Source organism: Pelophylax lessonae (assembly GCF_965119305.1).
Source record: "Pelophylax lessonae genome assembly, chromosome: 7".
Classification (NCBI taxonomy): Eukaryota; Metazoa; Chordata; class Amphibia; order Anura; family Ranidae; genus Pelophylax; species Pelophylax lessonae.
The window spans coordinates 198158528-198302706 of NC_138774.1; the positions used below are offsets into that span (position 1 = coordinate 198158528).

Genomic DNA, 144179 nt, shown 5'->3' on the forward strand with positions numbered 1-144179 from the left:
CAGGGGCCCTTAGGGTCTGGTATGGATTTCAAGGGCAGCCCCACAACGAAAAAAACTGCGTGTGGTCCCCCCAAATCCATACCAGACCCTTATCTGAGCATGCAGCCCAGCAGGCCAGGAAAGGGGAGGGGACGAGCGAGCGGCCCCACCCCCCCTGGACCATACCAGGCCACACGCCCTCAACATGGTCACATTTGCACGCACTACCTGGAAGTGCAAGATCACGTATATACACATGCGTTCCTGCGCAAAGCGGCCATCTAGTACAAGTAAAACTGCTATAAGACAGTCATGAAAAACCATCCTAAGGGCTCTTTCACACGGCCGCTCCGCTTGTCCGCAAATCATCCTATTCTTTTTAGGATGATTTGCGGACATAATGTAAGTCAATGGCACTGCGGATGTCAGCGGAATACCATCCGCTGACATCCGATTTTCTTCCTTTCAGTTCTGTTCCGTTTTTTGGAACGGAACAGAACCCTATTTTTTCCTCCGTTCAAAAAACGGAAAGGAAGGAAAATCGGATGTCAGCGGTGTCATCCGCTGACATCCGCAATGCCATAGACTTACATTGTGTCCGCATATCATCCGCAAACGGATGGGATGATATGCGGACACACGGAGCGGATGACACAAATGTCATCCGCTCCGTGAAAAAAAAAAAAAAAGTCCCGCAGCGGAGCTTTCACACGGAGCGGCCGTGTGAAAGAAGCCTTATACTCTACAGAGAAAAAATGGGTGTGCCAATTACATTGACAGAACCAAATGCAGAAAACACACATGAAGGTCTCTGCCCCATCCCTCTCCACCGCCTTTGGCAACCATCTGAACACCCTCCCCCCATTACTCATACCTATCCAGGCATGGAAGTACCCCCTGCAACCAAGGCATCCCCCAGAGTAGCAGGAGAGTCTTCCCAACAGAAACAAATTTTTTTGAATTTCGTTGGGCACCCCCAAGCCCCATACGTCATTGTGTATAAGGGGACATCTGCATTGATCATTACTTTCCTTACCTCAAAATAAATTTTCCCAGTATGTATCCATCCGCTAGAAAATAACTTCCTCACGTAGAAGAAGAGTATTCTCATGAATTTCTTTGTAGCATTAGTCATCTCCTCATTCTCAATGACCCCTAGGAAACATATCAAAGGGTTACAAATATTTGGAAAACCCAAATTATCCGCCATTAACTCTTGTTTAGTCACGTGAGACTAATATGGTCCACCCTTGGAGCATACCCACACCACCACATAGGTTTTATTAGGAGCAGCTGTGCATTTTTGCATTTGAAGAACTGTTTTCCTCCTCCCCTTGCCCAGTCCAGGAAACAAAACCCAGAAGCTTGATACATGTGTAAATATGTATACACAATGATTTTAAGGGCTTATTCAGATAGTCGATTAGTCCCATTCTCCGTGCAGAGTCACTGGCAGATTGCATCCACCTCACAGACAGCCCATAGATGTGGATGCACATGCAGCAGCTGCACAGACACAATGGCGTGTCAAAATCTGACATGTGGGCAGGAGCGGATGCAGATCTCAATGCAGACTTTGAGCATTCCAATCCATGCACCCGCTCCTGCCTGCAGTCAACTGCTGAATGCACATCCACTTCTTTGGACTGCGAGGTCGATGCAAATGTGACTGCCAGTGGCTGAATGAGCTCTAAAACACATAAAAAAAAAAAATCACCTAAAAATCTCCAAAAATATACCCTGCTCAGGTGTGAATGCAGGCTAAGATTGTAAGTGCTTTGAGGGCAGAAACTTACATACGTATATGTAAAATATGTAATTCAGTCCTAGCTATCACCAACATACCATGCTCAGACAGAAGACATTTCCTGGCCATTAACGGCCTATTCCCCTAACAGCAGTGTCATTAGTAGCCTGAAAACGTCACTGCTTTCTGTTGGTGACAATGTGTCCTGTCTGTTTATCTGAACATGATGTGTTGGTGACATTTTGGATTAAATTAATGCTTTGGTGGCACCATCCACATTTTCACCAAAGCACCCTCCTATGACTAGGGCTCATTGAGGTATTGAGTCCACTGGCCTCTGTGCATTTATGTACAATATTTAGCAAGGTTATTATATAATGCCACATTTTTGGCGTTATATAATAACCTGTACTCAGGGCTGGCCCAAGACATTGTGCTGCCTGGGTCCAAGAATAAAATGCTGCCCCCCTCCCCAAAAAAAAAAAAATCATGCCCATTAATAGGCCCCTACATCCGTTATTTTATATAAATATAAAATTTTGAAAATATTATATATACTGTTTTCTTCTTCCATAAATCTCTACCAGACCGGTCCACCAAATACCACTGTCTGTCCTCAGGCCTCCTGTCACTCCTGTGTCTGCCGCAAGCACCACCCTAGAAGATCCAGCCTGCACTGCGTACGATGGAGTGCGCTGATGTCTTAGGTCATTGCGCACACCACAATCACGCAATGAACGTTCCCAGGAGGAGACGCTCCGCCTCCTCATACTCATCAGTTTGCACTACAGGCGGTAGTATGAGATGGGGAAATGCTGCCTATAACGCGGCGCAAACCGATGACACAAAAATTGCTAAAAAAAAAATCTTGGACGTCAATTTGCTGCCCCTTTCAAAGTGCCTCCTGGGTCCAATGGACTCAGCAGGACCCATGGTAGGGTTGACCCTTCCTGTAATAATAATAAAAAATAAAAATAGCTGGTCAACCTCTAAAGCTAGATAGATCCTGCACCTTTTCTCATTACAATACTGAGATTGCTCAGGTGGTGACAATGGCTCAACCATTGTAGAATCAGACTATGTAAGGCTAATGGGCCATACACACTATAAGATTTTCTGAAGACTTTTTCCTTTAGACTTACCAAAACCAGATAATATGAGGTCAAACCTAAACACTTTCAATTTGTATGCAATCTGGCAGGCCCTTGCACTACATAGAAAAGGTTAATCTGAAGGAAAAAAGTCTTCAGAAAATCTTATAGTGTGTATGGCCCTTTAACCACTTAAGCCCTGGAAGATTTTACCCCCTTCCTGACCAGGGGGTATTTTGCGATTCGGCACTGCGTGACTTTAACGGACAATTGCACGGTCGTGCGACACTGTACCTAAACGAAATTGACATCCTTTTTTTCCCACAAACAGAGCTTTCTTTTGGTGGTATTTGATCACCTGTGCGATTTTTTGATCATGCGCTATAAACAAAAAAAGAGCAACAATTTTGCAAAAATAACAATATTTTCACATCTTTGTATATGAAATTCCCCCAAAAAAATGTAAAAATCAAAATTTTTTAACATTTTCGGCCAATTTGTTTTATGCTACATATGTTTTGTAAAAAAAAAATCGCAAAAAGCGTATTTTGATTGGTTTGCGCAAAAGTTATCGCGTTTACTAACAAAGGGAAAGATTTTTGTCATTTTTGTTGTTTTTTTTTTTTTAACGCGTAATGGCGGCGATCTGTGATTTTTTTTGCGGGACTGCGACATTGGGGCGGACAGATCGGACCCTTGACTGACATTTTTGACACTTTTGGGGTTACCAGCGACATTTCTACAGTAATCAGTGCTATACATATGCACTGTTACTGTAAAATGACACTGGTAGTGAAGGGGTTAACTTTTTTGAGAGGGAGGGGTGGTGTGTGTCCCTAGGGGCGTGATTCTAACTGTGATTGGCTGTGGCTTGAGCTGTAGGAACAGTGATCAACGGTCCTACATAGTAGAACCGTATGACCACTATTCCTACACAGGGGAGAATGACAGGCAGCTTGTTTACATCAGCCGCCTGCCTTTCTCCCGCTGTCACGGACGATCGTGAGTGCCCGGCAGACATCAGGTCCGCCGGGCACACGCGCGGGGGGGTCCGTGACCGAGCATGAGCGCCCCTCCGGCGGCGCACGCTCGCTCCCCAGAGCCTCACAGGCTAGTGACGTACCCATACGTCACTTTGCCAGTGAGGGGCTGACCGCCGCAGTATATGTACTTGCAGCGGTCGGAAAGTGGTTAAGGCCTGTACACACGATAAGAAAATCTGAAGGGATTTTCGGATTGTTAGTATGGTGCTTTCGACAGCCAACTCCGACTTTTCGGCTGACAAAATCCTGATGTGCAGGCTATAAAATTTTTGTTATCCGTAATACAACGTCCGATTTTCGTCTCATTAGTACAGATTTCGATGGAAAAAAATCTTAAGAGCAAGACTAGTCATGCTCAGAGACGAAAAAACACATACAAAACAATCCAACACATGACATCACTTCTGAAGTAGAATTCTGTCGTACGGGAAAATTCGTATGAAAATAACCTCTTCACTTTCCACATCAGACTAGCATGGCACAAAAAACGGACGACAGATCGTTTGATAATCTTATTGTGTGTACGGGGCTTAAGGCTTGTACGCACTATAGGAAAATCGGGCGAACATTTTCATCCGAGGAAATTTCTTACAAGTTTCTGATAGTGTGTACACAAATTTTGACAGCTTATTCCGACCTTTCCGAACGAAAATTTCCGAAGGGACAATCTTTAAAATATTTCTCGTATGGCCTTTGTCGTATAAGAATTTCTGTACGTTATTTCCTTCCTTGCTGTGAAACTAAGGAAAATTGGACAAACATTCACCCGATTTTCTTATAGTGTGTACCCCACTTTAGGCTCCATTGGCACAGGCATTTACCCACACTGCAAACTCCAGAGGCCAGAATTGACCAATTCCTGAGCATGGGATTGACATCCGTGTGCCGATAGCTGCAGCTGCTGAGCCTGTACAGTGAATTGACAGGCTGTCAGTGGCTGCAGCTTTTCAGGATTGTTCACACAGCCATGTTAGCTGTTCTCACAAAGCGGTCAGTCCCAGCTTTAGGAATAAGTGGATTCTTGCCACTGGGATTTACAGCGCGGCTAAACGCCTGTGCGAATGCACAGTATTTTCTTCAAAACAGATATAAGGTAAAAAATGTCAGCTAGAGTTATACTCTAGCCCAATTCACACCTGCACGGTGACGTTTTTTACATGCCTTTTTTTGGCTTATTTTTTGATGCGACATCATAGGTCAGCCCCTTCACTTAAATGGGCTGACCTACGCACGGCAAAGTAGCTAATGGTTTATCTGTTTTTTTCCACTCGTTTTGCTGCATTTGGCAAAGGTTTTGCCAAAAAAAAAGCATGCATTTCCTAGCCGCATTTGAGGTGCTTTAATAATTAATAACACCATGAGTGCAACACGTTTTTCATGCGTTCCCAGAATACACAGGTGTGAATGGGGCCCAAGGGTCCATTTGTACTGCTTTATGATAACATAGGGTAATACAACGGAAAATTGTTATCAAATACTTACCGTAATTTTCCTTTCCTGATGGACTCCATGGCAGCTTACGTGTGGGTTAGTCCCGCCTCCTCCTACCTCATAGGACCCTACTCCCATAAATTTTTACTCCGTGCCAGAGGCCGTGTTCCATAAATAGCCTACTCCAGCAGATGGGAGGGGACTCCAGCTGCCATGGAGTCCATCAGGAAAGGAAAATTACGGTAAGTATTTGATAACAATTTTCCGTTTTCCTGACAGACTCCATGGCAGCTTACGTGTGGGAAATAACTAGCCAAACACACAAGGGTGGGAAACTGCTGGCCAAAAGAAATTTAATTTGCACCATCAACAGACAGTACTTGCAAACCAAAGTTAACAGAAGACAATGAAGCTGGCTCAATACAATAATGAGTCATGAAAGTGTTAATGGAAGACCATGATGCCGCCTTGCATATTACTTCAGGGGCCACATGACAAGAAGCCGCCCAGGATGTGGACACCCCTCTTGTCGAATGCGCGGTCACCGCTTCTGGAGGAGCCAAGCCCTTAGCCTTATATGCCCATTGGATGGTCTGAACAATCCATGCCGCTATGGATCTTGAAGAGGCCCGCAAGCCCTTGTTCTTTCCATGGAGGAGAACAAATAGATAATCTGAACGCCTGAAGGAAGCTGTTGCATCCAGGTACAGTCTCAGAATTGCACCCACATCTAATGGATGTGTATTCGGATCATCTGACGATTTGAATGTTGGAAGGACAATCTCCTGGTTCTCGTGGAAAACAGAGACCACCTTGGGGTGTGATCCCAACATGGGGATAAGAACCACACGATCTGGGAAGAAGGTCAGGAATGGTTCTTTGCAACCCAGAGAACTAATCTCGGAGACTCTTTTAGCCGAGGTGACGGCAACCAAGAAGGCCAATATCAGAGACAGATCTTTAATGGAGAGTTGCTCTGTGTGACTTCTTATGACGTCAGAAAGGAAGTTCAAGACGAGTGGAAGATCCCATTTAAGGAACCTTGGCTTCCTCTGTGGCCTGAGTCTGGAAGCCCCCCGAAAGAATTGACGAACAAGGGGATGAGACGCCCAAGAAGTTCCTGTGAAGGCCGAAATAGCAGAAACTTGCACACGTAGTGAGCTAACGGATAATGGTAGGTCCAGTCCCGACTGCAGGAAACCAAGAATATGCTGGATATTCAGGTCATTGCATGACCCCCCTTTCTTGGTAACAAAATCCATGAACTTGGACCAGATCCTTCCGTAGACCTTGTTAGTGCCCGCTCTTCTGGCACTTAAGAGAGTGGAAATTGCCCCACTCGGGCAACCTAACGCCTCCAGCCTTTCCCTCTCAAAAACCATGCCTTCAGGTGCAGATGAGCCGCGCATGGGTGCAGAGTTGCTCCCTGGGACAGAAGGTCCGGCCTGATGGGTAGAGGAACTGGATCCCGAAAACTGAGGAGCATCAGCAGTGGAAACCATGGCCTGTTCGGCCAGTATGGGGCTATTGTTAGCATTTCCACATCTTCCATCCTGAGTCTCGCCAGGAACCGGAGAATGACAGGAACTGGGGGAAAGGCATATGCCCTGTGGAATCTCCAATGGTCTGTCAGAGCATCCGTCCCAAAGGCTTGGGGACAACTGAACCTCACATAATACTTCGGAAGCTTGTGATTGCATGGAGATGCAAATAGATCCACTTCTGGGTGAAATTCCAGAGAAGTGAGCCACTGGAAGACATCGTTGTGAAGGCTCCATTCGTTGTTGTCCAAGCGGACTCTTGAGAGGAAGTCCGCTTGAACATTCTGTACCCCTGGAAGAAACACTGCAGTGAGGTTGACCAGGTATTTCTGGGCCCAATATAAAATTGGATCTACCTCCTTCAACAGGGAGTGCCTCCTTGTCGCTTCACATAGGAGACCGCGGTCGTATTGTCCATCCTCAGGATCACAGAAGTCCCTTCTATTAGGTGACGGAATGCTTTCAGAGCGCAGAACGCGGCTCGCAATTCTAGAGTATTTGACACTACCCTGTGAGCTTGGAAATCCCAGCTGCCCTGGGCTATCTCTGTCTGACAGAGGGCACCCCATCCGGTGTTGCTGGCATCTGTGATAACTGTGATCCAAGAGATGGGCATGATGGAATGGCAATTGAGGAGATTTTTGCTCTGCAGCCACCATGGAAGGCTCTCCCGCATTGATGATGTTATGCGAATGAGGTGATTTTGATCTCCTGGACGCCACTGATGGAGAAACCCCACTTGGAAAGGCCGCATATTCCACTGTGCCCACTTCACCATTGGAGTCGTGGCTACCATGGTCCCAACCAATCTTAGACACTGAGATGCTCGAAGGTGAGTGGCCGTCATAGCTAGGCGTACCCTGTCCCTGACTACCGGGATCTTCTCGAGGGGCAAAGAAATTGTGCCTCGACTTGTGTCGAACTGAGCTCCCAGAAATATTAACGACTGGGTAGGCTCCAGATGGCTCTTCTCCATGTTCAGTAACCAGCCGAACTCGCGAAGAGTGGCTATTACCTGAGACCTGTGTACCAGAAGTTGTTCTCGGTCTTGTGACAGCAGGAGCAGGTCGTCCAGATAATGGTGTAGACGGACGCCTTTGGTCCTGATCAAAGCCACCACTGCTAGTAAGACCTTTAAGAATACCCGCGGCGATGTAGTAAGCCCAAACGGGAGACAGACAAACTGTAGATGATTCTGATCTACTGCAAATCGTAGGAACTTCTGGTAATCTGCTGCCACTGGCACATGGAAATAGGCGTCCTTGAGGTCGATTGACACAAGCCAGTCTGCCGGTTGTATTGCTTGACGGATGGTGAATAGCGTCTCCATCTTGAATTTTTCCTTCTTGATAAAAGAGTTCAGGTGCGTGAGGTCTATGACCGGTCTCCAAGCACAGCTCTTTTTCTGAACCAAGAAGAGAGGGGAGTATAGACCCTGGAACTTCTCATTGGTTGGAACTGGAACCACTGCGCCTTGAGCCACCAACAGATCTACGTAAGACAGAAGGCCTTGTCTTTTCTCTTCTGACTGTGGCAATGAGGTTGGAATGAACCTCAGTCTGGGCGGACTGCAGAATTTTCAGGAATGGCCTGTTGATACTGTCTTGATGACCCAGAAGTCGTTTATCGAGTTTGCCCAGACGTGTTGGAAGCATAGTAGCCGAGCCCCGACTTGCTCCGCCTGGGCAGGCACAACGTCAAAAAGACTTTGTGGCCTCCCGACCACCAGAAGACCCTCCTCTGGGTGCTTTCTGTCCTGAAGGCTGCGGTCTTCTCCAGTTCTTTCGGAATTGACGGCCAGGCTTATATAGGCGAGCATCCCTTGATCGATCAGCCCCTTGCCTGGGCTGAGACCTCTTCTGGTCCAGCAAGCGCCTATCCTGGGGAAGGAACCGCGACTTACCACCTGTGGCATGGGAAACGGCGCTTTCTAACTTTTTGCTGAATAGGAAGGACCCCTCAAATGGAATTCGGCACCAGGCCTGTTTTGACGCAGGATCGGCCAACCAAGGACGTAACCAAAGAGCCCGTTTTTCAGTAACCGATGAAAGCATTACCCGTGCCGCAAGGCGGACCATGTCTAGGGAGGCCTCCCCCAAAAAAAACAGCCGCCAGCCTCAGCTCATGTATTGGCGAATTTCTTGCGACTTCTTCCGACACGCTTCTGAGTGTTGTGTCCACACTGTCTGTCCACACCTCCATTGCTTTAGACAGGGCTGCGAGAGCCAATGCTGGCTTGCATGCCATTCCTGCTGACACATAGATGCGCTTGAGGTCTGAATCAATGCGTCTCTCAAGGCCATCCTTAAAGGTCACTGTGTCTTCAAGCGGAAGGGTGACATGACGCATCAGACGCATCAGTGCTGCATCCACCAGAGGTGCAGATTCCAGGTGTTTAACCTCTTCCGTTTTAAACGGGTACATTTTGTTCACTTTGGAGAGTAGAGAGTTTTTTCTCTCTGTGCAGCCCCATTCGTCTGTAAGAATTTCGCCGACCTCCCCTAACAGGGGAAAGAAAGGGCGTTCCTTCTAGAGGTGCTTAAAATACCTCTTCTGTTTAGAGGGTGACTCTACCGGCTCATCCCACTTCAGGGCTTCCTTCACAGCTTTGACCAAGGAGGGAACCATGGCAAAGTCAAAACCCGCACCAGGGTCGTCTGCTTCAAGCTCACCCTCAGAGTAGTCAGATGAGGAGTGACTGTGCTGGGAAGGCCCAGGGATATGAATATTTTAACCAGCCGGAGTACTCGCCATCCTGGGGGAGGAAGTTCCAGCACGAGCAGGATCCGATGTTTTTAAGGACTCCATAACTATTCGCCTGACCAGCGACTCCATCTGCTGGTTGCTGTCTTCCCTTTTGTTTGCAGCATGTGCAAAACAGGGCTCACAGAGCGACTTTCCATCAGGATCTTTTGTCAGAGTGGTGGTGTCCTGAAGTAGCTCCAGACTCTTCACCATGTCGCCTAGAGGACGACCGATGATGATTGATGATGAATGCCGCGTTTGCGACCTGGGAGGATCTTTATCTTCACGGGCTGAGTGACGTCTTTCAGACCTAGAAGGGCTTTAAGAAAGAAAATAAAGACTCAACAGAACAGCAGAAAAAACCCCCCCCCCCAAACATTACAAGGAGAGGAATAAAACCAATCTTACCTGTAATGTAAGGGCTGTCCACCAGGGGGCGGTGAGACATCCATATCACTTTAGGAAACTGCAAGAGATTATGAATGAGTGACATGCAGAAAGCAGGCAGGAAGCCTATTCAGCATAATCACAGCCATCTCTCACCTTTAAAGATTCCTGCAGAGCACGGGGAAGCCGCTGGAAACATTGCTGAACAAACCCACAGATAGCTGAAACTAACAGCTATTTGAATTTGCTACTGGAATGATGTCACCGCCCCCATCCCCCCCACCTGTGCAAACCAAGCCTCGATTCAGATCGAGCCTGGAAGGCACCGCCCCCCCACCTGTGTGAACCAAGCCTCGATTCAGATCGAGCCTGGAAGACACCAGGAAGCAGTGGAGTGGAGGGGAAGGACGTGGAATGGAACGCCATGCATCCCACAGCCAAACTAGAACCCAGGGAGAGATAAGTAACAAACAACAGGAGAATATACAAAAACAAACTGCTGCCATAGAATGTAAAGCAGGATACATCACCACTTCCATGACCAGGCCCTGGACCATACGGACACCACGGCTGCACACATGATGGGGCGTATTAATGGGCCTCCCGCTAATAGCTGGGACGATTGGCCAAATGTCGCTTTGCCTGCCATTGGCCAGGTTTGTAAGCTCTTCCGGCAACTGACTCCACGCCCGTGTCCTACCCCGCTAATAGCTAGGGCGTGCTGGACATGAAGGGGACACCACTCGATCCAACGTGCAGACCGCCAGGCCTGAATCGGGAATCTTCATGAGGTAAGATTTGACTATAATCCTTTCAGGAGGAGGACAAAAAAGGAACACGGCCTCTGGCACGGAGTAAAAATTTATGGGAGTAGGGTCCTATGAGGTAGGAGGAGGCGGGACTAACCCACACGTAAGCTGCCATGGAGTCTGTCAGGAAACTGTTTTTTCCACGCATTATTGTGAAGTGGAGTACCATACGCATCGTGTTGCTTCCGATGGCCTTCATTTTGACACTTCTACAGAAAAATGGGAGCAACCAAACTATGGAGGGGATTTTTACAGCACCAATAAGATAACATTTTATTATGTAGTAGGTTAAAAAACATTGTATAAATACAGTTTCATACAAAATACATGTACATAGTCCATATAGAAAACACAGAGAAAATCTCCATCCATCACTGAAGCATAAATGCCCAGGAGTAACACTTACGCATTTCAACTCACTGAGTCTTCTTCTTTTTAACAGTAAGATGGATAAATGAGTATGTCAGTTGAAAACCAGGTTTGTGCAGTCACCACCAGGACATTTTCCAGATAGCCCAATAAACAGAATCCCCTTCTACAAAAACAAGTAACACAATCACACTATGCATTTTCACAAGTACATAATGCTCTGCGTTTAATGGTTGAAGCAATACTAAAGGTTTTTTTTTCAGTTAAAATAAAAAAGATAATATACCTGCTCTGTCAAATGGTATTGCACGGAGCGGTCCTCTCTTTAGGACGTCCCCCCCCCCCCTCCAGCGCTGTCCACTCCTTTCTGCGGTGCCACCCCAGAAAGCCAGTGGCTAAGGGGGCAACAGTGTGCACACTTCCAATTTTACCTTAACGCAGGGAATACATTAAGATATAAAATGTTTGGACTTTAGAACCACTTTCAGTCTGGTTTTTAGTTTGTGGATGTATATTTAGGACAGATTAGAAATGAATAGGAGAACCCCTCCCAAACCACAAGACATATCAGCTTGCATTACAAGCAGCAAGTATAAATATAATGCCCGATGCAAGTAAACTATTAACGAGCATATAAACATAGTGGGACCCTCATAATCTACTCAAAAGGCAGCTCCAAGAGCACATGCTTTGTTTTGAGCACCCAAAAAAAAAAAAAAAAAGCCCTATCATCATACAATAAAGAAAAAAACAAAACAATGTACCCCCAAAATGAATACAACCCTCCCAAAAATCACTCCCCTAAAACAAAAGCACATTTTTTTTTTTTAAAAGAGAAGCTATGCGGCAAACAAAAACATTTGCTATGGATCAGACGGCAGCTATAAGTAGTTTTTCGTTTTGGATAGAGTGGAGAGGGATTAGAACCCCTGTCAGATTTTATTGATGCCTGTGCCCCCATTAGAGATACTTACCCTCTCTATTTTTCCTGTTTACCATTATCATTGAAAATGAAAGTAAAAGAAAATCCTAAAATTTTGAGTTGTCCCCAGAACAGGGGAAATCTTCAATAGGGACACTAGTTCTGGTGACCAGGGATTTCCTCTCACTTTCTGTTTGGCTATGGGACAGGAAGTGAAGGGAAATCTCTGCAATGGGACACAGATGGCAAACCCCCCCCCCAAAAAAAAAATAATAATAATCTGTCAGGGGTTATAGCCCTCCCTTATTCTATCCATAACGAAAAAAAAAAGTTTTGCCCATAGCTCTACTTTAAAAACAAAAAATCCCCCAATAATAAAAAAAAAAAAAAAAGCAGCAAATGTGTTGATTGCTCAAAAAGCTAGCAATCGGAAAAAAAGTACAGTTTTCTAACTGATCCTATTCTTTTCCTGTGGTATTTTTTTTTTTTTTTTCAAAAAAGCCTCACAGGTGGCTCTGCACATAAATTCACCAGCACTGTGAATCTTGAACCCACAGGATTTGCCTCAAACCCATATCTCATCCAGTATCTTAGCAGTGCTGAAAAAAATAAAAAAAACTTTTGCTGTAATGCTCTGATGCTGTTCCCTGCAGAAAGTGTGATCTGCACTGCTGCTGTTCTTCCCTGAGTTAATGATGCCCAATATAATTTAACCTTCTTCCTATGAGCTCAAGCTATCATGGGCCCACAGCTAAAGGGAGGAAGACAGCTGGAAAAACAGATATATAAAGTACATTTTTTTTTAGTGATGAATAGTGAGATTTGTGCCCACTCTGGAGTTGGGTTTTAAGAAGGCCAACATTTGACAAAAATTCCATTGATTATATACAGTAAATATATATGCAAATATATAAAATATTAATTTTATCTTTTTTTTGTGGAGTGGTGATCGGTTAGGACCCCGGTAAGGGTAATCCTGCTGTGTGTATCCCTGCAAGAGAGATTTGCCCTCTCTACTTTCCTAAAGACCACTGTCAACAGAATAAAAGTTAGAAAATGTCTAAGGTTTTGATTTACTAAGGACAGCTGACAGCTGTCTAAACGGGAAGAATTTCCTAATTTTGGAGAAAATTCTTCTTTCCTGTTGTGTCTATATAACAGGAAATGAAGGAAAATCTTAAGGGGACAGATAAAAACCTGACATGGATGTCCAGAATTTATGAAAATAAGTTTTGGCTTAAGATATTATTTTAGGAGAACCAATTATGATTGGGGTTGTGCAAAAATCTGACTAAAGTGAACCTTTACTGAGAAAAATAGGCCTAGCTTCTATACTGACCCTCTGGATTCTACAATTTTAGTCTTAAATAGACTGCTATTAATTTTCTGACTTTGTGTGCTCTATTTCCAGATATTCTTTTTCTAAGAAAAAGCCATTTTGAGGCCAGGAATAGTCTCACCTTCTCAATCTCACAAAGCAATGCAGATGCCTTGGCAACTTATTAGATAACAGGATACAATAGCTCTGCATTTGATCTTCCATGTAAATGTTGTAGTAAATCTATGATACAGACCTTTGAAGCAAGTGTCCAGAAGCACTTTAGTGCTCAACCCCAGATTTCCACATTCATTTATTGCACCCATAAAAAGTACATTAGAGTGTTTTTGACTCAAATACACTTCAAGGAGGCTCCTGAAAAATGCAAAAATGAAAGAAAATTCCCCCCTAATGCAGTCTGCATTCCTTTTGCGATTTAGGTGTGAGCCAGCAGTTGAATTACTGAAAGTCTCTTGCTCAGCTCAACTCTAGCCAGGCACCAATTCACTTAAAACTGATTGTGCCAAGTTTAGATATCGCTGAGAACCATGCAGCAAGATACCCTTGACAACGCTTCCAGGTGTGATCTCTTCCACCATGGCTGGTCAAACTTCTTGGAAATCTGGACAGCTGAGGACATGATCTCTACCTCAACTATCCAGAGAAAGCCTTGTATTCATAGATAAAAATACAAGGCTGCTTATGAAGGGTGGTAGAGAAGCGCTCAGCCCAACTTGACTTTGCTCTGGCAGTAGGCGGCAAGCCTTCATACTGCTGCCCAACTTTAGCACTCCTCTTCCACAGGGCTCGGCTAGGTAGGGAAAATGTACAGTAGCTCACAAAATGAGTACACCCCTCACATTTTTTGTAAATATTTTATTATATCTTTTCATGTGACAACACTGAAGAAATTACACTGCTACAGTGTAAAGTAGTGAGTGTACAACATGTATAATAAGAGTGTAAATTTGCTGTCCCCTCAAAATAACTAAACACACAGCCATTAATGTCTAAATCGCTGGCAACAAAAGTGAGTACACTCCTAAGTGAAAATGTCCAAATCGGGCCAAAAGTGTCAATTTTTTGTGTGGCCACCATTATTTTCCATCACTGCCGTAACCCTCTTTGGCATGGAGTTCACCAGCGCTTCACAGGTTGCCACTGGAGTCCTCTTTGACTCCTCCATTACGACATCACGGAGCTGGTGGATGTTAGAGACCTTGCCCTCCACCTTCCGTTTGACGATGCCCCATAGATGCTCAATAGGGTTTAGGTCTGGATACATGCTTGGCCAGTCCATCACCTTTACCCTCAGCTCCTTTAGCAAGGCAGTGGTCGCCTTGGGGGACAACTTGGAGGTGTGTTTGAAGTCATTATGTTGGAATACTGCCCTGCAGGCCCAGTTTTCGAAGGAAGAGGATCATGCTCTAAATCAGTATGGAACAGTACATGTTGGCATTTATGGTTCCTTTAATGACTTGTAGCTCCCCAGCGCCAGCAGCACTCATGCATCCCCAGACCATGGCACTTCCACCACCATGCTTGACTATAGGTAAAACACACTTGTCTTTGTACTCCTCACCTAGTTGCTGCCACACACGCTTGACACAATCTGAACCAAATAAGTTTATTATGGTCTCATCAGACAACAGGACACGGTTCCAGTAATCCATGTGCTTAGTCTGCTTGTCTTCAGCAAACTGTTTGTGGGGCATCATCTTTAGAAGAGGTTTCCTTCTGGGATGACAGCCATGAAGATCAATTTGATGCAGTGTGCAGTGTATGGTCTGAGCACTGGTAGGCTGCCCCCTACCCAATCAACCTCTGCAGCAATGCTGGCAGCACTCATACCTCTATTTCCCAAAGACAACCCCTGGATATGACACTGAGCACGTGCACTCAACTTCTTTGTTTGACCATGGTGAGGCCTGTTCTGAGTGGAACCTGTCCTGTTAATCTGCTGTATGGTCTTGGCCACCGTGCTGCAGCTCAGTTTCAGGGTCTTGGCAATCTTCTTTTAGCCTAGGCCATCTTTATGTAGAGCAACAATTCTTTTTTTAGATCCTCAGAGAGTTCTTTGCCATGAGGTGCCATGTTGAACTTCCAGTGACCAGTATGAGAGAGTGAGAGCGATAACACCAAATTTAACACACCTGCTCCCCATTCACACCTGAAACCTTGTAACATGAATGCGTTACTTGACACCGGGGAGGGAAAATGGCTAATTGGGCCCAAATCAAACTTGTTCACTTAGGAGTGTACTCACTTTTGTTACCAGGGATTTAGACTCTAATGGCTGTGTGTTGAGGTGGAGGGGACAGCAAATTTACACTGTTATACAAGCTGTACACTCACTACTTTACATTGTAGCAAAGTGTCATATCTTCAGTGTTGTCACATGACAAGATATAATAAAATATTTCCAAAAATGTGAGGGGTGTACTCACTTTTGTGAGATACTGTATACTTACATGAATACGTACACATACAGTGGGGAAAATAATTATTTGATCCCCTGAAGATTTTATAAGTTTGCCCACTTACAAAGAAATGAAGGGTCTATAATTTTTTTATCGTAGCTGTATTTTAACCACTTTAGCCCCGGAGGATTTGGCTGCTCAAAGACCAGGGCCTATTTTGCGATTTGGCACTGCGTGAGTTTAACCCCTTCCATACCGCAACATAATAAAATGACTGCGGCAGGAAGTCTTTCTCGATCCGGGCGGCCGTCATATGACGTCCGCCCGGTCTCGCCGCTACGGCGCGCAGCGCGGCGATCGGGGGTGAGGCTCGTCCCTCGGACTGAGCCCAACCCCGATCAAGGTAAACAGCCAATTAAATTGGCTGTTTACCATGTGATCGGCTGTGTCAATCACAGCCGATCACATGAGCGGCTCCAGCGCGAGCTGCTCGTTCCTTCCTCAATGGGGCACGCAGCGCGGCGATCGGGGACGAGGCTCGTCCCTCGGACAGAGCCCATCCCCGATCTAGGTAAAGAGCCAATGAAATTGGATTTTTACCACGTGACCGGCTGTGTCCAATCACAGCCGGTCACAAATGTCAACAGAGAACAAGGTAACTAGCTGTCACCGTGTTCGTTCTCCTCCTCACACACTGATCCTGTGTGAGGAGGAGATTGTGGTAACAGCTAGTTACCAAGTACAGTGTACCCCAAACACACTGATTGCCCCCCCCAATAAAAAGCACCTGTCACTAGCCCATCAAAGTACCCGAGTACCTGTCACCAGCCCATCAGGTACTCTGATGACAGGTGCTCGGGTACTCTGATGGGCTGATGACAGGTACTAGGGTACTCTGATGGGCTGGTGACAGGTACTCAGGTACTCTGATGATGGGTACTCGGGTACTCTGATGACAGGTACTCGGGTACTCTGATGGGCTGGTGACAGGTACTCGGGTACTTCGATGATGGGTACTCGGGTACTCTGATGACAGGTACTCGGGTACTCTGATGACAGGTACTCGGGTACTTTGAGTACCTGTCACCGGAGTAACTGAGTACCCGTCATCGGAGTACCCGAGTACCCGTCATCGGAGTACCTGAGTACCTGTCACCTACCCATCAGAGTACCCTAGTACCTGTCATTAGCCCATCAGAGTACCCAAGTACCTGTCATCAGAGTACCTGATGGGCTGGTGACAGGTACTCGGGTACTTTGATGGGCTAGTGACAGGTGCTTTTTATTGGGGGGGGGGGAATCAGTGTGTTTGGGGTGCACTGTACTTGGTAACTAGCTGTTACCACAATCTCCTCCTCACCCAGGATCAGTGTGTGAGGAGGAGAACAAGGTGACAGCTAGTTTTATGGACTGATGAAATGAGAGTGAGTCTTGATGGGCCAGATGGATGGCCCGTGGCTGGATTGGTAAAGGGCAGAGAGCTCCAGTCCGACTCAGACGCCAGCAAGGTGGAGGTGGAGTACTGGTTTGGGCTGGTATCATCAAAGATGAGCTTGTGGGGCCTTTTCGGGTTGAGGATGGAGTCAAGCTCAACTCCCAGTCCTTCTGCCAGTTTCTGGAAGACACCTTCTTCAAGCAGTGGTACAGGAAGAAGTCTGCATCCTTCAAGAAAAACATGATTTTCATGCAGGACAATACTCCATCACACGCGTCCAAGTACTCCACAGCGTGGCTGGCAAGAAAGGGTATAAAAGAAGAAAAGCTGATGACATGGCCTCCTTGTTCACCTGATCTGAACCCCATTGAGAACCTGTGGTCCATCATCAAAAGGAGGGAAAACAGTACACCTCTCTGAACAGTGTCTGGGAGGCTGTGGTTGCTGCTGCACGCAATGTTGATGGTGAACAGATCAAAACACTGACAGAATCCATGGATGGCAGGCTTTTGAGTGTCCTTGCAAAGAAAGGTGGCTATATTGGTCACTGATTTGTTTTTGTTTTGTTTTTGAATGTCAGAAATGTATATTTGTGAATGTTGAGATGTTATATTGGTTTCACTGGTAAAAATAAATAATTGAAATGGGTATACTGTATATTTGATTTTTGTTAAGTTGCCTAATAATTATGCACAGTAATAGTCACCTGCACACACAGATATCCCCCTAAAATAGCTAAAACTAAAAACAAACTAAAAACTACTTCCAAAAATAGTCACCTTTGATATTAATGAGTTTTTTGGGTTCATTGAGAACATGGTTGTTGTTCAATAATAAAATTAATCCTCAAAAATACTCATTTGCCTAATAATTCTGCACTCCCTGTACACATACAGTGGGGAAAATAATGATTTGATCCCCTGAAGATTTTATAAGTTTGCCCACTTACAAAGAAATGAAGGGTCTATAATTTTTTTATCGTAGCTGTATTTTAACCACTTTAGCCCCGGAGGATTTGGCTGCTCAAAGACCAGGGCCTATTTTGCGATTTGGCACTGCGTGAGTTTAACCCCTTCCATACCGCGCCATAATAAAATGACGGCGGCAGGAAGTCTTTCTCGATCCGGGCGGCCGTCATATGACGTCCGCCGGTCTCGCCGCTACTGCGCGCCCCCGGGGCCGCGCAGCGCGGCGATCGGGGGTGAGGCTTGTCCTTCGGACTGAGCCCAACCCCGATCAAGGTAAACAGCCAATGAAATTGGCTGTTTACCACGTGATCGGCTGTGTCAATCGCAGCCAATCACATGAGCGGCTCCAGCGCGAGCCGCTCGTTACTTCCTCAATGGGGCGCGCAGCGCGGCGATCGTGGACGAAGCTCGTCCCTCGGACAGAGCCCATCCCCGATCTAGGTAAAGAGCCAATCACAGCCGGTCACAAATGTCAACAGAGAACACGGTAACTAGCTGTCACTGTGTTCTCCTCCTCACACACTGATCCTGTGTGAGGAGGAGATTGTGGTAACAGCTAGTTACCAAGTACAGTGCACCCCAAACACACTGATTGCCCTCCCCCCCAATAAAAAGCACCTGTCACTAGCCCATCAAAGTACCCGAGTACCTGTCACCAGCCCATCAGGTACTCTGATGACAGGTACTCGGGTACTCTGATGGGCTGATGACAGGTACTAGGGTACTCTGATGGGCTGGTGACAGTTACTCGGGTACTCTGATGATGGGTACTCGGGTACTCTGATGACAGGTACTCGGGTACTCTGATGACAGGTACTCGGGTACTCTGATGGGCTGGTGACAGGTACTCGGGTACTCTGATGACGGGTACTCGGGTACTCTGAGTACCTGTCACCGGAGTACCCGAGTACCCGTCATCGGAGTACCCGAGTACCCGTCATAGGAGTACCCGAGTACCTGTCACCTACCCATCAGAGTACCCGAGTACCTTCCACCTGCTCATAAGAGTACCTGACGCCTGAAGTACCCGAGTACTTGCCACCTGCTCATCAGTACCCATCACTACTCATCAGTACTCATCAGTACCCATCAGTACCTATCACCTATCAGTATCAGTACTGATCATCCGTACCCATCAGTACAGTATCAGTATCACCTATCAGTATCAGTACTACTCATCAGTACCTATCACCTGCCCATAAGAGTACCCGAGTACCTGTCACCTGCCTATCGGAGTACTCGAGTACCTGCCACTTGCTCATCAGTACCAGAGTACCTGTCACCTGCCCAGCAAAGTACCCGAGTACCTGTCACCCTTCATACAGCCACCATGTCTATGTCCAAAAAGGTTTATATACATCCTCCGTTTAAACCTAAATACCGGTGTTATGGCAGCAGATAGCTGCCATAACCCTGGTAAACGGTGGATGGTTGGCTTTACGATAAGGGTGGTCCCAGCGGCAGATTCGCAGCGGGATCACCCTTCCGGGGTGGCGGAAGAGGTGCCCCCCCCCTCCCGCCGCATTCTGGTCCTTTTCCCCGCTTACCGGACCCGCCGGCAGCGGGGAAAACGATCCGGTCCCGGATCCTCACAGACAGGATGTCCAGTGAGGGCAAGCTTGCCCTCACTCGACTCTATGGTCTTGGAGGACCGGAGCTACGGCAAACGTCGTTGCCTAGCAACCAGTTTAAAGGTCCCTTTTTTTTTCATTTTATTTTTTTTTATTTTTATTTTATTTTTTCTACCTTTTAGTGTACTTGTGAGATCTGAGGACTTTTTGACCCCAGATCTCACAAAAAAGAGGTCCTGTCATGCCTTTTTCTATTACAAGGAATGTTTACATTCCTTGTAATAGAAATAAAAATGATCAATTTTTTTTTAAAAAAAAAAACAGTGTAAAAATAAAAAATAAAATAAATAGTAAAAAAAAAAAATTAAAGCGCCCTGTCCCCGTGAGCTCGCACGCAGAAGCGAACGCATACGGAAACCCCGCCCATATATGTAAACAGTGTTCAAACTACACATGTGAGGTATCGCCGTGATCGTTAGAGCAAGACCAATCATTTGAGCCCTAGATCTCCTCTGTAACTCTAAGATAGCAACCTGTAGAAATTTTTAAATTGTCGCCTATGGGGATTTTTAAGTACCAAAGTTTGTCACCATTCTGTGAGCGTGCGCAATTTTGAAGCATGACATGTTGGGTATCTATTTACTCAGCATAGCATTATCTTTCACATTATGGAAAACAATTGGGCTAACTTTACTGGTTTCTTATTTTTTTTAATTCAAAAAAGTGAAAATTTTCCCCAAAAAATTGCGTTTGGAAGACCGCTGCGCAAATACGGTGTGATAAAAAATATTGCAATAATCTCCATTTTATTCTCTAGGGTCTCTGCTAAAAAAAACATATAATGTTTGGGGGTTCTAAGTAGTTTTCTAGCAAAAACAACCAATTTTAGCTTGTAAACACCAAATGTCAAAAATAGGCCTAGGCAAGTGGCTAGGATGCATGATGGTGCTCCTTGGATGTTGGGCCCCTCTATATGGCTAGGCTGTGAAAAAGTCTCACACATGTGGTATTGCCATACTCAGGAGGAGTGGCAGAATGTATTTTGGGGTGTCATTTTTGCTATGTACATGTTATGTGTTAGGAATATCCTATAAATTGACAACTTTGTGTAAAAAAAAAAAAGTTTTTATTTTTTTCCCACATTTTCCAAAAACTTGTGGAAAAAAATGACATGTTCAAAGGACCCATAATGCCTCATAGAATATACGTTGGAGTGTTTGTTTTCCAAGATGGGGTAATTTTGTGGACTTTTCCATTGTATTGGTGCTCTAGGGCCTTGAAAAGTGTGATAGGTAGTAAGAAAGTTTTATGTGTATTTATGCTCCTAAAACGCCTTATGGTGCTTCTTGGACGTGGAGTCTCTTTTTGTGGCCAGGCTGTGTAAAAGTCTCACACATGTGGTATCACCATACTCAGAAGGAGTAGCAGAATGAATTTCGGGGTGTCATTTTTGCTGTGTACATGCTATGTGTTAGAAATAGCTTATAAATTGACAACGTTTTGGGAAAAAAAAGAAAAAAAAAATTTTCTTCATTTTCCCAAGAATTGTGGGAAAAAATTATAACTTCAAAAAACTCACCATGCCTCTTACTAAATACCTTGGACTGTCTACTTTACAAAAAGGGGTCATTTGGGGGGTATTTGTACTGTCCTGACATTTCAGGGCCTCAAGAAAGGAGATGGGCCATCAGTACATCTGGTGTGATCAATTTTCAGTAATTGGTACCATAGCTTCTAGACTCAATAACTTTCACACAGACTAAATAATATACACTAATTTGGGTTAATTTTACCAGAGATATGTAGCAGTATAAATTTTGGCCCAAATGTATGAAGAAAAATTATTTTTTTGCAAAATTTTATAATAGAAACTAAAAAAAAAAGTGTCTTTTTTTTCAAAATTTTTGCTCTTTTTTTGCTTATATCACGAAAAAAAAACCCAGTTGTGATCAAATACCACCAAAAGAAAGCTCTATTTGTGTGAAAAAAATGATAAAAATTTTGTTTGGTTAAGCCCCGTACACACGTACCGATTGTCGGCCGTAAATATTTGGCCGCCGGCTGATCGGCAGATTGTAGGCTTGTTAGTATGATGCTTCCGACAGCCGACAGTGCATTTTCGGCCGAACAGAATCTGTCGTGCAGACTTTAAAATATTTGTTGGCCGTCACCAGAACGGTCGATTGTTCGCCAGTCAGTACAGATTTCGGCCGACAGACAGCAGATTAGCAAGACTGGGCATGCTCAGAAAAGAAAAAAGACAAGGAAAGTTAACCATCACATGACATCACTTCTGCAGTCGGCTGTTGTTGGCCGACAAAATTAGTGTGCAGTCTTTTGCAGTTTTCAACAGACACGACAGCCCTGGACAAAAGACGGCCGATCGTTCGGCCGACGATTGCTACGTGTGTACGGGGCTTTACAGTGTAGCATGACTGAGCAATTGTCATTCAAAGTGTGAGAGTGCTGAAAGCTGAAAATTGGTCTGGGCAGGAAGGGGGTCTAACTGCTCTGTATGGAAGCAGTTAATGAACAATTGCGCAGTCATGCGACGCTGTACCCAAATGAAATTGACGTCCTTTTTTTCCCACAAAAAGAGCTTTCTTTTGGTGGTATTTGATCACCTTTGCAATTTTTACTTTTTGCACTATAAACAAAATAATAGCGACAATTTTGAAAAAATAACAATATTTTTCACATTTTTTTATATGAAATTCTCAAAAAAAAATTAAAAAAATCTATTTTTTTTTTACATTTTAGGCCAATTTTTTTTCTGCTACATATTTTTGGTGAAATTAAAAAAAATTGCATTAAGCGTATTTTCATTGGTTTGCGCAAAAGATATTGCGTTTACTAACTACGGGAGATTAAAAAGATTCATGTAATTTTTATTGTTTTTTTTTTTAACTAGTAATGGCGGCGATCTGCGATTTTTTTTCAGGACTGGGACATTGCGGCGGACAGATCGGACCCTTGACTGACATTTTTGACACTTTTGGGGGTACCAGTGACATTACTACAGTAATCAGTGCTATACATATGCATTGTTACTGTAAAAATGACACTGGCAGGGAAGGGGTTAACTTTATTAGTGATCAAGGGGTTAAGTGTGTCCCTAGGGGCGTGATTCTAACTGTCAAGGGGCGTGGCTTATTAGATCATAACAGAGACATACGATCCTACATAGCAGGATCGCATAGCCTCTGTCATGATCTAAGGGAGAATGACAGACGGTTGTGTTTACATCACCTTTACAACTCCTGCGGGAGATCGCGAGTGGCCGGCGGACATGGGAGCCGCCGGTCACTTGCACGGGGATGTCAGGGAACGAGCGGGGGTGGGAGCGCGCCTCCGACGGCACGCTCTCGCCCCCCTAGAGGCTCGTTGGCGAGTGACGTACCGGTATGTCACTTTGCCCAGGAGGGGCTGACCGCCACAGTGCGGCGGTCGGCAAGTGGTTAAATGATAGTAACAGAATATCAACCAAAAATTCAGAAAAACACACGATAAAAATGTTTTAACTTGAGTTGCAGTTCAGTGAGCAAAATACGTTTTTGATCCCCAAGCAAAATATGACTTAGTGGAGAAATCCTTGTTGGCAAGCACAGGGTTAAGATGTTTCTTGTAGTTGCTTACAAGTTTTGAACACATATCGGGAGGGATTTTAGTCTACTCTTCTTTACAGATCTTCTCAAAATCCTTAGGGTTTCTTGACTGTTGCTTGGCAACTCAAAGTTTCAGGTCCCTCCAGAAATGTTCTATAGGATTAAAGTCTGCAGACTGGCTAGGCCACTCCAGGACCGTAATGTGCTTCTTCTTGATCCACTCCCTTGTTGCCTTGACGGTATGGGTCATTGTCATGCTGGAAGACACATCCACGAGCCATCTTCAGTGTTCTGGCTGAGGGAAGAAAGTCATCATCCAAGATTTTACAATACATGGCCCCGTTTATTGACCCCTCAATATTCTGTCTCCATCATTTAAAATATACCTATGATAACCATTATAGACACTTCATTTTTTCTAAGTGGGCAAACTTACAAAATCTGCAGGGGGTTCAGATATATTTTCCCCACTGTGCATAGGTCCAAACTGGACCAATGTAACTATGCAAAAAGAAAAAACAAAACTGGAATTCAGCTTTGTCATTTTAACGCCAAGTGCCAGCTGAACTTAGGTTTACAGTGGGAGGGGATGTATTGAAAAGGGAAGAAAATGAAAGGGGGTGGTGGTGGTTGGACTGGTAGTCCAAAGAGCTGACGAGGGGAATGGGGAAGTTGTGCAGACTTTAAAAAGCATCATCACTCTCCTCTGCCATAGAGCATAGGAGCATAACAGATACCTTACAAATCTTCCAGCTAAAACTGTTCTTGTAAACAAATGTATTTCTTTTATTTAGCTGGCTGGCTGGAGAATGTTGTTAATATTTGTGTAGTAGAGACCACTCATGCTTGTAAAGCATACTCCTTCCTTAGAATGAAGAAGATACAATACTGTGGTATAAATCCATTACAATCCTCAGTGCTCACACATGGAAAGAACAAGGTCGATATGGAAAGTCAGTTGCTATAAACCAAAGCTGGAAGATTAGATCGCGGCCAAGGCAATCTCGCTCATCACTGTCTCGGAAAAGACCAATAACCAGGTCACTTCAGGACAGCATGGATGGATCTGTCCAGCTTGAACTCATCAGCGTAATTACCGAGTGACCTCCACTTGCTTGTCTACTTTATGAAGTCAAAACCATCATCAGCCATTTCATCTAAAAACAGCAAACGATAATAGAATGCAGCATCTGATGGCCGCTGCCAAGTATCTCTGCTTGGGCAGCAGACTCCAGCATAGAGCCCATCTGTACACGAAGGTGTGGATCAGGAAAGATGGCATATACAACATGACGGCTCAGAGACTCTCGACCACAGTAGATCTGTCTCTATTTTAGTACTGCTAACCTCTTATGGAAAGCTTTATTATACTTGAAGACAAGAATGAAAATTCAAAACTCTGTATATTAAATCTCCCATAACTGCATTTGGCCTGTATTTACAGTGGAGCCAAAATGCACGGTTTTAGATTTGAATGGAGTGAGGAAAGAGGAGAACCTCAGGTTTTTATGGCCATTTGTATTCTTTTTGGGGAAATTTTCCCTTCCTTCCAGAAGGTTACCAAAATAAAAATTAAGAGAAACTACAAGGCTGACAAGTGTCACAGAAAGGGGATGAGGGAAAACCTCCAGCTGTCCCAGTAATGAGAAAAAAAAACCTGAACAATTTCTAAACCCTTCTAGCTTGAGTTAAAGTGTATGTGTACTTTTCCTTTGGTGTTCAGATTTTATTTCCATGACACGCTGTAGAAAAAGATCTGACAAAAATGACAATAGGATCATTGTACAGAAGTCAGCTGCATTTTTTTTTTTTTATATTTCCCCCCCATTACACTCTGACATTTCTTTGTGAACCAATGGTTTGTTTCCAATATGTGATATGAAAATAATGACAATTGGTTCTAGTTAGAGGTTTCAAAAGCCAAAAAAAAAAAAAAATGCTTTGCGAAGTTCAGAAGGATTGTCCTATGCAGGTGCTCAATATTCTTTGGAAGACAAGGGACAGTAAGATTAGGTATGAAAATTATGAGAAAACAGCTTCGTTAGTGAAGTCATGCTTGGCCATTTGCCTTGTCCTTACATGCATTCAAGATCAGGCCACTGACAAATTACAGCTGAGTTAAACTTGGCCTGGGAAACATAAAGGCTTCCGGGGCCAGGAGAGAGAAAATAGGCCCCTGACTGCCATCACATGAGTAATAATGCAGGAGGCCACCATGCCAATCTCATCATTATCCCAGCATGTAGGCTGTGGAGCCAAAGCAGGCAATGCTACATTACTGATGTAAGGCTGCCATCTGCTGCCTGCTTTGCAGAATATGCTGCATGGATAGCTTTCCAGATTAAGATTGCTTAAAACTGAATTAAACCCCAAAACTATATTAAATTCCAGTTGATCAATTTGTAGATGTAATAAATGCATTTGTTTACATTTTTGTTCTTCCCTTTATAATAACCTGGTGATCAGGCCAGCAAGTCTGTTATTTTTCAACTTTAACAGACCAAGCTGTTCGGAAAAAGTGGCAGCTAGAATGTTGAGAGAAATCATTTACCACTGCAAGGGGTGCTTACAGTTTAATACGGCTTTGATTTCACTGTACAGTAAAAGACAAAAGGGCATAAATCTACATAAACTTGTTGAAAGGGGAAAAAAAATGTAAAAAAAAGCTGGTGCAAACTAAGCAGGCCAATGTTTTGGCCTATTTGGAAGGCCCAATGTAAAATAATTTCTCAGGACTATATTGATCTGGTTCTTATTGGATATCGGCTCTATGTACACTAGCTACTGAGGCCAAGATACACCTCTAACAGAAATACAATTTCTCAAGTCATCTGTCCAAGACAGCACAGGAGAGACCGGCTCCACCTCTGGAGGCAGGAAACAAAGGGCGGTCACTATCCCTTTTCCCCAGTTTTGTGTTTTCTCAGAGGAGGAGCAGGTTATGGAGCGGTTTCCTCGAGTCAGGGGGCTCTCTAGGGAGGTGTTCCATGTTACCTTCCGTAATAACAGGATTCATGGGCCCCTGGTGAGTCTGCAGAGGAAGCTGGGACCAGCGCTTCTCCTTGGAAGCCCAGGGAGGGCTAGATGTCGGCCACGCAGCTCTCCCTGCAGGGGAGTGTATTCCTCCGTCGGACCAGATGCTAGGGAGTTTCAGGCAGGAGAAGGGCGGTGGGCAGGCGCAGGCCTAGAGTTCCAGCCTTTGGCACGCAGGAGGAGGGTGGGGGATTCTGGCACGTCACTTCAGGTTCTGGGTCCCACGAAGAGGGAGGATGTCGGGACCAGGGCGGTTTATTTAAAACTAGCCAAGAACAACTAGCGGTCCTAACCCTGGTTGCAAGTGCAATGAAGCGATTCTGCAGGACGACAGACCCATGGAGTCAGCAGTGCAGGCCCAGCTCAGGTAGGCAAACACAGGGGTGGCTTAAGCCTACGGGGCTGAGGGGGGGGGGGGTCAAGGGATTCTCCAGGGGTCCCCCTCCCCCCCCTGGTGATACCAGATCTGGGCTAGGAGCCTTGTAAATCTGGTTATGGCTGTGTCAGGGGTGCATACGGGTGTCAGTGAAGGTAAAACCACTCATTTCGGGGAGAGGGGGGGGGGGGGGTGACGTGTCTTTTTTTTTTTTTATTTCCCCCCTTCCCTTCTCTTGTTTCAGGCTCAGCCCAAAGAATCAGAGAAATTAGGAGGGGGGAAGAGGTGCCCATCTTACGCGTCCCAATTTAAGGATGGAACAAACTGCTCTGCAAGCCTTGTATACAAACTGGTATACAAGGGGGCTATAGGGAGGTGTAAGGACTTTATTTCGGACGTGAATAAAGATATGAAAGCAATTAAATCTATGCTGTTGAACCTTGAGACCCCTAAACAGCCAGCTGTAGTGTACCTCTCGCCTAAGCCCCAGAGGAGGGCGATGAAACGGGGGAGGGGGCGAGAAAGACCTGCATTTTTTTGGAGTAGCTAGATGAAGGCTAGGAGTAGCTAGGTGAAGCGGCCTCGTCCATAGATACTTCGGAACAAGGAACCAAGTCACCTAGATACAGGCTCTCACTCGATGAGGCTGATGCTTACTGGGTGGAATTTATGAACCCCTGGAGATTAAGGAAGAACAGGCTTTTCTGCCCCTCTATGATCAGATGTACCAGATCCTGAAAAATAAGTGGGTGGAGCCTGAGAGTGAGGATCCCTTCTGCGTGTGGAGCAAAGTGCCAAAATTAGACGCAGCTGTTTTTGCAGTACGCTAAAGAATCCTCAGAAGGCAACAGCCCTTCTGTCTCAAATTGGTGACCTGGTAGACCAGCGGGTGCTCATTTCCGTGCCACAGCAGGAGACAAACCAGGGTTTCTATTCACACGTTTTCATGGTTCGGAAACCATCAGGCCAATTCCAAGGCCTAATTTTCAACTTGAAGTCTCTGAACAATTGGGTGGTCTACAAGAAGTTCCGAATGGAAACAATCTTTACTCTATTCTCCCCCCAAATTGCTTTATGGCTTCCCTTGATTTGGGGGAACACTTATTTTCACATCCCACGTTGCAATTAAGTGGGGGAAGAAAGTCCATCATCTCCAGTTCAGGGCTCTGCCGTTAAGCCTGTCCTCAGGCACTAGCCCCCCTGAGACTAAAAGGGATCGCTGTCATCCCATATTTAGAAGACCTTTTATTTTTTGTCCCCTCCTCGCCCCAATTACAAGATGAACTGCGGGTGGCCATTCCTTTTCTGGAAGATCTGGGGTGGTTGATGGGTGAAGAAAACCTCTTGCAGGGTCTTCAGTGGCCTTTTCCAGTGTCTGTCCGTATCACCACAGACACCAGTGCTTGGGGGTGGGGAGCCCACTTGGGTCAAAAGTGGCCCAAGGGCCCTGGTCGAGAGCAGAGTTGTCACGTACCTGATCCGAGGCAGAGATGCAGAGAGGGCTCCCCTTGTGGCTGAGTGCAGCACACCCCTGGTGTTGAGACAGAGGGTGCAGCGCCCACAGAAGCACTGGTTGCTGGCAGGGTCCTGATGGTAGACAGGCGGTCTCTAGCAGAATGCTGGGCAGGAATACACCAGACAGTCCAAGGAGGAACCAGGAACAACCAGGCAGTAGGTGCAAGACCGGCCGGGGGTCAAACACAGGGCTCGGCAGGAAGCTGCAACAGGTGCAAGCCAAAAGGTATAGCAGGAAGGCCAGAAGCAGACAAGTCCATGGGAAAGCCAAGATCAGGTACTGGAGGGCAGGTAGACAGGAAGCAAGTCCGTGAGCCATGCCGAGATCAGATAACGGGAGAGCCAAACTGGAGCAGGGATGGTCAGACGAAACCGGGGGTCAAAGCCAGGAGAGAGCAGACAGGTCAGGAACAAGCCGGGTCAAACTGGAATCCAGGAAGTAGCAATGCTCAGGAAACAGGAAGAGGTGAAGACAATCCAGCAATCTGATGGGCTGAGCAGAGTCCTTTTATAGGCCAGTGAATTAGTCTATGGCCTGAGTCCATTGCGGCCATGGGAAGTACTGGCAAAGTTGCCAGTTGCAGCACAGCCATTTCACAGACAATGAGTCTATGGCCGGAGTCCATTGTGGCAATTGGAAGTACTGGCGGAGTTGCCAGTTGCAGCATGGCCGTTTCTCTGACAAGAGTCCCAAAGATCAGCCAATTGGAGGGAGTTGCAGGCGATTTAGGAGGCTCTGAGGGCATTCGCCAATGAGTTGAAGGATCACCACATGCAGGCCCTCTCAGACAGACAGCCAGTTCCTTGATCTGACTGGCCGGGCACCATTTTTACTTGGGCCAAGGTGAACCAGAGCTCAATCTCTGCAGTACACCTCAGGGGAGTGGACAATCGTCTGGCGGACTTTGTCGCCAGCAGGTGCACGAATCAGAATGGTCACAGGGACGTCTTCCAGCTAGTGGCAGAGAAGTGGGGCTTTCCAGAGGTGAATCTATTCGCCAACAAAACAAATGACAAGGTTCCAAGGTATTTTTCGTTGGGAGAGGTGGGGGCCAGGGGGATAGACACCCTGGCTCAGAAGGGGGTGTTTTGCCTGTGCTATGCCTTTCCGTTCAAACTCATTCCCCTGGTCCTGAAGAAGATGGCACAAGAAAACACCACAATTATTCTAGTGGTCCCATACTGGCCAAAGCGGGCTTGACTTTCCACGCTGTCGCACCTGGTGGTAGAGCCTCCTCTCATGCTGCCCAAGAGGGAAGATCTACCGTTTCAGGGACCAGTCCTGTTGCCGCAAATACAGAGCCTGAAATGGTCAGCTTGGTGTCTGAGAAAAGCCTCCTGAAGTCTAAGGGGCTCTCAGACAGGGTTGAGAATACGTTCCTATCTAGCACGAAGGAGGTGACCCAAGCAATTTATTTTAAGTTTTGGAAAATCTTCTGTTCATGGTCGACACCAGGAAGGTGTTTGCAGGTATTCCAGCCGTCTTGGAGTTTTTCCAAGATGGAGCAGGCCAAGGGCTGGGCATTAGTATGTTAAAAGTTTAGGAGGCGGCCTTGTCTTTTTTTGGAGCAGCCCCTGGCGTTAGAACCTCTAGTCAGCAGGTTCTTTAAGACGCTAGCCAGAATTCGGCTCACTCCGTTTAGGATTCTGCCGAAATGGGATTTGGCAATCGTATTGCAAGGTTAGAATAGACGTTCGCAAGAAGATGATTTGTCCTTATAGTGGGCTACTCTCAAGATGGCCATTTTGGTTGAGATTTCAACAGCCAGACGCATTAGCGAGTTGCAAGCATTTTCTAATAAGGAGCCTTTCCTGCAAATTTGAGGACAGACTGGTAATGTGTACGAATCTGGGGTTTTTGCCTAAAGGTGGTTTCTAAATTTCACAGGGCTCAGGAGATCATTTTGCCTTGCTTCTGTACGTCGCCAACTAATCCTAAAGAAGCAGAATTCAACTGAATGGACACAAGGATCTGTGTCTTGCATTATTTTTAGTTGTACGAAGGCATTAGAAAGTCTAATGCCCTATTTATTTTGCATTCTGGTAAAAAAAATGGGTTTCCAAGCTTTGAAGAGCTCAATCGTCCAGCGGATCAAACAGACAATTGTGGAAGCTTATAAAATTCTGAAGGAGTGGCCATTTTCCCAGATGGCTCACTCCACACGGGCGCTGTCAGCTTCTTGGGCAGAGTGAGCTGGGGCGACACCAGAACAGATTTGCCGAGCAGCAACATGGTCAAGCTACTCCACGTTTATTAGGCATTATAGACTAGACCTTCTCTCAGCGCAAGATTAAGCGTTCGGGTGAAAGGTCCTCCAGACGGTAGCACCCCCCCCCCCCCCCAAAATCTGGTAAGTTCTCGTTGATCCTCTCCTGGACAGACTGGAGAAAACCAGGGTTAGACTCATCGGTAAGTCGGTTTCTAGGAGTCGTCCAGGACAGCAGGGTTTGTGTTAGTGTTTTCCCGGGAAGTTCTTGGATAAAAGACTGGGGACGAGTCCACATCAGACTAGCATGCCACAAAAACCGGACGACGGATCGTTCGATAATCTGATCGTGTGCACGGGGCTTTTCTCTAGTTTTTTTAAGTAGAGCCATAGGCATTTTCCCCTCCCCCATTTTGGATAGAGTAAGGGAGAGTTATAACCCGTCAGTGGTTTTTTTTTTTTGCCATCTGTATCCCACTTGGGAGATTTACCTTCACTTCCTGTCCCATAGCCAAAACAGGAAGTGAGAGCAAATTTACTTTTGATAATAACAGGACAAATAGAAGGGGTGAATCCCCCTTACGGGGGCAGAGGTATGACTAATGACCTAACAGGCGTCCTAATTGGTTTCCACTCTGTCCAAGACAAAAAAAAAAAAAAAGGGTTTTGCCTTCAGGCCCCTTTTACACTTGTGCGACTTACTTGTCCTTCGACTTGGGACTGCAAAGTTGCATGACAAAATTGTACCCCATTCATATCTGTGCAACTAAGTCGCAGCGACTAAAAAGTAGTCCCTGCATTACTTTGGTCTGACTTTGATGCGACTTGAGGTCCATAGACCTCAAGATTACACACAGTCATTGCTTCAAGTCTCGTCAAAGTCGTGACTTTTAGGTTGTACAAGTGGGAAAGGGCCTGAGTTCTACTGTTAGGTTAATGCTCAAGAGTGAAATGCAGTGCGCTGGATTGTGGTACTAATTAAACAAAAAAATGTCAGCATGTGTAGGTTTTCTAGTGCAGGTCAAACATCTAGCAACCATGAGATGGAGCCCTGTTCTTCCTTGCCTCTGCTTCCCACCCAAAGGTTCTGTTCAAACCTCTCAGTTGAGGTAAAATGAGGTAACGCACAGTATCACAACATACCATACACATGACTGCATTTTGTGTTGCTATTCATTTTCAATGGCACCCCAATGAACAAAGGTAACACCCATGCATTGCAGAGTACCTCAATGCATACCATACTACCCCTTTTTATGGTGCACTGCATTTTTTTTTCTGTTTTGGTGCGTTGGTAGCCCATTCACTTAACACAACGTGCAACATAAGTGCATTATACGCAACACACCTGAACATAAAAAGGGGTCAATGGACCCAAAGTCGAATCATACCTAAAAATATTCCTCAATGTCTTATCCATTTTCCTCCAACTCTTTCAATGGAACTATTTCATACAAAAGATCCAGTTTTTTATTTAGATTTTTGGTAGTCAAACAGCAGTAAAAATAACATACATAAAAACAAACAAATTTAGTTACATACTGGACAATAAAATCTGAAATAAAACATTAAACATATTAAAAATCATTAGGGTTTGAATGATAAGGTGCAGAAACATTTGCCTCGATTTCTTTGGACGGGAAAATATCAAGTTAAATATGTGACCAATTGGTATAAATGCAGAGGAGCCAACAGCATCCCAAATGGCGCAGACCCAACGTAGATGTATGAAAGTAACGACATATTAAGCCAGGACCTCTATATTCCCCTCTCTGATGCAATTAAAAAAAAAAAGTCTTCTATTGCATTTTACCATCCAGACAAAAGGAAATCAGTATATGCAAAGCACAGAATGGGTCTTTGTAAAAAGGTACCCAAAACAAGTTAAGAATTAGTAAACAATTTCAATTTTTATTCAATACAGACACAAAATTGTAAACACAGAATAAAAGATTTCAATCAAACTACTACATCAAGGGTTTATGTGACTCATCTAAATTCCATCATATGGAGATACCTTCAATCTGTCAGTGGTATTGAACCTCAATGCGTTTCAGCTCAGAGTCTTCATCAGGAGAAAAGTAAAAAGCCCAATGGATGCATAATAAAAGCAAATGCATATCCAAGGGAAACCCTGAGATGTAAACTTAGTGTGATGCAAGGGATGCCAAGTCAAGCCATCCCCTCAAAACGAGGGAAAGGTAACCTAGTGTATATGGGAGGAGAGCCCCTAAAAGTAGATAAAAATAAGTTTATCATATGGTGCCTCAGCATATGGGGTCAGAACTCAGCAAACAGACAGCCTTTGCTTGGCCTGGGATCTGACACCATATGCTGGGGCTCCCTAGGCGTACTCAATAAACGGATACCAGATGTGGATAAGCCTATGCTCATCTACATTTAGAGGCTCTTCTCTCATACACTAGGTGATCATTTCCTCTTGTTTTAAGGGGGTGGTTGGGCTTGGCATCCCTAACATCACACCAAATTTTCAACTCAGTTTCTCTTGGTTATGCACTGACTCTTATTATGCATCATTGGGCTTTTTACATCGTTTTCTCCTGATGAAGACTCTTTATGAGTTGAAACACATTAAGGTTCAATACCATTGACAGATGGATATTGAAGATATCTCCGTATGATGGAATTTAGATGTGAAATAAACACTTAACGTAGTTTGATTGCAATCTTGTATTGTGTTTACAATTTTTATCTGTATTGAATAAAGAGATCTATCTTTTACTAATGCTGATCATTTTGGGTACCTATACAAAGTCCCATTCCATGTTTTTGCATATAATATTTAAATAGGGATGAGGTACCCATAGAAGGAAATGGTCAGGTGAAAGCATTGAGATTATAGCAGTATTTTAAACAGAATACCACCTTTCCGGCATATGGAATAGTAAGATAGTGATGTCCCTCTTTAGAAGTGCTTATTCACCATCTCCCACTTTGACATCTGCACAGGATTCTGACGTACCCATTGTGACACTTTTTGCTATCACACTGAAAGGTATCCTATAGTAATCTATGGTTGTGTGCAGTTATTCCATAGATTATTATAGCATCCTGTGTGTCCAGTTCCTTCACAATGAAAAGAGCACAAATATTTTTCAATAAAAAGGCTCCATGTATGCAATTTACAAAAAACTTCCTTGTATTACTGTATATGGTCATTTTCTATTAAAACACTCAGGGTGATCATGTGATTAGAGCAAGCAGTCTCAACCACTTAGTACTCCGAAAGTAAAAAGTGAAAGGAAAGCATATGACAGTTTCCACCCAGGATCACAAGTAAAACATGGGCCTCAAAGCAGCACATTAATGAGGAAGGTGGATTTGAGTTGAGCACCCTTTACATTTATGTGTTGCAGTAATGGGCAGTGCCTTTCATTTCAAGTGGATGTAAACCCTCACGTATACCCAGTGAAGTGAACAGCCTCAGATCCTACACAGAGATTAAACAAATCTCCCTACACAAGTTTTACATGCATATCGGTTGTCTTCAGCTTTATATTTTTTTTAGAAAGTGCACGTCATGTTAGAAATTTTCTCTTCCTGTTCAGCACTAGGAGGTCAGTCTTGGCATATACTGTGTGACAGCTGATTGGAGAAAAGGCACACTCCCCCCCCCCCTCCACATAGGCAGAGGGAGGAAGGAAGGAATGTGCTGTAAATAGACCAGCTCTCTGCTAATCTATAGCACCCACCCCGAAAACAAAATTCAGCCTGGTTTTAGCTGATGGAGAACTTGTCAGAAGTTATCATGCTGATAACAGAGGAACAGAGCAGGAGAAAGCCACAAGACTTAGGGCTTTGGAGAGAGATAAGAACACATCGCATTACATAATCAATTACAAGCAGGTGTAAAGGGGTCCTTCCAAGCAAAACTAATTGCAACCTTAGGATACATACAGGAAAAAGGCAATCTAACTGGCCAGACTGGTCTCATTTCATGCACACCAAACTGCACTGCGCTAGGCCAATCCGCTTCCAACAATCTCATAGTTGCCAAAAATATATTTTACTGGGAACAAAACTAGCTGAGCCATATGAGAAGGAGAGAAAGAAAGAAAGATGGCGAAGAAGAGGGAGAGAAAGAAAGAAAGATGGCGAAGAAGAGGGAGAGAAAGAAAGAAAGATGGCGAAGAAGAGGGAGAGAAAGAAAGAAAGATGGCGAAGAAGAGGGAGAGAAAGAAAGAAAGATGGCGAAGAAGAGGAAGAGTGGGAGGGAGGAAGAGGGGAGAAGATATATATTTATATATCACACAGCACATGACCAGAGTCTGCAGTCCCACTGGAAGCACTGTGGAAAGCCTGCTAAATATAAAATGAACAGGCTGACTCTGTTCCTGTGTCTCCTGGTAGCATTGGCAAGTCACCAACAAATTTAACTTATTGCCTAGAGTTCCTCTCAAACAGTCTCTTGAACCTTTTCATTTTAAAGTGCTCCTGTTAGAGAAATATGAAGATGTCCATGGCTGACTTCTTCTAGTTTAGTTTACTGGTTGTCTGGTAGTCATTCTGATGCTTTGGCTTAGAAGCAGAATTAAACCCAAAACTAAAAAATGTAATATATTGCAGCTTACCAATCATTAGAACGGGTGGCTGCATTCATTTTATTTTCTTTGGCTTTTTCCCCTCTGTGTCACCTGGTAAACTGGCCAGTTACACATCTCCTGTATTAGTGAGACACTACTCTGGACGAATGAGAATAGGAGGCACGGCAGTACTGTCAGTCTGGGGAAGGGGAGTTTTTAAATGTCTTATCAGATTTTGAACCACTAACAAGTTGAAGCCAAACTCCAGCTCGCACCAGTTACAGAAAACATTTTAAGCTTTTAGGATAAAAGGTCTTACATGAATAAATAGAAGCTGATAATTTGTATGACCCTTGCCAGTGTTAAATGGTTTGCCTCATCCATGTAAACTAGTGGTCTCCAAACCAAGGCCTGCAAGCAGCCCTTTGCTTGCTTTTTTTCTGGCCTTTAGGGCAGGATTTCACCAAGACACCAACAATTGGGCATAATTACCCCCACTGACACAAACGAAGGGGCATAATTCCTCCCAATTAAATCAATGATTGTGCACACCAAGGATGGGACATAATTCTTCCAATTGACACCAACAATCGGGACACCCACTGATGTCGGGACATTTTCTACTTCCAATGGCCACAATCTGGGCCCACCCCGCTGAAGTCTGAAGGACAGTAAACTGCCACTTTGTTTAGAAAATTTAGAGAACCCTGCTGGAGAGTTTGTGCTGTTAACAGCAGACTTACTGTCTGCATTACCAGAAAAAAAGAAAAACCAATGCAGCCATCACATCTAAGAGTTGTTAAGTTGCAATATAAAACAAAGGTTTACTTTTGGGTTTCATTTTTTTTTTTTTTTTTTAAACAAGATAGTACAGGTGATACATTTTGAACTTCAGTCATTCTTGTTCCAAGTCATTGTCCCAGAATTATTAAAGCCAGAAAACTAGTATCCTCAGAAGTCAGTAAAAAAACCTCCATACTTCGTACACAACAGGTATATTTAAATCCAAATACTACAAATAACAGCAGCCTAAAAACGTAACAAGGCACGCTTTCCTACAAGAGGAACAAAACCATAATGCTGGCCATACACTGTGCAAATTCTGCCTGGTTCCTTAGGAAGGCTGCCTTGTCATCTGTCTGCTGCCCAATATCTTCTTATCGAAGAAGCCATGCAGAAAGTTGCCAGCCGAACAGAGGCTGCATTCATTTAGATGCAGGCGCTGTTCAGGTAACCCAAGAGCTGGCTAGGCTGGCTGCCCAAATACAATAGTTGTCATTGGAGATTCATACATCGTAGATGAAAGAATACATTTTTTTTCTTCGTTTTGCAGGCTGAGCGGTAATTAAAAAAAAAGCTCAGTGTATGGCTAGCTTTAGTCCTTTGGCTCCTAGGGATTCACCAGCCCTGACATCCTCCCTTTACTGGTTGTGCATGCTGGGATATAGCCCTAGAGCAGCTTTAAACATAAGAGTTGTCTAATTAGGTCTAGCCAAGCACAACCCCTAAGACGCTGCTAAGGGTTACGGTGGGTATAAAGTACAGCACATCAGAAAAAGGAGTACTGCAACAAATCCCACTCACTGAACAGATTATAAAAATGTCATTTAGGGAAACATTTCAGTTACTGTATTCAACGTTCACACCAAACGTTCCGTTTTAAAAATTAGAAAAAAAAAAAAAAAAATCACACAGTAGGTACTTGCAATCCGGCACTTGTAAATACTTATAGATTTTTATATATATATTTTAAAAATGTTCCTTTTCATAAGGCATCACAGATTGTAACGTCCAGCGTCAGCACAGTTTGTCCTTGGAGATTGCACGATGGGGCTTTGTCCCCAGAATAAAAACAAGGATTAGGAAGTGTCCGCTGAATCATCCTCTGAGTGGAGCTGGAGTGTTTTTTTTTTATTTTATTATCCGAAACTAAAAGCAACCTTCTCAGTTTTCGTTACTGACTCCGGCCTCGCTGCAGCTCTGTTCATAGGATGGCGGAGCGTCTGTTGAAGAAGAAGAAGAAAATAAGCCCCTTCATGTATACCTTACAGGGTCTGAATATATAGATGCGGTAGCGAGTCATTTTCTAAATAGGAATCAATGGTGTCCACATACACTTTAGTGTGATTTAATCCAAGAAAAATTCCAATACTTTATTTAAAATGTTCAAAGACAATAGAAATATGTTGTGTTCTTTTTTCAATTTAGGAGACAAAAAAAAAAAATATATCAGTCAGCTCAAAAAAAAAAAAAAAAAACTAAAGTTTAACAGTTTTAACGTGTATGGTAATAGGTAATACTGTATTTTATTCAGTTTGATTATTTGAGCATTTAAAAGCCCTGATGCCCAACATGTGGCTCAAAAGAGATGTGGGCCTTTCCAGACCCCAGTATTGGGAGTGGCACTGATCTGTAAAGGGGGTGCAATGGTAGTATTAATGGCATAACATCACCAATCTGGGACTGTCTCCTGCAGCAAGTCTCCACCAATAGCTGTAGTAGGTCTGCAGACTAGGACCTCTCTGCTAGTATGTCTGCAGTCTGACTCTCGGGGGGCCATATTTGAGGCCCTCTATACCCAATAAGTGGACAACCACTGATTTAAGAAAGAAGAATGGGGGGAAGCGCCATCCAAGTGCAGTATTATAACATAGGATTTCCAAAGGTAAAAAACACTCACAAGAATAAATCAAACAGACTTTTTGCATAGGGTAGTATTCACCCCTCATCACTGTCCTGCAGGTGCCACCTGGGGTCTGGACCACTGGAGATCATGAAGGAAGGAATGGATGCCCCGATGGAAACCAGGAAGTCCACGCCGACCAGAGTGGAGCGCACCAGCGGACGTGACATCACTTAGAGAGGAAGAGTTGGCTGAAGGTAAAGGCTACACTCTCAAAGCTCCCTGCTCCTTCTCAGGCCTTTTGATGGAGCAGGGATCTCTGAGTGCATAGCATGATCCCTTCGACCACCTCTTCCTCTCCTAGTGACATCACTTCCACCGGTGCGTTCACGCTGGTTGGCGAGGACCTTTTAGTTTCCAACAGGACAACCAATCCTCCATCCATGATCTCCAGCGGTCTGGACCCCAGGTGGCTCCTGCAGGACAGAGATGAGGGGCGAATATACCTACCCTATGTGATAAGCCTGTTTATGATTTATTCTTGAGAGTTTTTAACTTTTGGAAATAAACTCCATGTTTTAATACTGCACTTAGGTGGCGCTTCCCCTCTTTCTTCTTTCTTGTAGCAATACAGAGCTAGCTTAACTCTGAGGACAGCAGCTGCCAGTGACCCATCACACATGCCCCTTGTGTATAGACTACTTCTTCATCAAACTTTAAAGACAGTCACAGCTTCACATGTTGTGTATATCCCTTTGAGCTGTTCGCACACATACCCCATGCGCCTGAATAAATTTGATCTTGCTGAACCACTGATTTAAAAAAAAAAAAAAAAAAAAACTGTTTCCTACGTCCTTCTGATGGCGTGACTAGAAGATGCAGATGAATGACATGATCCCTCTCCTCTATTCATAGAACATTTTGTATTCTGTGAATGCACCAGAGTGGCAGAAGGGGAGGGCAAGCCCTATGATCCTTCACTGTCAGAACCATGTAAACTATCTCCTGTTGCACCAGAAGGTCACCACTTTAACCACTTGCCGACCGCCGCAAGTACATATACTGCGGCGGTCAGCCCCTCACAGGCAAAATGACGCATGGGTACGTCACTAGCCTGTGAGGCTCTGGGGAGCGAGCACGCGCAGCCGGAGGCGCGCTCCCGCTCGGTCACGAACCCCCCCCCCCCCCGAGCGTGTGCCCGGCGGACCCGATGTCCGCCGGGCACTCATGATCGTCCGTGACAGAGGGAGAAAGGCAGGCGGCTGATGTAAACAAGCCGCCTGTCATTCTCCCCTGTGTAGGAATAGTGATCATACGGTTCTACTATGTAGGACCATTGATCACTGTTGCTACAGCTCATGCCACGGCCAATCACAGTTAGAATCACGACCCTAGGGACACACACCACCCCTCCCTCTCAAAAAAAGTTAACCCCTTCACTACCAGTGTCATTTTACAGTAAGTGCATATCTATAGCACTGATTACTGTAGTAATGTCACTGGTAACCCCAAAAGTGTCAAAAATGTCAGTCAAGGGTCCGATCTGTCCGCCCCAATGTCGCAGTCCCGCAAAAAAAAAAAAGTCGCAGATCGCCGCCATTACGCGTTAAAAAAACAAAAATGACAAAAACCTTTCCCTTTGTTAGTAAACGCGATAACTTTTGCGCAGACCAATCAAAATACGCTTTTTGCGATTTTTTTAACCAAACATATGTAGCATAAAACAAATTGTCCTTAAATGTTAAAAAAATTTAGATTTTTACATTTTTATGGGGGAATTTCATATAAAAAAAATGTGAAAAATATTATTTTTGCAAAATGTACGCTCTTTTATTGTTTATAGCGCATGATCCAAAAAAAAAAAAAAAAAAAAATAATCGCATAGGTGATCAAATACCACCAAAAGAAAGCTCCGTTTGTGGGAAAAAAAAGGACATCAAATTCGTTTAGGTACAGCGTCGCATGACCGCGCAATTGTCCATTAAAGTCACACAGTGCCGAATCGCAAAATACCCCCTGGTCAGGAAGGGGGTAAAATCTTCCGGGGCTTAAGTGGTTAAAGATCAAACACTGATGAGAGACTTTTTACAGTAACCAACAGAATGTCTGATACACTTTACTAGAAGTAAATTAAGTTCCTGGTGCTGTATACCCAAAAGCAATTTTAACTAAATATCAGCTTCAAAGTGGAACTTTAGTCATAAAATTAAGTCCTGCTAGATCACTTCAGACTGGCCCGTTTCGCAGGTATGTCATGTAAAACATTATAAATAAATGCCTATACCGTTTTAAATCCAGTAATACACAGTCTCTCACCCTGCTCTGCACATGCTCAGTTGAGCTCTATTTTTAGGTACTGACAAAATTGTAGCGGTAGATTTGCTGACAGTCTTAAAATGGAATTAAGCCCCCCTTGTCCTTTACAGCCAAGAAAGCTGCTTCTATTTGATCACATGTGCAGCACCTGCAGTTGCAGATCGGTTATGGCACCAGCCGTTTGATGGTTTAACAGTTTGGTTGAAGACACAAGGAAACGTGACAGTTAGTAATCTCGGCATTCCAGGAATGAAACTTTTGAAACCCTTAAAGTGATGGGGTTAGTTCTGCTTTATTATTTACTGCTGTTCAGGGGGGGGTCTAGGCCTCAGCAAAATGGCAGCCTCTAGCAAGAAGAAACATGAGCAATGCTGGATGCAATTTACAGCACACACTCATTTTGGTAGCATAATTATTAATGTGGAATGTAGGTTTCTTGCTAACGAACATTTATTTATTGAGTTATGTGTAAAGTTCAGCTTAAATGAGTATTGAAAGCCCAAACTTATTTATTTTGTTTGCTGGCTAACTGGTGTTGGGAAAGCCTTTGTGCTGTGCAATGCCTTTCCATGCCCACCTTACTTTAAAAGCTAGTTAAAAATTGGGGTGGTTGCCATTTTTGCTTAGGTTTTTATTGCTGTCGGGATCCTGAAGGACCACAGGCACTTCATCAGAAAGTGATGGAAAAATTAAAATGTTCCAATGGTCGCTGAAACAGAAGGCAAGCAGAAGTCTTAATATGGACATCTGTAGTAGCAAAAAAGGTCAACGGTAGGTTTTTTTTCCTCATTTGGAGATTTTTAACTTATTTACTGTTGTGTCCTGGACAAGAAAGGAAGGGAAATTTCCTTACCATGTCCAAAAGCAAAAATTAGAAAAATATTCTAACTGTTTCACACAAAAAAAAAAAAAAAAGTTTAGGCTTTAGATATACTTTAATATTTTTGAGCAGTTGATTTTTGACATCCTTTAATGCAATTCTTTATTCTGCTTAGAGCCCAACTGTGGAGATTACCTGCTGCTTGTTCAGTCTAATGCCCCATACACACATGCAGATTATCTGCAGACTTTTGTCTGCAGACTTACCAAAACCATATAATATGAGGTCAAACCTAAACACTTTCAATTTGTATGCAATCCGGCAGGCCCTTGCACTACATAGAAAAGGTAAGTCTGCAGACAAAAGTCTGCAGATAATCTGCACGTGTGTATGGGGCATAAGGGTACAGGAATAAGAAGTAATACCACCCTATCCCTTGCTCCAGCAGTGTGACTAATCCTGTGAAGTCTCTTCTGTACGGCATCCTGACCGCAGTCACACTCCTGGCATCTCCAATTACAAAACAGGATTAATTGCCCTGCATTGTATGTGATGCCAAGGGACAGCTCGCAGCCTATAGCACTGAAGGGACAGGAGAGCACTGGAGCTGGCTAGAGCTGGGGTAAAGCAAGCGTTACAGCCCTTTCATCTCCCTAGAAATACTGCAAGTATGTAACCCTTGCAGTGGGGAAGCCCTATGGCAAGGGTATTTTTTTTTGTGTCCTAGATTTTGGCTCTAAAGGGTTACATAAACCCACAATACTAAAATCAGTGTGTATATGCATTAAAGCATCCTTGTTATACTCACTGTGGAACCTAAAGGGGTTAATCCTCCACACTGTGTAAAAAGGCTGTTTGATCCCGTCCTCTCTGATCCTCCCCTTTTTATACTGTCCCCAATCCATCTGACACTCTTATAAAGCAGCGGGGGCAAGTCTGCAAATGCTATGTGTTAGATCGTAGTATGCACTCCTTCCAACAAAAAAAAAAATGATACGAACGCATGTGATCAGTGCAGGGCCGCTTAGCACTGTCCCAACAGTGGGTCATGGGGCATGCAGACCCTACAGAGGAAACGTCCGAGTAGAATGGAAACTCCTCCTACAAGCTGAATCAACGTTCAGCTGGACAGACAAGTCACATGACTGCTATATACCACTGCTTAGAAAAGGTATTTAGCAGTTTAACCTACCTAAAATTAATGCATTACCATGTTTACTGTACTGTGGGGTCCTCATATTGTGAATACCGTGCCATGTGTTTAGTATCACTTTAATGGTGGCTTGGCATAGCAGCAACATCTCTGGAGCTAGAAGTCAATTTTACCATACAATTCTCCAAATATCATTCCTGACAGTTAAAAGTGCACTTACCATAAGGATAACCCCATGTGCTGTACTCAGGGGGTAGAATAAGTGAGCCTGCTGTCGGCACCGGAACGACTGCCCCCTCAGCATAATAAGGGATTGTAGATCCTGTGGATAAGCAAAGAGTTGGGTGCGAGGGGGAGCCTAGATTTTCCATCTGTGCATTCGGAAAGTTCAGCTCAGATGCATAGCAGAATGGGGCGTTTGCTTGCTGCTGGGAGTGGCACTTGGTGGGGATAGACACATTGTCCATTGGCTGGGTGCTGCCACACTGGTCATCATCAGCAGGGGGCGCCGAGGGGACGACAGGAGCTGGCACCTGTGATATAGAATGTCTCAGTCCTAAGCGAGCTTGACTGACCGGTATATTTCCGATGTAGATGGGTAATGTCACCGACACCTCTGGATTTTTTACTGTTACCTAGGTGGAAAAGAAAAACATTTAATCCTGGTTCACATCATGTACAAAAAAAAACTCCACTACCACTTTAAAAATATTAGTTACATAAAATAAGCTACTGGTTACATAAAATAAGCTACTATAACATAGCTGGCCACAGATGGATTGAAATGTGGTCAGTTCAGCAGGAATCATCCCAAGTTCGAGCCATCTACGGCTATTCCTGCTTGCCAGAAGTCTATTTAGTAATCAACATCTCTTGAACGGGATTGTTGGAAAATTATAAAGCAGAGTTCCACCCAAAAGTGGAACTTCCTCTTTAATACTCCTGACATGCCACATTTGGTATGCCCTTTGCTGGGAGGGGAAGCAGGTACCTAGATTTGACAGGTACCCGCTCCCACTTCTGCTCGGGCTGCCTAGATGGCTGGAGCGGAAGGTCTCCACTTCCCCCTCCCTCCCTGCAATCTTCTGGGCCACGTCGGAGGTCCCAGAAGACTGCCAGCCATTCATGACGTGCAGTGCGCACCCAGCTGTGAAGCCGCAAGCTGTCACAGCCGGGTGCCCACACTAGAGACACCGGCGCCACCGAGAGGAGAGGAGCGAGGCTTCGGGCAGCAGGATAGGTGAGTGCGTGTTTATTAAAAGTCAGCAGCTACACTTTTTGTAGTAGCTGACTTTTAATAAACAAAAAAACAAGTGGAACTTCACTTTATTTGATCAGAGCCTGAGCCTGAGCCAGTTGACTCCAGCGCTGATCAATGTGTCCCGATAGTGAAGGAGCCTCACAATAAAATAGGACAGTGGGGAGGATTCCTCCATCCACCTCACTTGTGTGGATGTGGGAATCCATTCAGGTTTTTTTTTTTTGACCAGCCTGCCAGCTAATTGAAAAAAGACAATCCATGTATTGCCAACCTAAGATATGCATGAGACTTGTCTGTATGGCTACCTGCAGCCGTGGCGCAGTCCCTAGCTACAACGTAGAAAAGAGTCATTGGTTTAATAGTTGCTGACTTGTCATATGCCTGACCTTATAAATTGCACACTCTGGATTTGGGAAACACTAAAGCTAAAGACATCAAAAGTAAAATAAAGCTAAATAAGAGGACAAATGGTTAATCTTTTATAAAACTTAGTATAATTATGAAGACTTAACCAACATAATCCCTTTTATGACTGGGTCCTTTTACAGTTAAATGGGTAAGCTTCAGGATAATTTCAAAGTGAACTCTTGCTTTGACCCTGCTTTATTTACCACCAAGATAATTACTAGTGAGCGCTAAGGACTCTCCAGCTACCTCCATGTGACAGAGATGGGCCCAAGCACTAATGGAAGGGAAATATATGAACCCCATACTGGGAGAGTATTGGGTACTTCCCCTCACGCCCATCACCAGGCAAAGGAGAAAAGGAGATAGAGTGTATGCAGAGGAAGGCATTAAAGCAAACTTGTTTCTTTTCAGCAAATGGTGAAAGCACTGGTTCCCTTTAAAAGGTTTAAGTGAAGTGGTGAGAGCAGGTTAGGAAAAAGTTACAAGTCACGGACATTATTTTACATGATTTTATTCTCCATTGAAAAACAAAAAATAAAAAAACACACAAGACCGAGCTTCCAGAACAAAAAAACACCTACGACTTGATAAAATGTAGACTAATACAAAAGCCCTAGATTTGCTTTAGGTACTATATTTTATAAAAATTTATCACAGGTCCACTTTGAGGTGACCCATATTAAAAATAAATTAATTACTTTTTTTCTCTCCTACACCAGGCTTAGCCCATGTGCTAAGATGAGTGCCCAGGCAACCTGCCACTTCCAAGCAAGAAGTACTATAGGGAGGCCACCTACTGACCGGTTATCACCGTCATGGCGGCACCAAGCATCCGGCTCCTGCAGCTGGAAAGGCTACCAAGACACTAGATGCAGCAACTGATTTATTTATTTTTTTAATTCTGTCTTTATTAATGGCTATACATGTTACATAAGAACATGTTAGACCAGAAAAAACATTACTCGTAGGAGCCATAACTATTGTGTCAATGTTACAACAGGCCAACATAGATGAGCTGCTGTAGGTATAGTCCTACAGGATGTAGAACCAATCAAAAAGAAAAGAAAAGCAAACCAAGGCTCCTAACTGCAGCAGCATAAGCTAGTAAATCTGCACCGTAGGACTAGCTAAGAATGCCCAACGTCCAGTATTCAGTCTAGCCTAGGAAAAACAAATTATTTTAACTTGTCATACAACGTCACATATAACACAAGAAAAGGATAATGGAGAAATGTGATCTAGCTTCAAGGAGATGACCAAGTCTAAGGCTGGCCATACACTGTTCAAATTCCTGCTGAACCGGCCGAGATTCAAACCGTTAATGGGCAGGCTGAGTGTACCAAGTTGATTGATCGATCAACTTTGGTACAACTAGCCTGCTGGACTCTCTTGCGATTATTGCTATAGCCGCTGGCAATAATCACTGTCTTGTTCCGGCAGGGACGGTTTCCTCCGCCAAGAGAGGAAAACTGCTGATTACCCTGTCAGCATGGTCTGTTGATAGGGAATTGTGCAAACGTCTTTCCTGCAACCCGTGTAATTTGTACTGTGTAAGGCTGGCCTTAAGCCTAGTACATGGGCCGAATGTCTGTCGGCATCAACCAGCTTAACAGAAACTGGCCGACATTCGGCCCATATGTACTGCAGTTGGCCGGCTTCTGTCGAAGGGGCATGACTGAAAAAAGTCTGGCGATCTGCTTTCGATCAGCTGACCGCAGTGTTCTGGCAGGAGGGCCCTCCTTCTGAGCTGCCAGTTTTTTTGTTTTGTTCAGCCCTGCTGGGTTGAACAGAAAAGAATACTACTAGTGTGTACTAAGCTTCATGATCACAGAAAGGACAAAAGGTCAGTAAATTCCTTAGTAAAGGGAGTAGCTGGTTTAAAAGAAAGGGAGGGATGGGCAAGTAAAGACTAGGAGGAAAGGGGGAAGGAGAGAAGAAAAAAGGGAAAGGGGGGAGGGGCAGGACAAAGCCAGAGGGTGATCCTCCAGGGATCAGGCACCGCTTTCAATCCATTAGAGAGACGGCTGGCACCTACAATCTATAGACAGAGACTCTGATGACTATGCGGCTCAGATTCGGATACAGCCTGCAGATAACCATCTGTGCATGTGAAGAATCTCCAGGGCTTCCAACACTCCCTGAAAGTTTCCTCTGTATTGTTTAGGGTGGCAGTTAGTTCCTCCATATGGAGAATGTCATTGACTTTAGTATACCACGGGACCTTAGTCGGAGGCTGCGTCTGCCCCCAGAGCGAAGGCACACAAGCTCTAGCTGCATTCATTAGATGTATAGTGAGTGACTGTTTGTATTTCTGGATGGGTCTCTCCGTAAAATGAAGGAGGCCCACCCACGTAGGTCAACTAATGGCAGGTGTTTAACCACTTCAATACAGGGCACTTTCACCACCTTCCTGCCCAGGCCAATTTTCATCTTTCAGTGCCGTCACACTTTAAATGACAATTGCGTAGTCATGCAACGCTGTACCCAAATTTAATTTTTATAATTTTTTTTTTTTTTTTAAGACAGATAGAGCTTTCTTTTTGTGGTATTTAATCAGCACTGGGGTTATTTTTCTGCTAAACAAATGAAAACCATATTGAAAATTAAAAAAAAAAAAAAAGTTTTAGTTTGTGTATCTATTTTGTGAAGTAGTAATTTTTCTCCTTTACTGACGGGCACTGATGAGGCTGCACTGACGGGTACTAATAGACTGCACTGATGAGGGGCACTAATATTCAGGACTGATAGATGGCACTGGTGGGCGCATCACTGGTGGGCACAGGCAGGCATTGCTGATGGGACTGCACTCAATCAATGCAATAATTGGCTCTCCTCTACTCATGCATGAGTAGAGGAATGCCCCGCACCATCACTTCCCATTTACACTGTGTTCAGCTGTGATTGGACACAGCTGATCAAATGGTAAAGAGCCTACGTTCTAGGTTCTTTACGGTGATTGGAGATAAAGTGTCCGAGCGACACACCGCACAACTGATCGACGCGGCTTGTTCTGAAGGACATCATGACGTCCCTAAAGCAAAATGCTAATGTTAACGGTAGCCGTCACATCCTCCCAAAAGGGCACACTGATTTTTAAAATGGACTATGAGGTAGTCCCTAGTGCAAGTGTGCTTTATACATTTTTAGTCCTAAATACCACGTTTTATGGGGCATGTCCCTTTAAGAAAACCCTGGCACTTTCGCCGGGAAGCCAATACTGGACGCACAAAGGCTGCTCTGTTTTCAGGTGAACACAAGTGCCTTCCCATTCTGTGTCTAGAACATCTTGTTCCGCCGACCTCTGAGGAGGAAGGACAACGTCAATATAACTCGATAACTCATTACAGCCCAGCCGGATAATTTGACTTTGGTCAGAACGTCTGTAACTGTGTTCTGCTTGTTCCTCCACAAATTCTATTTAATCTAAAGACACAATCCATGACACAGACCCCGATGGCTAATGCCCCATACACACGTGCAGATTATCTGAAGACTTTTGTCTGCAGACTTACCAAAAACCATATAATATGAGGTCAAACCTGAACACTTTCAATTTGTATGCAATCCGGCAGGCCCTTGCACTACATAGAAAAGGTAAATCTGCAGACAAAAGTCTTCAGATAATCTGCACGTGTGTATGGGGCATTAGGAGCCTTCTTCATTTTGTGCCAATCAGCTTAATTTATAGGAAGGGTTCCGAAAAGGTTTGTCACAGGCAGCGACGCTCTTTAATATATCAAAAGACCAAACAAATCGGATTTCAGTTACCATTTTTAGGAGGTATAATTACCAGCCAAACCATTTTTAGTTAATATAGCTGGCAAACAATTACCTTGTTATAGTGGACCTAGCATCAGATCTATTATTGAAAAGTAAAGTCATGCATGCTAGGTAATGTGCAAGTTTACCAATTACAGTAATTATTACTTCTCACAAAGATCATCGTATTCCCCTTAAAATGCCTTCATATTTTCTACCAGAAGGATGGTGCCATCTTTGTGCAGGCATCATCCATTGTTATATATTACTTCTTGGACTGGGATGCTGACTCCGATGACACAATCATGTAAATTCTGGTAACTGTACAGTTTTTGGCTGTGTTAAAGTAGAAGTGCACAAAATATAAGCAACCCAGAAATTAGTCCGTATCGTCCCAAGGGGCAGGATGTCCTCAGCAACGATACGCGTGCGGAGAGAGGCGGAGCCGTGACGTCACCCGCTGTCTCACGGAGGAGTCAGCTGTAGCAGCCGCCGGACCCGGCTAAGCGATATTACTGCAATTCATTGCATTTTACCATTTTATCCTATTAAGAGGCGCTTTATTTAATAAAGTTGTATATACGTACTTCACCATGTACTGTTTAAATTACTTTATTTGAGCTGCGCTTGGTTGGAAAAGAGGGTTTATCCATTTGCATCTGAGGATTGCATATGAAATCCATCCATCGGATTGGTCCTGATCCTGATGTGGGCTGTGCTTTGTTGGAAAACCGTGTTTATCCGTTTGCATCTTGAGGATTGCATATGAGATCCATCCATCCATCCGATTTGTCTTGATCCCGATGTTGGATTTCCCAAGCGCACATGACCCGCTGTTCATTCAGGGGTCTAGGATTTAGGTGAGAGGCTAGTTTGTGTGGTGGTGGAATCATACACGCGTGTTCTCACATCAATCTTACGGACTCATTTCTGGGTTGCTTATTTTTGTGCACTTCTATCTGCACGGGCCCCCCTGCATGGACTTGTGTTTTATTTATCCTACCTTAGAAAGTTTTTGTGTTTGATACAACAGTGACAGCGCTGCACTATTTTTTGAGTATCATACTAATTCTTGTGGTTATCTAGATTAACCTGTAGGTGTTAGCTGCTCTTACACTTTTGGTATGTTTCGCCGATACATCCATTTTACATGTGTTCACAAAATGTCTAACACAGATCAGCCCCTGCTGAAGCCACTAACCATGTGACTTGCTACAAAGGTACATTGCAGAGTCAAAATGGTCAAACTTTTTTTTTTTTTTTCTTAAACTATATTGTACATTTTTTAATTCTTAAGGACCGTAAAAAAAAAAAAAAGAAAACTGCTATTTAATGAAACAGAACAAATAGGTTGCAAGACCAAATTAGGGTAGAAGGAGACCAAGGAAATTAGCAAAAAGTTCCAGAGAGAATCTAACAAATTAAAAAAAGAAAAAAAAAAAAAAAAAAAGATGCTCCTAAAGTCATTTAAGGAAATGCAGAGTAAAAGATTACCAGGTGACATCACGCTGGTTGGCGGTACCTGCTTTAGTGCAAGGATAAGGGAGAGCCCAGGATTTACTGCTAATACAGCTCAAGGCAGCCTTTCGTGTTGTGGTGGGACCCTATGCGGATGACAGTCTTTCCATAATGTATGAAATTATCCTACCTAGATGTTTTTTTCCCCCAAGATTTGAAGATAGTGGTGAAAATGCACATCTGACATTTAGGCCTCATGCACACTGGATGTTATTAAAGTGCCAGTAGGAAGCTGTAACTGTAGAAGGAGGTTTCCAGCATTTTTGCAGTAGCGTTTTTCAGCTTTTCTTTTAGCGAAACTATACTCTCACAAAAGCTTGTGGCTCAAAAACACTGATAAACGCCAAATAGCTGCGTTTAAGCTTTTATCAGAGTTAGAGCATTTTTACAGCTGGAAAATGCAAACCACACTAGTTCTGGGTTTTTTTCTCCAGCCAGAAAACTCCCCTGCCAAAAACTGCTGATAACCTATGTGTGCATGGACACATAGGATAACATGCTGGAGAGTTTATTGGCGGCAGAAAAAAAACATCTGAAGCCAAAAACAGCAGCTATAAAAATGTGCAGTGTGCATGAGGCTGCAGGTCTTACAATCTTGAGGTCTACACTATCTGGTGAGTGAACCTTCCTGAAGGTGGTGGATAGCACAGTTGGAGCACATTTGATAGGGATTTCAGAACACACATGGTGCTGTGGATAATTAAGCTGGTTAAAGAGGAAGTAAGCTTCCATCTTTAAGTTTTACATATAGGTAAGCCTATATTAAGGCTTACCTATAGGTAGTGTAAATATTGCCTAAACATGCACCATTTAGGAGATATTTACTGAGCTAGCAGCTAGTTACGTCACTGGCACATGCGTTCTGAAGGAACGGCCGCACATGCTGTTTCCTCAGCCGTGACTGCCGGCTCCCACGCGCATGCATGGGAGTGACGTATTTGTGGCTCTGGCCAGTCACAGAGCCAGAGCTGCGAACCCGAAAGGAAGATCAGTTATAGATGGGGCTGCCTCTAGCAATGGCATTGCATCGCTGGAACGCTTCGTTTTCAGGTAAGTTTTATATAATGTGCACATTATGCCTTTGTATTCCAGGTTTACAATTAAAAAAAAAGTGCAGTGCTTTACAACCGCTTTAAAAGATGGTGGATCCATTTTTGAGTGGTCAACAGTTACGTAGAAAGATGCGTGGGCCCTGCAGCAAGGCATATTATTTGTAGCACATTGTGTTTTAGTGCTGATTGTGTATGTGGATATATTGTCAGAAAGTTCATTATCCAGATTTGTAAAAATTAATGCAAGATCCACTTTAAGGCCTGTTTCAGCTTGTATAAAAGCAGCGTGAACAGCAAGCCTTTATGAAACTTTTGGCAAGTTTCAAGCAGCTTTCTCTAAGCCCCTAAAGCTCCCTTCTGCTCCTGTTTGAAAATGTTGTACACAGATGTAAATGGGATTGTTGAATTGTTGAATATACTTTAAACTGCTAGCAGGCTTCAGCTGGCTTTTAACACGCTTCAAAACAAGCTTCAAGTAGTGCTGAAGCCTGCTAGCATTTTATCTAAAGTGACAATCAGCAATCTCATCAAGGTCTGTGTTCAACATTTACAAACTGGAACTGAATGGCGCTTTAAAAGCTTCAACAAAGCTTGATGAAAGCTCTGCAAATGCTTTGTAAAAGCTTTCTGATCACACTGCTCTTATACAAGCTGAAGACTGTGGGAAAAAAGCCTATTAAAAATAGACTATTTAATACTCGAGTTTCATAAATCACAGTAACTGGATTTAATAAACTCCCCTTCTTTTTTAGCTTTACTAAAAAACTGATAAAAGACAAGCTGTGTCATCTATCCTGAACATTCAGAGATAGAGGGGGCCTTGTAGCCACATGGAGCCTGTGCCTCACCTGGAGGTAGTAGTCTATCTGGATGAGGTTGCAGCCTTGTAAGATGGACTGTGGCAAAGCCGGCACCAATATCTGCTCGTCCCATACCGCGTGTTTCCATGCCTTCACCGGAGCCCCTTCAACCTCTGCGATTGTCCGCAGGTCATAGACGCAGCGCTTTGATCTGTAGGCAACTTTCTGAGTTCAAAAGAAAGAGGGAAAAATAAGAAAAAAGGGAAAAAAAAAAAAAAAAAAAAAAAAAAACCCCCACAAGAAATGTTTGTGCATCTCCACAAAAAAAATAAATTTCACATTGGTCTTCCTTTGCCTAATGTTAGTCGCCACTTTAGGCTAAATTCTGGACAGGAAACCATCCGTTTCATAAGATCTCCCCCACTATACAATCTACATCTGCATTTCCAATTCTGACAAATCTTTTGAAACATTATCTCTCCTTACAAAGATATCAGTTTTTTTTTTGGTAAGGAACTACCTTAAGCCCAAATTGCATGACAAGTCGTACCTCGTTGCTGGGGATGGAAATATGTTCAAATTGCTGCGAATCAGGTCGGACACTTTGAAAAAGGATGTTGCACTACTTTTTTGCAATTTCATTGTGACTTGCATTGACTTCTGTTAAATGAAGTCGCAAGCCACAATCAAATGGCACTTTCAAATTGCACTGATCGGGCGGGTTTAAAATCGCACTGAAGTAAACCAGGGCTAAAGTATGTCTAAAGCCAAAACGCTGCTTCTTTTAGAAGTAGGAATGGGTTAAAATCCTGGTCAGTTTTAGTTTTGATCATTTTGCATCGGTGTCCCCCTGTAGAGATTTCTCTTCATTTCCAGTCCCAGAGATGCGAGAGAATCTCTCTAAAGTGTGGGAAATCCCCTCTAAGACAGCGGTTACAATAGACATCAATAAACGGATTTCCCGAAACTTCCTGTTTTAATGACATCTGCAAAATCTGGAATTCTCATCACTTTAATTCCCAGTGACAATGGTCACTGCGACAGAGTGGATGCGTCTTAGAAGCAGAAGCACAGAAAGCAAAAACCAGACAGAGGTTCTACTTTTCCTACTTAAAACACGTTGGCTATACATACACATCCAGTTTTAGATTTTTCATCACGTCCCGTATCTGGGACAATGGCCACCAAAAAATTATAAAGGTGAAGGCCACATACAGCAATAAACACCTGCCATCATTTTTTTTTTTTTTTTTTTTTTTTTTTTTTATTAAATGATAAAAAGGGAAACCTTTACATTTTTTCCACAATTGGGTCATTATCTACAGTGATGGCACAGTCACAGTTGGTCTCTCTGCCCCCCCCCCCCCCCCATAGCTTATTCTGGTGTTCAGGCCCCATTAGTTTGACTGAACAGCGAGCGTCGCTCAGGGAGACTGGTTATGCAATCAGTGCTCTAAGCGTGATTTTCTGGGGAGGTTTGCCCCCTACTGGTAGCTTTTGATAAAGAGTACTAAAAATAAAAATTACAGGCAACAAGTGAAATATATCAGCGAGCTACTATGCTATGCAGCGCACTACTACTGAGCTAAAAATCAGAATTCTGTCAGCAGATCTTGATCCGAGTTCTGTGTACTACCATGCAAAATTAAGCAGGCACTGCTCAGTTTTTATTTTTTTTTATTGGGCTTTGTGTGCTTAAGGTAGCATGGAGTGTTCAAGCAACATCAGAAGGTGCATCCAGGATCACCAGAATATGGAGATAAGGGAGGGGGTGGACCGGTATACTACAGCAGTGCCTGAGCCTCTCAGCACATAGAATGGACCTTCTGCTTTACTAAAAATGTACCTATAACCACTTTAGCTCCGGAAGGTTTACCTTCCTTAATGACCAGGCCATTTTTTGCGATACGGCACTGTGTTACTTTAAACGGACAATTGCGCAGTCATGTGACACTGTACCCAAATAACATTTAGGTACTTTTTTCCCACAAATCAAGCTTTCTTTTGGTGGCATTTGATCACCTCTGCATTTTTTTTTTTTTTGCGATATAAAAGAAAAAAAAAAAAAATGTCAACTTTCTGCTATAAATCATATCCAAGTAAAAAAAAAAAAAAAAAAAAAACATCACATTTCTGTATCAATTTCGGCCAATATGTATTCTGCTACATATTTTTGGTAAAAAAAATACCAATAAGCTTATTTTGATTGGTTTGCACAAAAGTTATAACGTCTACAAACGATGGGATGTATTGATGGAATTTTTAGGAATGGCAGTGATCAGCGACAAATCGTGGGACTGCAATATTGCAGCGCATCAGACACTGACACTTTTATTGGAACCAGTGACCGGAATACAGTGATTAGTGGTTAAAAAAAAAAAAAAAAAAAAAAAAAAAATGTACTGTAAAAATGTCACTGTACTGATACTGGCAGGGAAGAGGTTTACTTCAGGGGCAAGTAAAGTTAAATGTGTTCCTAGGGAGTGCTTGCTAACTGTGTGGGGGGTTCTTGTACTGTTGGAAGGCGGAGATCCTTGTTTCTGCTTAGCTGGAACACAAGATCGCTGCCTTCCCTTGTCACAGAACGGCGATCTGCTTTATTTTCTGCTTCGAATGATTAGCGGGTCTCGGCAGACATCGTGTCCAATGACAACGGGAGCGGGTCGTCGGTGGTGCGCATGCGAGTCCCAGACTCGAAGTGCAGAATCACGTACCTGTGCACATGATTCTGTGCAGAGGAGCCAACACCCCGCAGTAAATATATGTGGGGTGGTCCACAAGAGGTTAGGTGTATTACCACTTTCGCAGCCAAGCTGGCATAACATCTACTTTAGGTTTGTTACCTGCCCCCATTCACATTGCATAAAAACTTAAAAAAAATAAAATAAAAATTGCAGCTTACCATTTTTAAATGTTCTTTTCTGGAAACTGAAGCAAAGAAAAGCCTACTTCGTTCTCTTTGCTTATGAGGGTCTGGGGAGCTGAGTTTCCCATATTTAACCCTGTCTGTACAGTACTGCATAGGCAGCGCTCTATCAGTTGTAAACTAGATTAGAACCCTGTCTATCCTAACAAAGGGTTATAAATTTAGATGCAAGGTATGTTAAATGACATACCAGCACTGGGTGTGGAATAAGCCATTGCTGGATCAGAGGGAGCTCAGGTAGGGATTGGGTGGGTTGGGCGGTGCTGCACAGAGAATGTTTTTTACCTTTATGCACAGAATACCTAAAAGGTAAAAATTCTTCAGCATTTAGAACCACAAAAAAATAAATAAAATTTAAAAGCAGATCTCAAATCCTTCAGTACTGGATAGAGTATGGAGTTTACAATCCCTTTTTATTTTGCTGCTCCCTGGTTGGAGAGATTTCCATTCACCAAATTCTCCTAGAACCCAAACCAGAAAAAAAAAAAGAGGCATAGCAAAAAAATAGATGAAATGAGGACATTTTCAAAGCAGCTCCTACCACCCTCACCTGGATAAGAGATGCTACGATGGCCCCAGTGTCCCGACCAGACTTGTTTTCCACATCTGTGTGAATTTTGATAGCTTGTCCCACTATATAGCCCCGCAGGTCAGAGGTCACACTGAGCAGCAGCTGGCCCGATTTCACCAGCTTGTAATTAAACTTCTTGGTGGCGGTGGCGCAACTGAGTTGCTGGAAGAAGAGAAGAGCGGGGATACATTAAAATAAATGTTTGAACAAGCATGACTCCTTCAAAAGTCTATGCCATGGTAGAACAAGTCAAACTTTAAGCTAAAATGAAAAGCGATAAACACATTTTTATATAAAGTACAACTACTGATTAAAAACTTTTTTTTTTATTTTGGATTGAGTAATGGAGGGGTATTATCCCAATCAGATATTTTTTGACCATCTGTTCCCCCCATTGGGGGAGATTTATCTTCACTTCCTGTCACATAGCCAAACAGGAAGTGAGGAAATTCCTGCAGTATAGGGGAAGCCATTGCCTCCCTCCCCAAGGTCACTTAAACTAGTGCCCCGTTGGAAGGATTTCCCCCAATACTTTTCTGGGGACAACACAAAATTTGGGATTTTCTTTTACTTTCAATTTCAATGATAATGGTAAACAGGACAAATAGGGAGGATGACTCTCCTTAAAGTGGTAGTATCCCCTGAGGGAAAAAAACAAAAACCCTGCAGGGTTTTTGGCATCGCATACTAGCACATTATGAAATACTTACCTTAGAACGAAGCCCCCACATGGTCCCTCGGACACTGCTGAGGGAGCTGTCACATTCCCTCGGCGTCTCTGGCGCTGTAAGTGGCCGGAGCCGCGACGACGTCACTCCCGCGGAAGTTCACTTTCCGGCAAGGAGCTATGAAGGTCTGCCGGACCTTCAGACCGCATGTGCCGCTGGTGTTAGTGGCTGCATGCAGGGTGAATATCTCCTAAACCGTGCAGGTTTAGGAGATATTAATTTTACCTACAGGCAAGCCTTTTTATAAGCTTACCTGTAGGTAAAAGTTAAAAAGTGGAGTATACTACTGCTTTAACAGGGTAACAGAGCATTAATAACCTAATAGGCATTTCTAATCCCTCTCCATGCTATCCAAAACAAAAACATTTTTTCTTTAGTTATACTTGAACCTAAACGTGGTGTCTGAATTCGTTTTCTGATTCAGGCTTTTTTCCTTTATTGTGATCTATTCCACCCTGTCTTAGGGTGTTTCCCCTCTATAGAGAAGAAATAGGAACAACTTTGGACGGCAGCATTGTCAGTCTGAGAACAGGATAACATGTTAGATGCACTAGCAAATTTGAATGGACTTGATTAACAAATTAAAAACCAAACTCCTGCTAACACTCAAGTAGCTACAAGAGTTTTTGTTTCACTTTGGGATAAACTCTGACCATTGTAAGCATCCCTGTTTGTGTTTAATGGTTTGTCCCAACCCTATAACTGACACTTTTCCTGGATAGTTTGGTCTGTTAAAAGGAAGCCAACAAGGACTAAAAGGAAATCCAATATAGCTACATCTAAGGATTTGGAAGCTGCAATAAAATACATTTTTATTTTTTTCACATATCTTTTTAGATATGTCATACTACAGATCAGACATCACAGATGTACAAGGCATATCAGTGACTAGAGAGACAGTTTGCCTACTCTGCATCAGTACACATTAATAATCATCATATTACTAACTAGAAGATCACTTGGAACCAAAATGACCCATGATTAACAGGTATGAATTATGGGTTTGAATATTCATGTCTGAATATCTGCTACAGCCAAAGATCTACAGCCATAAACTGTCACTCTAATCAGTTTAAAGCAGAACTAAACCAAATAATTTAACAGTTTAAAAAAAAAACAGTTACACCTCTCATTTAGTGCTTAAATGTATTCATTTACTGAGAATCCTAATTGGGGGTCTTAGGCCGGCTATACACGGTTCAAATCTCGGCGGGTACCAGATTCAATTAATGGGCAGGCTGAATGTACCAAGTTGATCGATCCAGCAACTTAGGAACAACCAGCCTGCCGGATTACCTTGCGATTATCACAAGCGGCTGCTATAGCTACTAATGATAATCACTGTCTTCTGGCTTCCACCGCCCCCCCACGCCAGGAAAAGACAATTGCCGATTCCCCTGTCAGCACTGTCTGTGTTGCTGGGGGAATGGTGCAAATTTCTTTTAGTGGCAGGAAAATAATTTGCACTGTTTGTGGCCTTCTTAAAGCGGAGTTCTGGCCACAAAAAATTTCAATGAAGATACCCCCGGGACAGTCAGGGCTAGTACATTCCACAATGGCTAGCCTCGGATCTGTCCCGGTTCGCACTTACCTTTTAGAAGAAATACTTACTTTTAAATTTCTTCTCCAGCGATGCCATCTCAGGTGTGGGCAGCTTGAAGCCAGCGCAAACCTCTTCCGCGTCCTCTTCGGTCCTCGGTCCCACGATGCACTGCTCCGGCCCCGCCGTCACTTCCGGGTCTGTAGTGTCATCCCTGCACAGCTTCTGGGCATGCCCAGAAGCTGTTTAGCAAGGTATGACATGCCTGCACCGGAACGGACGTCGGGACCGGTGCAGGCACAATGATTCCTGGGAGCGATGACGTTCAGCTCCCAGGAATCATTGCAAAGCGGAAGTGACGGCGCAGGCCGTGCGGCCGAGGGAGGAAGTGGAAGAGAGGTGAGTATTTTCTTTCTGCAATTACAAGGTAAGTAAAAAAAAAAAAAAAAAAATCCTAACTACTCATTTCTGTTTCAGGTGACCTATAGCAAGCGGATGGCCCAAAATCAACTATGTCGATTTTGTGGCCATAACTCCGCTTTAAGTGACAGACAAATTCAACCCGCCAATGTCTATTGACCAACATATCTGTTGTGGGTGAACTAACCCTTGAAATGGGCATAAAATAAACTTACATCTATATCTGGGATTTCGTTCAGGTCCAGAGGTCGCAGGATGTAGAAAAGTTTACTGGTTTTGTAATCTTTGGACAGCTTCCGTGTTTCTATTACTGCCTTCACCTGATGCGTCACCTTACCGAACGGCCCCTCGAAGGAGGTCGGTGCTGTAGCTGAAAAAAATTACATGAAGAAGATGAACTAAGATGTACAGCACAGGGGAGGGTGTAATTTTATATTAAGAATGTGCATTGCAATAAAAAAAAAAAAAAAGAAACTGGCATTTCTTTAATTCCTTCAATTCTAAACAAACTCATTGCTGTATCAGTGGGCCACACACACACACTTTTGCTACTCTCCCCCCTACTCCCCACGCCCGCTACGCTCCCCCCCCTACTCCCCACGCCCGCTACGCTCCCCCCTACTCCCAACGCCCGCTATGCTCCCCCCTACTCCCCACGCCCGCTACGCTCCCCCCTACTCCCCACGCCCGCTACGCTCCCCCTATTCCCCACGCCCGCTACGCTCCCCCCCTACGCCACTTTTGCTATTCTGCAATCATTTAAAAACGCCCCATTTTGCTGCAGGCATTTTCCCACCCAAACTACTACTCTGCAAGCATTAGCCTCCTCCCCCCCCTCACTTTATACACAAGATAATTCTGGGTCCGTGACTTGCCAACCAGTGAAAGAGGAATAAGTATGGCAAGCTGGAATCTGCACTATTCAAAGCCTGCATTGGCAGCTCCATGCGCAGGTCCCGACAGGTTCCCCTTTCTTCTCCTTTTTCTTGCATAGAGATAGTTACATTACATTGACGATGTCCATTTATCAGATAGGATGACGGCCAACCTCATAAGCTGATATTACCTGGTAACAGAAACTGGAAGGGGAAGGAGTGTTCTCCTGGCTGAAGTGTTCCTATAAAAACAGACAATTGCACAGTTATAAACCAGGTTTGTAGATTTTTTATTTTTTTTAAAAAAAGCAACAAGTGTGAAAGATTAGCCGAAAGAGACCCTGTCAACACAAAACACTAGCCCGGTAAAAGAAGCCCATCGATACTTACCCATTTTAGTGGCCTGTGTCTTGAAACGCCATCCCTTCACTGTTCCCATTCACTGCCGGTATTCAACCTCTCCTGCAGCGATGCATGAGATGAGTGTGACGGGAGGTAGGTACACCTGGAAGTGTGGAATAGCTGAAGCAGCTAAGGAGCAGTGAAGCAGTGGCATTTCAAATGGAGGGACAGCAGAAATGTTAAGTATAGATGGCTTCTGCAGGGCTAGTGTTACCATAGGGTCAGTTTAATACAATTTTATTAGTGATATCAGTGACTGCTGTTCTTAGATGGAGGAAGCAGAGCAGAGAGGAGATTATGTGAATGCACAGAGAAGCTGTGATATATGGTCAAGGACCCTTATGGTCTCGATTCCCTTTGATATTCCACAATAGAGAGAGTGACCTTGATTGTTAGAAGTGAAGGTGAACCTGGAAGTTTATGCATATACCAACTCTCTGGATCCATAAAGTTCATCACGTTCCCCACCTTAGGGGCCCTGGTTGGGTGACACCAAAAGTGTTAATGACCTTGCAGTTCATTTCTCTCTGGTAAGAGGCCATTTGGTTCGATGGAGGAATCACTTATTGTGGTGAAGGTTTTTTCTCACAGGAGTACTTTGCAGCTGCACGGTTGTTTTGCGATTTTTTCAGTTGTTTGGACATTTATCATCATTTATGAATCAATGATTTTATACAGCGCAAATTTTTTGATATCCAAAAAAAAACCAAAAAAAAACCAAAAAAAAAAACACAACAACTCTCCACAAAATGAATTGCCCGTGGGACTTCCATCTGTGCAACAATCATATGTAAAAACGTTTTATTTTATTACATAAATATTAGATTTATACACAAACTAAAAATGTTAAAATTACACAAAGAACTGATTTACTATTGTCAGTCTGTTAACATAAACAGCGAATATTCAAATTTACATATTTCCCAACATGCTCAAAATTAAATTCCATAAATGTGCAAAACAGGTGGACGAATTGCATTACAAATCTCAATGTGTTTTGTGAACATTAATTCACTTCATCAGGAGTGGATGTTACTGACAGGGTATAAAATCAGATTACAAAAAGTTAAACACTGAAAAACTTTGTGGATGGTAACCACCAGAAGGAGTCTATCTTGGGAGGAGGGCTCACATGGTCCAGCAGAATGGGAAAACAAGCAGGAACCATAATCACCGACAAGGATGTCACTAAAAATGTGTATATGTGAGCCAGGAATCCAGGATGGTACCAAAGCTGCGTACCAAACACACACACCTCAAGTATCACCCACAGATAAAAGAATCAAGTGGAACTTTACCCATAACCGCTTAATAAAAAATAATGTTCTTTAAGAGCATACATTCCACGTTAATGAATATGCTACCAAAATGAGTGCTGTAAATTTCCTCCAGCATTGCTCCTGATCCTTCTTGCTAGAGACTGCCATTTTGCTGAAGCCCAGAGCCCCTGAGCAGCAGTAAATCATAAACCTGAACCAAGCTCATTGATTTAACGGTTTCAAAAAACAGTTAATTTCCTGGAATGCCGGTGTTCTGCCGAAAAACTCCAACTACGTCACTTCCCATGACTCTCCAGCAGCAATAATTAGAGATTTTGACTAGCTGGCGTTTACACAGGACAACAGCAGCCTAAACACTACAGTACAGGACATGAGTGGACATTGTTAGTCTGCCTGAAGTAACCAACAACATGGCAGCCTCCAAGGCGGTGACAACTTTTTTCCCTTCTTTCCCGATGTTCTGTCAAAACAGCCAACTCCTAGTAGTGTGTATGTTGCCGGTGTTCTGAAAAGACACCAAATCATTGAAAATGTCTAATTATTGCTGCTGGAGAGTCACCGGAAGGGACATGGTTGGAGAGTTGGAGTTGCGGCAGAACACCAGGATTGCTAACTGTCACATTTGCTTGTGTTCTCAACCAAACTGTAAACCATCAAATGGCTGGTGTCATAACTGATCAAATGTGCAGCACCATGGCAGTTGCAGATCAAACAGAAGCACCTTCTTTGGATGTAAAGAATAGGAAGGTTATTTCCGCTTTAAGACTATCAGATCGGCCTCTACAAATTCAGCAGTTCCTAAAAATAGAGAGCAACTGAGCATGTGCAGAGCAGGGGGAGACAGTATTACTGGATTCTAAACAGTATGGGGGCTTATAAACTTTAAAGCATAACTGTCCGTGCCCCCGTTCGGGAGATTCACGCTCTCTATTTGTTCCGTTTACCATTGTCATTGAAAGTAAAAGAAAATCCCAACTTCTGGATTGTCCCCAAAAACATAATAGAGGGGAAATCTTCCAATGGGGACACTAGGTCTGGTGATCCCGATGGATTCTTTTAATTTGTAGGGATTTCCTCTCACTTCCTGTTTGGCTATGGGCCAGGAAGTGAAGGGAAATCTCCACAATGGGACCCAAATGGCTGAAAAAAAAAAAATTAAAAATCTGACCGAGGTTTTAACCCTCCCTATTCAAAATGGGGGGGGGGGGGGGGGGGGGAGAAGAAGTTTTGCCTACAGTTCCACTTTAACCTTACTTCCTGAGTTTGGCCATTCAGTATCTCAAACGGAAACAGAAAAAAAAAATCTATGCTTACTGGATAAGGGGATGGCAGTTAGTGGAGCTCATGAAGTCAATTAACCATATTAAAAAAAAAAAAGGAGATGTACAGCCAAGGCTCGTTTGGCTGTACATCTCCTATGGATCACAGGAGAACAGTTCGTTCTGCACTCCTGTGACCAGTTTTCAGCAGAGAGTGGTCTGAAGTCCGCTCTCTGCTGACATCACAAAAGTTGGTCCAGGCACCATGTCATCACGACCACCAAGTCGGGATCCGCCAGGTGCCTGGACTGATACCTGAGAGCCGCTGAGAGTCTGAGCCAGCCACCCCTCCACAGCCCAGCGCCCAAATGAGCAAGGAGAGGGCAGAGCAGAGAGCTTTGACTGACAGTCAGCAGCCCTCTGCTCGGGGAGCTGTCAGAACCGAGAAATCGGTGGTGTTCGATCGCTCAGTTCTCAGTGCAGAGGCACCAGAGGACCAATGCAGCATCGCTAGGTAAGGCTCCTTTCACACTTATGCGACCTAAAAGTAGCTGGATTTTACCAGAATTTTTTTGCCATGATTTTGACTGGACTTGAAGCAATGCCTATGTCTATGGAGCTCAAAACGCATAAAAAAAAAAAAAATCAACCCAAAGTATTGCCGGGACTACTTTGAAGAAGTCGCTGTGACTTGAAGTTGCAGATATGAATGGTACTCATTGGAAATCATGGAGTATGACTTGTCATGCTACTTTGCAGTTCCAAGTCACAGGGAAAGTCAGACAAGTGTGAAAGGGGGGGCCTAATTAGAAATTGGGGAAAAAACGGATTCCCATACATCTCCTTTAAAGGAAAACTAGATCGGAGAGAGGCATGGAAACAATAAGAACAAGGTAAGGGTGGGCTTTACTACAGTATCAAGGTCACCGGAAGAGAGATGGGCTTTTGGCGTGTTTGGCTGACACTACACTCCACTAATCACAGGCACTGAGACATTTCCCCAATCTGTACAGCTGCGGATTGAGAAATGTCTCACTGCCTGTGATTAGGGAGGACATTCCTGGTGGGATCGGGCAGGTCTGAACTTGAACATGCCCGAACCCATCCCTAGTGACAGGTATTCCAGCATTTAGGTAGGAGCTGGTGCAGAGGCATGTCATTTACAAAATTGCAGTCCCTGAGAGGTGTTGTCACTCATTATGATCTTCAGTCCCATAGCACAGCAAGCACATCACAAAAGGATTTCTTTACAAATCTGTATCTGCCAGTTTAGCTGGGGTTCCTTTTAAAAAAAAAAAAAAAAAAAAAAAAAAAAAAATTGATTACCTCAATATAAACAATACACACCGTTCTCCACTTGAGGGCAGAAAAGTATATTGATAAAATCTTGGAAGAGATTAATAAAAAAAAAAAAATCAATAGTAGGAACAGAGCTGAGCGTCTGCAGGGATTGAGCAATATTTAGGCAATTACAGGTATATGGAATTTTCAGGTGGTCTCAATGCGTTTTTTTCCATATTACCTAAACTGGAGCAAACAAAGAAAGTCCTTCATTGCAGGGGGCTTTATACCTATAAGTTGCTGCAACACAGTATGTGCATGCTATGTGGCCAGGCTATTCATTTAGAATTGCACCCCATGCACTGAAGCCTTCAATGCAATCATGCTGCAGCACACCAAAAAAAAAAAAAAAGGTGTTATAATGTGCTGTATTGAAGGGCAACTTTACTTTCATGGGGAAAAGAAAATAGCAAATCGAAATAAATCTGGCATACACAATTGCGACAAGTCATATTGTAATTAAAAATGACATTTCCTTTTTAATCTGCAGCTCTGCAATTTTCTGTAAAATGCAATGCAAAATGGCAACCTAGAGGCTTTCTGTACACAGAAGGTATACAGAACACCCCCAGAAACAATTTCCTGCTTGTGTGATTTGCTCACTGATTTTCCCAGAAGGCTGCACTAAGATACAAGTCAGATTTTTGGCATTCCCTACACCAAAAATGTAATTTTAGGTGAGTTAAGGCCCGTACACAAGTACCGATTGTCGGCCGTAAATATTCGGCCAACGTCCGATCGGCCAATTGTCAGTATTGTTAGTATGATGCTTCCGACAACCGACTGCGACTTTTCGGCCGAACAAAATCTGGTGTGCAGGCTTTAAAATTTTTGTTGGCCAACAAAGAACAGCCGATTGTTCGTCAGTCAGTACAGATTTCGGCCGACAAAAATGTGATGATCAAGACTGGGCATGCTCAGTGAAGAAAAAACACACGAAAAGTTGACCAGAACATGACATCACTTCTGCAGTTGGTTGTTGTTGGCCGACAAAATTCGTGTGCAGTCTAGAGCACTTTTCAACTAACAAAACAGCACCGGACAAAAGACAGCCGATCGTTCGGCCGACAATCGGTACGTGTGTACGAGGCTATACTCCCAATAGGAAATCACGTCTAAAGGGATGCCGACCCAGTAGTTTTCTCATCAGAGCCCTGCAGGTGCAGCAGCTGGTTGATCATTATGAAACCACTCCCATCTGACTCACTGGGCACAAAGGAACAAACTGATTTCTTCAGAATTAACAAAAAAGATAGGAATCTGCAGCTTTTGTTAAAATTCCTGCAATGTACATTGATCACCCAGAGGGAATGTTTTTTTCTAACTAAAAACAGAAAAAGTGGAGTAAGAGCACATTCACACTGCCGCGACTTGTCAGCCTGACAAGTCGCGGTCGGTCGCTCGCCATTGAGTAGTACAGGACCCGTTCTAATAGGAGCGACACAAGTCGCTCCGACTTAGAAAAAAGGGTCCTGTACTACTTTGGGGCGACCTCGGAGAAACTTGCATAGACTTCCATTATGTGAAGTCCCTGCAAGTCGCGCCGAAGTCGCAGTGCACGCGACTTCACAGGTCGCCCCCCAAAGTCGTGTCGCCTCAGTGTGAACCGGCTCTTAAAAAACTTTAAATAATGCAACAATCAGGTTTGTTTGTTTTTTTGCTGTTGGGATTGAGTTGAAAGCGTGTTAAAAAAAAAGAAAAAAAAAAAAGGGGGCTACCTTACCACAAGTAAACGTGCAGTATATCATACATTCAAAGTGCAGGAGGTAATGCCCTGCAACAGAATGTTCTAATGGTAAATTTAACTCCTTAATGACCAAGTGTTAAAAAATGTTCTAACCCTAAACTTTTTTTCCAAATATTGTATAGCATTCGCCAAGCTTGCTCTTCCCCATGGTCCTACCAACAGGATGCAACCATGGCAGAAAGAAGCTTTCAGAGACAACTGCAATGGAAAAGTCACACTGATCAAGGAAGCCTGCTGGGGCGAGGTGAAGGGAAGTAATACAAGCATCTTCTGCAACCCCTAAGTCCCGGTTCCCACTGCCACGACTTGTCAGGCGACTTGGTGGCCTGACAAGTCGCGGTCCATTCAGTGCAATGGAACCGTTCTAATCCGATCGACTCAAGTCGCTGCGACTTAGAAAAAGGTTCCTGCGCTACTAGGGGGGCGACATCGGAGAGGCTTGCATTGACTATTAGAGAAGTCGTTTGCAAGCCGCGATGAAGTCGCACTGCACGGGGCGGCTTCAAAGTCGGGGAGACTTTGAGTAGCCCCAGTGTGAACCGACTCTTAGATTTAGGGTAGAAAAGAATGATAGTAGCGCTTGAAACAATCTAAAAAAGTCTTAAAATAAACCATAGAGATCCCCCAAAATGCCAGTCTGGTTAATGATGAAATCCTCCCAGCATTTGGAAAATAGTCCCACAAGCTTATTGAAGATGGTATATATGAACATCAGTCCCTTTAGACTCCAAAACTTCAACAATTTACAAAAACGCAAATCATTCGTGTAGTCCGGTAGGGTCACCGCTAATCCACCACCAAGTGCAGGGGGACAGTAAGAAATGGCCACTCACCAGATCACGATGCTCACTTACTCTCATAAATGAGCACACCTCGCATGTATATAATAGTCTGTCCCCCTGCACTTGGTGGTGGATTAGCGGTGACCCTTTCGGACTACACGAATGATTTGCATTTTTGTAAATTGTTGAAATTTTGGAGTCTAAAAGGGACTGATGTTCATATATACAATCTTCAATAAGCTTGTGGGACTATTTTCCAAATGCTGGGAGGATTTCATCATTAACCAGACTGGCATTTTGGGGGATCTCTATGGTTTATTTTAAGAGACTTTTTTAGATTGTTTCAAGCGCTACTATCATTCTTTTCTACAGTGTTATCAAATATACCCTATATTTGTTCAAGTAGCTGCTCTATTGGTATAAACCTTTACCAGCTGTGCGCTGGTGCATCCTAGAGCGCAGAGATTATTTCACAGTTTAGGCGCGAGGCTGAGAAATAGTTTTCTTTTACGACTCTTAGATTTAACAAGCCTTTGACCTTCGCAGTGGGGGGGGGCGCTCAACACAAGGGTTCTTTTTTTATTTTGCTCTCGAGAGTTGGGCTTAAAAAAGAAAAAAAAAAAAAAAAAAAAAAAAAAAAAAACTTTAAAAACATGTACACCCAGTTTTATTCTTTCAGACTTACATCCACCCACCAAGGCATTTTTATAATGAGAGGGATACTAAGGCATGGTGCTGTGATGTTTTCAGGAAGCTATATACTGCAACTTGCTGACCCCATAGAGAAGCACAGACACTCAGTGATGAAGTTGACTGGCTCTAAAATTAAGGTATGGCGGTGATCCCGACACTGTCTCCCCTCATACCCCACTTTGGGGTAACCCCAGACTACGGCACCCGGACCCGGGTCTGTGGCACCGGTTCGGGATTATTCGACTTCAACAGGTGATGCCTGAGGGTGTGATTCTCCCGTTCCCGACGCTTCGCTCTTCCTATGATCTCCCCTCCTCTATGCTGTTTCGCTACCTCCAGCTGAAGCATGCCTTGCAGACCCAATACCCGCGGGCTGTCACGTTGGCCCCTAATACGGTGGAGCGGTTCCTGTCAACTAGATGCGCTGACTGTATCCTGTCTTCTGTGTACCTCAGAATCACTTGTAAGGTGGACGGGGCAAGACCCCGACTCTATGCCCTTTGGAAAGAGGACATCCTGTCCCTTGATGAGGAGACCTGGGAGGAGGGGCTGGGTGGATATATCTCTGGGATGATTTCGGCCAGGGATCGCTTCATTCAACTCAAATTTCTCCATAGGGCCTATTATACCCCTCAGCAAGATATACCCTGGTAGTTCGGATGTATGCCCCCGGGGCTGTGGGCAAATTGGTACCTTCTTCCACATGGTGTGGTCCTGCCCTGTTGCCCAGCGGTTTTGGCGGGAGGTGGTTGATGAGCTTGAGGGTTTGGGGGATTCTTGGCATGGTCCTTGATCCCAGAGTCTCATTACTGGGTTTTTGTGATTTGGTCTCTCACAAGAGGCACACGCAGCTCTTTCTATTTTATGTTATGTTCTATGCCCGGAAAACTATATTGTTACTTTGGAAATCGGCTGACCCTCCGCTGCTGTCAAGGTGGCGGACCCTGGTTGACTCTGTATTGCCGCTCTACAAACTCACCTACATGAGCAGGGGCTGTCCTCAGAAATTTGACAAGGTGTGGGGATTGTGGGTGGCTAGGGGAGGGCTGGGTTAGACCCTTCCCCTCCTGCGCTCTCTCCTCTGTCTGTTCTCTCTCGACCTCCTCTCTTCTGCTTTGCTGTGCTCGGCTCCCTCTCCTCCCTTCCCCCCTCTCTTTCCCCCCCTTCCCCTTCTCTCTTAGGATTCTCGGTCCCTTTACTGGGTGGTGTCGTCCTTCACTTGCTGTCCTTATGGCTGGCGTAGCGTCTGACTGCCGACCCCGCTGGGGTGGTCGACCCCGGCTGGGGGGGTGGGGCTCCTCCCAATTGTATTGTGCCTTTATTGCGGGTGTGGTAGATCTTCTGTTACTGTGTGCGTATATTGTACCTTGTCCTTGCACTTGCCTATGATTTTGTCCACTGTGAACACAGCTCTGTATTTTTTTTGTTTGTAACTTGCTTTTGAAATTAATAAAAACGTTTCGGTTAAAAAAAAAAAAAAAAAAAAATTAAGGTATGGAAACAGAAAGGTTTTATTTAAAAATTACATTAGCATGTTTTTAAGGGGAATGGGGGAGGAAAAACCAAGAAAGGCAAAATGTAAGCAGAATAAAACTTCACCTTTAACCCACTTTCTGATTGACCCAACATTCCCCCACACAAATGAAATGTTGCACTGAGCTATTAAGGAGTGTAAGCCAACAACTAGAGCTTAGCTACATTATCTACACCCAGAAAACGCATGCATTTATTTGATAACTAATTCCGGCAGTGAGCAAGGAAGCACACACCCTATCTACAGCATACTTGTTTTAAACACAAATTAAAGAGGAACTTTAGTCAGAAAATTACATCCTGCTAGATGACTTCAGACTCACCCCTTGTGTAGGTAAAGCTAGGGAAAACAGTAAAAAGCCTACTCTGTTTAAAATCCAGTAATACACGGTCTCATCCTGCTCTACACATGCTCAGTTGCTCTCCCATTTTAGACATTTTTAGGTACTACTGAGTTTGTAAAGGCTGCTCTGCTTACAGCCTTAAAGCAGAATTATCCTTTACAGCCAAGGAAGCTGCTTCAGTTTGATCTGCAACTACCATGGTGCTGCACATGTGATCAGTTAGGACACCAGCCATTTGATGGTTTGGCAGTTTGGTTGAGAACACCAAGGAATGCAACTGTTTTTTGAAACTCAAATTGATGTTCTGCTTTAGGATTTACTGCAGGCAAAGAAAACAAAGAAAGGGCGCACCGACCTAGCGCATTATCCTCAATAACAGGCTTTATTTGTGTAACATTTAAAAATGGCTACTCACAGACATAGATGAAAATATATCATATCGAGCTAGATTGCTCAAATGTCCGGGTTAGTCCATATAATCGTCCATAACCAATGAGATGACGGCTGACGCGTTTAGAGGCTAGGAGAAAGGTGGTCACACCTTATTGTTTTTAGGATTTACTGCTGCTCAGGGCTTTAGCAAAATGGCAGCCTCCAGCAAGAACAAACCGGTGGCCCTCCAGCTGTTGCGGAACTACAGGTCCCATCATACCTCTGCGAGTCATGCTTGTAACCGTCAGCCTTGCAATGCCTCATGGGAATTGTAGTTCTGCAACAGCAGGGTGGCCACCAGTTTGAGACCCCTGCTTTATATAAAAGGTCTCCAAACTGCGGTCAAGGACCAGATGTGGCCCTTTGCTTTTCTGTTTCAAACAATTTATTGAAGACGTGGCCCTTTGCTTTTATCAGGCCCCTGGGGCATCCACTGACGACAACAATAGGGAGTGTCCTCCGATTACACTAACAGTTGGGCATCTGTCCTCCCACTGACACCATGAAGGGGCAAAAAATGGTGCACAGTTCCCTCCAATGACACCAACAATTTAAAATTCCTCCCGCTGACACCAACAACTGGGCAGATGTCCTCTGACTGACACCAATAAAAGGGACAAAATTCCTACCACTGACACCAAGGATGGGGCACTATTCCTACCACTGACACCAACCATGGGGCACTATTCCTACCACTGACACCAACCATGGGGCACTATTCCTACCACTGACACCAACGATGGGGCACTATTCCTATCACTGACACCAACGATGGGGCACTAATCCTACCACTGACACCAACAATGGGGCACTATTCCTACCACTGACACCAACGATGGGGCACTATTCCTACCACTAACACCAACGATGGGGCACTATTCCTACCACTGACACCACTAATGTGGCATTGTTTACTCCCACTGACATCAGGACATGGTCTACTCCGATTGGCCTTAGTCTGGTGCCCCCACAGTCTGAAGGACAGTATACTGGCTCTTTGTTTAGAAAGTTTGGAGAACCTTGCTTAAATGGTACTTTTTATCATCCAAAAAACAGGGAGTTCCAACACATTTACCTTTGTCGGCCAGTGAGAAGGTTCCGCTGAAGTACTGCTCTTCTATGTTCCATGATGTCTCGTTAACTTTGTTTGACACACCGCAAGACCCAACACAGTTGGCTTTGATGGCTATGAAGGAAAAGAGACCGGAGTTAGATATGCTGAAATCATTTTTCCCGAAAAGCATCATATTCACAAATACAATAGTACTTCCCATCACCAGAGTAATATAGCCAAATTTTCCCTCAATTTTGGATAGAGCAAGAAGAGGTAAAATGTCTGTTTTTTTATACCACAACCTCATTGTAGGCGATTTAGCCTTACTTCCTGTCCATGTGACAACAGGGCAAGAAATGATGGAAACAGTTGTCATTGGAATAGAAAGACAAAAAAGTAAAAACCTGCTTCTAGAGAGGAAGGATAAATCTCCCCATTATGACAAAGACTAAATTAAATACCAGACAAACCTCCAACCCTTTTTACTCCATCCAAAACTAAAATAAAAAGTTTTGGCTGCAGGTTGTAGAGACTTCTGACAATGCTGCATACAAAAAAAATTAATCCTGTCTGGGCACCATTTTTACATGGTTGGCCTGGAAATAAATGGCACGCCCCCTAAGTAAAGGTGGAGTGGTCAGGCTTAGAGCTGTCATTGTGGGCTTGCTTTATGGCTACAGATTTTGGGGCAGTCATCCTAATCCTGGCTGCTCCCTGGTTTCCTTATTGCTAGGCTTACAGGTTTAGCTGAGGAGTCCACAGGGCTGCAATAGTAATAAAAATCATGGACACAAATGTCCCTTTGTAAAACACCTACTGGAGTCCATGATTCCCCCACCACATATGAGCCCCACCCACAACAGATCTGGCTGGATGCAGCATATAGAGTGTTAAATGTCATCGAGCGGCTTCCCCATCTTCCTGCGGTGTTTTCCAAAGAGCTGAGGGGGAGCGGGGTTCCCCTGGTAACAGAGGAAGCAGCAAAATCTGCCCTATAAATAGCCAAGCTCTCCGTCTGTGTCTTCACCTTATCAAGTCACAGCTGCCATGGACGATACACAGACTCCAGTATTACCCAGAGGCCTCTAGTTCAGGGCAAAGTCTGCTCATCCAGCCTTGGTGGTTGGAGGGGAGTACCAATACCAGAGTCACCTACCGACAGTTGGCAGGTTGTTCCAAGTATGCACATTTCATGGCCAGAACCAGACATATTTTAGACTATACAGTAGGTAGGCACCCCTGTCACATTTTAACTGCTGGTCACGTCCCGACTGGAGCAATTCATCTTGTTTCCTGATGACTTTTTTTTTTAACTTTATTGAAAAATTGAGATGTATAGGTACAAAACATAGTCTTTGGGCATTCATTGGCTAATACATAAAACCTAGAACTACTAACACCACCTCTATTATTGAGGGGAACGCATGACACAGCCTCTTTGGTGGGAAGCAGAGTCCCCGGAGGGGGGGGGGGGGGGATAGTGCGGCTGTCTCTCCTCCTGTTAGAAGGATCAGGTGTCTGCCTGAGGATACATAGGAGAGGACCAGCAGAGATAGAGGGGTTCAGTTCCAGGAAAGCATTTCAAGTTTGTGAGTACTGTGAATTGCCCCGAGGGTCTGCCTAGTGTAGAGGGGACCACTCCGGTGAAGGTCCCAGGCATACAGGAGGCAGCTAGTGTAAAGGGGGTGCTTAGTCAGAGGACCCTGAAGTGTAAAGGGGCGCCAGCAGTTGGGCCCTGAAGAGTAAGTGTGCAGTGTACAGAGTTAAGAGTTGCAGCAGCACAAGCAGTGACAAGGAGCTACCTCAGCCAGTGAAGGGCTGGAGGGAGCTAGTCGCAGGACTTTTGAGCTAGACAGAGTGCCAAGAGTGAAGTGTTACTGCAGTCCTGGATCTTCTGAGTTAACCAAGGAGTTAAAAGTCAAAGTTTCAGCACAGTTCAGCAAAACAGTATTTTCAAGCGCCAGGAAGCGTTGGTCGTCATTCAGCTGGCGTCAGGACATCGCTAACAGGCATTTTTCTACACAGTGTCCCAGTGAAACCTAGTTGAGCCAGAGGAGTATCCCACTCATTCCCTTCTCCCATCCCCATTACAAAATAAACAAAACAAACCAAAGATGCCGAAATGGTAATTGTCTCAGCTCTCACACTTGGGTTTTCAACTTAAATGTGTTAGAAGTGTTACCGTAACAATGGCAGACCAATATCAGGCCCAATGCCTGGAAATCCTGCTACATTTATATCAAACTAAACTTTATCATCAGTGGGGAATGAATTCAGCCTGTGGACTCCAGATGATCTGCTGTACACACCGAATCTGTCCACAAGTGCCAAACCTTCTCAGATTTCCTAGGGCAACCCCGGGACAAATATGTAGCTTTGTATAGGGGTACAACCTTATTGATAAAACACTTCCAGAAGGGCAGATAAAGGGCTGTGTCTGATTTCCACTTGAGCACTAATCGCCTTCCTGGCATAAAATAATAGGAAACCTAAGAGAGTACGCATTCCCCCACTAAACAGCCAGAGAGTCAACTAACCCCAGAAGGGAAACACCAACTTTTGCAGGGTAAATATAACCTGGGTCACTTCCTGCCATTAGCTACTAATCTGAGGGCACTCCCAAAAGATATGGGCAAATCATGCAGGGTCACTAGAGCCTCTCCAACAGCAAGAAGAGGAATTGGGGTATAAACGATGTAATCGTGCTGTACAATAAATTCTGTGCACCATTTTAAATTGGATCAGCTGGTCTTAAGTCGATATTAGTGCTTGAAATGGGCTGTCCCAGAGTTTTTCCCAGTCTTCATTGTCCAAGTCCTGCTCCTCCGAACGCCATGCAGTTAGCAGGGCATCTAGTCCCACATGACCAGTGGGAAGTAGTGACTTGTAGATCACAGAAAGGGGTTTTTTTTTTTTTGAGTGTGTCATCCCAGAGGAGAACCTCCAAATCATCCTGCTCCAATCTAAACAAGGACGACAGAAATTGTGCTGCATAGGCTTTTCGGAGTTGCAGGTAATCGGAAGAATGCATAGGGAGTGTAAATTTATCTTTCGACCTATCAAACGTAAATAGTGCACTCCCATCACAAATATCTGAAAAGATATCGGATTCCTTTAGCAGCCCAAAGACCGGGGTCTGGTTAGGAATGAAATTCTGGTAGCATGGGAGTGAACCAGAGGAGTTGATGGGGACCTTTTACGCCTCACTATATTGGGTTTAGTAATGACAGCATGCCAGGCCTTAACTGTCCTCATAGCAGCTGTAAGGGGCAGGTGAGAGATGCTCAGACCCCTGATTACGGAGGGTCTTGCATGGATCCTGAATGCGCAGCTTCTAATACTACTAAGACATTTGTGTCATCAGAGATAAGCCATTTGCGTGGTTAAGCAAATCCAAACTTTTACAGTTTTACCCAAAATGAGAGATAAGGGGGAAATCTTCCAAACCAAGACACTTGTTCTGGTGAAAATGGACTAAGAGGGGATTTCACCTTACTTTATGTTGGGTCTCCCAGACAGGAAGTGAAAAGAAAGATCTGCAATAAGAAGGGGTGGGGAAATTTCCCTTTACTTATTATTCTAGAGACACAACAGTAACAATCATCAAAGTTGTGCGCAGCCTACTGCATTAGGGTGTGTACCCCAAAGCTCAAACACATGCCTTTCTCTGCAGCCTCAGCTGCACTGGACAGTGAATGAATGGGAAGTGCTCTGTGCTGAGCGGCTTCCTGTTCATTCACAAACTGAAACACAGTAAACGGAGTGAATGGACAAAGTGAGCAAGTGAGTCCACCGTGTTCCTTTAGAAAAGGAAGGGGCTGGTAAATGACATTAACTAGCCCCTTACCCGCTCTCCATCCTGAAACATACCCCACAGCAGCCGGAAGGAGAGGAGGGAAGCCGGCAGCACTGCGGGGTGTGGGGGGGCCTGTGCAGTAGGGGGAATCAGCAACGCACATTGTAATTAGGGTGTGCCCTGGCCCACCGCCTACGCACGCAAAATAGAGGAAAAAAGAAAGAAGAAGATGATTTCCTTTTTCCTCTCCTCCTGTTCTGGTGACAACCGTAAAAGTTTGTATTTTCCTATAATTTTCTGATCCACTGACAATGGTCACTAGGACACAGAGGGTTAGGCAGCCCAAAGATGATTTTTTTTCAGTTCAACCAGCGGGTGAGCAAATTCTTGATGAAAGTTTTCAATCTTGTATGAAGAAATTAACAGACCAAGGTTGCAATCACACCTGTGCGCTGCTGCATCCGTTCCCGGATTGTGGAAAAAAAAAAAACACAAAAAAAAAAAAAAAAAAAAAACACGCACTGCACATGTGGTGCCATCAAAATGGTTCTAAAGGCAGAAGGTCTTTATCTTCATGCATTCTATGCATGGATATAAAAAAAAAAAAAAAAATCTGTGTGCAGCAGCCCCCCTCATACTTACTGGAGCCCCATCTTGATGCAGCAAGTATGCATGAGAGTCTGGGATGTCCGGGACTCTCCCTCTGGATTGGTTGAGACACCACAGTGGGCGCGATTGGCTCCCACGGTTTTCAAAAACAGTGAGCCAATGATGAGAGAAAGAGGATGGGGGGGAAGAGGGTTGCCAGATTGGACACAGAGCATCAGCTCACTTGCCTGCATAGTAAGCTGCTTGCTGTGGGGGCCCTCGGGCAGGAGCCAGGAGACATAGCGAAGGACCCTAGAAGAGTAGGATCTGGGCTAAACCGCATCACAGAGTGATTTGGTCGCCTGACAAGTCGCAGTCCATTCAGTGCTATGGGAACCGTTCTAATAGGAGCGACTCAAGTCACTCCGAATTAGGAAAAGGTTCCTGTACTACTTTTGACAGAAGTCGGAGCGACTTGCATTGACTTCCATTATGTGAAGTCTGTGCAAGTCGCGCCGAAGTCGCGGTGCACGGCGACTTCACTAGTCGCCCCCGAAGTCGTGTCGCCATAGTGTGAACCGACTCTTATTGTTAAAAAAGCACTCCAAAAGCAGCAAGCAGACTTGTGTTTGTACATGCAAAACGTGTTAAAACGTGCGAAGCTCTACTCCTGAAAGGGTGCAGGAGCTTCTTTGGCGCATTTGTTACACGTAGGGAAGCCCATTCAAGTGAATAAGATGCACTGTATACGTAGTGCAAAAAATCAAAGAAATGCATGTTCCTGCTACACTAAGTGTAAGTGGAGCCTGTTGTCTAATGGTGCTTTCTATAATCCAGATTGTGCAAATCCATTAGGTTTCCCATGAAGTTGCAGTTCATCGGCTTTATTTTGCCAGGTACTGCTGTCAATGGGAATAGAATTCTACAGCAAGCACTTCACTTATTTACAATCTTGCAACTTTGTAAAAATCAGATCAACTTATTGTCTAAAAAGTAAGAACTGCAGGAAAATGCAGAGAGCACATTATAAAACACTGGTCTGGTATATCACCAATACAATCTTATCCTGAATACGCCTTTGTTCTCAGGAGTACAGAAAAACTCCATCGATGCACATTTTAAATGAGCACTGGGGCACAAAATGGCATGCCCCAACCCATCTGAAAAACTTGAAGTATACGCAGTTTAAGTCCTAAAAATCATTACGTTTTTATGACCCACAAAATATTGAACCATTTGTAAACAATACCAAAATTTGAATAAACCCCGGCACTCATTATCCACCCTTTTTTTTTCAAATAAATCTGCGTGACAAAGATGGCGTCAGATTAAACACTGTACTTTTCTTTTCCCACAGAAGCCCCCATGAGACTAATCGCAGGAAGTTAGAGACTGCACGCTTTGTTACATCTGCAAATGAGGCTAAACTGGTTCACTAAGCAGCACTTATTTCCCTCTCCCTGTTCAGCTCTCTGTATGGCGGTCACAGAGGATATCGGTGCTCCAGCCGAACAGGTCTGCAGTGTATAGAGGACAGAAAAAAAGGACGAGAGTCAGAAGTTCAATGAAAGAGCCAACTCATTCCAAAGAAAGCTATTTCTTCTACAGATATCAGGAGGGATTCAATAAGGTCTAAGGGCCAGTTCACACCAGAACATGGTGCGGGAAACCCAGTTCTGTGCAAGTTTCCCACACCGCGTTCAATAGGCATTGCACTTGTAATCTGCAGCGGGTGTCAGTATTAAAGGATAAGCTCACCTTTTAGAAAAAAATGCACATTTTTTTGCAGGTGAAAAAATATGCAATATTTTTTTTCCTTTTGGGGCCTGTGAAGGCATTGTAGATCACTGGTGCCATGCAGGTCTCCTTCAGATCTGTATACCCATACATTCCATACAGCAGGCAGATACACTGACAGGAAGAAATCAATGAACTACCATGGCGCTATGGTTCATTGAGAACTACATGCAGACAACCTCACAGGGTGTTGGGGGTTGTAGTTCATTCACACACAGCTGTGTGAATAAATAAATGACGCGGCTGTGTAGGCAGAGCCACACACAGCCCTGCATTTTTTTTTTTTTTAAAAGTCACAGCTAGTACGGAAAACTTCTTCCCATATTACTGCCACAGGGAGGGGGCATCAGCTGCAGCATTAAGAACATGTTACATGTTCCGCCCTAAAAACAGCAGGTCTCAAATGCAATCCGTCTGCTTGCACTGGATAGCATAATACAGTAGTACCATGACTGTGCATTTTATAAACGAGTCCCTTCATTACTTTAGGTGCGGTCCAATGCCATTTCAGACCACTAATGAATAGGCTGAAATCACACTGCACCCAGATCGTATGTAAATCGTTTAGGCCCCTTTCACACTAGTGCGACTTGTCCCGCGATTTTGGACCGCAAAATCGCATGACAAGCAGTTTTCCATTATTTTCAAAGACCCCCATTCATATCAGTGCGTTTTGAAGTCGCACCGACTTCAAAGTAGTTCCTGCAGTACTTTGCCACAATTTTAATGCGTTTTGAGGCATATAGCCTTGCCATTGCTTTCAAAATCACGTCAAAATCGCATCGCATAAGTGTGAAAGGGACCTTAGGATCACACAGCGCATTCCAGTGCGATTCATGGGGTGAACTGGCCCTTAAACCGGACATAATTAGATTCTGGCTCAAATGTTTGTATAGAAAAAAAGATCCTTCATCAGAAAATTAATTTTCTGCAATGGAGTCAACTAAGTTCATTCAAAAGCCCCTAAGATTTCAGCCACACCTATTTGAATGGAATCTTAGGTGTGTTTAACAGGTTCTATTACAATATGTAAGATTTTCCCCAAACAAAAAAAAAAAAAAGTTAGAATTTTGCTTAATGAAAAAAAAAAAAAAATAAAATAAAAAAAAAAATAATAAATAATATTATTATTATTATTATTGTTGTTAATAATTCAACCTGCTTCTTTGACTGTTCTCATTACTATGGTCAAAACCAAAAACACACCCATGCTGACAAGCAGGGTATTATGGCAGGAGAGACCCCATCAATCTCTTCTGCCATAAATGTTTCCTCCTGCCTGTTAGCTGTACACGGCGCACAGCTACGTGTATATTTACGCACTGTGCTGGGGTGATGCGACTGCCATGCGCATGTGCGGAGTGACATCATTGCGGCAGAAAGGAAGACTGGGTGAAGATAAAAGTGCCTGTCCACTAACAGCGCAGGGCTTCCTCATAGGTAGGTGGGTTATAATGTGCAAGGATGTGATACATACTAGAACATTATAGCATTAAGCTACAAAAGGCCTGGGGAAATAAATTGTTTACTACCACTTTAAGAGCCGGTTCACATACAGGCGACCCGACTTGCCGGGGCAACCTGTGAAGTTGCGGTGCACAGCGTGCACCGCGACCTCAGAGAGACATGCACGGACTTCATATCATTGAAGTCAATGCAGATCGCTCCAAAGTAGTACAGGACCCTTTTTCTAAGTCGGAGCGACTTGTGTCGCTCCTATTAGAACGGGTCCTGTGCTAATCTATGGCAGGCGACCCACGGCGACTTGTCAGGCGACCAGGTCGTCTGACGAGTCGCCCCAGTGTGAACCGGCTCTGAAACTGGTGTAAAGTTTGTTGAAACCACATTGAAAACAAAAATTCTACCACTTCTACCAGGAAAATGACTTTCAGCTTTCCTGCTTCTGCAATTTTGAATTACACCAGCAGGTATAGGGTGACATCAGTTAACAGGTATATTAAAAGTTCTGTATAATGAAATGGAAAGCCACACAGATATCTTAGGATCCTCAATGGCGCAGGGACCTCTCAGAAAGCGTGCTTCCCATCCTCCCTTCTGATTACTTTAAACTGCGGCCCTTTGCTTGCCTTTATCCTCGGGGCACTATTCCTCCCCGACACCAACAAGTGGGCAACCATTCCTCTCAATGACATCAGCAAGGAGGCACCATTCTTTCCAAAGACACCAACAGTGGGCAACCATTCCTCTCACCGATACCAATGATGGGGCATTTTTCCTCACTGACACCATCAACGCAACATTACTCCCACTGATCTAAATAGTTAGGCACTATTCCTGCCACTAATACCAATGATGGAGCACTACTCCTCTTTACTACAGGCACTATGTCATTTTTTAACTCCCACTGACAATGGGGCATTTACTACTTCCATTAGGAAATTCGGCCCCAAACGTCTTAAGGACAGTAAACCGGCCCATTGTTTGACCCCTGACTTAGACAAAGGAAATATCCACCCTTTTTACCTGGAGTTTGTGCAGCAAGTTAAAGTAGAGCTATAGGCAAAACTTTTTTTTCCCCCCCTTTTCATTTTGGATAGAGTAAGCGAGGGTTATACTCCCTGTAAAGGTTTGTTTTTGCCATCCCATTAGGGAGATTAACCTTCACTTTCTGTCTCATAGCCAAACAGGGAGATTTACAGTGCCTTGCAAAAGTATTCGGCCCCCTTGAACTTTGCAACCTTTTGCCACATTTCAGGCTTCAAACAAAGGTATAAAACTACATTTTTTGTGAAGAATCAACAAGTAGGACACAATCATGAAGTGGAACGAAATTTATTGGATATTTCAAACTTTGTTAACAAATAAAAAACTGAAAAATTGGGCGTGCAAAATTATTCAACACCTTTACTTTCAGTGCAGCAAACTCTCTCCAGAAGTTCAGTGAGGATCTCTGAATGATCCAATGTTGACCTAAATGACTAATGATGATAAATAGAATCCACCTGTGTGTAATCAAGTCTCCGTATAAATGCACCTGCACTGTGATAGTCTCAGAGGTCTGTTTAAAGCGCAGAGAGCATCATGAAGAACAAGGAACACACCAGGCAGGTCCGAAATACTGTTGTGGAGAAGTTTAAAGCTGGATTTGGATACAAAAAGATTTCCCAAGCTTTAAACATCCCAAGGAGCACTGTAGAAGCGATAATATTGAAATGGAAGGAGTATCAGACCACTGCAAATCTACGAAGACCTGGCCGTCCCTCTAAACTTTCAGCTCATACAAGGAGAAGACTGATCAGAGATGCAGCCAAGAGGCCCATGATCACTCTGGATGAACTGCAGAGATCTACAGCTGAGGTGGGAGACTCTGTCCATAGGACAAAAATCAGTCGTATACTGCACAAATCTGGCCTTTATGGAAGAGTGGCAAGAAGAAAGCCATTTCTTAAAGATATCCATAAAAAGTGTCATTTAAACTTTGCCACAAGCCACCTGGGAGACACACCAAACATGTGGAAGAAGGTGCTCTGGTCAGATGAAACCAAAATCAAACTTTTTGGCAACAATGCAAAACGTTATGTTTGGCGTAAAAGCAACACAGCTCATCACCCTGAACACACCATCCCCACTGTCAAACATGGTGGTGGCAGCATCATGGTTTGGGCCTGCTTTTCTTCAGCAGGGACAGGGAAGATGGTTAAAATTGATGGGAAGATGGATGGAGCCAAATACAGGACCATTCTGGAAGAAAACCTGATGGAGTCTGCAAAAGACCGGAGACTGGGACGGAGATTTGTCTTCCAACAAGACAATGATCCAAAACATAAAGCAAAATCTACAATGGAATGGTTCACAAATAAACATATCCAGGTGTTAGAATGGCCAAGTCAAAGTCCAGACCTGAATCCAATCGAGAATCTGTGGAAAGAACTAAAAACTGCTGTTCACAAACGCTCTCCATCCAACCTCACTGAGCTCGAGCTGTTTTGCAAGGAGGAATGGGCAAAAATTTCAGTCTCTCGATGTGCTGAACTGATAGAGACATACCCCAAGCGACTTACAGCTGTAATTGCAGCAAAAGGTGGCGCTACAAAGTATTAACTTAATGGGGCTGAATAATTTTGCACGCCCAATTTTTCAGTTTATTTGTTAAAGTTTGAAATATCCAATCAATTTAGTTCCACTTCATGATTGTGTCCCACTTGTTGTTGATTCTTCACAAAAAATTACAGTTTTATATCTTTATGTTTGAAGCCTGAAATGTGGCAAAAGGTCGCAAAGTGTCTGTGACTCCCGCGCAGTCACAGACACCCCCCCCGCGTGTGCCCGGCGGACTCGATGTCCGCCGGGCACTCGCGATCTTCCGTTACACCGGAAGAAAGACAGGCGGTTAATGTAAACAAAGCTGCCTGTCATTCTTACCTGTGTAAGAATGGTGATCAAACGGATCTACTATGTAGGAACGTTGATCACTGTTCTTACACGTGTAGCCACAGCCAATAACAGTTAGAAACACGCCCCTAGGGACACACACAACCCCTCCCTCTCCAATAAAGTTAACCCCTTCCCTGCCAGTGTCATTTTACAGTAACAGTGCATATGTATAGCACTGATTACTGTAGTAATGTCACTGGTAACCCCAAAAGTGTCAAAAATGTCAGTCAAGGGTCCGATCTGTCCGCCCCAATGTCTGTCCCGCAAAAAAAAAAAATACAAAAATCTTTCCCTTTGTTAGTAAACGCAACAACTTTTGCGCAAACCAATCAAAATACGCTTTGAGATTTTTTTTACCAAACATATGGTAAAAAAAAAAAAAAAAATTGGCCTAAAATGTTAAAAAAAAATTTTGATTTTTACATTTTTTTAGGGGAAATTTTATATAAAAAATTTGAAAAATATTGTTATTTTTGCACAATTGTCGCTCTTTGTTTATAGCACATGATAAAAAAAAAAAAAAAAAAAAAAAAAAAAAAAAAAGAAAAATCGCACAGGTGATCAAATACCACCAAAAGAAAGCTCTGTTTGTGGGGAAAAAAAAGGACGTCAAATTTGTTAAGGTACAGCGTCGCACAATCCCGCAATTGTCAGTTAAAGTCACGCAGTGCGGAATCGCAAAATACCCCGTGGACAGGAAGGGTTAAAATCTTCCGGGGCTTAAGTGGTTAAGAACAATTGAGTACTGTCTGTGAAACTTTTTATTTGCATTAACATCCAAATTTCAGGGTGTGTTCCCTTCATCAAGGCCCAAGCAGTACTGCAAATAAAAAAAGCATCACAGACAGTACTCAATTGTTCTTGCTAGGTGCAGTGCACTAAAATGGCTACAATCACCTCCAGCAAGTTAAATAGCAGGAACTTCACAGACTACTCCCTGGGGTCCTAAAACTGATCACCCATGGAGCCAAGGCAGGATTGACAACACAACTGACAAGCAGAGTTATGCCCCGTACACACGTGCAGATTTTCTGAAGACTTGTGTCTTCAGATTTACCTTTTCTATGTAGTGCAAGGGCCTGCCGGATTGCATACAAATTGAAAGTGTTTAGGTTTGACCTCATATTATCTGGTTTTGGTAAATCTGCAGACAAAAGTCTTCAGATAATCTGCACGTGTGTACAGGGCATTAAGCTGGCCATAAATTATACAATTTTCTTGGTCAATTTCCTTTAGCTTTACCATCAACTATGTGGTACAAGGGCCTGCCTGATTGCAATCATATGGAAAGTGTTTAGGTTTGACCTCACATTACATGGTTTTGGTAAATCTAAAAGGAAAATTGTCCAAGAACAAAGTAGAATGTATGGCCAGCCTTAGAGGCAGCCAAGGTGTGGTCGTGTTCCTTTATGTGCTTTTGGAGATTCTTCAACTGCTGCAGATTGACAGTTAATAGGAGGGGAAAATGAATTGTGTAAAAGGTTTGCTTTACTGGGTTTTGTTTAGCAAGCACATCTATTAGCACACACGACTTCCTGCTACAAAGCTATATACAGATACAGAGATCAGGTTTGAAGGGGAGCCATAGAGAGGACCGTTGCCAATGTATCACCCACTGGCGCCACTTGTTAAATGATCTTGGTAGGACAGAGTGATTGGAAAAAGTTAGAGAGCCTCCTCAGGGAAAATGAGACACTACATATACTGGCACAGCATAAACATGAACGCTCAGAGGGACCACATGAAAAGACAAGACTGGATTGTCTGACTTTTTTCTCAGATGTCTACCTTTGCGGTCATTACTTCCTCCTGGCAAGATTAGGTGTAGTGTGTCACCAAGTGTTGGGCAATAAGTAATCTTCTCAAGTTAAACATTAAGCCCCGATAACAGTCCTACAATTAAACCAGAAAGTGATTTCACAGTATGCCTTAATGTCTGGTTTAAATATTCACTCCTGATTTGTGTAATATTTGTAACCATTTCCTGCCGTTTATCGGTGTAGGTTTTCATACCACGGCATTCAGGTATAAAACTTAGTCCACCCAGACTGGATTTTTCAGTTTTTGGTAGGTGCTGAAAAATTAGGCATCGCTTACACGGGGGGTTGTTAAGTTTACATCCATGCAAAAGGCCGCGTTTGCCCTCATGGAATACACAGGGAATTCCATCTGACATGGCACGTGGATGCACGAAACACCTAAGGAAGTCATGCGATATCGTGACGCAAAGTGTAGGAGGATACCCGGAAGTGACGTGACAGAACGGGACGGAGTTCCCACGGCGGTCAGTGATACACAGTATATAGCAGTTCTAAATGAAAGTTAAAGATATTTTTTTTCAATAAAAAAGTTTTAACATACTACAACATGATGGCCCAATTACATTGAGCCCTAAAGAGCAGAGGTATTAGCTAAGGGACCGAACTCGGAAGAAACCACTATAAAGCCCCCATAGGAACAACAGCCCCAGGAAAAGAACTGACGGATCCTAGGAGAGGGAGCAATTCCCCCTACAAAAGGCTGGGACCACGCCGGGATCAGGAGTGAAAGGAACCACCACCAATTTAGGCCAAGTGATACAGGCGTATTACTGACCTCATTGGAGGTGAGCATTTAGTGCACCTAGAAGTGAGAGCACTGAACAAGCCCATGCCACGGAGATTAAAGGTGGAGGAAGATAACCCGCACTGCAAATCACCTCTTTATTTTTATTTCATTTTGTAATTTTATATATACTTTTTTCTTTCACCATCTGGATTGGACACTATTGATCTACTGTGTACTTTGGTTGTATTTTGAGGAAGAGAGTATGAAATATCACTGTACAATCACTGTAAGGAATAACACGTACTTATAGGAAGAAAATATGGCACTATTATACACAGAGCACTAATACCTTGTAAAGGTCTGCACAGATTCACCTTTATTAAATATAAGCACTGAGTTGGATATAAAAAAACCAGCACCTTATATTTATTATCTAGGATATTAATTTATTTATTGTGAAGTAGACACAAAAGCACTTTATATTTATTGGCACAAATTGTTTTGGAGTAAAAGATACACAGTAGCACTTTTACTTAGATTGTATTCATGCAAAGTGGACCTATACCCCTGAAGCGCATTACACCCCCCCCTATATTTTGAACATTATAAACTATTTTATGGTATCAGTTCTTGTATATGCGGCATTAGGGTGAGTGGTATTTATCCAAGATAGTGCAGGAACCACACTCTTAGCGCCGGTTCACATATGAGCGACGCTACTTGCAGGGGCGACCTCCGAGATCGCGGTGCGAGCAGCGCGCCGCGACCTCGGAGCGGCCGCCACGGACTTCATAACATTGAAGTCTATGGTGGTCGCCCCAAAGAAGCTCCGGCCCCTTTTTCTAGGTCGGAGCGACTTGTGTCGCTCCTATTAGAACGGGTCCGCAGCTTTCCTATGGGAGGCAACCTGTGAGGCGACCAGGTCGCCTCACAGGTCGCCCTAGTGTGAACCGGGGCTTAAGAGTATATACATTTACCAATTTAGGGCTCTTTCACACAGAGCGGACCGTATTGCGATCCGCTCAGGCACTTTTTTTTTTTTTTCACGGACACGGATGACACTTGTGTCATCCGGTCCGTATGTCCGCATATGATCCCATCATACATAATGTATGTCTATGGGAATTGCGGATGTCAGCGGATGAAACCGCTGACATCCGATTTTGCATCCGTTCCGTTTTTTTAAACGGAACAAAAATAGGGTTCGGTTCTGTTCCAAAAAACGGAACAGAACTGAAAGGACGAAAATCGGATGTCAGCAGATGGTCATCCGCAATCCCATAGACATTAATTATGTCCGTATATCACCTGAAAACGGATGGGGTGATATACGGACATACAGAACGTCCGTGTGAAAGAGCCCTTACCCGTGCACACATTTTGCCCAGGAAAATACTAAGAAAAAAAAAAAAAAAAAAAGGGGGTTTCATGCATTTCTGACCCATCTAAGGCTGCTTCCTTCTTTGGGTTCCAAACATACCAGTCATTACACACAATGAAGTATAAAATAATAGTGTCCCCCTTTCTACTCAAACTGTCTTTATGCAATGAGGACCCCACTATAACCTTTCGTACCAGTAGTGTATAACAGATATCCACCCTTAATAAACCCGCATAGCCGAAATCTAGATGAAACCCAATATGCTGAAGATGACCTCTTTATACATAGGCAAAAATAAATAAATAGCCCCCCCCCAAATACAGTGCGTAGGTTTTTTTGGCAAAGTATATGTGGAGTGTTCCTTTAAACGATAGGTGTTGAGAGCTGACAGGGGGGCGCATATTCCTGGGACCGGTGAAAGGCGACCGACCGGTAGAGCCAGATCTGCAGTGACTACATACAGAGATTGCCTGTGTCCACAGAAACTCAATGACTGCAAACAAAAGGCAAAGACCGGGCCCAGGACCAAAACCTGAGTCAGACACCCTCCCCCCCACCCAGGGCCGCACTTCTCCCATTACAAGGTTTCCCATTGCACTGCACTCCCTCCCCTTCACGACATAACTCCTTGTGTAATGTGTAGATGCACCGTCCCCTCCGAACACCTACGGGAAATACAGAGTGCCTGTCAGTTTCACTAAACTCTTACAAAGGACATGTTCCTGCTGTTAACTTTATTAGCCAGAAAAACGTATATGTACTGTACATCTGACTGAGGGCCCATTCACAATGGAGCTTATTCAGGAAATTTCTAGGCTTTTTTCATTGTATACAGAAGTCTCTTTAGGGCAGAATCACGTGGCTTTGGTTCCATTGATTTATTATGGAAGCTCCTGAAGACATGTAATATATTTTTGCATTTTTCAGGTACTCCTTAAAGCCCAAGTTTACTCTTTCAATCAACATTGACTATTTTAAATCCATATGCTGCTAGCATTAGTAAAGCTATAGCAAAGTATAATTTACTGGTTTTAAACTTTTTACATTTCTTCAATTACTTCTTGGTTTCCAGGCCTAGGCAAGTGATGTCAAACATCCCAAGAAGAGGGGTTTTCTTATGCAAGCACACCCTACTGTCTGTGTGCATGAGCTAAGGGCAGGTGAGTTCCAGGAAGTAAATGCTACATGAATCATCTGCCCTTACTCAAGATGGCCACGGCCAGAAATGCTAGAGGGTGATTTCTGAGCAAAACAAAAGCATGGAGAGACATGGAAGGATGGGTGAGTTTGCTTTGAATATAAAAAAAGAATTATGGAAAAAAAAAATTTAATGTATGACTAATAATAATAATAATAATAATAATAATAATAATAATAATAATAATAATATACAGCCATGGCCAAAGGTTTTGAGACGACACAAATAATAATTTTCAAAGTCTGTTGCCTAATTTTTTATGATGGCAATTTGCATATACTCCGGAATGTTATGAGGAGTGATCAGAAGAATTACAAGGTCCCTCTTAGCCATGAAAATTAATTTAATAAAACATTTCCACTGCATTTATGAAGAAGGCTTCAGGGCGCCCAAGAAAGTCCAGTAAGCGCCAGGACCGTCTCCTACAGCTGACTGAGCTGCGGGATCGGGGCACCACCAGTGCAGAGCTTGCTCAGGAATGGCAGCAGGCAGGTGAGAGTACATCTGAATTCACAGTAAGACTTTTGGAGGATTGGCTGGTGTCAAGAAGGGCAGCAAAGAAGAAACTTCTCTCCAGGAAACATCAGGGACAGACTGATATTCTGCAAAAGGTACAGGGATTGGACTGCTGAGGACTGGGGTAAAGTAATTATCGCTGATGAATCCCCTTTCTGATTGTTTGGGGAATCCTGAAAAGACCTTGCCTGGAGAAAAAAAAGGTGCCAGCATGAGGCAAACTTTGGCCCTCCAACTGTTGCAGAACTATAAGTCCCATCAAGCCTCTGGATACCATGCTTGTGGCTCTCAATGCAATGCCTCCTGGGACTTGTAGTTCTGCAACAGATGGAGGGCCAAAGTTAAGCTGGATACACACTATACAAATTTTGTTGTCAGATTTCCTTTAGATTTACCTTTTCTATGTAGTGCAAGGGCCTGCCTGATTGCATACAAATTGAAAGTGTTTAGGTCTGACCTCATTATATGGTTTTGGTAAGTCTGAAGGAAAAAAATCTAAAGAAAATTGTATAGTGTGTATGGCCCATTAGTCTACCCTTGATTGAAAGGTTCATTTCAGCTGCATATGAAGTACTTACAGGGCAATTTCTGAGATTTGTGGAATATTCGGTATTGCAATCATCTTAGATGAACAGACTGAAAACAATTTAAGTTGGCCTACTTTGATAATGTTTGTGTTTCAGCAGCTGTTCAGCATGGGTGCTGATTGTCTTTTTATCATTAACACAGATCTCTAAAAATATGGAAAAAGTGCGTAAAGCCATGAAAGCTACATCAGAAAAGGACTCCAGGTAAAAATGCTCACAGGGAGTGCCCCAGGTCTGCCTTTTACAGATGAACTCCATGCATATACCCTGAGCATTGCACACGCAGAATGTGTGACTCAATACAACGGAACATTAGGTTTGCTTGTACAAACTCTTACTGAACATGCGGGATTGATGTCAGTGAAAGGAAACCAGCGACTGCCAAGCTGACACTCCCAGCCTGCAATTGACTCCCTATGTCAACTGAGGAGAGTCAGATTTATCAACAAAGCCACGCCGGACATGTGACTTCTTACATCACCAGGACAAGGAAACTCTGGGGCTTGGTGTATACATTTTATGGAGTAAAGGCTGCTATGCATTGATAATAGAACTAAGAGGACCTTTGATATAGCTTATGGTTACAAAAGTATGAACATTTCTTACATAGCCATAGGTGAAAATCATTTCATTGCAGATCTAAACGGACTGGCCCCATTCTAAACTAGGAGCTCCCCATTATGAGACACTTCTATTACACACACTCCTTCCGGCAGAACACATCTGATGCTGAATGATTGTACAATCAGATTGTACCAATCTCCTCAATGTACAGAGACTTCAGCTTTAAAGTTGCTTTCAGTGAGCATGCAGGGTTATTGTTAGAACAATTACATGAAAGTAATTTCTGATGCAACCTTTAATGACTTCACACCCTTTCTATTCCATATTTTTATAGATCTGGGAACTCTGCATATTTATTATAAAACACAGAAAATCTGCACCCATGATAAACATGAACTACTACAAAGAGGCAATCCGTACCCATGAGGAACAAGAACTACTACAAAGAGGCAATCCGTACCCATGAGGAATGTGAACTACTACAAAGAGGCAATCCGTACCCATGAGGAACATGAACTACTACAAAGAGGCAATCCGTACCCATGAGGAACAAGAACTACTACAAAGAGGCAATCCGTACCCATGAGGAACATGAACTACTACAAAGAGGCAATCCGTACCCATGAGGAACAAGAACTACTACAAAGAGGCAATCCGTACCCATGAGGAACAAGAACTACTACAAAGAGGCAATTCGTACCCATGAGGAACGTGAACTACTACAAAGAGGCAATCCGTACCCATGAGGAACGTGAACTACTACAAAGAGGCAATCCGTACCCATGAGAAACGTGAACTACTACAAAGAGGCAATTCGTACCCATGAGAAACGTGAACTACTACAAAGAGGCAATTCGTACCCATGAGAAACGTGAACTACTACAAAGAGGCAATTCGTACCCATGAGGAACATGAACTACTACAAAGAGGCAATCCGTACCCATGAGGAACATGAACTACTACAAAGAGGCAATCCGTACCCATGAGAAACGTGAACTACTACAAAGAGGCAATCCGTACCCATGAGAAACGTGAACTACTACAAAGAGGCAATTCATACCCATAATGAACATTTACTATTACATGGGAGAGGCAATCTGTACCCCTTGATAAATATGGCTGTCTAAGCCAATGAGGAGATAAATATGGTCTACATGAGAGAGAGGCAATCATCACCCAGTGATGAATATGGTCTACATCAGGGATCCTCAAATTACGGCCCTCCAGCTGTTGCGGAACTACACATCCCATGAGGCATTGTAAAACTCTGACATGCACTGACATGACAGGGCATGGGAATTGTAATTCCTGAACAACTGGAGGGCCATAGTTTGAAGACCCCTGGTCTACATGATAGAGGCGCAATAAGCAAACATGCAGAACTTGGAGCAGATGAGGGAGTCAACATGCACCTATACTGAACATGGGTACAAGGAAGTAACATGAAGGCCTGCATAACTGGGTATGAACTGAACAGAAAGCTAAGGCAGTCCCTTACACTATACCATTGTTGGTAAATCTAAAAGATATTGTCTAATCATAGTAAACATGTATGGTCAACTTCAAACAGAGTTGTATAAAGTACTCAAAACCCATACTTGAGTAGAAGTACTAAAGTATTCAACATTTTTTGTACTTAAGTATTGCAAGTAGTTTTTTAAAAAATGTTGCTACTCAAGTACTGAAAGTAAAAAAGTACAAGTACTGTGTTATGTAGTTATTAAAGAAAGAAGTCAAAAGTTTGAACCTCATATTGTTTTTTATTATTTCAAATGCAGCTTTTATTTATACATACAGTAGCATTTATTTTTCGTATGCGCTGATAATACACATGTTTTGAGCTTCATGAAACCTGCCATCTACTGTTCTGGCAGTGGTAATTTTTATAATTGTAACGAGTAACTATGCAGCACAAAAATAAAATATCGGAGTAGAAGTATTGAAATCATCGAAAAAATGTAGTGAAGTAAAAGTGGAAGTAGGAGAAAAAAAATTCTACTCTTGGAAAGTACAGATACCGCCTTTCGGTACTTAAGTACAGTAGTGAAGTAGTTCTACTTAGTTACTATACATCTCTGACTTCAAAGTAGACCATACATGGCAAGATCCCCGAGACATAAACACCCAAACACTCGAGCAGAAGTTCTATAGTAGAGATAAGCTGCCACCTGGTTATTCCGTCAAATGAAAAGTCCCATCACACGTACACTAACGCGTTTCGGCTGCAACAGCCTTCAAGATGCCTGCTTCTGCCTACCACTGAGTGAAATGAAAAGTTGTACACGTCTTCCCTTAGTTTAGTTGTTGAGAAATGCTCAGCGGTATCAGAAGTACTGTAAATGGCTTCAAAGACCTCCAAGAGGAAAAAGAACACAGCGCCTCCAAGTGCAGTAGTATGGATCTAGTTTAATTAAAAGGTAAAAACAGGTACTCACAAGGGAAAGTAAAAACAGCGCTTGTAAGACATGATAGTCCTGCTCTGTATGCCCAAGGAAGGTCCAGCTGTATGTTCGTCTTTTGCACCTTACTTCAGGGTCTTCTACCACTGTGCGCCGAGCCTCCTACCCTATTGTCTAGCATCAAAGATCTGCCTGTTACAGGCTACATAAAACACTCATAAAAATGGTAAATGGAGGGGCTCTTTAAACAGACTATAAACAGAACATACAATAAAGGACTTGTGTCTACTGGCAGAAAACTTGGGAGGTTTTTGGACCCTTGAACCACCTCCTACAACTGCGATAATACCATTACATAGAACTGTACAAAAAAAACGCCCGAGTAATGCAGTGTTGAAGAGCAGCAAAGCAGGGCAACCGAGGGAAGGCCAAAAAACGCATGCCAGTGCTTTAGGAATGCAAATTGTGTTTTCAAAATTTTTACAAAAGGTTCTGTATATGCTGACTGTAAAGACAAGCCCATACACATGAGAGGGGCCTCCATGTAAAGACGCAGCAGATTAAATCAGGTTGAAGTCACCCACCATGTCCACTTCTATTTCTAAAGCATAGATTGACAGGACAACGAATCAGGAAATGCTAAAGAGACCACAAATCAGGAAATGCTAAAGAGACCATTTCCTTTGATAGTAACATTTACAGCAGTAATATAAAACACACATACATGGGAACCTTTACCTATAACTCACAACTAAATAAAGTATAGTGTACATAGTTACATAGTTAGTGAGGTTGAAAAAAGACATCAGTCCATCCAGTTCAACCTATGATGTGTGTGTGTGTCCGCTTTTAACCGTACATTGTATACCCCTGTATGTTGTGTAGTGTACATTCAGTAGGTGCATACTGTGTGTCCCCAGTGGGTAGATTTACCCTCTCTTTGTCCAGGTGATCACTGTCAGAACAGAACGTGATGGGTAATCAACATTTTACAGTTGTCACCAGAACAGGAAGTGCGAGGAAAAAAACTTTTAATAAGGACAACTGTTTAGTGGAGAGATTTCCTCTCTTCCAGATGTGTCTATAGGACAAGAAGTGAAGGAAACTTTCCCCCAATGAGGAGGAAAACATCTGCCAGGGGTTCCAACCTCTAAAATAAAAAGTAAAGAACTACTGTATTTATGCCTTTAAACAGCCAGTTTCACTTGAAGTCCTATTACAAAATTAGAAAAAACTTTAGTTAAATGTCACATGGCTTCCTACCTATACATAGCAGAAAAGGTGTTGCTCCTTGTCGAGCTTTTGAAGAACAACAACTCCCAGCGAGCTGTGATGGGAGGAAGAATTCTGCTGAAGTCTCAGCTTTCAGCTGTTGGAAGACATCCGAATAGATTACAAAGCTTAGAAAAACATTCCACATGCATATTGCAGAGACGCCCATCTGCCCACAAAGGGTGTTAAAAATTAATTATAGGAACAGCGATCCCGCATGGAGAACAAAGACAACCCGCTGCTCCAGGAGATTATTACCTTCTCTTTTCCTAGACAACTAGCTACAAAAATAGCCATGAAATCGGCTTCTTCGATGAATAAAAAAACATTTATCTGACCTCGAGCCTCAACTCCATCCTACAAAGAATGAAAACTAACAGCCACTGATGAGAGGTCTTTCGCTGCCGGTCAAAAGTGAAATATATACCAGACTTTAAAGAGAGCAAACGCAATCTGCACCCCATTAGCATTAGTGGGAAGCGGGTTAGACATCAGGGGTCTAAAGGACCCCTGATGTCCCATTAAAGAGAACCTGCCGCAGTAAATATGCTATCACATTGGATGTTATTGGTTTCCTTTGTGATGGCAAGAAAATTCAGTGGGGAGGGAAGGAGTTCAAAAAGCTAAAAAAAAAAAAAAAATTTAAAGCATGGTCCATTACAGATAGTGATTGAAGTGATGGCATGAAAAACTGATATGGCGCCTTTATCATCTGATATGGAGATCTGGAAAAAAAGTAAAAATATGTAGCACTAGTCCCTGGGGAGCTGATTGAAGCAGGTTTCCTCTGGGTTACCCATAGCAACAACTCATCGTCTCTCAGTGCTTTAAGTACTTGGCTCAGTCAGGAAACAGTCCAGGAGATTCGTTTTTTTGTTGTTTATTTTAGAGCTTGGGATAGGAGAAGGGATGAGTGGGATAACCAACTGAATGAACTATGCACGACTTAAGGACTTCTAGCTATGTTGAGTGCGGCAAGGCCACTGCTTCACCTTGCCACTAATGTGAAGTGTCTGATAGGCAAACTATGTAGCGAATTACTCTTCAGGGCCCCGCTTGGCACCCCCTTTTAACCTTACTCTTTAGGGTTCTAATCGGCACCCCCTTTACTCTTGCTTACTGTGTGGGCTGACCTTCTGTCCTCACTGGAGTAGTCCCCCTTCCTGGGCAGAGCCCTTGGCAAGCCCCCTGGTACTCACGGACACAGTTTTCCCAGTCGACTGCCTGCAGCTCCACCGTCAGCTTTCCAGGACCCTCAAGGTTCAGCTTTACACTTGGCTCACCAGGCCGACTGCCCATGACCACTTTCCTCAGGCTGCAGGAGGAGAGACAAGCCGTCAGCCTCCTCTTGGGACTCTGCTTCCCGCCAAAGACATGTGCCCTTGGCTTTTATGGTCAATCCCAGGATGCACTGCAGTGGTGCCCTCCCACTAGGACTTCCACAAAAGCCAGTTTGCCACTGGCCAGGTTTCCTCCACTGTCCAACAGGCTCCCCTATTGGATACAGTGGGGACACTCCCTCAGACCAAGTGACTCACACCTGGGACACATGTAACAGGCATAACTGATAAGAAGATAGAGCATAACAATGCTTTTAACCTAGCACCTATCCTATCTAGGAGGGTGCTACAAATAAATATGGAAATCACCTTGAGCTCCCCCCCCCCCTGTTAACATCTGTGCGATTTGACAAATTGCAAGCCTATTGCTGGCAATGGGAGAGTCCCAATCGGTGAGACACCAACTTTGCGGTGCCGCACCGTTTTCCAAAAGTAGTTCCTGCACCACTTTTGGTGACTTCTTTAGACATCAGTGCATGAACCCGCACCTAGGTCTTTCAAGTCTCCCTAAAGTCGTACTGAAATGCGGCTTAGAAATTGTGCGAGTTCAGATGAAATTGCACGATTTCAAAGCCATGTTCAGTGTGAACGAGGGCTTAGGACTGGTTCACACCATGAATCACATAGAACATGCTGTGCTTTCCTGTGCAATTCACATGCGATGTGGGTGAAGTGCAATTTCAGCCCACTCCTTTGAATGGGCTGAAATCATGCTGGAACGCAGCAAAAGTAGTACATGCACTACTTTACTAAACGCACAGCAACTGGATCACATGATACTACTGTACCATGTGATCTGGAGCAGGTAAACACACTACGTTTGGTGTGTCATTAAGCTGTCACCTGCTGCACATCGCAACTGCAGTGCGTTGTGAAAGTGGTGCAAGAAACGCGCATGGAACGTGGGTTTTCAGCACCGCATTCTGGTGTGAATTGGCCCTTAAAGTGTAACTCCACTTTTGTTGAGAAAACACATCCCCCCCTCTAGGTGATCTCTGTACATTGCAGGGATTTTTACAAACTTTGTTGCAGATTCCTACCTTTTGTTATTCTAAGAAGTAGTCATTTGTGTCCAAGATCAAAATGAAGAGTGATTTTATAATGAACAATCAGCTGCTACACTTACAGGGCTCTAATAAGGAAAGTGGCAGGTTCTGCATCCCTTTAGATCCGATTTCCCTTTGGGAGTATCAAACCAAAAATTATAACTTTCGTTGCAGGGGATGCCAAAATCTGAATTGTATCTTAGTGCAGACATCTGGGAAAATCAATAAGCCAGTCACACAAGCAGGACATATCTGGGGGGGGGCGTACAGTGAGCCAATCACACATGCAGGACATATCTGGGGGGCATTCAGTGAGCCAATCACACATGCAGGACATATCTGGGGGGCATTCAGTGAGCCAATCACACATGCAGGACATATCTGGGGGGCCTTCAGTGAGCCAATCACACATGCAGGACATATCTGGGGGGGGGGGGGCTTCAGTGACCCAATCACACAGGCAGGGGCACTGTGTACACCATCTGTGTATAGAACTCCTCCAGGTTGCCATATTGCATTTTAAAGAATGCCACCGCAGCTGCAGATTGGAGGGGGATGGGTAATTTTTAATACCATTCAATTACAATATGACTTGTGTAGCAATTGTATACACTATTTTATTTGCTATTTTCTCCCCAAAAAAGTGGAGTCACCATTTAGGTAGACATAACCGGTTAGTTGTGTGTCCCGGTTCTCACATATGAGATGTCAGATATCGCATGTGTTTCGGAGCATACTGCTCTGCAAATCACATGCAAAGTCTGTGCGTTGCGAATTCAGCCATACAGATTGTACGGCTAAACTCGCATCACATTCAGACCAAAGTCGCACAGGACCCTTTTTTGGTCCATACCAGAATCGGATCGTATGGGTGTTTACACCTATGCAATCAGATTCATGTCCGAACTGACAGTTCGCACCGCAATATGCGACCTGATCTGGGGATGTCGTTAAATTTGTATTGACAACCCCCAGCGATTCGCATATGGTAGTGTAAACTGCCTGCGAGTTGAGTGCGGTGTGGGAACCCCCGTGGATTTGCAGGGTTCCCGCATCGCATATGTGTGAACCAGCCCTATACCTTCTGCCATGAGGAATATGTACAGAAACGCAGAACAGTCACAGAAATGCTGCTGAACAAGCAGGATTCCTGGGGAAAACATTCTTCAAATATTTGACCTGTTTAACAACATCTAAACAAATGTTGGCTTGTTAGGAAAATGGAAGAAGGGAGGAGGGAGAGAGGAAAGAAAACAGACATACAACCTGCAAACTAGAAAACTGCAGCCAACTGCCACTAGGCATGCTGGGACTTGTAGTTCTATTACGTCACATCTGTTTAACCAAACTGAAAAACAGAGGCTGATATTGCCATTCTACATCTGAAAATGCCAGCTGCCTGGCTTTCTCCATCTTCCGAGTCCCCAAAACCTGTATGAAGCCAGGATATAGATAGATTATGATAGATTAGATAGATATAGTGCACCTGTCATGGGAGGCTAGCATCTTCAGAAGGGAGGTCAGCAATGGCAGCCTCTATTTCCTCTGATGCATGCTTTCCTGCAGTAACAGTGTGCACAAGCACTGACGATACACACTACAATCTAATTGCACAATCTCCTTTAGATTTACCAACAACTATGCAGTGCCAGGGTCTTCCTGGCTTAAATCAAAAAATGCATTGGGAGGCTATAGTAAGTTTTTGTTTTTTTGTTTTTCCCAAAAAGGATTGTATAGTGTACATCCAGCCTAAAGTGTTAAGCCCTGGTTCGCACCAGTACGACTGGTCATGCAACTTGACAGTTGAAAGTCAGATGACAAGTCGCACCCCATGTGCGGCACTGGAACGGTTAAAATTGCTGCGATTCAAGTCACAGCGACTTTGAAAAAGGTGCCTGTACTATTTGTGCGATTTCAGTGTGACTTGCATTGACATCTGTTAAATGAAGTTCCACAGAAGAACAAGCTGAACATGAAATCACACTGCTTTGAAATCACGCGACTTTCAAACCGCACTAGTGTAAACCAGGACTTAAGGCCCCTTTCACACGGCTCCGTTCCAGGGACAGAGCCGTGCTGCTCAGCGGGGGATCGATCCACCGATCCCCCTCTGAACAGGCAGATGACAGCTCCATCTCCGCTCTGTGTGCAGAGACGGAGGTGTCAGATCCCCGCTCTCCTCTATGGGGGAAATGGGATGAGAACGGACCGCCTGTCCGTTCTCATCTGATCCGATCCACCAGACGGATAGAAAAAATGGATTTTTGTAAAATCTTACCGTAAAATCCTTTTCTCTTAGCTCATCGACAGACGTAGTCCTCGGTGATACACCACCTTCGGGTTATGTTACCTCCGCAGGAGCAGGACTAGACAGGAAATTAAAAAGCTCTGGCCACACCCTAGGGGCAGTCCCAGAGGGTATATCCTCTCTCTCTCTGCCTCAGCAAATCAGTTATGTGAAAAAGCAGTGCTTAGAGAATTTAACCCAACCCAACTCCAAAACAGAGGGGCGGGGACTACGTCTGTCGATGAGCTAAGAGAAAAGGATTTTACGGTAAGATTTTACAAAAATCCATTTTTCTCTAGCGCTCATCGACAGACGTAGTCCTCGGTGATACACCACCTTCGGGACGTCCCAGAGCAGTATCCCGACTGAGGGGTGGGAAAATGGAAATCAAATCCCAATCTAGAAGGCCCAACCGGTGCCAACTAGAAGTTTACAATGCTCATCCTTAATGATGAGACTCAACAAAAAATTTTTCAAACAGAAAAAAACCCTCGAGGTAGACCACCGGTCTCCTCAAATTGCGGCCTGCAAAACCTTGCGGCCAAATGAGGCATCCGCCGATGCCGTCACATCAATTTTATAGAATTTAGTAAAGGTATGTACCGACGACCAAGTGGCCGCCTTACATACCTGGACCACTGACGCCTGATGGCGAAAGGCCCAGGAAGTACTGAGCGCTCGAGTGGAGTGCGCCCTAACAGGGAACGGAGGACTCTGACCCTTAATAGAATAAGCCTGTACCACCGTTTGTCTGATCCATTTGGCAATGGTCGCGGCAGATGCAGGCAAACCCTTTCTGGGGCCATCCGTGATCACAAAAAGTGAATCCGTCTTACGGAATGATTCCGTAGCTTTCAGGTATACCCTGATTGCCCGAACCACATCCAAGGAATGCAACGCATGTTCCCGATGATGCTTGGGCTGAGGACACAAGGAAGGTAGTACAATATCTTCATTCAGATGAAAATCTGAAACCACCTTAGGAAGAAAAGATGGTTTAGGATGAAGTACTACCTTATCCCTATGAATCACTAGGTATGGGGACTGGCATGATAATGCAGCCAGTTCTGACACCCTGCGAGCAGAAGTAATAGCCACCAAGAAGACCACCTTCTGGGATAAAGTAAGCAAGGGAATCTCCCTGATGTTTTCAAAGGGAGGTTTCTGTAGAACCGACAAAACCAAATTAAGATCCCAGGGCGGTAAGGGCGCGCGGACTGGAGGAGCCAGGTGCCGCACCCCCTGGATGAAATTCCGCACCAAGGATTTGGTAGCTAAAGGTTTCTGAAAGAAGATTGCTAATGCTGAAACTTGACCCTTGATGGTGCTCAAGGCTAGCTTCTGCTCAACCCCTTGTTGCAAAAAGGCCAATATTCGAGACACCGAATAGGTACGTGGAGGAAATCCTAAAGATTCGCACCACGCAATATAAGTCTTCCATGTGTGATAATAGACTTTGCTGGAAGTCGCTTTCCTTGCTTTAATAAGGGTAGGAATGACAGAAGTAGACAAACCTCTGTCCTTCAGTACTTGGGTCTCAATGGCCAGGCCATTAAAACCAGCGACTGTAAAGCACGATGGTAAATAGGTCCTTGAGACTACAGACACTCCCTGAGACGAAGTTCCCACGGAACGTCTGCGACTAACCTGTCCAAGTCGGCCAGGCCGGCTTGAAGAGGCCAGCCTAGAATTTCTAGGACCACTGGCGCTGATTGGATCTGAACCAGGCGTCCCTAGAGGTATCTGGCCCCGACCATCCGAGAAAGTCTGGTCGTTTTCTGTTCCCACACATTTATCAGATACCTGATAGTTATCAGGCAAGGTGATCTTTTCTGGTTGAACCTCAGGGACCGAAGTCACCCGACTAGAGGCTACTTGGCCTATCTGGTCAATCAGATCCGATTCCTGTGAGGTATCGGGACTAATCTTGGGAAAAGGTAAAGGAAAAGATCTATACAGGGAACGGTAACTACCGCTTCCTGTACTTAAATGTTGGAAGGGAAGAATCGCACCGGTAGTAGTGGTTGATGCTCGATCTAATGTCCTGAATACCGGTGAAAACGTCCCCCCACCCTGAAATTGGGTGGGGGCGCACCTTCAGGCTGTGTACTCCTTTACTTCGGGTTTGGCTGGGTTGGTCCTCTGCTTGTCCGACCAGCCCTTCTTGAACCCTCCTGGAGGAGTCTTGCCTTTCCCGGAAGTACCAGCCGGGCGTCCTTTATGGGCGGTAAAGAAAGGTCCTCGCTTGTTGCGAGGTTCCTTAGCTTTTGCAGCCTGTGGCAAAAAAGTACTCTTGCCCCCGGTGGCATCCTTAATGATTTCATCTAGGTTGGCTCCAAATAGACGATTCCCCTGAAAAGGGAGATTGGTCAAAGTCTTTTTGGAACCTAGGTCAGCTGACCAGCATTTTAACCACAGCACACGTCTGAGGATTACTGCTAACTTAGATGCATGCCCTAACAAGGGAGTAGTGTCCAAGGCTGCGTCACAGATAAACCGTAGCCCTTGTATGATCTGTTCTATCAAATCAGATGTCTCCTGGGGAATATCTTTTCCCCTAAGATCTTGGCGTACCATCTTCGCCCATTCTGTAAGTGTCTGGGAAACTAGACCAATAACAATTACTGGTCTAAATGCTGACCCTATCAGAGAAAAGATAGTGCGGGACTCCGCTTCTATCTTTCGATCCACCGGATCCTTAAAGGACGAAGTGTCCTCCACTGGAATAACCGTGGCTTTATTCAGCCTGGAAATAGGCGGATCCACGACTGGTGGTACCGTCCATTTCTTAATGATGGATTCCTCAAACGGATAGCGTCTAGCAATACGCTTGGAAATAGTAAAGGTACGTTTAGAATGTTCCCATTCTCCTTTAATCTGATTTCCAAAACATTTAGGTACAGGAAAAGCTTTCGCCGTCTTGATGGGCTTATTAGTCCCAAAAGGCCTCTCTGTTTCAGTTGCCTCTGCCGGTAAAGCCTCAAGTTTTAAGGTTTCTTGCACTGCCACAACTAGTGCGTCCACCAATGCTTCTTCCTGAATTATAGCAGGAGAAGAAGCGTCCTCCTCACTGTCTGAGGGGGCTTTACCTGGGATAGCAGCCCTTGCAGAGGAACCTGCAACTGCAGTGACCATCTCTGAATCAGAGTCAGAGGTGTCAGATAGTATAGGGGTAGGCGGGGGTCGCTTCCTTGACCCCCGTCCCTGACAGGCCGCCTCCACCCGAGCCACCATAGACTCCAAGATTGCTGTAAATGACTCTATACTCTGTACACCGGCGGGTCCCGAGGCCCCCTCGAGGGAAACAGGTGGGGGAATCTGTGTGGCAGGGTCCATAATAACTCCAGTTACTTCCTGGATGATATAATACAAAGTAAAGAAAAAAAAAAAAACTTTTTCTTTTTTTTTTTTTTTTTTTTTTTTTTTTTTTTTTTTTGACCCTCAGCGCCACAAAAAAACCCCTTAGTGTTACCTGCTAGGGATCCCTATCGATCGAGAGAGAGAGAGATAGACCCCCAGGCTCACCACTTGATGTTCAGAGTTGAACTGCAACAGCTTACAGCGCTGTCTTAGACAAACAGGAAGTCTTTTGGCTGGCTGCCCAGGAAGAAAGGAGGCGGCTCCGCCCCTCTGTACGCCTTCCGGCGCCTCCCCCAAGCTCCACGAGGTGTAGAATCACCTAAAACATGGCCGCCCCCATGCTGGAGACACGAGGCTACGCCAAAATGGCGGCTCGTGCGATCCAGCAAAAAAAATGGCGGCGGCCTGTGCTGACTAGCGGTGTGCTGCAGGCACACAACACTCTCTCTGCATGGGGATCTGGCGTGTTTGGCGGTACCGGCCCTGGCGGACCGCATGGCCGTTCGGGAGGCCTGCTATTAGCTGGAGATCTGACTTGGAAGGCAGTCTACATGTCCATGGCTTCTGACTGGTAGGTAGCTTATACTTAACCCATAAGATTCCCAGAATGCCACAGATTACATCTTTAAAACATGTATACAATAGATTGTTAGCTCCCAAACCAAGCCTCCTGGCTTTAGCACACATAAAATCACACTCAAAGTAGGAGGATTTGTGACATGTTATAGGATAGAAAGAAACTCTTTCTTACCATACAGAGAGGGGCCCGCGTTCACCACAAAACCCGTCAGGGAAAACAGGGGGAACATACTACTCACCATACCGGAACCAGACGGGCACCAACTCCTGACAGTACCCCTCTCCACCGGGGCGGGAGGGCTGTCGACCGATACAGACGCCGTGACTCATGGTCTTAGGCGTTTCAGCGAGACGTTTAACTCGCGGGTTCAGTCCTTTAATGGGACTTTGTCGCGGCCGACTCAGCGTGGAGCTATGGCCTGCACGCGCTCGTAGGCTGAACTGGGGTGACCACCGGATCTCAACATCCAGCCCGTCGCCCAGTTCAGCTTTCTTGCTTGAAGATCTCACAGGAACACTGGAGAAAAAAAGCTGTCCAAAAATTCCTTTTAGAAAAAAATTTCTTGCCAGGACCTAAGATCCCAGCAAGGTATCTAGGTCCTTACTCCTCACTAGACAGAAAATAACTGATTTGCTGAGGCAGAGAGAGAGAGGATATACCCTCTGGGACTGCCCCTAGGGTGTGGCCAGAGCTTTTTAATTTCCTGTCTAGTCCTGCTCCTGCGGAGGTAACATAACCCGAAGGTGGTGTATCACCGAGGACTACGTCTGTCGATGAGCGCTAGAGAAATAGGGTTTCCATCCGTCCGGATTTGACGGACAGGATCGGATTGGATGTCAGTGGACATGTCTCCGCTGACATCCGCTGCCCCATAGAGATGCATGGGGCATCCGTTCAGATCGAATTGAAAAACTGACAGGCGGATCTGAACGGTCCGCAAGTGTGAAAGGGGCCTAAGGGTTTTTTTTTTCTTTTTTTGGTTAAAAAAATAAACCGGTCTACCTTTTCTGTGCATCGATTTTGCAGAGAGCTGTGCCGATCCTCCCCCTTCTCTGGTCCCACCGATGCTCCTGGCCGCTCCCTCCTGCCAAGTGCCTCTAGAGCAAACCACTTACTATGGGGGCACCCAAGCAGGCTCACTTCCGAGCTGCTGCTCTGTATGACCATAAGACAGAGCCGCAGCTCGGCTCTTCCCCTCTCTCTCCTCATTGGCTCACTGGCTGTCTCAGCCAAAGGGAGAGTCCACTGAGAGCCGAGGCTCTTGTACACATCGATAGATCATGATGGGCTCCTCTTCTCGGGTCCCCGCCAGCGCTCCTGGCTCCTCCCTCCTGCCAAGTGTCCCCAGAGCAAACCGCTTGCTGTAGGGGCATCCAAGCAGGATCACTCCTGAGCTTCTGCTCTGCGTGTCCATAAGACACAGAGCCAGCGCTTGACCCCACCCACCTCTCTTCTCATTGGCTCACTGGCTGTCTAAGCCAATGAGGAGAAAATCCCTGGAGAGGCAAGGCTCTTGTGCACATCACTGAATGGTGATGGGGTTCCTGCATACAGAAGGTTATATGCATGAAGGTTAAAACTCCGAGCCTTTACAACCAAACACTTTAAAGCTAGCCACATACTCAGCGATTTTTTTTTAGACATTCACATTCATCCAGCTTTTGATTGCATAAAAAATTGAGATTGAGGTAAACCACAACCAACGGCTTACATCATAACTGCAGACAGTCAGAGGATTAGGGGAACTTTGGTTCACTCAATTCCTTTGGCTTTGAGGAACAAAAACTGTCTGCCCGGGGGATGCATGGACCACATGTGTATCCCTGTGCAGGCAAACAAGGCCCTCACATGGGTGTACACTGTAGTAGGTCTATGTGAAGAAGGCCTTCTGTCTACATTTCTAGTAGTTATGGCACCATTAGGGACACCTTACAGCAGTAGTCTCAAACCCGCAGCCCGGGGGCCAGATGTGGCTTTTTGCTTGCCTTTATCCGGCCCTTGAGGCACTATTTTACCCACTGATACCAACGATGGGGCACAAGGTCTCCGAATGACAGCACTGGGACATGGTTCCTCTCACTGACACCAAAGCTGGAGCATTGTTTACTCCCACTAATACTGGGACATTTTCTACTCCCAATGGCCACGGTCTGGCCCCCACTAAGGTCTAAAGGACCGTAAACTGGCCCTTTGTTTAGAAAAAGTTTGGAGACCCCTGCCTTACAGAACTAAAATAGAATCAATCATATGACACCCTGCCCCCTAAGGTGATTATATACCAACATCCCAGCAACCTATTGGACACATCCAAGGTATGGAAGACTGCATGGTATTATGTGCCAACAAACAGGTGCAGTTCAATAGCACATAGCAGAGACATATGGGGGCCCTTTACACTGCAGCCCTCAGTGACAGCTGTTCCCATTGTATTCAACCATCCCCCTTTAAATTCCCAAACCCTGTCCCCAGCAGCTTTGGGAGGGGAATTCTATCATTTTACAGACTACATATATCTTTTGTCTGAACAGATACATTACAACTACACCAAGTACCAAGATTTGTGACTTTCCACTGATACAAAACAAGCTGAACAGTATTCGAGCCTAGTAATTGGCTGCTCAGCCCTAAGATCCAGTATCTTGGGAAGGAGTCCCATGCTCCCCTATATCTGAAAGTGCTGGGTGGGGAATGAAAGGGGGGTGGGGGGCATTGGGAGGTTAACTATTTTAGGAGATTTTCTTAAGATTTGGTCAACCCTAATGGAACAGAATTCACCTCCTATGGCCTAAAGCTGGCCATAGATGGATCGAAATTCGGCCAGTCCCTGCTGAACCATCTGAATTTTGATCCATGTATTGGAAAACTGGTTGTACGGATGTAAATCTACAGATGAACTTCTGTACAATCAGCCTGCCCATAGATGGATCAAAATTAGGCTAGTCCCTTCTGAACCAGCTAAATTCTAATCCATCTATGGGCAGGCTAGTTGTACAGAAAACAAACTCATTCCAAAAACAGATGCACCAAATGAACATTTTTGATGCCAAAATTGGAAATGCAGAACGCACTTTGTTAAAAAAGCGAAAGTTTTAAAAATAAATTTATAGATCTAATTGTATTATATTACACTTTTTAATGAACATGAATTTAAATGAATATGAATTTGTTGGCACCTTTAGTGCAAGAAAAGCTCAAGAAAAATGTATCCCTTTAAATTCTATGTATGTCTTCACACTGGTCCTTTGAGTTGTTAAAAATCCTGTTTGTTGCATTTTTGGTCAGTAAAAAAAAACTCACCTCCCCATTAAAAAAAAAACACATCAATGACACACCCATGTTATGTTTTTGATGCGGTTTTGACCTATGTCACATGACCTATGAAAAACTATAAGCACAGTAAAATTGTGGTAAAATCACGTTTTCGGCACCTTTTTTCTCTTAGCACAGTTTCAGTGAATCTCATTCCAAAATGCCATTGTGTAAGTTTCAATCAAATTTGGTCCCACAAGTTGCATATTACGATCGACAAGACTCTCCAATTTTTCCGATTACTCTGATCAACGTATCACCAGAACAGGAAGAAAGAAGAAATCTTCAAGGAGGCAGACAGACACCAAAAGCCCCTTTTTATTACAGTTAAAGCGGAGTTTCAGCCACGGGGGGGAAATTTAGCTAAAAGTACCCCCGGGAGAGTCAGGGCTAGTACATTCCACAATGGATAGCCTCTGTACTGTCCCGGGTCGCACTTACCTTTTAGAAGAAATACTTACCTTGAAAAGTTCTTCTCCAGCGCTGCCATCTCGGATGTGGGCAGCTGAAGCCAGCGCGATCCTCTTCTGCGTCCTCTTCTCCCAGAATGCGCCTGCACCGGCCCCGCTCGTCACTTCCAGTGCGGGCGTGTCATCCCTCCACAGCTTCTGGGCATGCCCAGAAGCTGTTTAGCAGGGAATGAGGCGCCGCACCAGAAGTGACGAGCGGGGCCGGTGCAGACGCATTGATTCCTGGAAGCGATGACGTTCAGCTCCCAGGAATCAATGCAAAGAGGAAGTGACGGCGCGGGCCACGGAGGGAGGAAGTGGAAGAAAGGCAATATATTTTTCTTCAATAACAAGGTAAGTAAACAAAAAAAAATAAATCTTAACTACCCATTTCTTTTTCAGGTGACCAAGAGCAAGCGGATGGCCCAAAATCGATTATGTCGATTTTGTGGCCGGAACTCCACTTTAATGTCCCTGTTGGAGATTTTCCTTTCTATATAGTCTGGGGGACAACATTGTTACCGGTGTTCCTGGAGCAGAGCTGAGGGAAGTCTGACGGGTTGTAGCCGAGATGATTTTGCATGGCAACAGCTGATAGATGATGCGGGGTTCCTTGAAAAAAAAACAATACCCAGTGAAAATTCCCTACCCTCCGCAGCTGTGAGCATGCGTACTGGCAAGCGGCTCAGCTGATGTATGACGTACCCTCATCGGAAGTGACAACGGTAGGGAATTTTCACGGAACACCGGGACAGAAATCTGCCCTAATGAGGTAATAAACGGCAAAACGTTTTGGTGGAGGTACACTTTGCCTCTTGGCAAGATAGGCAATTGTAAATAAATAAAAATAATTTAAAATTACACCACTTGAGCCCCTGTGTGGACATGCAATTTAACAGGTCAGTTCGCATGGCAAGTCGCATCCTATTGCTGGTAGTGTTCAAATTGATGCAACGCCGACTTTGCGGTGCCGCATCAATTTGAAAAGGTAATACATCGGCTACTTTTGGTCGATTTCAGGGGCATCTTCAATAGAAATCTGTGCATGAAGCCACACAGATGTCTAAGGCGCACTGATATGCGGCTTTGAAATCACACAATTTCAAAGCAGCACTCAATGTGAACGGGGGCTAAAAGTCCGAACCATGAAATTCTCAGGAAAAGAGGAAGTCACTACATAATGTGTCAGATTTCACAACAAAGGATCCGCAATGCTACGGATAGTCACAGATGTGTATAAAAATATCTACTTCTGTCAGAAACAGGATGAGCATCATGTGCAACTTAACCGCTTGCCGACTGCCGCAAGTAAATTTACTGCGGCGGTCAGCCCCTGCCAGGCAGAGTGACGTTAATTAACGTCACTAGCCTGGGAGGGTCTGGGGAGTGAGCGCGCGCCTGCGGAGGCGCGGTCACGGACCCCCCCCCCGCGCGTGTGACTGGCGGACCCGATGTCCGCCGGTCACTCGGCGATCGTCGGGGGAGAGGGAGAAAGTCAGGCGGCTCTTGTAAACAAGCCACCTGTCATTCTTCTCGGTGTAAAAACACTGATCAGACGGATCTACTATGTAGATCCATTGATCAGTGTCCTTACACCTCAAGCCACAGCCAATCACAGTAGAAAGCACGCCCCTAGGGACACACACAGCCCCTCCCTTCCAAATAAAGTTAACCCCTTCACTACCAGTGTATTTTTACAGTAACAGTGCATATATATAGCACTGATTACTGTAGAAATGTCACTGGTAACCCCAAAAGTGTCATAAATTTCAGTCAAGGGTCCGATCTGTCCGCCGCAATGTCGCAGTACCGAAAAAAAAAAAAAAAAAAAAAAAAAAAAAAAAAATCGCAGATCTCCGCCATTACGCGTTAAAAAAAAAAAACAACAAAAATGACAAAAATCTTTCCCTTTGTTAGTAAACGCGATAACTTTTGCTCAAACCAATAAAAATACGCTTTTTGCGATTTTTTTTACCAAACATAGGTAGGATAAAACAAATTGGCCAAAAATGTTAAAAAATTTTGATTTTTACATTTTTTTTTGGGGGGGAATTTCATATAAAAAAAATGTGAAAAATATTGTTATTTTTGCAAAATTTACGCTTTTTTTGTTTATAGCGCAAAAAGTAAAAAATCGCACAGGTGATCAAATACCACCAAAAGAAAGCTCTGTTTGTGGGAAAAAAGGGACGTCAAATTCGTTTAGGTACAGCGTTGCACGACCGCGCAATTGTCCGTTAAAGTCACGCAGTGCCGAATCGCAAAATACCCCCTGGTCGTTTAGCAGGAAAATCCTCCGGGGCTTAAGTGGTTAAAGGGCTCAGAACTCAGAGATACCCACTGCATAAAGAATGTGACAATATCTTCCTGTACAGAAGAGTACATCACCTTCCTGTCAGAGGTTTCCTCAAAGATATCAGACAGGAAGCTGGCAGTGTGCGGGAAAAGATCTTCCCCTTAGGGTGAAAAATTTATCTCTTAATATGTTTACTTCTCTGCATCCTTCTCGATCCTTCCAGAAAGCTTCTGAGCCAATAACAATTGTTCTTTATCTCCTTCGTTTGCTAATAGTATCTTTCCATCATTTCTCCGTTAACTAGAAAACGACCAACACCATTATATGCAGAAGAGAAAGGAGGGAGGTGTTCTGTAGTTGTGCCTTTGGTGACATCTCTCCTGAGATACAGTACAGCTACTGAGTGTTGTCACTCTCGGACAGACGTTAATGGCAGGATCACCAGGTGAAAATGAAGGGAAAAGAAACTTAGCTGTACTATTTACGGCTAACCTTAAAACAAAAAAAAAAAAAAAAAAAACACGTTTCTCTATCTAACAGACTGCATTGCTATTTAATTAAAATGTTAGTATTGGTGCTCAAGGTATAAGACAAGGGAAGGCAACAATAAAAATATATATAGCTAAAATTAGGTCCATAAATAGTCCATAGAGGGGGGATGAGTAAACTCCAAATGGACTGGCAGGTAGAATGCTGCAAGGGCAGGCTCTTCAGTAGAGTCAAGTCGACTCTGTAGGTTAAGGTAAAAAGGGAGAGATGAAAAGAGCGCCTCTAAGTGCAGTAGTATTTATTAGATATTCAGAATAAAAAAATGCACTCTCACATGGATATAGTAAAAACAAGGCTCATCTAATGGAAAAGGATCCGATGGTAGGTGTAGCGCAGTGCGTCCCATGATCCAGGTCGAGATGATAGCTGGAGATAAGAGTCGGCACTCAACAGTCTTCAGGATTGGCTAACTGCAAAACCAACAACATAGAAGGCGCATGACGTCCGCCTTACATTGTCCGTCACACACGCTTGACACCATCTAAACCAAATACGCTTATCTTGGTCTCATCAGACCACAGGACATGGTTCCAGTAATCCATGTCCTTAAAGCGGAGTTCCAGCCTAAACACACACTCACCTGTCCCACGGTCCAGCAATGCGCTGTCTTCTCCCTCTCCACTCTGCGGCGCCGGCATCACTGATGTGGGCACCCGGCTGTGACAGTTTGCGGCTTCACAGCCGGGTATGCACTGCGCATGCGCGAGTTGCGCTATGCGTCGTGATTGACCGGCAACCTTCTGGGACCTCTGACATGTCCCAGAAGATTTCAGGGAGGGAGGGAGAGAGGAGAACTTCCGCTCAGGGCGCCGCGGCACTCCGAGCGGAAGTGGGAGCGGATAGCTGTCAAAACCTACCCGCTCCCCCCCCCCCCCAAAAAAAATGACATGTCAGGTGGCATGTCAGGGGGTTAGGACTATTTAAAGCGGAAGTTCCACTTTTGGGTGGAAATCCGCTTTAAGTCTGCTTGTCTTCAGAAAACTGTTTGCAGGCTTTCTTGTGCCTCATCTTTAGAAGAGGCTTCCTTCTGGGATGACAGCCATGCAGACCAATTTGATGCAGTGTAGTCCAAATGTGCTTCTGGAAGAATGGTCAAACATTCCCATAGACACACTCCTAAACCTTGTGGACAGCCTTCCCAGAAGAGTTGAAGCTGTTATAGCTGCAAAGGGTGGGCCAACTCAATATTGAACCCTACGGACTAAGACCCGTGTTCGGGCAGGTGTCCCAATACTTTTGGTAATATAGGTGTGTGTAAACACACAAACTGGCCACTTTCTTAAGCCCCGTACACACGTACCGATCGTCGGCCGAACGATCGGCCGTCTTTTGTCCAGGGCTGTCGTGTCTGTTGAAAACTGCAAAAGACTGCACACGAATTTTGTCGGCCAACAACAGCCGACTGCAGAAGTGATGTCATGTGATGGCTAACTTTCCGTGTGTTTTTTCTTTTCTGAGCATGCCCAGTCTTGCAAATCTGCTGATTGTCGGCCGAATTCTGTACTGACTGGCGAACAATCGGCCGTTCTGGTGTTGGCCAACAAAAATTTTAATGTCTACACGACAGATTCTTTTCGGCCGAAAGTGCGCTGTCGGCTGTCGGAAGCATCATACTAACAAGCCTACAATCGGCGGATCGGTCATCGGCCGAATATTTACGGCCGACAATCAGTACGTGTGTATGGGGCTTTAGGTATACCTGCTCAATTGCTTGGTAAGACAAATTGCTAATCAGCCAATCACACGGAAGTACCTTGATGCATTTAGGCATCTAGACATGGTGAAGACGACTTGCTTAAGTTCAAACCAAGCATCAGAATGGGGAAGATTTCTCCGCTCAGAACGGATACTCTGGAGCCCCTCAGTCTACATTCTCTAGCCTACAGACAACTGTCCCTACCATGAACAGGCCCCACTTAGTTGTGTGTGCCGCTCAGGGCAAATGTTCCCAGTCCTCCCCTGCAATGGGGACACCTGTCCCGGTGACAACTGCTTAAAAAGGATTTTCATTCCCTTACATCCTGCTGTCTCTCCAGGACAAGAACTAAAAAAAGGGAAATCTCCCCAAAGTGACAGAGAAAAAAGCAAAGCAAAGGAAAAGGAAAGAAAAACCAAGAAAAAAGGAAATCCACTGTTTCTACATCTTCCCTACTTAATATACATCTGAAATAAGTCTTTTAAAATAACAAACATGGTATACTTACCTGCTGTGTACAATGGTTTTGCACACAGCAGCCCCGATCCTCTTTCTCTGGTAGTCCTCTGGCACTCCTGCCCCCCCCCCCCTGCCCCGCTGAGAGCCCCCATAGCAAGCTGCTTGGAAACCAATGGCTCCTGTGCACATCGCTGGATCGGGCTCAGGTATGTACTTAGGGGGTGCTGGGAGCTTCATGCACAACATGGAATGCAGCAAAGTAAAAGTCCTTTTGCCGTCACAACCACTTTGTGATTGTCACACAAAGACACTCAATACTCTTTCAGTAAAGAGATGTATCTCATAATGTAACAAAGTAACAAATGCAGCCAGGGATGTTTCATTGCTGAAAAGAGACTATAAAGTAGCTACAGAGACACAACAGGAAGGAAGATGACTAGGATGGCATGGATCTTCCTTACAAGAAAACTATGGTGGACCCAATTGTCTGGGTTCTGAGAGGAAAACTTGTTCAAGATGAGAACATTTTTGACCAAAAAATAAAAAATAAGATGACCGTTCTTTTTTTGCCGGAGATAATGGACATCATGTTGATCTCAGTTTGTTAAATTACTACCAGATATTTTAATGCCCACCTTCCCCGCTGTGATCCTACCCTAACCAATACTCAAACAAGCGTTCTTAGAAACAATGCAGGTTTGGATCACATGAACATGCATTTGTGCAGAAAGCCTAGGCATTTGGTCACGCGACCACCCACCATGGGATCCATTGATTCCTGAGCGTAGGAAAAGCTTTTGGTAAAAACAATTGGCCAGAGAGGCCATTCATTTCAGTGATGATCCTGTAATGAGCCAACAGCAACCATGGAGGTGATTGGTCCGGGCCAAAGGGGTGACTTCCTAAATGAAGTCAATATATTAATAACAGACGGCTCTGGATTTTGGGGCTCCTGGAAAGCTAAGCAACCTGCAAGTATCAGGAGGTGCCTATTGCAGGAGCAGTTTGACAACTTAATCTTCATTAGAGGAACACTTTAGGAATTACACATTACTAAAAATCTGTGAAAATATACAACCTCAGCTGTCACCAAACTCTGAAGATAGAAGACCACCCCAGACCAGAAACCTGCTGGCCTGATGATTCACAATACAGGAACTCAGCCAGTGAGTCACACAGCTAACTATCTACTAGAACAGGCCTTGACATATCCCAGGAGCCTCAGCTACAGCTGCTGCCTAACCATCTGAACCATGCACTTTCATATCCATGGAAGTTCACACTTCCCTTGTATGTTTCATGCTTTTTACTGCACAAAAGCATGAAAACATGTCAATGAAGGAGTCTTCCTAGGCGGCTCTGTGTGCGTTGTGTTTATCTTCTTACAAAATGCACTTCACTTCCCAAAAAGCTGTTGTGAAAAGTTCTTTGAAATGAGGAGGGCTCAGACCACACAGACGTTACAGAAATGTTCCAAAACAATGTATCACCCTGGGATTTTCCAAATCTATACACAAAAAAAAAAAAAAAAGTTTTTTTGCTAAGAGTACCATAAAGACATCCATCAGAAGCAAAGCAGCATCTACAAGGCCTGCCCGTGTCCAATTTCCTGCAGAAACAAGGAGGTCCCCCCCCCTCCCCCCCAAGAAAATGCAGTTCAATTCATTAATATGTGGATAGCTCACATCTTTGTCCTGCAGCTCAGCAGGGTTAATTTTGGCAGCAAATTTCAATTTAGTTTTAAACATAGTCTTTTGAATAAAATGCCATTTTAGTTTTAGTCATATTTTAGTCAACTAAAATCTCATACATTTTAGTCAACTACAAATTGAATAGGTTTAGGCCCCCTTCACACTGGGGCGATCCGACTTCCCGGGGCGACCTCCGAGGTCGTGGAGCGAGCCGCGACCTCGGAGCGGCCGGCACGGACTTCATAACATTGAAGTCTATGACGGTTGCTCCAGGTCGCCCCAAAGAAGCTCCGGACCCTTTTTCTAAGTCGGAGTGACTTGTGTCGCTCCTATTAGAATGGGTCCGCAGCTTCCCTATGGAAGGCGACCTACGGCGACTTAGGTAAATTGTAATGCATTATTTAAAGATTTCCAAACTAATTATATACTCATGGGAGTAGAAGTGTAATATGTTAATATTTCTGGTATTAAGGTTTGAACACGCACTACAGACAAAACTGTTGCTTTTTGACAAACAGAAGTGTAACTTTAAAATACAAAACCCCCCTCAAAAAAAAAAAAAAAAAAACGCTGTAAACTCCATTGGCTGTAATGTCATTGCACATATTACCAACATTAATATTAAGAAAAAAATAGAATAAGCCTTTTCTAAATTTTCTCTTTCAGCAGCTTAGTAGATGCCCCTTACTTATGCAGTAATGTAACGCAGGTTTAAACTTTAGAGCTGGTTCACATTAGCGCGACTTGTCAGGTGACTTGGTCAGCCTGACAAGTCGCGCTCCCTCGCGGTCCATTGACCGCAGGACCTGTTCTAATAGGAGTGACACAAGTCGCTCCAACTTAGAAAAAGGGTCCTGTACTACTTCTGGGCGACCTCGGAGCGAATTGCATAGACTTCCATTATGTGAAGTCCCTGCCAGTCGCTCCGAAGTCGTGGTGCAATGTAATGCACAAGTCGCCCCCGAAGTAGTAAGGAGTCGTGTCGCCTCAGTGTGAACCAAATCTTAATGTACTATTATTACAGGCTTTGGGTGGAATTGTGTTGCCGATTTAGCAAAGGCCAGCAGAGAAGTATTCATTTTGATGTCGATTTTCAATTTTGTTTTAGTCAGTCTTATGACTAAAATGGCATTTTAGTCATCTGAATTGTTTAAGTTTTAGTCGTATTTTAGTCTACGAAATTAACACTGCAGCTCAGCACAGAATATGCAGAATGTGTGTGTTAACATAATGTGGATCTTGGGTATGCGCGCGCGTGCACACACACACACACACACAGGCCCTGACTGCGTATACAAATGTTTGACACGCATCAACCCCTGCTGCAGCCTCTCACCTTGCTGCACAGTTACAGTATATAGTCAGAGTAATCTGCAAGAGAGGGGAAACGTTTCCTCCTGATGATGGGAATTGCCATTTTTTGTTCAGGCATCATCCCCACGGTCAGTTTCTACTTCTTGCTCTAAGATGCAATCTGAAACAAGGAAATCCTGGCGCCTGTACAGTTCTTGGTTGTGTACACAAATGCCTGACACACAGCAGCCCCTGCTGCAGCCTCTCAACTTGGCATTCCACATTTGCTTGTTATAGGGACTTGTAAAATTACAAGTTACAAGAGTGATCAGTAAAAGAAGAAATGCACGCTTTCGCCTGAAGCAAACTGATGACACCATCTTGGCAAAGTCACTGAAACTCATGGATGGCTTTTTAATAATGAATGTTCAAAGCTTTTCTGAAAATTGATATGGTTTCTGTATACTGTGACATGTCAGGAGTCCCACATTATTCATGCACACCTGTAAAGCTTTACTCACAAAACACATCTGTCAAGTGACAAGGTGCAAGTGGCAGCCCCACAAAATAATGCCTTTAAAATCCATCATCTGCACATTGATATAAAAGCATTGACAAATACCACAGCTTCCTACACAGACCTCTGACATCAGTCCCAACCCCCAAAAGGAGGCACACACCAATATGGTCCCAGTCTTCAAGATGTAGCTAGAATCCCACATCAATATGGGAAGAACATACAGATCTCATACAAATATTTTCCTGCTGGGATCTGAACCCAGATTCTAAGGACGGCACACCAAAGCAATAACTACTTAGCTACAATACTAACTAATAATGCAAAGACTAGACCCAAATATACTGATGAATCTACTCCTGCAATTTCAGATTAAAAAAAAAAAAAAAAAAAAAGATCTATCTATATACACATACACACATACATACATATACACAATCCTGTTCAATTGCTTGGTAACACAAATTGCTAATCAACCAAACACATGGCAGCAACTCAATGCATTTAGGCATCTAGACTTGGTGAAGACAACTTGCTGAAGTTCAAACCGAGCATCAGAATGGGGAAGAAAGGGGATTTAATTGAATCTGAATGTGGCATGGTTGTTGGTACCAGACAAGGCTGGTCTGAGCATTTTAAAAATGCTGATCTACTTGCATTTTCACACAATCATTTCTAGGGTTTACAGAGAATGGTCCAAAAAAGAGAAAATATCCAATGAGCGGCAGTTGTGTGGACGAAAGCACCTTGTTGATGCCAGAAGAGATTGGACAGACTGGTTTTAGATTATAGAAAGGCAACAGTAACTCAAATAACTACTCGTTACAACCAAGGTATGCAGAATACCATCTCTGAATGCACAACACATTGAACCTTGAAGCAGATGGGCTACAGCAGCAGAAGACCACACTGGGTGACACTCCTGTCAGCTATGAACGGGAAACTGAGGCTACAATTCGCACAGGCTCACCAAAAATTGGACAATAGAAGATAGGAAAAACGTTGCCTGGTCTGAGGAGTCTCGATTTCAGCTGAAACATTCAGATGGTAGAGTCAGAAATTGGCATAAACATGAAAGTATGGATTCATCCTGCCCTTTATCAACGATTCAGGCTGGTGGCATAATGGTGTGGGGGATATATTCTTGACACACTTTGGGCCCCTTAGTACCCATTGATCATCATTTAAATGCCACGGCCTACCTGAGTATTATTGCTGACCATGTCCATCCCTTTATGACTACAGTGTACCCATCTTCTGATGGCTCCTTCCAGCAGAATAATGCACCATGTCACAAAGCTCCAATCATCTCACCACTGGTTTCTTGAAGAGGACAATGATTTCACTGTACTCCAATGGCCTCCACACTCACCAGATCTCAGTCCAATAGAGCAACTTTGGGATGTGGTGGAACGGGAGATTGACATCATGGATGTGCAGCCGACAAATCTGCAGCAACTGCGTGATGCCATCATGTCAGTATGGACCAAAATCTGAGGAATGTTTATACAAAAAGGATTCCCCTATAGATATGGGACTGTAAATGCCACTGAACACTGTGTTTTGTATAAAAATAACTTTATTAAATTCCAAAAATTATGAACACACAAAGAAAAAACGTAAATCAATAACATATACAGGGCATTAAAAATGCATGCATTTGACAGACCAAATACCGAACCAAAGGGGCGCCCAGGTGTACAAGGTGATCATGGAACCGGAACCATTATCACCTTGTACACCTGGGCGCCCCTTTGGTTCGGTATTTGGTCTGTCAAATGCATGCATTTTTAATGCCCTGTATATGTTATTGATTTACGTTTTTTTCTTTGTGTGTTCATAATTTTTGGAATTTAATAAAGTTATTTTTATACAAAACACAGTGTTCAGTGGCATTTACAGTCCCATATCTATAGGGGAATCCTTTTTGTATACACAAATAATAGGGATGATGGCCACTGACACTGGGCACTGAGTGAGACGATACTATCTATCAAAATCTGAGGAATGTTTCCAAAACCTTGTTAAATCTATGCAAGGAAGAATTAAGGCAGTTCTAAAGGCAAAAAGGGGTCCAACCCAGTACTAGCAAGGTGTACCTAAGAGTGCCGGTGAATATATATCTTACTGTAGTCAAATCAAAGAAGCAAGGTTTAGCCAAAGAAACTTCCTGCTCTATGATGACAACCCTTAACAGTTGAGTTCCGGTGTTGTCATCATTTTCTGCATAAGTTGGAGTAGAAGCAGAAGAACGCACACTGCTGGAGCATACACTCAGTAAAGCTCTGTTTCACATCCACGATGGATCTCTTTGCCAGCAGCAGCTGACCCTTGGTTAGCAGGCAATTGTGAGGGATAGGCTGTCTCCCGCACACCTGTTTGTAGGGGGGGGGGGGGGGGATTTCTTTACTGAACCACAACCACATCCAGTGGACACAATTGCACCTCAGTTGCGGCACAGCCTCAGTCATGTCTATGGGGTGCAGTGGCAGGTGGTACCGCCTGCAGAACACGACATATGCCCTCATTTTTTTTGCTGCAAAGCTGTGGCAGTGTATATGGCTGTCCAAAGGCCATTGGCTGGTTTTGACAGGCAGCTAAGGCAACTAGAAAACGCACCTCAAATGCCTGTAGGGTAGAAAAAGCATGCAAGCAATGTAAAGAAAGTCAATTTTTGTGACAAAAAAAAAAATACAATTCTATTTTGACAACAATGCTCTACAGAACTATTTACAGGAGTTAAACTCTACTTTAGCCCAGGTTCAAACTGAAGCCAACTTCGCACAATTTCAAAGTCGCAGGTCAGTGCGACTTCAGGTGCAGCTTGGCTGACATCTGTGCAAGTCACATCTGAAATTGCAGAAAATAGTGCAGGAACCTTTTTTTCGAAATTTGTGCGGCACCGCAAAATTGACGCTGCAACTATTTAAAAAACAGTTCCACTGCCAACAATAGGGTGCAACTTGTCATGCGATTTGACAGCTCCAAATGGCATTACAATTTGTACCGGTGTAAATAGGGTATCTATGTGTTGTAACACACACACTTTACATGCACTGAGGAATCATTCACTTTGAATCGCACACCAACGCAATGTACATGCACTGCAATATGCTAAAACACACCATGATGTTCTGGCACAAATGTTATGATGTCCACTATTTGGGACTTTTGGTACTGCGGATGTCCATTGATTCCAAAGGGCTGCCTTACTGCAATGCACTTTACTGTGTGACAGAAGGCATGTGAATTTACTCATCGCAGAATTGGAAATGATCCATAGTCAGGTTTTATAAAGTACAAACCTGCAGGGAAAAAAAGTGACTTCAAAGTTTAAAGCGGCCACAGTTCAGTATGGATGTGAGAGGACAGGTGAGTTCAGGCTGCAACCAGTCTGAGCACATTAATATCCAATGACGACATAGCGGAGCCCAGCGCTTTCCAGTGAGCTTAGATGGAGTCTCCATGGAGGGCCGCCTCTGCTGCTTACACCCTGCACAGACCTACTGTGACAACGAGAGGAGGGCGATGGTGGGGGGATTGACACCTCTGTACCTGGGTGAGGGCAATGGTGGAACCTCTGCTCTTGGGTGAGGGCAATGGTGGGGGGGGGGGGGGGAGGAATACACCTCTGCTCCTGGGTGAGTGCGATGGTGTGGGGGTGGGAATACACCTCTGCTCCTGGCATCCTGCACAGTTACCACATGGGCAATAAGAGGAGGGGGCAATGGTGGGGAGACACCTTTGCTCCTGGGTGAAGGTGATAGTTAAGGAGGCACCTCTGCTCCTGGGTGAGTGCGATGTAGGGATGGGGAGGGGGGAATACACCTCTGCTCCTGGCATCCTGCACAATTACATGGGCAATAAGAGGAGGGGGGCAATGGTGGGGAAACACCTTCGCTCCTGGGTGGAGGTGATAGTTGAGGGGACACCTCTGCTCCTGGTTGAGGGCTATGGTGAGGGGTAACGCCAACTCTGCTCCTGGGTGAAGGTGATAGGTAAGGGGACACCCCTGCTTCTGTGTGAGTGCAATGGCGGGGGGAATGCCACCTCTGCTCCTGGGTGGAGGTGATAGTTGAGGGGACACCTCTGCTCCTGGTTGAGGGCTATGGTGAGGGGTAACGCCACCTCTGCTCCTGGGTGAAGGTGATAGGTAAGGGGACACCCCTGCTTCTGTGTGAGTGCGATGGCGGGGGGAATGCCACCTTTGCTCCTGGGTGAAGGTGATAGTTACCTCTGCTCCTGACACCCTGCACAGTGTCTGCACGGGCACCAATGGGAAAGGCACCTTTGCTCCTGGGTGAGGCTGATGGTGAGGGGAACCCTCTGCCCCTGGGGTGGGTGACTTGCACAGTGTACGCTCCATCAATAGGAGGGGAGGGCGATGGCGGTTATCTCCTTCTCTGGGACGCAGAAGTTGACAGAGGGCAAGGATCCAGCAGCGGCTGTAATCTGGATTACCAGGAGAGGAGGGCTGGACAGAAGGAGAGGCCTAGTATATCCACAGAGGTGGAGGGGACTGGAAAGAGGAAACCTGTACATGAAGGCCATCACTGCTAACCTCATCTTCTGAAGATACTAGATTCCTGGCTGTCATGTCAATTCTTTGGCTTCAGTACTTTGAGTCGCTGATCCACAAGTACACAGATCCAGAGTCCTGGTATCATTAGGATTCTTTGAGCTTGTTCTCAGCCACAGATTCAGAAATACTAAAGCCAGAGACAGCCAAGCGAATAGCATTTTCAGAAGGAGGCCAACAATGGCAGCCCCCCATGTTTCCTTAAAGGTAAAATCCCAGGGCACTCTGTGGCTATAGCAAGCAAAGTTATTTTGGTTTGGGGTAAAGTTGGATTACCTGCCAAGCCTTCAACAATGGTGAGAGGTTGGGGTGTCCATCCTTATAAGGCCATGGAGGAAATACTAATAGACCCCCAACCCCTGAGAATTCCATACAGTATGAGGAACTAGTCACAGACCCCCAACCCCTGAGAATTCCATACAGTATGAGGAACTAGTCACAGACCCCCAACCCCTGAGAATTCCATACAGTATGAGGAACTAGTCACAGACCCCCAACCCCTGAGAATTCCATACAGTATGAGGAACTAGTCACAGACCCCCAACCCCTGAGAATTCCATACAGTATGAGGAACTAGTCACAGACCCCCAACCCCTGAGAATTCCATACAGTATGAGGAACTAGTCACAGACCCCCAACCCCTGAGAATTCCATACAGTATGAGGAACTAGTCACAGACCCCCAACCCCTGAGAATTCCATACAGTATGAGGAACTAGTCACAGACCCCCAACCCCTGAGAATTTCCGTACAGTATGAGGAATCCATCCCAGGAACGCAAACACATGTCCACACAAAGCTGACCAGTCAGGTCATGGCAGAGGTGTCCTTCATACATCAGTACACTGCCTGTGCTCTGGGACTTACTCGTGATATCCTGAGGGCTTCTTTCATCTGTAACATTTCTTCACAATGACTCAAAGATCTGTTCTGCGTCTATAAAGAGGAGGCTGAATTCTCCGAAACCCCTGCAATGTTCTCACCTTTATATAGGTTCACCCAGGAAAATAATTCCATTTGTTTTACCTGGTCTGAGCTCCAGTGTCAGGACTCAATGGTGCCTCATTTCAGAATACCTGAACTCACACATTCCTCCCAGCTCCAGAGTCTGCTTAACACCACTGAATAGTACTTCAGAAGTTGGTGCTGGGCCAAAATCAATTATAAAGTACTATACTGAGGTCTGGGAAAACTAGGGGACATATAGTTAGCGAAGGAAAAACTCTAAAAATCACCCCCTAAACTACCACCTCAGCGCCATCAGAGGCTGAACTGTTCTACACCCGGTGACCGAGTCTTACACTGCCCGTGCCCATATGCCAGCACTATTAAGAGCCTGTACTCATTTAGTAATAGTTTAGTAAGTCAGATTCAGATTCTGCAGAAGAACTTTTTTTTGGGGTCCCCTGCTGTACAGGACATACAGGATACATCAGGTATATGCAACATGGGGGAGCGTTTACATTTAATGTCATTCTAAGGCTCCAGTGTGGACTTCATTTGGTCGGTTGCCAGAGTACACCCCCCCCCCCATACTGATCCTGGTCGGTCCCCCATACTGATCCTGGGTCGGTCCCCCATACTGATCCTGGGTTGGTCCCCAGTGTCCCCCCCATACTGATTCTGGTCAGTGACCCCCCCCCCCCCTATACTGATCCTGGTCAGTCCCCTGCCCACTCCCATACTGATCCTGGGCAGTGTCCCCCCATAATGATCCTGGTCAGTACCCCATACTGATCCTGGTCAGTACCCCCCCTCCCCCCATACTGATCCTGGGCAGTTTCCCCCCATAATAATCCTGGGCAGTGTCCCCCCATACTGATCCTGGGCAGTCCCCAGTGTCCTCCCTCCCCCAATCCGGATTCTGGGCAGTGCCCCCCCATACTGATTCTTGGCAGTGCCCCCCCCCCATACTGATCCTGGGCAGTGTCCCCCCATAATAATCCTGGGCAATTTCTCCCCCCATACTGATCCTGCACTGACTGGGCGATATCAGTACAGATCCCCCATCTCTGGGGACAGGTGTTTTGCAAGGGGTCATACATGTTCCAATATGGCACAGACAATGGGAGGGCCAGGGGCACCCATAACTCCAGTGTGGTGCCCACCATGCCAGGAACCCTGGACTATGGAGAGAAGACATCAGCTGCTGACTTGTAGAAGGAATGTGTGACTTGGGGAATGCTAGCTCCCTGGCTGCACAGGAGGTGCTGGGACCTGTAGTTCTCCTCCAGTCAGCAGAGCCCATAGTAGTATGTAATACTCCTATCATGCTGGACGTCTCCACTGTAAGCTGGAGGTGAGGGCAGCAAGTGCCAATTAAAGGGCCCCCCACCTACCCTGGTTGCACCCACCTTTGTAGTGCAGGACAGCGCTGGTCCTGATGGTGACCGTCCCACACAGCGCCTCCCCCGGGCTGAACACTACCCGGCTGTCCCGAAGGCTGATCTCGAAAAGCTGCACCTTTCCCATGGCCGGTACCGAGCGCTGACTGAGCGGAGTGCCAGCTGCCTCGTGACGTCACCGGGAGCACTGCGTCCAGCCCCGCCCCCGATACTAACACGCCCCTAGACTGCTCTGCTCAGCTGAAATGAAGATGGGAGGGGGAGACAGAGCGGTGCTGGCACTGCTAGGGGAGGGGCTAGGTCTGTGCATGAAGAGGAGGGACCTGGATCTGTGCATGGAGGAGAGGGGCGGGGTCGGCCGTGTGTGTGTATGGGAGGGGGCGGGGCAGTCTGTATACAGCACTGTGTGTGTATTGGTGCCATATTGGGCATTAAAGGGGGTCAATGCTGGGTGCAGAGCACTTTGGGTATAGAAATTCACAGGTCTGTACTGAGGGGAGACAAGAAAGGGGATGCTATGGGCAATGCACTGTAGGTATGGGGGGTCAGGTCTGCACTTTGGATAAAGGAGGGTCTGAGGTCTGCACTGTCAGTATTGGGGGGGGGGGTCAGGGGTCTGCACTATGGGTATGGGGGGAGGGTGGTCAGGGGTCTGCGATGGGGGGGTCAGGGGTCTGCACTGGGGGTATGAGAGGATCAGGAGTCTGTGCTGTAGGTATGGGGCGGTCAGCGGTCTGTGCTGTAGGTATGGGGCGGTCAGAGGTCTGTGCTGTAGGTATGGGGTGGTCAGGGGTCTGTGCTGTAGGTATGGGGCGGTCAGGGGTATGTGCTGTAGGTATGGGGCATTCTGGGGTCTGTGCTGTAAGTATGGGGCGGTCAGGGGTCTATGCTGTAGGTATGGGGCAGTCAGGGGTCTGTGCTGTAGATATGGGGCGGTCAGGGGTCTGTGCTGTAGATATGGGGCGGTCAGGGGTCTGTGCTGTAGGTATGGGGCGGTCAGGGGTCTGTGCTGTAGGTATGGGGCGGTCAGAGGTCTGTGCTGTAGGTATGGGGCGGTCAGGGGTCTGTGCTGTAGGTATGGGGCGGTCAGGGGTCTGTGCTGTAGATATGGGGCGGTCAGGGGTCTGTGCTGTAGGTATGGGGCGGTCAGAGGTCTGTGCTGTAGGTATGGGGTGGTCAGGGGTCTGTGCTGTAGGTATGGGGCGGTCAGGGGTATGTGCTGTAGGTATGGGGCATTCTGGGGTCTGTGCTGTAAGTATGGGGCGGTCAGGGGTCTATGCTGTAGGTATGGGGCAGTCAGGGGTCTGTGCTGTAGATATGGGGCGGTCAGGGGTCTGTGCTGTAGATATGGGGCGGTCAGGGGTCTGTGCTGTAGGTATGGGGCGGTCAGAGGTCTGTGCTGTAGGTATGGGGCGGTCAGGGGTCTGTGCTGTAGATATGGGGCGGTCAGGGGTCTGTGCTGTAGGTATGGGGCGGTCAGAGGTCTGTGCTGTAGGTATGGGGCGGTCAGGGGTCTGTGCTGTAAGTATGGGGCGGTCAGAGGTCTGTGCTGTAGGTATGGAGTGTCTGTGCTGTAGGTATGGGGCGGTCAGGGGTCTGTGCTGTAGGTATGGGGCGGTCAGGGGTCTGTGCTGTAGGTATGGAGTGTCTGTGCTGTAGGTATGGGCGGTCAGGGGTCTGTGCTGTAGGTATGGAGTGTCTGTGCTGTAGGTATGGGGCGGTCAGGGGTATGTGCTGTAGGTATGGGGCATTCTGGGGTCTGTGCTGTAGGTATGGGGTGGTCAGGGGTCTGTGCTGTAGGTATGGGGCGGTCAGGGGTATGTGCTGTAGGTATGGGGCATTCTGGGGTCTGTGCTGTAAGTATGGGGCAGTCAGGGGTCTGTGCTGTAGATATGGGGTGGTCAGGGGTCTGTGCTGTAGGTATGGGGCGGTCAGAGGTCTGTGCTGTAGGTATGGGGCGGTCAGGGGTCTGTGCTGTAAGTATGGGGCGGTCAGAGGTCTGTGCTGTAGGGTTGGGGGGGGGGGGTCAGGGGTCTGTGCTGTAAGTATGGGGCGGTCAGGGGTCTGTGCTGTAAGTATGGGGCGGTCAGAGGTCTGTGCTGTAGGGTTGGGGGGGGGGGGTCAGGGGTCTGTGCTGTAAGTATGGGGCGGTCAGGGGTCTATGCTGTAGGTATGGGGCGGTCAGGGGTCTGTGCTGTAAGTATGGGGCGGTCAGAGGTCTGTGCTGTAGGTATGGGGGGGGGGGGGGTCAGGGGTCTGTGCTGTAAGTATGGGGCGGTCAGAGGTCTGTGCTGTAAGTATGGGGCGGTCAGGGGTCTGTGCTGTAAGTATGGGGCGGTCAGAGGTCTGTGCTGTAGGTATGGGGGGGGGGGGGTCAGGGGTCTGTGCTGTAAGTATGGGGTGGTCAGGGGTCTGTGCTATAGGTATGGAGGCCAGGGGTCTGTGCTGTAGGTAAGGGGTGGACAGGGGTCTGTGCTGTAGGTATGGAGGGGTCAGGGGGTCTGTTTTGTAGGTGTGGGGTCAGGGGTCTGTGCTGTAGGTATGGAGGTCAGGGGTCTGTGCTGTAGGTATGGGGCGGTCAGGGGTCTGTGCTGTAGGCATGGAGCGGTCAGGGGTCTGTTTTGTAGGATTGGGGGAGGGGTCAGGGGTCTGTGCTGTAGGTATGGGGGAGGGGGTCAGGGGTCTGTTTTCTAGGTATGGGGGGGGTCGGGGGTATGTGCTGTAGGTATAGGGCAGTCAGGGGTCTGCGTTGTAGGTATGGGGTGGTCAGGGGTCTGTGCTGTAGGTATGGGGCGGTCAGGGGTCTGCGTTGTAGGTATGGGGCGGTCAAGGGTCTGTGCTGTAAGTATGGGGCGGTCAGGGGTCTGCGCTGTAGGTATGGGGCGGTCAGGGGTCTGCGTTGTAGGTATGGGGCGGTCAGGGGTCTGCGTTGTAGGTATGGGGTGGTCAGGGGTCTGTGCTGTAGGTATGGGACAGAAAGGGGTCTGTGCTGTGGGTAAGGGGCGGTCAGGGGGTTTGTTTTGTAGGTATAGGCCGGTCAGGGGGTCTGTTTTGTAGGCGTGGGGGAGGGGTCAGGGGTCTGTGCTGTAGGTATGGGGGAGGGGGTCAGGGTCTGTTTTCTAGGTATGGGGGGGAGGGGTCAGGGGTCTGTGCTGTAGGTATGGAGGTTAGGGGTCTGTGTTTAAGGGGTATGGGGGTCAGGGGTCTGTGCTGTAGGTATGGGGGGGGTCAGGGGCCTGTGTTGTAGGTATGGGGGGGTCGGGGGTCTGTGCTGTAGATATTGGGGTCAGAGGTCTGTGCTGTAGGTATGGAGGTCAGGGGTCTGTGCTTTAGGTATGGGAGGGATGGGGGTCAGGGGTCTGTGTTGTAGGTATGGGGAGTCAGGGGTCTGTGCTGTAGGTATGGAGGTCAGGGGTCTGTGCTGTGGGTATTGGGGGGGGGGGGGGGTCAGTGAGGTGCAAAACACTGTGGGTATGGGGGATCACAGGTCTGTGCTGTAGTCATGGGGCGGTCAGGGGGTCTGTGTTGAAGGTATGTGGGGTCATGGGTCTGTGCTGTAGGTATGGGAGGGTCAGTGCTGTAGGAAGAACACTGTGGGTATGGAAGAGTCATAGGTCTACACTGTGGGGAAAGCCCAAATTAGCCATGATGTCACATGATCAGCACCTGAGTTGCGTAATTGTGCGCTGTGACGAATATTGGTAATAAAAGAAATTCTTTAGTGTTTATATAGGACAATGAGTAATGGATTTGCATTGCTTACCTTGGAGTACACAATACAAGGAAGAAGATGAATAGTTTATGAGACACATTCTCTAATAATACCCAGGCTTTATTATCACTTTGTACATTTGGTAAAGTAAGGTCCATGTTATTACTAAGTGCATTATCTAGAGTAATTTATATAGTGCAAATACACTTCACCTTGGTCTGTGTTGTAGAGGAGCTTTCACTCTAATGTCCCAATAATTGTCCTTTACTACTACATATTTAAATACTGTAGCTCCATTCCACAGTGCAGTACAGAGAACACTGAACCATCCCCACCGTGTCTATACAAGAGGAGCTAACATTCTGCTGCCCTCTCAATGGCCATACAAACAGATCCACAGTCTGCTAAATGGGGGTAAACCAGGGCTCTCACAGGACTGGGTCTTTGCACAATCCTAGGAAGAACCATTTTGAAGACTTGTTAAATTTATTCATAAATAACATAGAGGATGGGATTGTTAGCTCAATCTCAGTTTTCGCGGATGACAAAAAAATGGGCAGGGCAATAACTTCTCATCAAGATATAGAAATCTTACAGAATGACCTGAACAAATTAACAGAGTGGGCAACTACATGACATATGAGGTTTAATGTGGAGAAATGTAAGGCATTGCACTTTGGGGCTAAAAACATAAATGCAAAATATGCTATGGGGGGGAACCTCTGGGAGAAAGATCTGGGAGTTCTAGTGGAAGATAGATTATGCAGGAGCAAGCCAAAGCCAGCAGAATATTTGCATGCATAAGGAAGGGGATATATTCCAGAAATAAAGCTATAATCCTGCCACTTTATAAAACCCTGGTCTGGAGTATTCTGTCCAGTTCTGGTTGCCAATCCTCAGAAGGGATGTGCTGGAACTGGAGAGAGTCCAGAGAAGGACAACTAAACTTATAAGTGGATTGGAGGACCTTAATTAATTACGAGGAGCGATTGCAAGCGCTTAATTCTCCCTGGAGAAGAGACGCCTGAGAGGGTACATGATAGCGACTTACAAATACCTCAATGGTGATCCCAGCATAGGAAGAAAAAATATTTAGTCTCAAGGAGTGTAAGAGGACACGTGGCCACACAAAAAGATTAGAGGAGAGGCTGTTTAACCTTAAGCTATCCGTAAGGGATTTTTCACTGTAAGGGTGGTAAGAATGTGGAACTCTCTTCCACAATTGGTGGTAACTGCGGGGAGTATGGCTACTTTTAAAAAACTCTTGGACGGGCATCTCAGAGATCACAACATTCAGGGTTATGGGAGTTGAATATGTCACTGACACACACACACACACACACACCTGCACAGGTTGAACTGAATGGACTGTTGTCTTTATTCAGTCTCAACTACTATGTAACTATGGGCCTGATTCATAGTACGGAGAATTGGCGTTTCGGCTGGATTTTGCGAACCGGTGAATTTTTAAGTCTGAAATTGGTATTCAAAGAACGGCGGGCGGAAAATAAAGCCAACTGTGAGATTCATTAAGATCAACTAATGTCAGGACTGGACTTAAAAACAGTCCAGCTAAAAGGTGGACTAATTTTTTCAAAATCACAAAATATGGCAGGAAAAAAATAAAAAATGTGTGGGAAAGATGTGTTATATGATTTTGAGCTAAACTGCTTTTAAACTGTGTGAAAATGTTAAGTAGAAAAAAAGATATTAATAAAAGTGTAAATTGCAAAAATAGCTCCAGAGTCAATTTCTGGCAGATAGCTCATGTGAGCATGCTCCAAACCAAAAACTAGGCTGAAAATAACGTTTTTGAAAACGTTAGTGGGAGTTTTATTGAATTTGCGGCAAATACCGCCGCAAATTCGCGGTAAAACGGCGCTATTCCGGCGCTAATAAATTTTTTTTTTTTTTTTTTTTAATTTTTTTTTTTTTTTTGCACATATCTATGTATGTCTATATATATATATATATGAATCACAAAAATATATATATATATATATATATATATATATAGATATATAGATATATATATGTGTGTGTGTGTGTGTATGTGTATATATATGTATATATATATATATATATATATATATATATATATATATATATATATATATATATATAGATACCCAAAAAATAATTATATGTGTATGTATATATATATATATATATATATATATATATATATGTTTTTTATTTATTGATTTGCCTATGTGTATGTATGTATATATATATATATATATATATATATATATATATATATATATATATATATATATATATATGAAAAGGAACACTAACACGGCTCCTCCCCGAAAATTAAACATTGTATATGTGTGAAATTAATATATTTTTGGGTTGGTTAGATATAGAAAGTAACAATAATATATGTTTTTTTGCATATGTATATATATATATATATATATATATATATATATGCAAAAAAACAATATATTATTGTTACTTCCTATATCTAACCAACCCCAAAAATATATTAATTTCACACATATACAATGTTTCATTTTTGGGGAGAAGCCGTATTAGTGTTGCTTGTCATATATAACAACATACAGTTGTAGGTAGTTCAGGGATTCGAACACCCAAATACACTGTTGCAAGGCAGCGGTGCTAACCACTTAACTACCTAAAGCTAATGACATTTTTTTCAAAGCATGTGTGATTTGTACTTTAAAAAAAAAAAAATTATATATATATTCTATTTAGACCCAATTCAAGCTCAAATAATTTTTATTTATTAAATTTTTTTGATGGACTAATTTAATCAAACTATATTAATTTTTAGAGCCCATTCACATTAGCGCGACTTGTCAGGCGACTTGTCAGCCTGACAAGTCGCGGTATGTCACGGTCCATTGAGTAGTACAGGACCCGTTCTAATAGGAGCGACACAAGTCACTCCGACTTAGAAAAAGGGTCCTGTACTACTTTGGGGCGACCTCGGAGCGACTTGCATAGACTTCCAGTATGTGAAGTCGCGGTGCACAGCGGTGCACGCGACTTCACAGGTCACCCCCCGAAGTCGTGTCGCCTCAATGTGAATGGGCTCTTAAGGTGCCAGTGCATGTATGCTTGGTATAAAGATAACAAGAAACAAAAAAAAAAAAAAAAAACCTCAGAGACCACAATTCCCAAATAATTAACCTAGTTTAGTAAAACTGTATATAATCAACAAATTTTTAAAAATAATCCTGCATGCTGGAAATTATATATAGGTGTTTAAAACATTTATTTCTGTGAAAAATTAGTATTTTAAACTTAAATTGATAAGCTAAGAAACTATCAGTGGCATATATTATGAAATAAATGTAACAAAGTGATTATGTTTGTGTAAATTGTGTTTTGCAAAAATGTTGCAAATATGTATTGAGCTTGAGCTTGATTAAATAAACTGACCAAAATATCCAAGTGGTTAGCACAGCTGCCTTGCAACAATGTATTTGGGTGTTCAAATCCCTGAACTACCTACAACTGTCTGTTGTTATATATGATAAGCAACGCCCCAAAAATAAAACATTGTATATGTGTGAAATTATTATATTTGTTGAGTGGGGAGCCATATTAGTGTTGCTTCCTATATAGAGCCACATTACACTCTGAAAAATAGCAGTGTTTGAGCTTGCAAATCTGAGAATTTGCAAATTGATTGAACATATGCAGTGCAACCCCAGAACTCAGAATTCAACAACCCAAAAAAAGATATATATATATATATATATATATATATATATATATATATATATATATATATAAAAAATTACTACATCAAGTCAACACACATAGGAAATGCTTTCAGTAATCTCAGAATGAGCACAAAGTGGCTTTTTCATTTAGACTAATGGGCCATACACACTATAAGATTTTCTGAAGATTTTTTCCTTTAGATTTACCAAAACCATATAATATGAGGTCAAACCTAAACACTTTCAATTTGTATGCAATCTGGCAGGCCCTTGCACTACATAGAAAAGGTAAATCTGAAGGAAAAAGTCTTCAGAAAACCTTATAGTGTGTATGGCCATACATGATCCAATTTTCTTACAATTTTCTGTCCAATTTTCTTGAAATTTACCTTCAAGTATGTAGTACAAAGGCCTGCCTAATTGGATAAGTGAAAGTGTTGTTTAGCTTTGACATCACATTATGTGGTTTGTGGTTAATCTATCAGAAAATTGTACAACAAAAATTGAACATGTATGGCCATACACACTATAAGATTTTCCGTAGACTTTTTCCTTCAGATTTACCTTTTCTATGTAGTGCAAGGGCCTGCCAGATTGCATACAAATTGAAAGTGTTTAGGTTTGACCTCATATTATCTGGTTTTGGTAAATCTAAAGGAAAAAGTCTTCAGAAAATCTTAAGCCCCGTACACACGTACTGATCGTCGGCCGAACGATCGGCTGTCTTTTGTCCAGGGCTGTCCTGTCTGTTGAAAACTGCAAAAGACTGCACACGAATTTTGTCGGCCAACAACAGACGACTGCAGAAGTGATGTCATGTGATGGTTAACTTTCCCTGTGTTTTTTCTTTTCTGAGCATGCCCAGTCTTGCAAATCAGCCGATTGTCGGCCGAATTCTGTACTGACTGGCGAACAATCGGCCGTTCTGGTGTTGGCCAACAAAAATTTTAATGCCTGCACGACAGATTCTGTTCGGCCGAAAATGCGCTGTCGGCTGTCGGAAGCATCATACTAACAAGCCTACAATCGGCCGATCGGTCGTCGGCCGAATATTTACGGCCGAAGATCGGTACGTGTGTACGAGGCATTATAGTGTGTATGGCCCATTAAGCTGGCCATACATGTTCAACTTTTGTTGTACAATTTTCTGGTAGATCTACCACAAACCACATAATGTGAGGTCAAAGCTAAAAAAACACATTCACTTGTATCTAATTAGGCAGGCCTTTGTACTACATACTTGAAGGTAAATTTCAAGAAAATTGGACAGAAAATTGTAAGAAAATTGGAACATGTATGGCCAGCCTTAAGCCTCGTACACACGTACCGATTGTTGGCCGTAAATATTCGGCCGACGACCGATCGGCCGATTGTAGGCTTGTTAGTATGATGCTTCCGACAGCCGACATCGCATTTTCGGCCGAACAGAATCTGTCGTGCAGGCATTAAAATTTTTGTTGGCCAACACCAGAACGGCCGATTGTTTCGCCAGTCAGTACAGAATTCGGCCGACAATCAGCAGATTTGCAAGACTGAGCATGCTCAGAAAAGAAAAAACACACGGAAAATTAACCATCACATGACATCACTTCTGCAGTCGTCTGTTGTTGGCCGACAAAATTCGTGTGCAGTCTTTTGCAGTTTTCAACAGACAGGACAGCCCTGGACAAAAGACGGCCGATCGGTCGGCCGACGATCAGTACGTGTGTACGAGGCATTAGTCTAAATGAAAAAGCCACTTTGTGCTCATGCTGAGATTATTGAAAGCATTTCTTATGTGTGTTGACTTGTAAGAAACTTTGATCATGGATGGCCAGCCAAACACTCATTCATTAGTGAACTGGTGATTTTGGTTTAGGAACCAACAGACCCAATTAATTACTTTGCTGGGCGTTTCCTATACTGGGTGGGTGTAGTTTAACCAAGGTTATATAAAGGGATGTATGAGATCATATCATTTGGCCTGTGGAAGGGCCACAGGTCTTTATGTCCGAATTTGCTTTTGGGGGTGGGTGGGTGGGGGGTTTGCTGGCATGCCTAAAGATCCATATTGCAGTAAGTGTATTCTGTTGGATGAATACTTTTCATGCTCTAACTGTTTGGTATAGTTTTTGCAAAGTGTGTCTTTATGTACTCTATACATGTTTTTTTTTTATTTTCATGCCTCTGTGTAGCTGTATGTTCTACTGATTTGATGGTATTTAAATGAAAAGGCAGGCTCATGCAAACAATTAACATAAAAGTATGTTGGGTATGTTTTATGCTTAATACTAAGGTGTCTACAACTTATTTTGCTTGACTTTTGGATATTGTAAGCTCTATCTATCCATCATATGTTGTATCTTTGCACTGTAATTTGAATAAAAATTGCTTGATTTGGGGGTTTTGGGGGGGGGGGGGGCATTGCACATTTCACATTTCACATTTCACATGCTTGCTTGAGTGATTACTGATGTTTTATACATGTTCAATAAAGCTTATTCATTTGTACACAGCTCCTGGTTTTTTGTTTTCTTTTCTTCATATTTGTCTAGATGTAATTCAGATATCTTTTGTGTCTGTTGAATGTAATCCATTTCTTGTATTTTTTGTGTGTGTGCAATGGCAGTACAGTATGAACTTGGGTAGGGTTTCTCCATTTACTCCAGCGAAGTGTGTGTGTGTGTGTGTGTGTGTGTGTGTGTGTGTGTGTGTGTGTGTGTGTGTGTGTGTGTGTGTGGGTGTGGGGGGGGTGGTGTGTGTGTGTGTGTGTGTGGGGGGGGTGGTGTGTGTGTGTGTGTGTGGGGGGGGTGGTGTGTGTGTGTGTGTGTGTGTGTGTGTGGGGGGGGTGGTGTGTGGGGGGGGTGGTGTGTGTGTGTGTGTGTGTGTGTGGGGGGGGTGGTGGTGTGTGTGTGTGTGGGGGGGGTGGTGTGTGTGTGTGTGTGTGTGGGGGGGGTGGTGTGTGTGTGTGTGTGTGTGTGTGTGGGGGGGGGGTGGTGTGTGTGTGTGTGTGTGTGTGTGTGTGTGTGTGTGTGGGGGTGGTGTGTGTGTGTGTGGGGGGGTGGTGTGTGTGTGTGTGGGGGGGTGGTGTGGGGTGGTGTGTGGGTGTGGGGTGGTGTGTGTGGGCTAAATTGTAAGAAAAAATTAAAGTGTTTATGTATATATTTAGCTAAAAATATATAAATTAAGGAATAATACAAAATTTCCATTCAGTCGCTGTGGATGAATGTAACCAAAACATTTAATAAAAAAATCACTAAAAATGATTACTAAATAAAAGATTGCTACAGCGCTCACTCACCTTTTTAGTTGGCTTAGGTCAGTGATGAACCTTGGCAACACAGGTGTTTTGTAACATTTCCCATGATGCTCACCTACACTGCAGAGTACATGAGCATTTTGGGAAATGTAGGGCAAAAACATCTTGGGGGGGGGGGGGGTTAAGGGTTACCATCACTGGCCTAGGTAAAACATTTCCAATACATTTTAGTTGTCTGTGTGCGCCATTTTTAAAATAAAGCAAAATCTCTTTACAATAAATTGCAAATGGCACATTGGCGTTTGCCCTGGACCAGACATGACACCAAATTGGGTTGCACACATTCCAGCAAGTGGTCACAATCAACTGGCTAATCATGGTGAGGGCCACTTTCAGCTGTGAAGAAATGGCATTCATATGCAAAGTAAGTGTGTGTGTGCATTGATTACCAGTGCAGACCCTTGGGGGATGCCACTAGAGCCACCAGGGATGCCCACCCATGCCACCATTGATGCCAATCAGTGCTCAGGGAACCTGTTAGTGCCCTCCTCATCAGTGCTGCCCATCATTACCATCTTTCAGTGCTGCCCACCAGTGCCAATCATTGCCCATCAGTGCCACCTATCAATGCCCATCAATGCTGCATATCAGTGCCACCTATCTATCTATCAGTGCTGCATATTAGTGTCTCATCAGTGCCTGCCAGCGCAGCCTCATCAATGCTCGTCAGTGCAACAAAAAACATATTGATTTACCAAATTTTATTACATAAACAAAAACACATTATTTTAGGGGTCAAACATTTAGGTCTTCTTTTTGCCAATAGAAAAAAAACCTTGCAGTGATCAAATACCACCAAAAGAAAGCACTATTTTTTTATGAAAATACTGTCATACATTTGTGTTAGGTACAGGGTTGCATGACCGCACAATTGTCATTCAAAATACAACAGTATAAAAAGCTGAAAATTGGCCTGGGCAGGAAGGGGTGTAACTGCCCTGTAAGGAAGTGGTTAACTATTGAAACATGGGAATAAATATTCCAGGGGTAATCATGCTCAGCTCAATGGTTTAGTGGCTAGTGTTCCTGGCTATAAACACTGAGAGCATGAGTTCAAATCCCAAGTGTGCCATCACCTTCTTAAATTTTAGACAGCTATAAATAAATACTGAAACTTGGCAAATGCATAATTGCACCCTGCACATATGCATGTTTGTTTCTTGAATATACAAGGCCATTGACATGCAATTTTAGGTGATGTAGCCAATGTATTACTATGTGGCCAAAAAAAAATTATGGCACACAGGGTGTTATCATGGTTGGGCCTTGAACTCATGACCTAGCAATCTTTAGCTGTGAGCTTAGCCCACTACACCAAAGTGCTGAATACAATCAGACATGCCTGAAAGTTTCAGATGAATAAAGAATGAAGACTGCTAATTAGACAGCTGTGTAGTCTGCTATTAGAAAATCTAAAGGTTAAAACACATAAGATACATAACTATACCTTAAAATTAAAATAAACCATAATAAATGACATTGCTGTGTAATAGTGATTCAGAATAGACAAATTTCCTTTTATGAAAAACACAAAGGGAATTTGGCTAACTCCAAACTCAAATTCAGCCTAAGTTAACTCCAAACCCGAATTCAGTCTAAGTTAACTCCAACTCCGAATTCATTAAAGCATCTAGTTGATGGTTTAACTCCAGCCACTTACCTAATTAGGATGCAATGAGTTTAGGCTGGAGTTATTTCTGGAGAAGTGAGCAGCTCTAATCCAAACTTATACTGAATTAGGCCCTATGTAACATATACATCAGTGGCGGCTGGTGCTCAAAATTTTTTTGGGGGTGGGGGGGGGGGCGCAAACAGAAAAATGTAACAGGCATTGCTTTGCGGCAAAAAACGCTGTAAAAAATTGCGTGACTTTGAGGTCACAAAAGTGTGAAAGGGGCCTTCAGTAATTAAGGTATAGCGTGCCCCCTTTCAATGCAGAGAGACCAGCGTGCCCCCTTTCAATGCAGAGAGACCAGCGATCCCCCTTTCAATGCACAGAGACCAGCGTGCCCCCTTTCAATGCACAGAGACCAGCATGCCACCTTTCAATGCACAGAGATCATCGTACCCCCTTTCAATGCAGAGATACCAGCGTGCCCCCTTTCAATGCAGAGAGACCAGCATGCCCCCTTTCAATGCAGAGATACCAGCGTGCCCCCTTTCAATGCAGAGATGCCAGCGTGCCCCCTTTTAATGCAGAGATACCAGCGTGCCCCCTTTTAATGCAGAGATCATCGTGCCCCCTTTCAATGCAGAGATGCCAGCGTGCCCCCTTTCAATGCAGAGATCATCGTGCCCCCTTTCAATGCAGAGATGCCAGCGTGCCCCCTTCAATGCAGAGATCATCGTGCCCCCTTTCAATGCAGAGGGAACAGCGTAAGCGTGCCCCCCCCAGACCAGTGCACTTACCTCAGGCAGCGGTGGATTCTCCTCAGTCTCCCCGGCGTCTCCTCGAGTCCTCAGTCCTCCCGCCTCCTCCTCGGCCAATGGCATGGGGTTTGCCTTTTGGCCAAACAGGAAGCAGGAGGACCCACTTCCTGATTGGCCAGGAAGAGGATCCCTGTGACAATAGCGAATTTTCATTCGCTATTGTCACACAATGGGTGGGCTCGGGGTGCACTGCTCTGCGCCCCGGGTCCACCCTTTGCTGAAGCCTATTAGAGCCTCTGGCTCTAATCAGGTGATTAAAAAAAAAATGCATGCAGATTAGGGGGCCAGACGCATGGATAGAGGGGGCGGCGCCCCTGCGCCCCCAACGCACCGGCCGCCACTGATATACATCCAATGTATGTAGTGCCCCTGGGGGGGGGGGGACTAAACCTAGCACCCCAGTACTGAGAAGCAATGGGGAGAATTACCCAATACTGGCAGTGAAGAGTAAAGTGACAACTCTGGTAAAAAACAAAAGTTCACATTCCTTCCTTTAGAAAAGTCCCTTCTATTGCCCTCGGCCTCCTCTAAATCTCCAAGTTATTTTGCTGCTGTGATCTGCTGTCAGAATATAGCTACATTCATCCACCTTAGTCTTGGGCCTCATTCCAATAGAGGTATCCATGTGATTGGTCATGTTTGCCCACATGGGATGCACGGGTGTTCCATGTAAATGCATGCAGAAAGTCCTATTCATGTCTATTGGGATGCAGTGGTTTCATGGACACAGCTGCTACTCCCATTTTGATAATCCTGTGAGTGTGGGTCTGCGAATGTAAACAATGTGAATTCAGGCATACACACCCACAGGGATGTCATGTTGGAAGCAGTGGCTGTATCCATGCAGCCATGGGCGTCCGCAAGGGGGGTGCAAATGCCCCCCACCGGAATCTCAACTTCCCCTTTAAAGTGGTTGTTAAGCCACTTAATACCATCCTGTCCAGTCTGTTTAATAATCTTGTATGCCTGTGTCCCGTGTCTGTGTATGTCGTTCTTTACCAGTTTTCAGAGCACGTGACCCGCTGGCTCTCTCCTCTCGCCATCTGCCTGCAAAGGGCAGGGCTGAGGATTCCCCGCTGACATCAGGAGGGGAGGAGCAGAGGAGGTGGAGAGGCTGAGAGGCAGTGGGTCACGTGAGTGGCGATCGGCGCTCTGAAAACTGGTAAAGAACGCCTTATTTTTATAAAACACATACACAGGGGCACACAAGGTTATTAAACAGACTGTAGACAGGATATTAAACTTTGAATGAAACTACAGCAGCAGAAGGGGAGGGGACGAGCACTGACACAGGAGCAGACAGGCAGGGAGGAAGAGGGGACAGAGGAGGACAGGAGGGCTGCAGGTGATGGAGGCACGTAGACTGACCACAGTGTTAGGGCTCAGCAGCCACGGTACACCGTGGTCAGTTTACAGAGGGGAGGACATCGCTTGGCAAGATCAGCCAGGTATTTTAGGTGATAGAAGGGGCCAAATTACAGAGCACAAGCACTGTGCTCAGTGTGCTGTATAACATGCTCTAAGGCAGGGGTGGGGAACCTTTTTTCTGCCAAGGACCATTTGGGTATTTATAAAATCATTCAGGGGCCGTACAAAATTATCAACTTAAAAATGTACCTGTTATATTTGGTCAAACATTTAATTAACTCACCCCTAATGTGATGGCTGAAACTGCTTGTCTTTGGTGAGGTGTGTGATGTTAGCTGATATTGATGATGTTGCTACTCGCAACTGGTTTTCCAGGTTTGCGTCGGTCAGTCTGGAGCGCAGTCGACTCTTTGTGATGGTAATTCTTAAAGAACTGCTGGCTGGTACTGCTGGTGGGTACAGCTGGCTCAGGCTGGTACTGCTGGCTTGTACTGTGCTGTGGGTACTGCTTCCTGGTACTGCTGTGGGTATTGCTGGCTGGTACTGCTGGCTCAGGCTGGTACTGCTGTGAGTACTGCTGGCTCAGGCTGTTACTGCTGTGGGTACTGCTGACTCAGGCTGGTACTGTGCTGTAGGTACTGCTGACTCAGGCTAGAACTGCTGGCTGGTACTGCTGTGGGTACTACTGCCTCTGGCTAGTACTGCTGTGGGTAGTGCTAGTTCTGCTGTGGGTACTGCTGGCTCTGGCTGGTACTGCTAGCTCTGGTTGGTACTGCTGTGGGTACTGCTGGCTCTGGCTGGTACTGCTGGTTCTGGTTGGTACTGTTGTGAGTACTGCTGGCTCTGGCTGGTACCGCTGTGGGTACTGCTGGCTCTGGCTGGTACTGCTGTGAGTACTGCTGGCTCTGGCTGGTACTGCTGTGGGTACTGCTGGCTCTGGCTGGTACTGCTGGTTCTGGCTGATACTGCTGTGAGTATGGCTGGTTCTGGCTGGTACTGCTGGCTCTGGCTGGTACTGCTGTGTGTACTGCTGGCGCGAAATGCTGGCTAGGAGAAGTGTAGCGGCACCGCGCTGGAGGAAGAGGCGATGTTTCCTGTATTGGTCACAGGCGGAGTGCATTTGATATAACTCCGACTGTGACCCAGACTGTCAGAACGGAGCCGGAACTATTCAGGAAGCATCGGCTCCATTCTGACAGATCAGCTGAGAGACACAGACTCAGCTGCACAGGGGGCCGGACCAGATGACTTCGGGGGCCGCATACGGCCCTCGGTCCGTAGGTTCACCACCCCTGCTCTAAGGGAACAGGCAGAGTTGTATAAAGTACTCGAAACCCATCCTTGAGTAAAAGTACAAGTGCTCGATCAAAAAGTGACTTGAGTAGAAGTGGAAGTGCTCGATCAAAAAGTGACTTGAGTAGAAGTACTAAAGTATTCAACATTTTTTGTACTTCAGTATTGCAAGTAGTTTTTTTTTTAAAAGTTTGCTACTCAAGTACTGTAAGTAAAAGTACCAGTAGTTTTGAAAAAAAAATTGCTACTCAAGTACTGAAAGTAAAAGTTTGAACATCATATTGTTTTTTATTATTTCAAATGAAGCTTTTATTTATACATACAGTAGCATTTATTTTCGTATGCGCTGATAATACACATGTTTTGAGCTTCATGAAACCTGCCATCTACTGTTCTGCCAGTGGTAATTTTTATAATTGTAACGAGTAACTATGCAGCACAAAAAAAAAATATCGGAGTAGAAGTATTGAAATCATTGAAAAAATGTAGTAAAGTAGAAGTGGAAGTAGGAGAAAAAAATTCTACTTCAGGAAAGTACAGATACCGCCTTTCCGTACTTAAGTACAGTAGTGAAGTAGTTCTACTTAGTTACTATACATCTCTGGGAACAGGATCCATTTTTTTTTCTAGGTTAACAAACGCTTTAAAAATAAATTCTGCCGTTTCCCCTTTAAAAATAAATACTCGCGAGTCATGGTTTGCGCGGTGACTGATGTCTCCTTCATGACATTGTCAAAAAGGGGTGAGTATGGGTGACCTTAAAATGATGCCACCATCTAAAAAAAAGTTCTGCGGACGCCCATGCATGCAACCACTGCGTCCTAATAGAAATTCATGGGACACCTGTGCATCTCATGCAGGCAAACACAGTAGTACACCCAGATAAGCAAGGCCTTACTGTACGTAGAAATATAGCACCCTTCCTTTCCTGCTCTCGAGATGGGATTTGTAGTATAAAAACAAATGGCCACTGGCCAAAATTCCCAGCTCAACTTACCAACTATTCTGCAACCAACCAAAATATCCTGTCTAACAGTATGCATTAAAAACAGGGGTTTAGTTTGCGCACATTTTTAATACTTCAAGGCACGCCAGTACTATCGGCAGTCCTAACTCTAAATTTTGAGATCCTCCTTAGTGGAAACACATTCATTATAATGGAAAGGCAGAGGGCAAGTGAGCCTGGAGGGAGCCCAACCCTCTTTAAGGCTTGGTTCACGCTAGCTAAGGCCGCAGCTCGCAGCAGGGGGTCAGGTGCGTCCCTGTTCTCTGTTTCAGCTGCGAATCAGGTGTGAATTTTTGCCTGAATTCAGACCTGAAACTGAGCTAATGAGGCACAGAACCTTTTTCCAGTGCAGACTGCAGGCCGCCCTGGAGATGTGTGAATCAACGCCATTGACAGCAGGTCATAGTCTCCTGTTATGCAAATTGGATGCAGGGAAAACCAGCCTTAGGGTCCTTTCACATGGGCGTTCCGCCCCGGCGGACACCGCTTTGCTCAGCGGGTAATTGATCCATTGCTCCTGCTGAGCAGGCGGATGACAGGTCCGTCTTCGTCACTATGCTGAGACGGACCTGTCGGAGCCCTGCTCTCCTGAATGAGGAGATCCCATCCGATCCGATTATCCGATTCACCAGAAAGATGGAAAATAGGTTTACCGTCCGTCTGGATTTCCCAGACAGGATCAGATCAGATAGCAGCGATGTCACCTCTGACATCCGCTGCCCCGTATGGGTGAATGGAACATCCGATCAGGTCTGCCTGAAAAACCGACAGGCGGACATGATCAGAAAGCCCATGTAAAGGAGCCTAAAACTTGTACTGTGCATAGAGTCAGTGGCAAAGCGTGGGGGGGGGGGGGCAGCCAGTCATCTCGCCCCCGGGAACAACATTTAGGGGGGCGCAAAATTATTCCTCCACTGTCCTGAGTGTCTGTGCTGCAGCTTGTTGCCTCCCCTAGACCCTACACCTCTGGTAAGGCATTCGGGCATTCCTCCCTGTTGCACCCTATTCCAACTCCCCCTGCTTCCAGACTAGTTTGGTCCGGCCTGTCCCTCTGGTGCAGCCTGTGAAACAACGGAGGGGGAGGGGCATGGGGAGAGCTGTGATCAAATGGACGATAAGGCCATGGAGAGGTAAGGCGGATGATGGATCCACCGATCTACATTGTACTATGTGTGGGGGCTTGGAGGGGAGTGAGTAGTGCAGGAAGTAGGTGTCAGGTAGGTCAGTGTAGTGGACAGGTAGTTCAGTGTAGGTGTCAAGTAGGTCAGTGTAGTGGTCAGGTAGGTCAGTGTAGTTGTCAGGTAGGTTAGTGTAGGCGTCAAGTAGGTCAATGTAGTGGTCAGGTAGGTTAGTGTAGGTATCAGGTCAGTGTAGGTGTCAGGTATGTCAGTGTAGGTGTCAGGTAGGTTAGTGTATGGGTCAGGTAGGTTAGTATAGTGGTCAGGTAGGTTAGTGTAGGGGTCAGGTAGGTCAATGTAATGGTCAGGTAGGGGTCATGTAGGTCAGTGTAGATGTCAGGTAGGTCAATGGATTGGTCAGGTAGGTCAGTCAAGGGGTCAAGTAGGTCGGTGTAGGGGTCAGGTAGGTGGATGTAGGGGACAGGTAAGTCAGTTTAGGGGGTCAGGATTGGGTCAGTGTAGAAATCAGGTAGGTTAGTGTAGGTGTCAGGTAGGTCAGTGTAGTGGTCAGGTAGGTTAGTGTAGGAGTCAGTGTAGGTAGGTCAGTGTAGGGGGCACGTAGGTCAGTATAATGGTCAGGTAGGTCAGTGTAGGAATCATTTAGGTCAGTTTAGTGGTTGGAGTAGGAATCAGGTAGGTTGGTGTAGAAATCAGGTAGGTCAGAACTACTATACTAGTGGAAGGGACACAGCGAGTGCTAAAAGTCCCCGGGTTAGAGGGCGCAAATACTTGCCTTGCCCTGACAACCCACACTACGCCCCTGCATGGAGTTGTGCATAATGACCACAATAAATGTGCATTGCTCCTTCAAAACGTGTGAAGTGAGAGGCAAAGGAGAGGTTCAGCAGCTTATGGAGGATGTAACAAGGAGTTAGAATATCACAGTAAAAAACTATTTCATGAAAAAATAAATTTCAAGGCCTTTAACCACTTGCCACCTAACCACTGTACCTGTACAGAGGTTAGTGGGAGCGCTCCTGGGGACATGCGCCCATCCCCATTAGGAAATGGGGAAGCCAATCCACGGGACCAACAGCACTGATTGCCGCCGGGCACCCGCGATCGCTCCCCTTGCCGCCGGGCACCCGCGATCGCTACCCGCTGAGAGAGAACAAAAGTAGGCCATTGTTCTCTCTGGAATGAACACAGAGAGCCTGTGATCCTCCTATTTAGGATCACCGGTCTCTGTGTTGATTCCAGAAGTACCTCCCCATACAATTAGAAAGCACCCCCTAAGCTCACATTTAACCCTTTGATCACCCCTGGGTTAACCCTTTCTCTGCCAGTGTCATTAATACAGTAACAATGCATATTTTTTAGCACAGATTACTGTAGTAATGTCACTGATCCCCCAAAAGTGTCAAAAATGTCAGTTAGGGGTCCGATCTGTCCGCGGCAATGTCGCAGTCCTGCTAAAAATCGCTGATCGCTGCCATTACTAGTAAAAAAAATAAAAATGACATAAATCTTTCCCCTAGTTTATAGATGAGATAACTTTTTGTGCAAACCAATCAATATACGCTTAACGCATATTGCGATTTTTTTTTTTTTTTTACCAAAAATATGTAGCAGAATACAAATTGGCCTAAAAGGATGAAAAATTTAGATTTTTCCTTTTTTTTTTTTCCGGAATGTTATATAGCAGAATGTGAAAAATATTGTTTTTTTTTTTTTTTTCAGAATTGTCGCTCTTTTTCTGTTTATAGTGCAAAAAATAAAAATCGCACAGGTGATCAAAGACCACCAAAAGAAAAGCTCTATTTGTGGGGAAAAAGGACGAACATTTTATTTGAGTACATCATCGCACGATCGCGCAATTGTCAGTTAAAATAACGCATTGCCGAATAGCAAAAAATGGCCTGGTCATTAAGGGGACAAAACCTTCTGGTCCAGACGTGGTTAAAGTAGAAATACACTGCATAAGAGCACCACAAACACATTTGAATTTATTTGCATATGATATACATGGCCACATGTCACAATGTTACATTCTGTTTGCAAAAAAAAAGCTTATTGTCAGTTGGGATTCTGTCTAAATAAAAGATAGTTTTCCACCTATGATCTGTACTGTAGACTATGTGACCACCCCTCTATTCCCAATCTCTCCTTTCTCTAGAGATGTGGGCTTGTCTCTAACTGATACTCTGTGCACACGTGACAGTTACTGAATTACTGCCTTGTTGGACTTAATGATTGTTTCTAGAATATCGGGGCAGTTTGACCATGGAATCTCTCCTTTTCAGCTCTCCCAGGATGGATTCCAAGGCTGCTTCCAGGGCTTTAGGAAAACTCCACTGATGCTTTGTAAATGTGCAGAGCGTGCTGGCCTTCAGGTGAATGTTTACAGACTAATTTTAAAAAATGGCACACTTAAAGCAGCTCTGCCCATCATAAACAACACAGCTCCCAAACACTAAAGGGTTAAAACTGATAACTTCACAGGCCGTGGTGACGTCAGTGGGTGCGGCGATGTCCCTAATACGCGGTATTAATGTGACACTGGAAAAACAGGAACTGAACTGTCACCTGGTGTACACACAGGTTTACAAAGGCCAATTTGTCATCGCTGGATTATAGGAAAATATGAGAAAAAAGCGAGGGCTATTTTAGACGCACAATAAGATCAGTTCAAAGGGATAATGAGAGTTATTTTTAGCCATGTGACTGGAATCTTATTGGACTCAGCTGGAAAGAACTGTCACTTTTTTTGAAAGTAAGGAAGGATCCTTGTCCTGATGTGTGGTTGAAAAGAGAAAGATGTTTGTAGGAATGCTTTTTGGGGCATTGCTGTGGCATGCGCTTCCCAAGCTCAGGGCAAAGACAGAATTGCTTGGTCTGCCATTGCTATCATGTGGGGAAAATGCTAGTTCTCTGGCTGTCATTGCCACCAATGCTTAGAGTGGATGGCCCAGAATGAATATAGTGTTTTAACTTTACTTGCTGCATGCTTGTTTTAGGTTAGTGACTTCCAAAGTATTGAAACAATTAAATCAGCATGCTAGCCAGGTAGCTAGCATGTTCAGAAACAGACCATCAATGGCAGCCATTGAAATTCCTTAAAGGACCGGTTTCCCGAGAGCCATCTCAAATGTTCGAACCTGTATCTGGCCACACCTTGCCAGTCACAAGGTCACTAATGGACCACTTAACTTTTCCTATGGAGTTCCTTCACTAGCCAGGCCAGTGACATGTTGTTATCTTGCTCTGAACATTCCAGACCAGTGAGTTCTTTGCCCAGGTGATTCTACTGCTGGTGATAGGTCACCAGTGGCAGGTATGCTCTGACATGGCCCTACGGCATGTTTTGCTGCTTGAGTACATAGTTACATAGTTAGTGAGGTTAAAAAAAGACACCAGTCCATCCTGTTCAACCTATGATGAGTGTGTGTATGAGTGTTTATGTCAATAGTACATTGTATACTTGTATGTTGTGGTCATTAAGGTGCCCATCTAATAGTTTTTTGAAACTATTGAGACTCCCTTCTGACACCACTGCTTGTGGAAGAGAATTCCACATCCTTACCACTCTGACGATATAGAACCCTTTACGCAATTTAAGGTTAATCTGCTTTTCTATTTATTTTAGCGAATGGCCGTGAGTCCTTTCACAGAATAGTCTGTTCCCTACACTAGAGTCGCCAGTACAGTATTTGTACATTGATATCATATCCCCTCTCAAGCGTCTCTTATCCAGAGAGAATAAGTTCAATGCTTGCAGTCTTTCCTCATAGCTGATGTCCTCCATTCCCCTAATTATTTTTGTTGCCCTTCTCTGGACTCTTTCCAGTTCCAGCACATCCTTCCTGAGGACCGGTGCCCAGAACTGGATGGCATACTCCAGATGTGGCCGGACCAGAGTCCTGTAGAGTGAAAGAATTATCATTTTATCTCTGGAGTGAATCCCCTTTTTTAATACATGCCAGTATTCTGTTGGCTTTGCTTGCAGCAGCTTGACAATGCATGCCATTGTTGAGCTTGTCGTCGACTAGGACCCCCAGGTCCTTTTCCCTCTTAGATTCCCCCAAAGGCTCTCCCCCTACTGAGTAGCTTGCGTTCATATTTCTGGCCATTTGCCATGTAGTTGCCCAACCCGTTATTTTGTTCAGGCCTTCTTGTAAGGTTTTCACATCCTGTGTAGAAGTTATTGCCCTGATTAATTTAGTATTGTCTGCAAAAACAAAGATTGTGCTGTTTATCCCATCCTCTAGGTCGTTTATAATTAAATTAAATAGGATTGGTCCAAGGAGAGATCCTTGGGGTACCACACTTTCCACACCAGACCATTCCGAGTACTCACCATTTATCACAACTCTTTGGACTCGCCCCTGTAGCCAGCTTTTAATCCAGGTACTCCCTCTATGGTCCATACCTACGTACTTTAGTTTGTATAGTAAATGTTTGTGGGGAACTGTATCAAATGCCTTTGCAAAATCCAGATACTCCACATCCACAGGTTTTCCTTTATCTAGGTGGCAGCTCACTTCATCATAGAAGGTTAATAGATTGGTCTGGCAAGAGTGATTTTTCATGAATCCATGCTGATTACTACTTATGATACTGTTTTTATTACTAAAGTCTTGTATATAGTCCCTTATCATCCCTTCCAATATCTTACAGACTACTGATGTTAGGCTAACTGGCCTGTAGTTCCCAGGGATATATCTTGGACCTTTTTTAAATATTGGTACCAAAGAGTGCAGTTTAGGGAAGTTGGCTCTTTTGAAATTGTGTCCTTGTATTACCCTTGTGTTTCCTATTTCTATGATTTATACTGAAACTAACTGACCTGTGTTCACTGTTTCCTAAGTTGCCCCGTATTTCTACATCCGTGATCAGGTCTTGTTAGTAATCAGTAGGTCTAGTAACGCATTGTTTCTTGTCGGTGCGTTCACCATCTGACCCATGAAATTGTCCTGCAAAACATTTAGGAAATGGCGAGTCTTAGGCTCCATGTACACGGGACGTTGTTAATGGCCGTTTAGGAGCAGTTGGGCTTTTTTTTAGAAGCCCCTGAACCCATCTACATTTTATCTTATCTGTCCATGTACACAGGGTCGTTTACAGTCATTTGCAGGCAGTTGAGTTCAGGGAGGTTTTTTGGAACGCAATTATTTGCGTTTGAACGTGTGTTTCCCGGCGTTTGAAACGCAGAAACGCGGCCAAACATGACCAAACGTGGTCGAACGTGAGGAAGTACGTTCAGCCACGTTATACGTTTTTTTTCTTCCATTCAAAATCAATGGTTCCCTATGGGAGCCTATTGATTTGAATGGAAGTCGCACCGCAAGTCGGGTCAGGATGATCCGACTTGCGGCGCGACTTGCGCTGTGAGAATCTTGAGGGGGGACTCCACGCCAAAAAAATGGGAAAAAAACGGCGTGGGGGTCCCCCCAGGTTCCAAACCAGGCCCTTTGGGTCCGGTATGGAATTTGAGGGTAGCCCCACGCCGAAAAAACGGAGTGGGGTCCCCCCCAAAATCCATACCAGACCCTTATCCGAGCATGCAGCCTGGCAGGCCAGGAAAGGGGAGGGGACAAGTGAGAGGCCCCACCCCCCTGGACCATACCAGGCTACATGCCCTCAACATGGGGGGGTGATGGTGCTTTGGGGCAGGGGGAGCTCTGCACCCCCCACCTCAAAGCACCTTGCCCCCATGTTGATGGGGACAAGGACCTCATCCCCACAACCCTGGCCGGTGGTTGTGGGGGTCTGCAGACAGGGGGCTCATCAGAATCTGGAAGCCCCCTTTGAACAAGGGGGCCCCCCAGATCCCAGACCCCCTCCCTATGTGAATGGGTATGGGGTACACTGTACCCCTACCCATTCACCCCATAAAAGGCAGTGTATGTAAATAACGACAGGAGACGTTTTGGAAAGTTTATTAAAAATCTTCATCTGGACTTCTCCGCACTGTTCTTCTCCCTCTCCGGTCTTCTTGTCTTCTGCTCTTTTGCTGTCCGCTCTTCTTGTCTTCTGCTCTTTTGCTGTCCGCTCTTCTGGTCTTCTGCTCTTTTGCTGTTCGCTCTTCTGCTGTCCAATCTTCTGCTCTTTTGCCTCCTCTGGTCCTCCTCCGACGATGTCTCCGGTGATTATGCCGGTCTCCGGTCTTCCTTTCACATAGGGAGGGGGTCCGGGATCTGGGGGGCCCCCTTGTTCAAGGGGGCTTTCAGATTCCGATGAGCCCCCTGCCTGCAGAACCCCACAACCACCGGCCAGGGTTGTGGGGATGAGGCCCTTGTCCCCATCAACATGGGGGCAAGGTGCTTTGAGGTGGGGGGTGCAGAGCTCCCCCTGCCCCAAAGCACCAACACCCCCCCATGTTGAGGGCGTGTGGCCTGGTATGGTCCAGGGGGGGTGGGGCCCTCGCTCATCCCCTCCCCTTTCCTGGCCTGCCGGGCTGCAGGCTCGGATAAGGGTCTGGTATGGATTTTGGGGGGGACCCCACGCCGTTTTTTCGGCGTGGGGCTACCCTCAAATTCCATACCGGACCCGAAGGGCCTGGTTTGGAACCTGGGGGGGGACCCCCACGCCATTTTTTCCCCATTTTTTGACGTGGAGTTCCCCCTCAAGATTCTCACAGCGCAAGTCGCGCTGCAAGTCGGATCATCCTGATCCGACTTGCGGTGCAACTTTCATTCAAATCAATAGGCTCCCATAGGGAACCATTGATTTTTAATGGAGGCAGAAAAAACGCTGCTAAAAGCAACGTGGCCAAACGTGCAATAATGCCAATGGAAAAAGCTACTGAAAGCACGTTTAACAGCTGCTTGTTCCCGGTGTCAGAACTAGCCTTGCAGCACATTTTTTCTAACGTCCCATGTACATGGAGCCTAAGATGAATGCGTGGTTCCTTCTGCCCAGTCTATATCGGGATAATTAAAATCCCCCATTATAATGACATTTCCCATCCTTGCAGCCATTCCAAGCTGTGATAGGAGGTCCCCCTCCTCCCTCTGGTTGGGGGCCTATAGCATACGCCCAATATTACTTTCCCCATAGTACCTTCCCTTTGACGCTCTACCCATAGGGATTCTACCTTCTCCCTAGCTCCATTCGTGATATTGTCCCTCACATTCATTTGCACATTGTTCTTGATATACAGGCATGCCCCTACCCTTTTTTTAACCCTCTCTAACTCTGCGATAAAGGGAATACCCCTGAATGGTTGCCAGCCAATCATAAGAGCTGTCAAACCAAGTCTCCGAAATTCCCACAAAATGGAAATCCTCCTCATACATTAGCAGCTCCAGTTCTCCCACCTTTCTTATGCTTACCTTTAGCATACGTTTGTAAGTATAATGTATGGCATGTCTTTTAATCTCTCAATAAATGTCTTGTGATATTGCACTAGATCAGTGCGTCCTTCTCTTGTTTTTTATGTTTTCAGTTCTCCCATCTTGTTGGCCAGACTTTTAGTATTGGCATACAAACCTTGTAATTTTGTCCGGTTGCATACTATATCCTCGTTAGATGTTATGAGCCTGCATTTGTCAGCCTACCTACCTTGGGTTTAGGATGTCCGGTCACCCTACCGCTAATGCCCCCAATTATGCCCGCTGAACCTTGCTCCCCACTAGCTAATTCTACATCTGGACCCTCCCCCCATCACCTAGTTTAAAAGCCCTTCTAACTTTTCGGCCATCTTCTCTCCCAGTACGGCTGCACTCTCCTCATTTAGGTGCAGTCCATCCCTACTAAAGAGCCGGTAGCTGACTGAGAAGTTGGCCCAGTTCTCCAGGAAACGGTACCCCTCCTTACTACACCAGTCAAAACACATGCAAAATACGAATATGAGGGTTCTTCAAAAAAGTGTGTGCACTTTTTTAACTCTAACCATTATATATATATATACATATATAAAAGTGCAGAAACTTTTTGAAGACTCTATGTACAAACAAAAATATCTGCAAAACAATCTGAAGCCTCATACACACTACTGACAGCTCAGGTTGGAGCCGCTGTAATAACAATCCAGTGTTAGTACAGCGATCTCCCCTGTTGTGCTATTGTGTTTTTACAGGGGGACACCCTACCCGCCAGGACACTCTGGTCAGCACTCTTAGCCATTGGCTGAGAGCCGTCGCTGACCAGAGCTGGTCGGCAGGCTTTTTTCAGTCATGAACCTTCAACAGAAGGTGGGGGAACGGCAGGATTCTGCAGGACCAGCTGCTACACACACGGGCCGAACTGGCCAATGCCACCCGACATTCGGCCCATATGTACTAGGCTTAAGGGCCCCTCAACATTGAGTTTGTTACAGCCAACAAAGTCTATCTTCAAGAGGAACTGCAGTCTGCTCACATAATTTGTAATAAAAACATATTTGCCATTCTGTCCATCCTGTCCTGTCCAGTTCTGCCACATAACAGAGCCATGGAGACTTTTTTATTTTTTCTACTGCCTATATTACATTGACTGATCTTGTCCCTATGTCAGCCTGTGACTGGAGAGTGAAAGGAGCAGTATCAGGCTGATGACCAAATTTTTCTCTCGCTCTGCTCTCCCTCATCTGTTCTGCTGTACCGGGACTGAAGGAGGCCGATACTAAGTCAAATTATTGTGCATGCTTTGAAAAATATATTTGTTGATATAATAATAAATACAGAGGTGCATTGATTTGTGTATTTTATTTCTGCCTGGAGTTCTGATTTAATGAGGGAAATAA

General features: G+C 44.6%; 1 protein-coding gene across 1 annotated transcript; it reads right to left on the bottom strand.

Moving 5' to 3' along the window:
* Positions 1–36788: 36788 nt before the first annotated feature.
* ARRDC1 (arrestin domain containing 1) lies at positions 36789–117696 on the bottom strand. The gene is made up of 8 exons (XM_082264562.1): positions 117538–117696; positions 68715–68825; positions 58018–58068; positions 57167–57321; positions 54243–54425; positions 50815–50991; positions 42189–42603; positions 36789–37059 (listed from the first exon to the last, which is right to left on the bottom strand). Exons 1-8 carry the CDS (start codon positions 117653–117655, stop codon positions 37001–37003), a joined length of 1269 nt encoding a protein of 422 aa, XP_082120688.1. The 5' UTR covers positions 117656–117696; the 3' UTR covers positions 36789–37000.
* Between the last annotated feature and the right edge of the window lie 26483 nt (positions 117697–144179).

What these genes read in the sequence shown, in the direction of transcription:
- ARRDC1 (XM_082264562.1), bottom strand. Translation starts at nt 117,655, where the DNA reads ATGGGAAAGGTGCAGCTTTTCGAGATCAGCCTTCGGGACAGCCGGGTA. An exon ending in CTTCCAGTTTCTGTTACCAG is followed by an intron (nt 57,322 to 58,017) that starts GTAATATCAGCT and finishes AATTTTTTTCAG; the next exon opens with CTACAGCACCGACCTCCTTC. An exon ending in ACGAAATCCCAGATATAGAT is followed by an intron (nt 54,426 to 57,166) that starts GTAAGTTTATTT and finishes CTCTTCTTCCAG; the next exon opens with CAACTCAGTTGCGCCACCGC.